The 138,089-nt window shown below is 58.7% G+C and overlaps 5 protein-coding genes across 7 annotated transcripts in view; 2 read left to right on the top strand and 3 right to left on the bottom strand.

Annotated features, from left to right (window-relative positions):
• The window catches only part of SLC6A19 (solute carrier family 6 member 19), a 17,319-nt gene extending 13,606 nt beyond the window's left edge, over positions 1–3,713 (top strand). The window contains exons 11-12 of the mRNA XM_045808006.2: positions 1,316–1,478; positions 1,660–3,713. Coding sequence (XP_045663962.1) covers positions 1,316–1,478; positions 1,660–1,863 — 367 coding nt within the window. The 3' untranslated portion in view covers positions 1,864–3,713. The remainder of the gene's footprint in view (positions 1–1,315; positions 1,479–1,659) is intronic.
• A 1,388-nt stretch (positions 3,714–5,101) lies between these two features.
• On the top strand, positions 5,102–21,029 carry SLC6A18 (solute carrier family 6 member 18). The gene is made up of 12 exons (XM_045808005.2): positions 5,102–5,282; positions 9,770–9,910; positions 10,674–10,811; positions 11,435–11,616; positions 13,149–13,259; positions 14,130–14,242; positions 15,290–15,418; positions 16,965–17,121; positions 17,622–17,826; positions 18,187–18,346; positions 19,580–19,742; positions 20,751–21,029. The coding sequence occupies exons 1-12, from the start codon at positions 5,102–5,104 to the stop codon at positions 20,937–20,939; spliced, it is 1,869 nt and encodes a 622-aa protein (XP_045663961.2). The 3' UTR covers positions 20,940–21,029.
• Positions 21,030–25,183: 4,154 nt separating this feature from the next.
• TERT (telomerase reverse transcriptase) lies at positions 25,184–44,318 on the bottom strand. The gene is made up of 16 exons (XM_045808004.2): positions 44,100–44,318; positions 42,682–43,987; positions 40,496–40,691; positions 39,166–39,346; positions 38,095–38,274; positions 37,547–37,705; positions 34,873–34,968; positions 34,246–34,331; positions 33,332–33,445; positions 32,876–32,947; positions 31,985–32,173; positions 28,759–28,885; positions 28,438–28,499; positions 27,267–27,391; positions 26,529–26,666; positions 25,184–26,067 (listed from the first exon to the last, which is right to left on the bottom strand). The coding sequence occupies exons 1-16, from the start codon at positions 44,316–44,318 to the stop codon at positions 25,964–25,966; spliced, it is 3,354 nt and encodes a 1,117-aa protein (XP_045663960.2). The 3' UTR covers positions 25,184–25,963.
• Positions 44,319–55,060: 10,742 nt separating this feature from the next.
• CLPTM1L (CLPTM1 like) lies at positions 55,061–70,410 on the bottom strand. Of its 3 annotated transcripts, none has more exons than XM_045808001.2 (17): positions 70,001–70,408; positions 69,514–69,614; positions 68,281–68,470; positions 66,777–66,925; positions 65,627–65,705; positions 63,267–63,384; positions 62,920–63,014; positions 62,023–62,107; positions 60,841–60,944; positions 59,859–59,924; positions 59,013–59,063; positions 58,297–58,379; positions 57,665–57,699; positions 56,970–57,025; positions 56,844–56,888; positions 55,997–56,112; positions 55,061–55,543 (listed from the first exon to the last, which is right to left on the bottom strand). In XM_045808001.2, the coding sequence occupies exons 1-17, from the start codon at positions 70,160–70,162 to the stop codon at positions 55,459–55,461; spliced, it is 1,620 nt and encodes a 539-aa protein (XP_045663957.2). In that variant the 5' UTR covers positions 70,163–70,408; the 3' UTR covers positions 55,061–55,458. The 3 variants fall into 3 exon arrangements, with proteins under 3 accessions (XP_045663957.2, XP_045663958.2, XP_045663959.2); XM_045808002.2 differs by having other exon boundaries at positions 66,777–66,922; positions 70,001–70,406; XM_045808003.2 differs by lacking the exon at positions 55,061–55,543 and adding an exon at positions 55,561–55,731 and having other exon boundaries at positions 70,001–70,410.
• A 16,536-nt stretch (positions 70,411–86,946) lies between these two features.
• SLC6A3 (solute carrier family 6 member 3) lies at positions 86,947–126,156 on the bottom strand. Its single transcript, XM_087867999.1, has 15 exons — positions 126,049–126,156; positions 123,784–124,113; positions 122,333–122,464; positions 115,900–116,125; positions 108,077–108,215; positions 107,195–107,329; positions 103,349–103,452; positions 102,118–102,242; positions 99,010–99,122; positions 97,708–97,836; positions 96,876–96,975; positions 94,365–94,465; positions 92,765–92,932; positions 91,702–91,773; positions 86,947–88,278 (listed from the first exon to the last, which is right to left on the bottom strand). The coding sequence occupies exons 2-15, from the start codon at positions 124,067–124,069 to the stop codon at positions 88,255–88,257; spliced, it is 1,854 nt and encodes a 617-aa protein (XP_087724125.1). The 5' UTR covers positions 124,070–124,113; positions 126,049–126,156; the 3' UTR covers positions 86,947–88,254.
• Positions 126,157–138,089: the final 11,933 nt, after the last annotated feature.

The raw sequence follows: 138,089 nt of genomic DNA, 5'->3' as shown, positions 1-138,089 counted from the left end.
GTAGGAGGAGAGCAAACAGCCACCACGAAGGAAAATACAGACTCTTCTGGTCTGACCACGGGGTTTACAAAATTCATAACTGAAGTATCGTAAGCAAAGTCAAAGACAAGGAGGTGAAGCTCTGTCGCATCCCACACGGGCGGCCGGAGATGCGAGGACAGACAGACCGGAAGGGACAGAGCAGCCCCAGGGGCTGGGGTGCGACAGCAGGCGTGAGGGCCGGGCGTGGACAGGGCAGGGGATCCCACTGCAGGGCTCAAGGCTGCCCTGCGGGGCCCCGCAGAGGCCACGGCTGCCAGCCCACGGGGAGGGAGCTCTGTGGTGAGGAGCTCCAGAACTTTCTACAGGGAGAGAGGGACCCCAGCCAGAGAAAGGTGGGCGAGCGCACCCCGTCCGTGGTCTGCTTGGCCCGACACTGAGGGCATCAGGCCCTGATCAGAGACGAACACAGGCCCAGAACAGGGCACCCGGGCTCTCGCTGGGAGATGGGCTCCCCAGACCATAAAACCTGCACAAGCCCTTGGAGGGGCTTGAGATGCCGCCTCCGTACCCTCAAGAGCTGGCCTGCTTGAGTGCAGACACCCGCCCCACAGTGTGAACCTGCCCGGGGGACACCAGAGAGCACGTGCAGGCCGCTGCTGCCCCACCTGCAGAGGCCTGGGACTGTCCGCATGGGGGCACGGCCATCTGTGACCACCCGAGGACAGTTGGAAGACAGACAATGGTGGGGGTACCATGCAACGCGCTGCAGTGAGGACGCGTCCCGTGCACAGAAGACCCCCCCTGGGTCCGGCCTGGGGATGAGGCCTGGGCACTGCGCAGTATCCCCTGGATTCTCTGTGGCCCAGGACAGCACGTGGCCACGTTCTGCGTTCTCCATGACGACGTCTATAGACAACGGACTCTGCCGCAGAAGAGTCTGGCCCGGACGGGCGGGAGACGGTGGGGCTGTCCAAGGTCAGGGCCGCTGCCCTGCCAGGGAGGCTGGGACAGGGCTGCCGGCTGGGCTACCCTCTAGCCCAGAAGCATGGTCCCCAGCTCCGCATGAGTCCGTAGAGCAAGTTTACAGGCTGGGGCGCTGGGCGGTGGCACCACGGGGCGACAGAGGGTCCTGCCGGCCTCCCGAGGCGTCTTCTGATGCAGGAACGGGGCTCTTCTGCAGGCAGTGGGTCTCTGGTCAGAGAAAGACCAGGCTGTGGCACCGCAGAGGGTGACGTCTGTCTGGGCTGGACGGGCTGGCCACCCTCTGCCTTGACGGGACCACAGACCTGTCGACGCCCCCCGGTGACAGCTTCCTTCCCCCCTCTGTGTCCAGGTTCAACAGGGACATCGAGTTCATGATCGGCCACAAGCCCAACATCTTCTGGCAAGTCACGTGGAGAGTGGTCAGCCCGCTGCTCATGCTGGTCATCTTCCTGTTCTTCTTCGTGGTCAAGGTCAACGAGGAGCTGGTGTACAGCGTCTGGAACCCTGCCTATGTGAGCCGGGGGCTGCCGGGGAGGGGCAGCGGGGGTCTTGCTCCCTGTGGGGGTGGGCAGCCTGGAGTGTCCCTCCCCTCCCCCATAAGGGCCAGGAGGTGACCCACAGGGGAGAGGCGTCTGCCCCACGGGAGGTCCTACGGGCTGTACGTGCAGCTGGTCACCGCTGCTCTCTCCCCAGGAGGAGTTTCCCAAATCCGAGAAGGTCAAGTACCCGGGCTGGGTGTACGCTGTGGTCGTCGTCGTGGCTGGGGTGCCCTGCCTGGTCATCCCCGGCTTTGCCATCTACAAGCTCCTGAGGAACCGCTGCCAGAAGCCAGGGGACCGCCATGGGCTGGTCAGTGGGCTGTCCACGGCCTCCATCAACGGGGACCTGAAGTCCTGAGCAGCTCAGCCCAGCGTGTGCGGCTGTCGGTGTCGGCGGGGGGGGGGGGGGGTCCGGGCCACACATGTGAGAGTGTGTGCAAGTGTGCATGTGTGGGTGTGTGCTGTGCAAGTATATGCACGTGTATGTGTATATATGTGTGAGTGTGCGTGTGCACGTGTGAACACACGTGTGTGCATGTGCACTGTGAACACACGTGTGAGAGTGTGTGCGTGTGTGAATGTTTATAGTGCATGATGTGCACACACGTGAGCGGGTATGTGTGTGAGTGTGCACGTGTGAACACACGTGTGTGCGTGTGCATGTGTGAACACACGTGTGAGAGTATGTGGGGTGTGTGGAAGCACGCGTGTGATCATGTCTAAGCATGTGTGTCTGTGTGCATGAGCACGTGGTGGGCGTGTGTACACCTGTGCTGTGTGCATGGCTGTGGTACATGTGAGAGTGTGTTGTATAAACGTGTTGGATGCGTGTGTGTTTGTGCACACACAGCCATGTGTCCACGTGTGTATGTGCATGTCCACGTGCACACGCGCTTGCCCTTGTCACGGACGTGGTGGGGCACGTGCTGCTGCCCCGGTGCCGCCACGGCCTGGGTCCCGCCATGCCTGTGCGCGCCGAGGGAGAGTCACAGCTGCGGCGTCGTGGGGAGGCCGTGCCTGCGGAGCTCGCCCCGCGGGAGATGGGAGTGTGATGCCCCCTCGGCCCCTCAGATCCAGTCTCATAGCCACCCACCCTTCGACCCTTGACCCAGGAGCTCACAGTAAGGTCGGGGCACTGGTGCCCCGTGACGAGGACCGCCCTCCTCAAGCCCCTGGGCTGTGAGCTCCGGAAGACTCGGCGGAGTCCCTCTGAGGCCTGACTGCCCGTCCGCTGGCCTTGGCAGGATGCCGGCCCGATTAATCATTGCTTCTGGCCGCCGCGGAGAAGGGAGCAGTTAGACAAAGTCAAGGCGGCCGAGGTGAAGGCAAAACCACCCTTTGAGTTTTCTGAAGCGGCATACTCACTGCCTGAGTGTGTAGCCAGCTGTTGCGAAAGACGGGTTAGCGGGTAACTCGGCCACAGCCGCCAAGGTCGAGGGCAGCCTGTGTGTCCCGAGCACGGCAGGGACAGGGAAGCCCACCCACTGGACACCCCTCGGTGAAGGCTGGTGCTGGCTCTTCCCTGCCCGTCATGGGAAGGCTTGTCTTCTGGGATTCGACAGCCAATCTCGGCCGAAGTCACTTGGCACATGGAGTAGTTATGGTAATGAGCTCACCTCCACTCTCCATGGAAAAATCTGGAAGTTTACGTTAAACTGCACTTTCTGAGCATCTGCTGGGCCAGGGTGGGGACCTGGGTGGGACGGTGGGTCCCAGAGCCCTGTCACCCCTACACGGATGCCCCGGGGCCCTGTCCCCATCCCAGTGTCTCCCGTCCCGCGGTAACACAGATTTCAGCCTGCAGCCCCGCTGGGGGCCTCTTCCAAGCACCGGCATGTCCACCCTCTTATGCCGCCAGTCACTTGGGTGCCGGGACCCGCAGAAACCTCGGCGGCTCACAGCCGGCCGTGCAAGGCCATGAGGGCATGCACCTGCCCGGGGTCCCACGTCCTGCCCCACTCCAGCCTCCACCCTGCTCTCAAAGCTTTCCCACCCCCACTGAGAGAACACTGAGCAGCCCCCCATGGATCTGCTGCCCCAGCCACGGTGCATGGGGAGGAGACTGGCAGGTGCGGCCCAAGGGGCTCCTCCAGTCACTTTGTCCCCAACGAGTGCCTTGTTCCACGGCCTTGGTGTATTTGTGAGTTGTTGGAAATGCAGGACTTGTGGGCATAATGTGTACCCGTCTAAATAAATCACTGTTTCATAGCCTGGGCCTTAATGTTGTCTAAATGCAGAGGGATGAGCAAACAGCGGGGCCTGTCATTCAGGGCAGCGCGGGACCACAGTTCTGGTGGGGGGGGTGATTTTCTCTGGAAGTCGTGACACCAAGTCACTGCGTCCGTGGAGCTCTGGGCATGTCGTGTGGCCGTGTGAAGGGCAGATGGGGGCGGTCTTGGGTTCAGGGCCGGGGTGCCCTGGTGAGGTTAAGTCAGCTGGGCCAGGGGCCACAGCCCTGCCCTCCCCGCCCTTCTCCCCGCTTTCTCACGTTCCCCTCCCACCCAAGAAAGAGTCAGTGGAAGTGTGTCCACCAGGGCCCACGCCTCTGGGACCCACACATTTGGGCCTGTGTGAGACCAGCGTCCTGGGAAGTGGGAATTTCACATGCAGGGCCCCAGCCTGTCCTGGAAGCATCCACCAGGGGTCCACGGGTCCAGGAGCCCCACAGGAGGCCCAGGCTGGGTCCACCATATCAGCTCATCATGCTTCATCCCACTGCAGGGGGACCCCACATGGAGGGGACGACTGGGACGTCCCCCAGCCTGGCTGAGCCCCTGTGGCCGTGGGTGTCATGCTGTCCCACCCGCTGCCTGAGGGCACCAGTTGTCTCTGAGGGGAAGAGAAGAAGCCCCTCCCACCCCTGCCCCTGCCCCTGCCCCTGCCCCAGCAGGGGAGGCCCTCTGGGACACTGGCCCTCCACCCTGCACGTGGTGGGTGCTGGGGGGGGCGGATCCCTCCCTGGGCACTAGCCACCCTTCCATGCGTGGTGAACACATGGTGTCTCCATGGCTCAGTCACTGGAGAACGCCGTTGAAAGGAGCAGGCCCACCCCGAAGTCACACACTGGGGACTCTGCTTATAGAACATTCTAGAAAGGACAAAACAGGAGCAATGCAGAACAGACGGGAAGCTGGCGGGGGCACAGGAAGGGCAGGAGCAGAGGGGGGCGTGTGTGGCCTTGAAGGGGGCAGGAGGGACTCTCCCTGTGATGGACATGTGCCAAACTGACCTATCACGTCAGCATCCCTGCGGGGACACAGATGAGATATTTGCAAGACCCCACCGCTGGGGAAATGGGGTGAGGACACACGGCTCTGCGTCACTCCTCAGAGCGACGGGTCTACACGGTCCCAGCATCAAAAGGTTGATTAGAAAGTGATGGTTTTTATAAAACAGCTAAAGATGCCGTGGACTTGGGAGTCCGGGCGTGTCCCCGACGGGAACAGGAGGCCCTGGTGGGACCCGGGGCAGCCGCCTGCCTCGGGCACGAGCGAGGTGCGGGCGGAGGGCACGGGGTCAGGAAGGGATCGCCTGGGGGAGAGCGAGAGCCTGGCCTGAGTTACCAATTAACTGGCCCACTGGTTTTCCTTTAAATAATGAGAGCGCACCCGGCCTTCGGCAGGCGCAAGCAGGTAGCATGGCGCGCGCGGGGGCAGCGGGGGGAGCAGCGGCCGGTGTGGGGCAGCAAGCTGCAGTACCTGCTGAGCTGCGTCGGCTTTGCCGTCGGGCTGGGCAACATCTGGAGGTTTCCGTACTTGTGCCAGACCTACGGCGGAGGTGAGCCGCCCCCACGGCCCCGCCACCCGGGGAGTCTGTGCAGTGGCCGTCCAACCTGCTGCCGTCCAGCCTGCCAGGTCCCAGGGGAGCTTTCCGAACGCCGCCCTTCATGCGGCTCACCGTAGGCCGGTGACCCCCCCCCGTCTGTGCCCGGCCAGGGCACCCCCCCTTCACCAGCGCCCAAGGTGGTGCCAGGCAAGCCGGCTCCACCTGCCACCCATGGCCCCGGGGAGCAGACATGGAACATCTCCCGGGCCAGGCCGGTCCTTTTCTGGGGGTGCAACCTCGGGGCCCGTCGGGTCTCAGGGTCAGGTCCGCTTGCCATCAAGGCCCTTTCTGCACGTGTAAGACCTGAGGCCCCCGGAAGCCCTATAGGGCGATCCTCCTGCATCCACCAGCCCCTGGCTGGAAATGTGGGGGTTGTTTCCTTTGGGGCGATGCCTCTGGCCCCCACCAGGAGCAGGGCAGAAGCGAAGGGCTGATGGGAGTCGTCCTGGCCCCTTCCCAGGGCACACAGTGGCCTCCCGGCCGTGCTGGGTGGACAGCGGTCAGGCTGCATTGGGGAGGTGCAGGGTGGGGGTCTTCAGGACCTGTTCAGAGCAGACCGGGTGGGGGCAGTGCCGGGGGTGGCGTCCCTGTTTATGAGGAAACGGCTTCCTGGAAGTTTATTATTTTTTCCTGATTATAAGAAGTTGGAGGAGACGTCTCTCCTGGAACTGCTGTCCCCGAGGTGTTCAGAACCTCCACGGGGGTTGGGGCTGGGTGGGCACTGTGGGCCGTGGGTCACCTGAGACTGAGGGTTTCCTTGGAGGCACAGAGCACCCCGCAGCCCGGGGGGTGGGGAGCCGGTCGCTCCCCGGGCCCGAGCTGCCCTGTGCATCAGGAGACGTACATTCGGGCTCAGAGGGGTGACCCACATGCTGGTGGTCACTGCAGGTCAGTAAATGCTGCTTGGAACCGAACCAGTTGGGCATCGCTCTGTGCTGTGTTGTGTCGGGACTGTCCCGGGAACGTAGCTTCCGGAACCCGTGAGCTGGCACTGTCTGGCCTGAGGGCCTCCGGCGGGCTGCGTCCCCAGCACTGGGTGCCAGGACCAGCCCATCACCACCTGTGCTCATGGGCTGGGGACCCTGCTCTTTAAACAGTTCTTTTAGGCCCTATTTCCAGGTGTGACGCACTTCCTGAAATGTCATGACATGTTTAAGTTTCAAAAACTCATACTTTTCCTAAACAAGCACCCCTCACATGCAAGAATGCTTTTATCTCTCGTCGACCACCACTGATTACTTCGATAGTAAGATGAGCAGATGACCTATTGCGTTTCTATTCTGCGCAAACTCATGTCCCCTGAGGGTGAATATTTTCTGTCCTTAGTGATTACTCAGGTCTGTAGGCTTCTCTTTAAGGATGAGACTTAAAAGGCAACATTGTAACAGAATGAGGGGAAACACTCAGCCGCACCTGCAGGGTGTTCTGTTGCCTCCACACAGCTTCTGGGTGAGCGTCAGCCCCCGCGGTCAGGGCGTGGACCTCACCAGTGGCCGGCGCAGGGCAGCATGGAGACCCTCCAAGCACCTGCTTGGGTCTAAGGTTCCAACCCAGGAATAATTCACGACCGTGTCCGTGGCAACACGAGTGGGACATCTAGTGAGTGGTCCGCAATCTCCACACGGCCGTGTTGCAAGCTCAGCACCCGTGGACTCCATGGAGACTTCGGAGTCGTGTGAGGACGTGATGACCCTAGTTGGACAATCAGTCCAAATGTCCAGCAGGGCGAGTCGTCTCACTCCTGTTGTGACCCGGTTCTGCGTTGGCCGTCACTGTCCCCCGCGACTTCACAGCCAGGCTGTGGATTCCACGGAAGACTCTCAGGTTTCACGGGCGTCGCGTGGGATTTCTAGATTGTCAGGGGACGAATGTCCGTCTTGGCAACACTGAGTCACCCCATCCACAGAGACAGAGTATCACGCTCCCGCCCTGGTCTTCTCTGTCCTTCGTTTTCTCCTCCGGACGATGTCGGGTATCTTGTTCGGATTCTTGGCCGTGCCGGGCTCTGCAGCCATCCCCTTTTCTCCGTGACGTTTTCTCAGAAGACGGGACCCGTGTGCCTGGCCTCCAGCACCCCTCCGGCCGGCGGTGCGTGGGGCTCTCACAGACCCGCTGCATGGCATGTGCGCCGCGATCTCGCCACCCCCAGCCCCGACCAGAAAAAACTCTCATCGTCTGACACCACACGTGTGAGGGTTTTGCCCACACCAACCAATTCTCCCAATCCGGGCAGAATTTAACTCGTTTCTGCCGACCCACCTGAAGCGAGCGCGAACCCCGCGGCGCCGCCGGCACCTCAGACTCCAGTCTCAAGTAGTGGTTCCCCGCGGGGTCCGCAACGTCCATCCTAGTCTGCTACAAGTCAGGGGCACCAACGTTCCCTCCTCAGATTCAGAACTTTGCTAGAAGGGCTCACAGAGCCCAGGAAACAGCTCACTCGCCAGTACCAGGTTTCTAGAAAGCATACAGCGCCACAGCGGCCACGCGGCATCCTGCACAGAGTGGGGGCGTCGGAGTCCCCCGCGCTCTCGGCGCCGTGCCCTCCAGCACCTCCCGCGTTCACCAGCCTGGAAGCTCTCCAAGCCCTGCGGCTCACGTTTCCACGGAGGGCGGATTGAATCACCGGCCTGGGTGATTAGCAGTTTGCAGGCCCTCTCCCCAGCCCGAGCTCCAGGTGGGGCTCGAAGTCCCACCTCTCTAATCCCACGGCTGGGTCGTCCTGCGACCGGCGCCCTCCTCCAAACCGGCTTGGTTTTTATTCAAGTCACGGACCACACGTGTTTTGGACTGGGCCGAACTGCACCCACAAGCAGTGAAGCTCCGACTGTGCCACTCTCCCCCTGTGATCACAGAGCTGCTCCCTCCCTTCTTCCCGAAGCTGATTCAGCTGCACCAGGTCGGCTACGAGGAGAACCCCCCCCTTCCCCTGGACTGGTCCTCCCGGGCGGTCCCTGCCCTGGGCCTGCTGGCTGTGACCCTCCCCGCACAGCCGGGGGTCTGTGGGTCCTGGCCGGCCTGGAGCCTGCATGCCCTTTCCAGACAGTGGGTCAAATACCAGGGACCCAGAGCCACTGTCTGACGGCCAGCACCTGCCTGCGGGGCCTGGGTCGCTGGTCCCCTCTGTCCTTACCACGCAGCAGGTGTGCACTCAAGGCGCAAGGGAGGCTGGGAGGTGCACACACCTGCACACCCCAGTGTGTGGTGTGGGTGGGGTGGGACGGGAAGAAGGGCAGGCTGGGGAGGGCTCCTCCATCTGGACCCTGGACCCCTGGCCTGTGATTGGCCCCTCTTCCTGCCAGGAACTCCTTGAAGTGGTCCGGGCTGTATTCACACCCCCAGCTCCAAGCCCCTGCCCACAGGTGCCCTGGTCGTCCTTGGGGCATCCGGTGCGTCCCTCAAGGCCGTCTCTGAGAATTCCACATTGCTCTTCCAAGCTCCTTGGCGGTTTCGCAGCTATGTGCATGACACCAACAGGCACTGCTTTGTCCCAAATACTGGCGTCCCGTGCAGAAGCTGATGTGGGCTGAGTGGCCACCTGTCCTCCCCAGGGCCTCAACTCAGCATCAAAACCTCTGACCACGACGCAAAATCCCCGGGAGAGACTGGCCCTCAGGGAGGCTGGGCCTGCACTGGGCCCGCCGGGCCGGGGAGATGCAGGGAGCGCGTTCCCCGACGTGGCCCTCCCTGTGCATGCAGGTGGGGAAAGCGGCTGTCAGTCCCGGAGCACCTAAGGGCCAGCAGGCCCACACACTGTGGTTAACTGGAAGACAATGCAGCTCCCGACTGTATGGGGACTCCTTTCCCCCAACAGTATGAGAACACCCGCAGTCCCGTGGGATGTGGGAGCCGGCATCTCCCCACAGGCACCCCCAGGCGATCTGGCGGGGCCACTCGGGGCTGTGGGCTCTGGGAAAGGCCAGGCCCCTCACTCCTCACACCCGTGGCCTTTTCTCCTGCTCCCGCCACCGCTGGCTTCCAGTGCAGAAAGTGTGGCTCTCCCATCGATCCTATGGAGGCGGTCAGTGTGTGCTCCCTTGGGGGACCACGGAGCCTCACCCCGCCGTGGCTACAGGTGCCCACCTCCTAGCATCCAGACATGCAGGGGCGATGCTCATACCCAGGCACGGAGAGGCGGGCTCCCGCCTCCACTCAGGCACAAAGCTTGAGAGACCATTTCCAATGTCCACCTTCAACATTCTGCCAGGAGCCAGACCAGCCCCATATAGCAGTAGGCCCCGTAGTTGGGGTGTGGGGTATCCCTGTAAGAACAACACGGCTCGTCGTGGCATGAAACCTGCCCCCAAGGTCTCACAAGGTGGGACGCTGCCAAGTGGCTTGAAACAGCAGCCGACCAGGTGCCCGACATGCAGGCCCATCCGTCCCAGCCCAAGGCCCCACCAGGCAGTCGTCGACCCTCCGATGACCCTGTGTCTTTGCAGGGGCCTTCCTCATCCCCTACCTCATCGCCCTGGTCCTCGAGGGAATCCCTATCTTCTACATCGAGCTGGCCATCGGCCAGCGCCTGCGGAGAGGAAGCATCGGGGTGTGGACGGCCATCTCGCCCTACCTGGGCGGTGTGGGTAGGCTGCCGCCCTCTGACCCCTGCCCGGAGCTGCTGGGAGGATGGGGGTCTGCAGGTCCCGGGTGTGCCGTGTGTGAGCCCGTCCTTCCAGCTCATATTCAGTGACCCTGCAGAAGACGGGCCCGGACGTAGCAGTTCGGATTAGATGGGCGTGGCAGCGTCCCTGCGGGAGCTGGGTCTGCTCGTGCTCTGACTATGCCTCCTCCAGGAGGCCCTGCTTGGTTCCCCCACAGCGCAAGCGGGGATCTGGGTGCAGGGCGCTGCGTGGGGTCAGCTCAGGGTGCAGGAGGAGGAGGCAGCAGGCCCAGCCCCACGGAGTAGCAGCAAGCGGTCCCGGATCACCCGGGCGTATGTGCCCGCGGGCACTGAGCCCACACACCTGGGAGCTTGAGAGTGTCCAGGGGGGCCTGGACAGAGGGCAAGCCTGACGCCCGGAGTGCCGTGGGGTGAGTGCTGCAGGGAGGGGTCCGAGCAGCCCCTCTGGGCGCCTCTGGGTCTGTGACAGGCCCCACAGGGGGCTGCAGCGCTGTCTGCGGGGTCTGCTGGGAAGCCCGTGGAGAGGCAGATGCTGGCCCAGCTGAGGGAGGGGCCACATGGGCATGAGCACGACGCCCCGCCCTCCGTGCAGGGGCCACATGTGGGCTGGCGGGGGACGAGCAGCAGGAGGCCTTGGGGACGACAGGGAGCCGGAGTGGGGTGCGGGGTGTCTGGAGCTCTGTGGCCAGGGAGCGGGGGAGGAGCTGAGTGCCGCCTCTCCGCAGGGCTGGGCTGCCTCACTGTGTCCTTCCTGGTCAGCCTGTACTACAATACCGTCCTGACGTGGGTGCTGTGGTATTTGCTCAACTCCTTCCAGTACCCGCTCCCCTGGAGCTCCTGCCCGCTGGACCTCAACCGCACAGGTAGCGCTGGGGGGCTGGAGCGTGGCGGGGGGCAGGAGCGCTGGGGGGCTGGACGCTCAGCCCTGCCTCCCGGGGGCCCGCACGGGCTCTCCTGAACAGCACATATGAAATCCTATTCTCCTTACCCCACCGTATCTGACCGCTGATGGGTCCGGGGCCCGCAGAGACCCCATGTATTCTCAGCCCAGCTGCGTGCATGCCCAGCAATGAGAGGCTGAGTGGGCGGCACGGCGGCTTTCACTGGATTAAGTCCAGACCTCAGCCACGCGCTGCCGCAGAGATACTCACAGCACAGGAAATGTCACTCTTTTGCACTGGCTCATGAAGCTTTCTTAACCCTCCTTCACTTCCTGCATCTGCGGATACTAACTTGAGCTTGGCACGTTCTGAACGAGGCCAGCCCAGGGGCACGTCTGGGCCAGCAGTCTCCCTGCATCAGCCCTCTAGCCACACCTGCACGCCCTGGGCAGCAGGGGCCACGGGTCCTGCCCCGTGTGCCTGTGCTGGTGCAGCAGCCCCAGGCCTGGTTATCCACACACTGCACTCCTGGGCGGAGGCCTGCGGAGCCCACATCCGGGCCTGAGCTCTGTGGCCAGCCCCTGACAGGACCCTCCTGGTTCCAGGGTTCGAGGCCGAGTGCCAGGCCAGCAGCACCGTGAGCTACTTCTGGTACCGGCAGACGCTGAACATCACGGCTGACATCAGCGACAACGGCTCCATCCAGTGGCGGCTGCTGGCCTGCTTGGCCGCATCCTGGGCAGTCGTGTACCTGTGTGTCATCAGAGGCATCGAATCCACAGGCAAGGTGAGACCCCTCGGGTGGTCCCCACTGCCCGGCTCCCTCCAGCTTGGTGTTCATGCATGGGCTTACTGGGAGGCTGTGCTGGGAGGGTGCAGACGTGAGGACCAGTGCCCTCCCTGGACGTGGGCGCCTTTACCCGGCGACACTCTGCTCAGACTCCGACTGGGAGGTTTTCTCCGCTCTTTTCCTTTTAACCTGTTTGGGTCTGCATGTTTAGAGTGGGTTTCTTGCAGATGCACCAGCTGGATCTTGTGTTTCTATCGAAGCTGGCAGTCCCTGCCCTTGTTTGGCTATTTAGACCTTTTACGTTTAGTGTGACAATTAATCCAGGCTCCGTCTGCCATCCTGTGTTTGTTTCTTACTGGTCCCCTCTGTTCTCTGTTCCTGCTTCTCCCATTTCCTGGGTGTTTCTTATGACCCCACCCTATCCATCTGTTGGCTCTTCAGCGGTAACTGTTCTACCCTCGGTGTTGGACTAGGGCCTTGGCCATCGGTCCGTCTGGAAGCAACACTGCCCCCGGGATGAGACAGCAGACCCTCACTCGTGTTACGCTGCCTTCCTCTGCTTTCCTGCCGCTGGCTCACATTTCACTATGATGGTCTGTGAGCAGTAAACGTGCTCCAGCATGTTCATTTTAAACAGTTCACCATCTTCTGAAGAGAATTCAGTGATGAGGAGAAGTGTGTCAGCAGTTATGTGGTTTCTGTGCAGAAGACCAGGGCAGGCCTGGGCCTCTGGCTGGAAAGCCTGCCCTCGCCATGCACCCTCTCTTCTCCCGGGGCACGGACACACATCTTCCCTTTCAATGTCTGCGACATGGCTCCCGACACACATTTGTGGCCCTCCGGCACAGGTCCAGGCGTGTGCACGTGCCTGCACATTTTCCTAGTTGGCGCGTTATGGCTGCTGTCTTGCGAGGGTCTTCGTGCTTGAAAGGGCCAGAATTACTGATTTAGACCAAAGCAACCATTAGGCCCAACAAGCCACCAGAAATTCCAAATAGCCCTGAGATGGAAGTCCCTACGGGGCATCGGAGTGACTCCCCAGCCAGTCTACTCAGGGACTTGGAGGCAGCCGTGAGGGTAGAGAGTCATGACATTTACTCTGTGCAGACCCCAGATCACACCCAGGAGGGGGCAGTGGTCCGATGCTGGGGAGACAGGTGTGGGCAGGCGTGGCCCCAAGGCCCCTGTGAAGTGGCCGGTTGTGGGCATGGGGAGGAGGAGAAGGGCTGGTGCCTGGGAGACCTGGGGTGTGGGTAAGCGGGAGGCCCACTCGCCTGGGATGGTCAGCGCCCGCCCCACAGACACAAGCGTGTATGTGAATCTGCTTGTGACCGTCCCCATGAGCACCAGACCCTCGGAGCCTGAATGGGGCCCACAGGCCCCATGGTGCCCTCTGCACTGGCTTGGCTGGAATCCCAGATGACTGACAGGAGGCTGGCCACGGAAGCGTTTACAGCACACCTGCCTCTTAGTGGTTGTATACGGAACAGAAACCATTGAAAAGTCTAACAATTTGGTCTTTTTTAAAGGCAATTTATTTCACAGCCCTGTTTCCTTACCTGGTCCTGACGATCTTCCTTATCAGAGGACTCACCCTGCCCGGGGCAGTCAAAGGGTTAATCTACCTGTTCACTCCGGATGTAAGTTGGTTTGAATTGAAGTCCAGGCTCCAGGAAACACATGAGTCAGAGCCCAGCCCAGCCCAGCTCGCTCCATCCCCTGGCTGTGTGAATGGCCATTAGCCAGCGGCCAGGCCGCCCAGGGCCACATGCGGGTGAGGGCAAGGAGGGTGGTATGGGGTCTCAGGGAGGAGGTCAGGGTCAGAGGAAGGGAGCAGGAGGAGGACTTGGTTTGTGACATGTAGCCCGGGGAATGTTGCTGGCGGGGTCCAGGGGAGGAGCCACCTGGGGCCCGATGTTCCCCCAGTGCTCTGCACCTCATAACTCTGAGGGCCTAGCCAGCTGCACGTGTCTTAACAGACGAGGAGTCACAGGCCCCAAGGGCCCGCACTGGAGCCCGCACCCGTCCTAGACCCTTCCACACTGTCTAGGACCCTAGCATTCCCTGGGAGTTTCCAGGGGCTGCACAGGGTGTGGACGTGCAGGAGCCCGGGTCCGTCCCCAGCAGCAGAGACACCGGGCACCGTGTCCCAGGCACTGCGGGACCCTTCAAGTCCCCAGAACCACCATGTCTGCGAGGAGCAGAATACACACACCCAAGTCAAGCTGCTCAGACCCATTTCTCAGCCCTGAGCGGCCGGCCAGCCAAGTTCTCAGAGCCTGTGTGTCCCACATGGATGGGAGCCGTGGCTTTGCTTAACCCAGCACAGAACAGCAAGACCACGCTTGCCCTGTGAACCGCCATTTCAGTCGTGCTCTCTCACCGGTGGCCCTAAGCTGTTCACACTCCTTCACGAGAGACGTCGAGGGAGCTTCGGGAATGTTCTGGGGCCGTGGGCTCCCTGGTGGGTGTGGTTCGTCTGCGGCACAACAGGATTCTGTGTCTTCCAGGTGCAAGTTCTCCAGAACCCTCGGGTCTGGCTGGATGCAGCCACGCAGATATTCTTCTCCCTGTCCCTGGCCTTAGGAGGGCACATTGCTTTTGCAAGTTACAACCCGCCCAGGTAGGGCCCGGGCTCAAGGGTGGGTTCCTTCCACTGAGGGGCTGGGCCTCCTGTCCCGAAATTTCCGGAAAGCACAGAGCCCCTCCAGTGTCACATCCCGCGTGGCCTGGTATGAACTTGTGACAGGAGCAGACTCGTGGAAATTCTACCAGTGATTCAGTCATGCACTGGGCCCCTACGGCAGCTTCTAGCGGGTTCCGGAGGAAGCTATTCCGGACAATCAATCCCAGGAACAAGGCCATAACCGGAGCTGACACCGACCCACAGGAAACATGTGTGTCATGCTCGAGGCCATAAAAGCAGACACACGGTATATATCAGCCTCCCTGGTCACTTAAGATGGACATGGGGCGGCCACCTCGCTGCGGGAACCGCGCACCTGCTGTAAGAACCCCCGGTGCTCGGGCACTAAAGCACCACCTGCCACATCATAAACCAGGCGGCTGCACGCCACTGGGACCACCCGAACTAACGTGACTCCATGTGGTGGCCAGAACATCCCCCTCCCTGGAGTGCAGGGGTGGGGATGTAGAGTGTGGGCTCGGGGGTTTCACACAACTACGCCCGGCAAGTGACTACCTCCGCCCACTCCATGTGGCTTGTGTGAGTTCCTCCCGTGGAGATAATCTCCCCAAAGCCCCTGCCAGGCTCCACGGTGCCCCGTGTTGTCCTCAGCTCCCTGTGTCCAGGCCTGGGGGACAGGGGTGGAGGCTGAGGGTTTTAGACCATCCACAGTTTTGAGCTGGGGTGGGTGGGGAGGGGCCTGGTGGGGAGGGGGTCAGCAGGGAGGTGTGGTCAGGGAGGGTCAGAGGAGAGGGGGTTGGTAGGGAAGGGGTTACTGGGGAAGGGTCATTAGGGAGGGGGTCAATGGGGGAGGGGCCAGCGGGGAGGGGACTGTGGAAGGGGGTCCGAGATTGTACTGAGACTAGCAGGAACAGCGCCAGTGCTCGGGGTCATGGGCATGCAGGCTCCGTGTGTCGGGCGTGTCCCAGGTCGGGTGTGGAGATGGCCCTGAGCACAGAGGCGCTGTGTGCGTGTGTGTGCCAGGAACAACTGTGAGAAGGACACAGTGACCATCGCCTTGGTCAACAGCATGACTTCCCTCTATGCATCCATTGCTGTGTTCTCAGTTTTGGGATTCAAGGCGGCCAATGACCACGGGCGTTGCCTGGACAGGTGAGCACGGGGCCCTTGGCTCTGAGGGAGGGGTGTCCACAGCGCTCGGCCTTCAGATGCTTGCTGCTCTGGGCCCCACACGACCACCTCTTCCTTCCTGAGGGGAGTGGGGCGGGGAGTCTCCAGAGGTTCGCGTCCACCCGCAGCAGAGAGCGTGACCCGACGTGGAGGTGGGGTCCCGGCAGACACTGGTTAAGATGAGGTCACACCGATCCAGCAACTGTGTCCTTACGAGAGACAGGCGGAGACACGCAGACGCACATGGGGGAGGCCATGTGAGGAGGCAGACAGAGGCTGGAGGGATGCCTGGGCACCAGGAGCTGGAGGAGGCGGGAGGGACCCTCCCCTGGAGCCTTGGGAGGGAGTGTGGCCCGGCTGACACCCCTCCCGTGGACTTCTGGCCTCAGAGCTGGGAGAATAAATGTCTGTTCGCTTGCGGCTTTCAGTCTGTGGTCACCGGCCGCGACAGCACAGGTCACTGAGGCCTTAGGGCGGCCCGCGCATGTGGGACTGTTGCATCAATGCCACGGCGTTGAAAGGCCGTCAGTTCTTGCTCCCAAATAGCCCTGCAGAGGCAGTCCACCAGGCAGATCCGTGGTGGGGTGCAGGCTCGCCCCCCCACGATGCTGCCGGGCAGCCCCGTCAACCGCGACACCTGTGCTAACCACGCTCAGGCCACACTCTGGCCACGCTCAGGGCCACGGCCCACAGAGGACAGAGGGGGACACTGAGCAGCCACACCAGGCACAGCTTGAGCTTGACTGCTGCGGGATGTGTGCACCCACTGGAATGTTCTGGAAAGACTGCAGCGCCCACATGGTGAACAGTGTGACCCCCCGGGGAGCAGCAGGGGCAGCGCTTTCAGCTGTCTCCACTGAGCACTGTGAGCCAGCGTGTGCTCACGGTGACAGCCGTGACTCGGGTCCGAACGAGGCTCCCCTGCCATGTTCGCTGCGAGCCACAGCCCGGCCGCCTCATGCATCGGCCACCAGACCGCAGTGGCGCACTGTCCTTGGGGGACACTTTAAACAGCAAAATCACCAGCAAAGAGCATAAAACTGCGAACAGCGTGGCCCTAAGCTGACTGTAAGGATGCCTGTGACCGTATGAGCTGCAACCAGAGGGCAGAGCGTCGCCTGCTGACCTGGGCCCCGGGCGACTCTGCACACAGCCACTAATAACCCCAGAAGTGCCACGAGTACTAATTTTGAGGTTACAAAGAGATTTCAGCAAGTAGGCAAAGTAAGAAATTTGGGAATACCACAGGCCTGTGTTTGAGCCGCGAGCCTCGAAGCCCGTGAGCACCTGCTGGTGGCGGCAGGTGGACGTAACTAGGCCACTGTTCCTCCTGAGCCCTGCCCGGGCGCTGCCCCGGTGCACAAGGCGAGGAGGCCAGGGGGTTGCTGCTGCCCTCTATGCCCTCAGGGGAGTGTCCCCTCCAGGCCGGGGTCCCTCTGTCCCTGCAGCGGTGCTGGTGTCCTTCTGGGTGTTTCTGGGGTGCAGCGTGCCCAGCTGAGCGTGCACAGGCCTGTCCGTGTCTCTGCAGAAACGCTCTCCACCTCATCAATGAGTTTGACTTCCCCGACCAGAGCATCTCCAGGGGCGACTATGCCGCCGTCCTCGCGCACCTGAACGCCACCCAGCCCGAGAGGGTGGCCAGGCTCCCCCTGGAGGCTTGCCGCCTGGAAGACTTTCTGGATAAGGTACCCAGACGGCTGCGATCTTCCCCCCAGACGTGGCCCAGGCTGGCCTGGCAGCTGGGAACAAAGGACTCTGGGCCGGCCTTGCGCCTCTGCAGGGCTGGGCTTCCAGAAAGCCTGTGGCCTCAGATGCAATGTGTCCGACAGGGCCCTGCCCAGGGGCTGGGAGCCAGCCTGACCCAGGAGACTGGGTGTTGCTGGTGCACTCAGCTGGGGGTGGGGGCAGAGGATGGGTCATAGAGCCGGGGTGTGGCCGGAGTCGGGAGGCTGCTCCAAGGGTGAGGGGCAGCTGTGGACCCCTGGATATGGGGGTGATGCCCCTGAGCCCAACACCCCTGGGCCTACAGTCGTCTGCTAGCTGCAGGGCATTAGGGGAAAGATTCCGTTCCCTCAGAGGTGCACCGGTGGCTGGTGTAGCCACAGAGGGCAGGGCCTGGCGCCGGCAATGGGGAGGGGTCACCGTGAGTGCCGCAGCATCAGAGCCCCGTGCACGTGTGTTGCAGAGTGCCTCCGGCACGGGCCTGGCCTTCATCGTCTTCACGGAGGCCATCCTCCACATGCCGGGGGCCCCCGGGTGGGCCGTGCTGTTCTTCAGTATGCTCTTCACCTTGGGCCTGTCATCCATGTTCGGGAACATGGAAAGCATCATCACGCCGCTCCTGGATATGGGGGTCACGCACAGATTCTTCCCCAAGGAGGCCCTGACCGGTGAGTGGACAGCCAGCCCACTTGTAGGCCTGTCCTGCTTGTTCCCCCGCCTCCTGGCCGTCCGTTCCCTGCTGCCTGCTGTCCAGATACCCTTCCTCCATGAGCGGCCCAGCGGGAGGCTGGGTCTGGCCTCGTCGCCCCTCAGGGCCGGTCCCGGAGTCTCTGCACTGACTCGGCATCCCACGAGGGCCATCGTGGGGACCTCGGGGTCGGGCAGGGGCAGAGCAGGGGTTACTCCCAGCACTGCCCACGGACACCAAGCCCCCATCGCGTGCGTCCTCCTGCCCCTGGACGTGGTGCCGGGAGGGCCAGAGAAGCGGGGGCACTGGCTCAGACAAGGGGGCGCCGCCGTCCCTCCAGGGCTGGTCTGCCTCCTCTGCTTTCTCTTGGCCATCTGCTTCACGCTACAGTCGGGGAACTACTGGCTGGAGGTATTTGACAGCTACGCCGCGCCCCTGAACCTCATCATCTTCGCCTTCCTCGAGGTGGTCGGGGTCACTTACGTGTATGGGATGCACCGGTGAGTGTGCGCCCCCTCGGGGCCCCGCCCTCCTGCTCCCAGCACCCCTGTGCGCGAGGCACGGGCATCGCGGCAGCTGCTGTCCTGGGCCACGCAGGGTGGGCAGGACCACCTGAGACCCTCCCAAAGCAGACATGGGGCGGCTCCCAGCGGTCCAAGAAGCACCATCGGGACCCTGCCCCACCTGCTGCTCGGGCCTCCAACCTGTGGGGGTGGGCGACAAGATGGCCTGTCTGCAGCCACGCAGGGCAGAGTCCGAAAGCCCGAGGACAGGTGGACACTAGGGCACTGGGGGCCCTCCTGCCTTGACCCTGTCCTGGAGGCCTCCGAGGAGGCCCAGCACAGGTCCTGCCCATCGCCACCTGACTCTGGGCCACTGCACACCTGGATTCACAACCACACCACACCTGCCACCTCCATCGCTCACATGTCACACCTGCAGTCACACCTGTGCTCACACCTGTCCCACCTTCCTCACACCTCTGCTCACACTTGTCACTTATACCTGTCACACCTGTGCTCACACCTGTCACACCTATGCTTACACCTGCCACTCGTACCTGTCACACCTGCGGCTCACACCTGTCAGTCTCACCTCTCACACCTGTGACCCTTGACCATAGCCCTGTTCAGATGGTCCTAGAAGCTGTGACCTCTGTCCTTGCTCCCTAGGGGGTCCTGGGAGGCCCCAAATGCCAGGGCATTCACCGCTGTTCTGTGGGCACGGGGGCCAGAGGGCTTGTCCCACCCGGAGAGGGAGTAGCAAGAGGCAACCATCCGGGGGGACTAGCCCAGCAATGTGGAGAGAAACAGTGAGCCCTGGGCACAGCCAGGGCTGTCAGGCAGAGACAGACAGGAGAGCGCTGTCAAGCAGAGACAGACAGGAGAGCAGCCGAGGGAGGGGCTGTGAGGAGGGTCCTGTCTTCCTGACAGCTCCTGGGCAGAGCTGACACCATGGTCCAGGGTGTCTGCGTGGCTGCTGCATGTCCTGGGTCACCTCCACCCCACCCCCGGAGCCCTGGCAGAGCCCCCAGGAGCCCCAGCTGGATGACCTGCTCCCTGGGGCCTTCTCCCATACTGACTGGGGGCCCGAGAGTGACCACCTTTCTGAGTGGCAGCAACGGTCAGAGTGGTGGTGGGGAGTCCCCGTGGGCCCTGTCTCGGTGACACCGGCTGAAGGCCGCCAGCTGAGTGGGCACGTGGCCGCCCCCGAGCCCGGTGTCTCTGTGACAGGTTCGGCGATGACATAGCCGGCATGACCGGGAGGCGGCCTGGTCTCTTCTGGCGGGTGACCTGGAAGGTGGTCAGCCCGCTGCTGCTGCTGAGCATCTTTGTGGCCTACGTTGCTGTCCTGGCCTGGACGCCGCTGAGCTACAGGGCCTGGGACACCCAATACGTAGGTCCTCCGGGCGGAGCTGGGAGCCACCTCGGGCCGGCCTGGCCCTTCCCTGGTGCCACTCAGAACCCAGATGACATCCTAAGTGACCTTGTGGGCCGCCAGACCTTCAGGGCCCCTGGGGGCATCAAAGCCAACCATGGTAGGGACCTTGGGCAAGGCCTCAGTGGCAGGAGGACCTGAGCAGTTTCCAGGTCCCCAGAGCAGCTCACCCAGGGATGCGGCCTTGAGTCACGCTTCCCGTGCACTGTGGGGCTGGCCCGCAAATGCCCGCTCCTGGTCTGAGTCGAGGAAAGTTGTGTAGGGTGCACGTCACTGGGCTGCCACTGAGCATGGTCAGAAGACAGGGAGCACAGGTCAGTCTCTGCTGCCAGCCCTTGTCCACTGGGCTGCGCTCTGAGCTGCGTGGGTCCTGCTGGCCTGCCACCTATCTGGCCCCTCGAAGCCTCACTTGTGCTGCTGCCCTTTCTTGGGAGCATGGAAGTAACTCTGTTCCAAGCTCTCCTTAGAAAGAGGACTGGCCCCACATCGCCAGCGGTGGGCGAAGGAGGAATGGCACCATATTTCTCAAGAATTTTCATGACTATTGTCCTATCAGATTCACACACTAGTGTCTCACATTGACCTCAAAAGACGTGCCTCGAGTTGGGTGGGTGGTGTCACCCCCTCCTACAGAATGGGAGTGGGGCACAGGGTCCAGCCAGTCCTGCAGGTCAGGCCAAGGCAGCCCCCGAGGCCGTGCAGCCCCTCTGTGTGGTGGGAGGTGCTCCATAGAATGCCCCAGATCCCAGGCCCATGTCTCAGAGCCCCAATCCCCATGAGAGGCTCAGCCCAAACATGACCCTTCGGGTCCCCGTGTCCTCGCTGCCACTGCCCACCCTGAACCCTGATGCTTTCTTTTGGGAACAGGCAGGGTGAGGCTGGCTCACACCGCTCAGTCCCTGAGGCCGAGCACAGCCTCACCTGTCCCTCCCCCAGAGGCTCACCTGTGGTCTTGTGTCCCCACAGGCACGGTTCCCTTCGCGGCAGGAGAAGTCCTACCCGGGCTGGGTGCAGGCCACCTGCGTCCTCCTGTGCTTCCTGCCCTCACTGTGGGTCCCGGCTGTGGCTCTTGGCCAGCTGCTCGCCAAGCGCAGGTGGAAGCAGGACACCTGGCAGGACAGGTGCCCGAAGCTGCAGGACAGAGGGGCCAGCTGAGGGCTGGGCTGGGGGTGGCAGGGAGGACCAGCCTGTGTGCCACTTGCTCCCAGAGAGCTGGACCCCATTACACACTTGCCCAGACCCTGACCTGTGGCTGCTGCTTGCCAACACCATTGCACTCCGCGGACCCTGCTCATGGCACAGGCCAGCTCCCTCACCATGGTCCACACTGTCCGTCCAGACCGGAGAGAGCCTGGTGTCCAGCCCCTAGGGCCCTGCCCTCTGGGGCGCCGCATGGAGCTGCCTGGGTGGCCGTACGCTGTGTCCAGCTGCCCAGCAGATCCATCTATGGGCAGAAGGGCAGGCGGGCCCGGGGGCCAAGCAGGCCGGCAGAGCGGCCTCTGGGGAGGCTCACATCCACACCACGTGCAGCTGGGGCCTGGCGCCACCAGAGTTGAGGGAATCTGAAGGGTCATCTCCAAGGGAGAGTGGAGGCTGTCCCCCTGGTGGGTGGGAAGGGAAGCCCCTTTCTGGCCGAGGGCACTCGGGATGGGTGGGGCGGACCCTCTCAGGCAGCAGGGGACCGGGTCCATGTTGAGGCCCAGGGTTGGGCAAGCCGGTGTGCGGGGGATCCTCATTGCGTCCACGGCCTGGCCACTCTCGCCCCGGGACGCATCCCCGCTGCGTGAGCACAGGCAGGGGCTGGGGTCTGGCTGCGAACACGGCCAGGATCCACAGGCGCTGGACGCTCTCCTGACCTTACTGCTGAGAATACCACTCTTTGTCCTTTAAAAATTTCCTCAGAGACTCAAATATGGGTCAAGAAGGTACACAAAGGCTGATTCTCATTCAGGTTCCTACTGTCTCCAAAGGAATGCTTCACTCACTCCACACCAGACCCTTCTAAGCCTCAGTGGGGGGGCGCCTCCTCACCCAGCCCCACCTGCCCTCCTGTGCACCTCCCTCCCCCCTCCTTCCGTTTTCTCCCTCCCTATCCATCTGTTTCCCCTCCCTCCATCCATCCTTCTGTCCATTCGTCTCCTCCCCCTCCCTCCCCACTCCATCTATCCATCCATCCTGTCCGTCCATCCATTCATCCATGTATCCATCCATTTCCTCCCTCCTTCTCCTCCATCCATCCATGTGTCCATTCATCTCTTCCCTCCCTTCCTCCCTCCTTCCCCCATCCTCCCTCTGCCCCCCTCCATCCTCTCTCCCTCCTGTGTGAACCAGGGATCAGGTCTGAGGTGTTGGGCCCCGACACACAGGCCTGCTCCTGACTTGCCACAGGAGGCCGTGAGCCCCTCGTGCCGCTGGCATCAAACCCTGTGAAGACCCAGAACCTAATAATCCCCAGCGGGACAAACGCTGTCCAGGGTGCTGAAAAGTCCCCAGAGGAGCCTGTTGGGGCTGTTTGTCACAGGCAGCGAGACCCCAGGAAACAGAAGCGCCTGCACTACTGTCCCCCTAAGAGGAGCTGAGTATTAAAATGGAGTTAGCCCAAGAGCGCCCCCTGAGGTGCATCCCAAGCCCCATGGTAGGGTCAGGTTGGCACCTTGGCCCCCATGCTGTGACTCTTGGCTCACAGTCCCTTCGTCCATCAAAAAGCCAGCAAGGCCAATGAGTCCTTCTCACCTATGCCTCTCCGATACCCCATCTTCACCCTGTGATCACCCTGGGTACACCTGGATAGTTCGGATGACCGCCCCATCTTGAGGTCAACTGACTAGCTACCTAATCCCACCTGTACCTGTAATTCCCCTTTGCCAAGTCAGGTTCTGGCATTAGGACATAGGTGCTTTGAGGGGTCATTATTCCACCTCCCAGAGTGCCTGGGTGATTCTGAGCCCACCCAGGTTTGGGAAGCCCTTTACAGTGTGCTCACAGGTAAGCAGCGACGTGTCCAGGTGCCAGTGAGCGAGGGGCAGGAACTGGGGCTGGGGGGCGGGGAGTGACCCTCAGCGCATTCGGAGGCCCTGGGGGCACCATTTATGCCTCCTCTTAAACCACTCATCTTGAGCTCCACCCGCTGCCTGCATGTTCAGAGAACACATCAGCCAATGAGCTTTCTAATGTGCAGCTTAGTTCTAGGGAAGACCAGAAAACTCGGTTGTTTCCTCTTGCTTTAAAACCCTTGTTTTCATGTTTCACTGGAGGAGGTCTGGCCGCACACATCCTGGTTTTAAGGAGATGAACCAGAAAGAGTTTTCAGTGAGTTGAGCCTAACCAAGCACCAGCCTCTTCAAGGGTGTAACATTTCAGTAAGAACGTGTGATCCTGAGTAAAACGCCAACAGCACGCCTCTACCAGAGAAACAAGTCTCAGGAGATTGTGGAGGACGGACGGCTGAGCGGCTGACCTCTAGGGTCTGGTCTGCGATGGAAACACCAGGAATGGGCTGGTGGGCGTGTGAGCAGGTGGGGGCCAGTGGCGGGTCAGCTCAGGTGCCTGGTGTGGGGTCCCGGCGCGGCCCCAGCAGGGCAGGTCAGTCCTCCCCGTTTAGGACAGCGCAGGCACCACCGCGGCCTGGTCGGCGTGCGGGTCGGGTGGGGCACAGTTCCGCACTGCTCATCTCCGGTGCATTTACGACCCGCTCCGTGGACTTGGGTCTGCCATAAATGGGTCAGCTCAGTCCCTGAGACACTCTGCACGGCGGCAGCAGTAAACAAGGCAATAGCCATAAACCCTGACATGAGATGCACTTGGGCCCTGGAAGTTTGGGCTGCATTAGCGCCAGCCCCATCCAAGGTACACTCGATGGCATCCTGGCACACGTCACATGGCCCCATCAGGGACATCCTGGAAAGAAGCCGTCCCACTATCTCAGGACACAGGCAGACAGCCAGTTCCCTGGTGGGGCCCTTTCTTCACAGGCTACATCTTCTTTGGGCTGCTCCCCTCCTCGTCTTGTGCAATCCTTCTAGCTCTTTCCATCTGTTCAGGATGTCTGTCCAGCACTCTGCATAGCCCCCCCACGCACACCGCAGCCCCCGCCTGGTGTTCTGGACGGGCACACAAGTGTCTCCCACATGTGGGCTCGTCCCCAACCGAGGCTAAGCTGGGGCAGAGCTCGGCTTGTCATCCTGAGAAAGCCTGCAGCTCCACGCACAGCACTCTGTCGGGGGGCACCTCTCAGGTGCTGTTAGGTGAGGCTCTGACCAGGGAGGCCAAGGGCCCTGGGTGGGGCTCCTGACCCTCCACGACCTCTAGCCACCTCCAAACTCCTAACCCTGACCTCGGAGCCACCTCTGCGCCCCTAGGGCCGCTGCTCAAGACAGCCCATCCTCCTTCGGAGAACCAGGGGGTTCTGAGCATGCGGCCCCCCACCCCACCAGCAGCATCTTAACTCCCCCAAACTGCAAATTCCCCAGATTTGCTGAAGCAGACATGGGGGGGGGCACCTGTGCAGTTCAAGCCCCCAGGACAGCTCAGGCTGACACCCACGAACCCCCCTGCCTCTCCCAAAAGGTTGTCTGGGCCACCCTGCTGCTGCCCAGTTGGGCTGACCTGCTCTTGCTGTAACCTGTGGGGCCGCTCATTCCCCCGAGGTCCTCGATCTAGCCCCCGCCAGAGCCGTGACCCGTGACCCTGAGCAGAGTATATACCCAAACCCGGCCCCTCCTGTGGCCCCTCTGCTGTCCCCCAGCCCAGGGGGCTCCCAGTGCGTGAGCAGGACCCCCGCGGGCCGGCCCGCTCAAACAGCTCCGCCTGCAGAGCCCATCCCCACGACACCTGTTCCCAGGCCCAAGTATTGCTGGCCAATGCGTCTGGTCTACGCGAGCACAGCCTCTAAGTTCAGTGAGACAGATGTGATGATGGAGGAAAGAAGGAACCCCACCGTGGTCAGGATGCAGGCATGGGGGAGGGGCAGGGCCATCCCCGGAAGCCCCCAGGTGATGGAGGGTCCAGAACACAGGAGCAGGAGACAAGCAGCCCAGAGGCTACCGCCTACCTCCCAAACCCACTGCCCGCTCCAAGGAACCCTCCAGAAGGAGGTCACCTGGACACTGTGAAGCCAGAGAAGAAATGTGCTTAGGAGGGAATCCAGTGTTCTGGGCCTCAGAATACTGCCCACCCCCTTTCAGGGTCCACAGTAAGGCCAGAGTCGGCTGGATGGGGGCCTTCTGGCCCACTGCCCAGCTACACCGGCCCCGGGGGGGGGGGGGCCTTTCCCACTTCCCCCTCCTGCCCTCAGGTCCCTGCCCCCGAAAGCCCCCTGGGACCCCCGCCAGGCCAAGGACCCTGCACACCACGTGTGGACACAGACGTGAGTGTCTGTAATCATGGAACGTGGTATGGAGGCCTCACGCAGCATGTGTTTTAATACAAACGTGGGAAAATGGAAGCCTCTCAGAGCAAAGGCTTGGCGTGTTCCTTCCGTGGCTCCCCAGGAGTCTCCGGGGCTGGCAGGTCCAGGGGGAGGAGACCATGCAGAGGACCGCCACCAGGATGACCCGGGGCCACCATGTGCGGGGCAGGGGCCGGGGGGAAAGAGTCGGAAGTGGGGGTGGCGGCGGGTGGGGTGGGCCAGACACTCAGGCTCCAGGAGGTCAGCGGGGGTGCGGGGGGCAGGGCGAGGTCACAAGGACGGGCAGGGATGGGTCTGGAACAGCTGACTGGGCCCTTAGCTTCTGGGGAAAGCTCAAAAGGCACAGACTTTGGCCGCGGCGCAGGGACGGCCGGGGCGGGCACAGACAGTCCAGGCCTGGGCACTGAGCAGATAGCGGGAAGGAGCCACACCCGCCACCCAGAGCCCTCAGGAACATGTGTGCAGACTGGGGCAGTCCCCAGTGGGGGGTGGGGCAGGGGTGACAAAGGTCCAGATGGGCAGGACAGGCCAGCCCGGTGCTCCCACCTGCCCCCTCCTGGCGGTCAGTGGCTGAAGGACACACAACCCCGATCACAAGAGAGTGCTTGGGGGGCTCTCCTCCCTGGGGACACTGGCCAGCAGCTCAAGTCTCAGGGTCTCAGGGGAGAAAGGGCCCAGACCTGAGGTGAGCTGGCTCCTCCTACCACGTGAAGCCACCCCGGCTGGGGCTCGGGGGCCCTGGAGGCCACTCTGGGCTGAAGAGGACCAGTAGTCAGTCCAAAATGGTCTTGAAGTCTGCGGTCAGGCTGGGGTCAGCCGCTGCCTCCAGGGCGGCCAGAGTCACCCCCGGAAGCTGCCGGCACAGCTGCGCTTTGGCTGTAAGGGGACGAGTGACACGAGGGTGCCCCAGCCTTGGGACTCCGCCGAAGGCCATGCAGGCGTGTTCTGTGCGCTGAGCGCCTGCCCCGTGCAGGCCAGGCTCCGAGTGCCAGGTGGGGCGGACAGGAGGGATGTGTGGGAAAGACTGGCTGCTGGGGGTCCCTCTGCCCATGTCGGGGCAGCCAGGGCAGAGCCCGGGCACTCAGGCTGGGGGACACCAGGCTAGCGGGGCGGAGGGAGTGGGGCCTTGACCTCTCCCCACAGACAGGAAGTGAGGTGTGGAGTGGTGGAGTGACAGGTGGGCGTGCCCGGCAGGGGGTGAGAGAGCCTATGACCCCAGGGCACCTGCACTCTATCACCTGGGGGCTCCTAGACCCACCCACCGCCATTCAGACACGGAGGAGCCCAGCCCTGCTCAGGCACACAGAAGGCAGGACAGAGCAGCGCCTCGCCCTTACCTGCCCGGAGTGCCCCCAGAAGACACCTGTAGGTACCACCGTGACGAGCCAGCTTGAGCAGAAAGGCGTGGAGGCAGAGCCACTGAGCGGCCTCAGAAGGAAACGGGCCGGAGGCGCCCTTGGTCCCCAGGGACATCCCTGGGGGGGGGGGGGAACACATGGACAGGCTAAGGCCCCGCCTGGAAAGACCACGTACTCCGATGGGCCCCATGCTGCCTGGGGTCCCCATGCCACCTGAGCCCAGGAGCAGGGACAGAGGCCGGGGGGGGGGCGGCAAACGGGCAATTCTGTTGTAAGGTCAGCCGTAACACGAGCTCCAGGGAACCCTGACGGCTGGCACTTTATTCCTCTTCTCAAAAGGAACATCCACAGAACGGAAATCACAAAGACCCGAGGGACACCGCACGGCCTGAGCTGCTGACCGGCCGGAGGCCTCCAGGATGGAGCTGCGGGGAGCAGAGATGGTTCTGGGGGGCGCCTGGGGCAAGGCTGGGCTGCAGACAGTGAGCTCCAGGGGCGTCAGGCGTGGGGCCCAGCCTCCTCCCCACCACTGGCCGGGATTTGTGCCCGAGGCCCAGGGCACCAAGGGGAGGGGGCGCTACCAGGCCCAGGCCTGACGGGGGCACTCCGGAGCACACGGCCGTGCTGTGTGGGAAGCGTGCCGGGGAGCATCCCGTGTTGCTGCACTACAGGTGACCCCTCAAAACCCGCCAGCGACACCCAGTACCCCCCGCACACCTGTGTTCTTGGCTTTCAGGAGTGAGTAGCAGTACGACGCGGTGTCCGCGATGACACGGAGGAAGAAGGAGGGGTTCTTCCGCACCGGCTGGTTGAACGGAAACTGGAGCACACATGCGTGGAACCTGATGGAGGGACGCCGTGTGGGAGGAGGGTCCCCGGCTGGGGTGCGTCTGCGTGCATGGATGTGTGCATACGTGTGCACACGTGTCCCTCCGTGTCTGTGTGTGCACGGGACCACACGACAAGCCCCCTCCAGGTGCCTCGTGCTCCTGGTCTCACTGACCACCTGGGCCCCTTCTGGAATAACGTGCACGCCTGTCCCTCTGCCAGCAGCCTGACTTCACACACCATCACCCTGTTGAGTGGCAAGCACTTTCCCGCCTGCGGGAGACCGGAGCCGGATTTGCAAACAACACACGCCCGGCTCCAGTCCACAGACTCGCCCAGGCTCACACGTCCATCTGTCCTGACCGTGGCTGGAAGTCAGCCGCTCCCCTGAGTGGCCGGGGGCAGGTCTCCCTTGCAAACCAGAGCAAAGCCTGGCTCTATGTCTGAGGCTGGGGCAGCCAAGGTGACCTCGGGGTCAACACGCCTGAGGTGGAAGCGTCCCCCCAAGAGCTGTAGGAAGGCAGAAGCACCACAGGGCCCCCCAACTGCCCAGCCATGCCCTAGTTCTCGGCAGGGCAACCCGGAGCCATGAAGGGACCGAGAATGTTCCAGAAGCACATGGGGGCTCAGACGTTCCCATTAGTGGGGCAGGAATGGCAGCTGGGCTGTTTCGGGGCCACAGCCCAAAACCCCTTTCTGGGGGACATCGGAGGGTCGCGACCCTCCCCTGTACCCACCTGTTCCTCTGCTCTCTGGGACCCGAGCCCTATGGTGTCTGCCTTCCAACGCCACACATGGGCTGCCTGTACCCGCCTCGTGCTCCAGGCCCCTATGAGGTCCCGGGTCAGAGCACAGGAGTGGGGACTCCCTGGGCCACGGTGGACTCCCGTCGCTGCCTGGGGACCACGCAAGGTGCACACACACGCACACACACAAAGCTGCAGCGTCCGCGGCTGAAAACCTGGGACGCTGGAGGGCAGGGCGCTCTCCCAGGCCGTGGGAGAGCCGGGGCCTCGCAGTCCCACGGACCCACATGTGGCTGTGTGGCCAGGGAACCCACCTGTAGGCCTGCAGCAGGAATATCTTGTAAATGTTGGTATAAACCGTATGGACGCTGTTCACCTGGGTCACAAAGGAAGACAAACGTTGCAGATACATCTGGAATTTAGATTTCCGTCTCGCGCTTTATCACCAGGTCGGAGGGAGGCTGGAGGAGGCGGCCCCAGGTGGGTCCCCCCTGCGGTGGCGGCGGGAGGGCAGGGGAGGTGAGCGCCGAGTGGCTCCAGAGCCTGAGCCCCAAGGCCTCGGAGCCCCACCGTGGGGAGGGACCCAGCGCCAGACGATGGGCCCCGGCGGGCGTGAGGACCGGCCGCGCGCTCACCTGCAGATCCAGAAACAAAGTGCAGCACTTGAGCCGCAGGACGGCGAACAGCTTGCGCCGCATGCTCCTGCCGGGCCTGGTGCCCTGGCTGAAGGTGAGGCTTGAGCGGATGGAGGTCTGGGCGTAGCTGAGGGACAGAGCGGGAGCCCCTGAGACGCGAGGCCTCCTCGCTGCAGCCCACCCACCCGCCCACGCTGTCACAGGCACGCTCAGATCACACCTCACACGCGTGTCCGCCCACACCCGGGCCGCGGGGGACTCGGGCGGGGCGGGCCCTCATGTACCGCACACATCTGGGTCACGATCGGGGTCATGTACGCGTTCACGCGTTAGTGACAAACAGCACAGAGCACCAGTGAAGTCCACGATTCAACCAGACACGTTAACGTGGCAACCACGTGCCTGACTGGGTGCCTTCCTGGGAGAGCGTCTGTGCGGGGTGGGGTCTCCTCGGGCTCGGCGCGGCTGCTCGGGCCACACGGGGCCTTGAGGCCACAGTATGGCAGCTTCTGGCAGCCTGGAGGGCTTCTTGCAGGAGGAGGACGCCCCACCGACAGCCGGACGCCGTGGATGAGGCTAACACGGTCTCAAGATGGGAGACAGGGAAGACACAGGAAGAGGAAGGAAAGCCGTCGGCTCAGCACCGCCCACACTGGAACACCTGCCCCTGCCCCTATGCCCCCGAAATTCCCCGTGGCCCGTGTGGTCTGTGCCCCGGGAGGTATCCCTCAGTGCCAGCGTCAAACACGCTAACCTCGAGATCAACTTTTCATCTTACTGAATAGTTTCTGAGAGTAATTTCAATGTCAGAATAAAGCTTTTCTGAGCCGCTGAGTCAGGCTGTTGCGTTAGCTGTGGTAACTCACGCTGTCCCAACAGTCAAGTGACAGCTCTGATGATGTCCCTGATTTTTGTTCCTTGAGGACAGATTTCTGGAAGTGCAGTTACTGGGAAAAGGTCTGATTGTTTCAAGAGCTTTAATACAAATTTGCTGCTTTCTAGAGAAGTTGCTCCAGTTTGCCCAACCCTCAGAAATGTGCCCATGTGCCCGGGCCCGACTGGAGCGCCAGGAGCGCTGCTGAGGGACCGTGGGCGCCAGGGACCGGCACCTGGGACGGAAGCTTCTCTAGCGGGCGGGCAGAGCCTGGTGGGAGTGTCTCCAGTCCCCACCCCCGCGGGCTCAGGGCCACACCCTCTCCTCCATGACGGCGTCCATCGCGGCCTCCCTACAAGCCTCCACGTCCAACCTCTACAGAGCTCAGCGCACGGAAGGGAGGCCACTGGAGCCAGGCCTGGGTTCAAATCGTGCCGCTGGGTGACCAGGGGCAGGTCCCTTGTCTGCGCCAAAAGGACACATCTGAGAAGTAGCCGCGGGCCCCAAATACTGGGCTCAGTGAGGCCACTTGCACTCGAGGCGCTGCTACCGTCTCTGCCCATAGGCTTCAGGCTCCTGGTGCTGAGCCACTCGCCACTTCCTTTCCGGTCTGACACCTGCCGGTCCCGCACACTCCCCCCCCGCGCCACGTCGGAGGACCTTCACCCACCTGTTTTCTGAGTCCTCCCGCTCTGTCCCTGCTGTTTTGTTTCCCGAGCCCAGAACTGGCTCCTGGGCGCGCCATGACACCAAGCTGTGGCACACTGGCTGCTCCTACTTTGTTTCCTAGACAACCGGACGTCCTCCCCTCACTCCCACCCGCGGCACCACGGCAAACCCACGCGTGCTCGTGAGGGCGGCCCTGTCGGTCTGGCCGCCTTGCCCTCCCCACCTTGGATGAGCTGGGTTTGGGGAAGACTCGGAAGTCCACGAGACAAGCCCGCCTTGTCACTGTCTTTTCCAGGACAGTCCTCATCCTACCTGTATCTCCTCCCCCTCGGCCTGCCCAGCCTTTGCCGCGTACGCAGGACACCGCATGGGGGTCCAGGCACCTCTGTCTCCACAGCCGAGCCCTTAGGGCCGCTTCTGTGAACAGGCGTTTGTGGAGAGGTCCTGTGAGAGCACAGCTACCCCGCGACACCCACACGCTCTCGGGCGGTGTCATTACGCAGGGAGAGAATGGGGTGCCAGGCCGGAACGGCAGTGCCCGTCCCTCAAACGGCCTAGGTTCTTGGGGAGCAGACAGGTGGTGGGCCGTTCGTGACCAATGGGCGTGGTGGGGGCCGGATGGCGAGAGAGGGCGTGGAGCCGGGGCGTCTGAGCCGAGTCCCAAGGATGAAGAGAGACCAACCAAAGATGGGGCGGCCAGGGCAGGAAGGGGGCCTGGGTTTCGCACGCAGAAGGACAGGCGTGAGTCTGCATGGGGAGGTGAGGGCAGCAGAGCGGGCTGGGAGAGCAGAAAGAGCACCGTGGAAACAAACCGGGAGCGTTCAAGCCAGGACAGTGGAGTCCCCAGCCGGCAAAGGGAAGGCCCGCCCTCCAGCGTGGCCGTGGAATCTGTACTTCCTGCTTGTACGAGAGCGGGTTCCTGCATTCACGTCTGTCCTGAGTCTGTGTCTGGGCCAAGCCCGAGGCCAGGCTGGAGCTCTCAGGCTCAGGAGAAACCGGCTGTGAGGGGCTGAACTGGTCCCCAAATCCACGTTACGGCCCTAACCCACGTGACCATGTGTGGGGACGGGGTCTGTAAGAAGCACTAAGGTCATGGGAAGGCCCGACCCAACAGGACTGATATCCTTGTAGGAAGAGAGACGCCAGAGACGCCTGAATGCAGACGGATGTGAGGACACAGGAGACCACGAGGAGAACCAACCCTGCCCACACGTGGGTCTCGGACTCCCAGCCTCCACGAAGAGAGAACAGAAAGTCTGGGGGAGCTGCTGGTCCACAGTATTGTTCGCGGGAGCACGAGCTCACCAGGACAGGGTCCCACGTACCACGTACACAGCAGGCCCCGTGCACCACAGCCCTGCTCCCCAGGGAGGCCATGGTGGGCATTACAGGGTGTGCCCCCGTCCTAAGGAGACTTGCGTCCAGCCAGTCCCCAAACCTCTGAACTCAGATCTATACAGCGTCCCTGCAGAACACACTATGACCCCCAAGTCTCCTGTACAAATTCCTCTAACCAAGAACGCCCCGAAACTGCTCACCTAGCAAGTGCGCTTAATCCCAAGGAGGATGTGTTGCCGCCCCCGTCTGGATGGGCCACTGGGCACCCCTGACCTGTGACCCACCCGTCACCCACAGAGGCAGGAAGGCTGCGCGCTGTGCTGCGTCCATCGCGGGCGTATTCACCTGGAGTAGTCACAGGACACCTCCAGGGTCCGGGTGTCCAGCAGCAAGCCGCACCAGGGGAACAGGCAGTGGGCTGGCAGCTGGAGGGGGGCCGCGCTGCCCAGGGCGATGTCCTCCACGGGGAAGTTCACTGCCGTCTTCTGCAAGTTGGCTGTGCAGCCGTACTCGGGAACACCTCTGACCAGGGTCCTGAAGCAGAGAGATCAAGTCAGCCCCTGGGAGGAGGGGGACGCCGCTGGGGGGCTGGGGCACTCTGCGGTGTGGCAGCCGCGGGCACTGAGCCGGAGCCACGGGCATGGAGGCAGGCATGGGCGCTGCCCTGGGGAGCGGGGCTGCCAGCCCACAGGCCCCTTGGAAGTTGGGGTGCACGCCGCACTGGGCAGATGGCGGGGGGGCTGCGCCGCACACACAGGAATAGAAGCGAGGCCGCGAACTTGCTTGTGTGGCTCCCCTTCTCCCTGTAGGCCACATGGGAGGGACTTGCTAAATGGTGGTGCTACGAGGCCGGGGGGCCATATAGGGGGTTGGTTATTTTCCAGAATTAAGTCGGACACGTGGGGTCCTCCGCGCTGTCCCTTTGGGGCCCCAGGAGTCCAGGGTCTTACTTTCAAGTGTGCTTTTCCAGGGAAGCAGACAGTTATAAACTGAGGGGTGTTTGCTCTGGTTGCTGGGCTATCTTTGGACAAACCCGTCACCCCAAGCCCGCCCGCGGGGGAGTCCCGGGCTCAGAGGGAGCGAGAGTCCTGCGGGCATGCCCTGGGGCACGGCAGCCCGCAAAGGGCGCCCTACAAATGTAAATTCATCTCACGAAGGGGGAACCGTTACTCCGCGAGTCAGGTCAGCCGCTCACGGGCCACAGGAGAGCCGTGGATGCGCGTGTGGGAGCCTCACCTGAGAAAGGCCCGTGCTTGCGTCAGGTGAGGTGTGACCAGCAGAAAGTCGTCCACCAGGCGCAGCAGCACCCTACGACGGGGCAGAGGGGCCGGGGCTGCAGCAACGGGCTGAAGGTCAGAGGGACGTAAATACCCCAGTCCACAAGGACACGGACAAAGTAACTTTCTCCAGAGAGTCTACACAAAGGCTTTCCCTTCTCGTGGGACATGGCAGTGGCTGGGGATGCACGGGCAGGGGCACGGCCACGGCTCAGAGGCCCGTGGAAACGCGCCCGGGCCCTGGCTGCACTAGACGCTGCTTCTAAGCCTACGTTCAAGACCCGCTCACTACCTCCCATGTGACCTGACACAAAGCCACGAGTATGGCCCTGTCCACACCTAGAGGACCCGAAACGCGAGGTGGGGTGAAAGCAAGTTCACACACACACACACACACAGTGCGAGGAATCCGTACCCGTCCTGCTGGATTCCAGGAAACAACCTGCTCTCCATGTCCCCGTAGCAGAGACTGCACAGCAGAGTGGACAGGATGGAGCCCTGGGGGATCCCCTGACACTGGACGTACGACCTGGCGGACAGGACGCGGGTGGGAGCAGGCCACAGCAGGCCTCGCATTCATTATAGACACAAGTGCACGCAGACCACAGACACGCAGGCCACGCGCACAGACCACACACGCATGAAGACACACCACGTGCGGACCACGCACCCATATGCGCCACACACTGGGGGGCACGTGAATCAAGGTTTGTCATGTGCGCCCACGAAGCCCTGCCAGGTGTCTGTTAATACCTGCCACTGTCCACGTGGGCCCAACCCATTTTCATAAAGATCACGGCAGGCAGAGAAGTGGGTGGTGCCTCTCCGTGGGAGGCGTGGGGGTCACAGGTATGGCCTTTCCCATGGAGAAAGTTCTCTAGTGACACGGGTGCCACTGACAGGCATGCCGCCTTGTGAAGACTCACCCCACTGTGCACTCACCAGGAGTATTTTACTTTTCAAATATAATTACATTTAATGAGTGCTGTAATTACTCATAACACAGTAATAACAATACGTCCTTTCACTAAGCTTCTGATTCCTAGAGCACAGGGAATGATCCCAGGGAAGATGCCTACATTCCAAGCTGACCTCTAACGACCTTGGCTGTGAGCCTGAGCCCCCAGGACCACCTCTCTCATCAGATGCTCGCTGGGGTCCTCGTGCAGGGGCTCGCCCAGAGAAATCTGGCTTTGTCTGTATAAATAAAAAAATCATCTGCGGGCATTTAAGTGCCAAAGGACTTCCCGAACCCTGGGAGCTGAGTGGCCGCGGCGCCTGCAGAGGGCCGGAGGCAACGACGGGAAGGTGTCGGGGACCCCGACTCACTTGCCCCCGATCCTTATGACGTGGTTGTACACCAGGCGCAGGAAGAGGTGGAAAAGGCCGCTGCCGGCTTCGTTCAGAGAGGAGCTCTGGAAGAACAAACGGAGGTGTGGGCGGGCAGGGGCCCCACGCTGGACGCCACACGGGGCGGTCTGCGGCTCTGGCCGGGCTCGAGCCTGTGGACGCTGGCCCAGAGGGCACACGCCGTGTGTCCCGCAGCAGCTGACGGGAACCCAGGTCCTCACATCTCAGAGCCTCAGTGGGTGGACCGGCTTCTCCCTGTAACTGGTTCTAGAAAGGCCACGGAGCCTGACGGCTGATCCATCACCAAGGGCCCCGCACTCAGGAACTGCCCCTGCTTACGTGCAAGGAAAAGGGGTTTCCCACTAGATGGTCAGTCCCGGGGGGCACAGGGCAAATCCAACTTGTCCTCCTAAGGAAGGGGGCACGTTTCCTTTCAGCCTCGCGAGCACAACTGAGGGAGAGGGCGTCTCTAGCAAGTCACGCGGAAGCAGCTGGACCGCGGTGGAGTCTGCTACGAGGCTGCACCTGGGCCCCTCCAGCCAGACGGTGGCCACCGCCCGTGTCCGTGCCCCTCCCCAGCAGCGAGCCGCGTGCCAGACCCCCCACCTGCTCAATGACCACAGCGTCCCTCAGTGAGCTGGTCTCTTGCAGATGCTCCACGAAGTGCCTCATGTACGGCTGGAGGTCTGCGAAGGTGGACACCTGCTGGCACAGAGGAGGGGTGAGGCAGACACGCACCGCCCAGGCCTGGCGAGCAGAAGTCACATCGCGGGGGACCTCATCCGCATCAGGAGTGAGCAGGTGCCGTCTGGGAACGGGAGGGGACGGCACTGGGAGCTGGTCAGGGCCCCAGAGCACAGGAACCGTCCACCTCGTCACTCCCCTGACAACAGATGACATGCGGAGGAAAGCCGCTGGGGTCCCAGTCTTTGGAAGGGGTCCCTCCTTCCCGAGACCCCTCCCTGAGGCCTGTCCATTCGCCATGGGAGGTGGAGCCCGAGCACAGGGCCACCTAAGCAGCCAGCATGGAGGGGCTGGTCTGGGGAGGAGGGGACTGCAGAGAAATGAGCCAAAACTGCCATTTCTTCCCTAGTTCCATCGACTATAAGCATTAGGTGCCCCGGGGGGTGCTGGGAACTGCTGCAAAGGCAGTGATGGGGCCGCGGTGGCCAGGCTCTCGGGTGAGCACAGGAGGCTGGGGGCCGAAGGGGAGCAGAGGCCAGCCCTGCAGGATCTAATACCAGTCCCGTCAGACCCTAGTGATCCGCCACTCCCACTGGCAGGTGAGAGATTCTCCCATGGAGAAAACCAGCATTCTGCAAAACCTATGCTTTACAGTTTTTAGTTAGAAGGCTGGCATCTCATGGGAATGCATGGGGTGGGGGGAGAAGAGAACAGGTCTGTGCGACCACGACGCCCCGCAGACGTGCTAGGAACCTGCCCGAGGATGAGGCCGCTACGGAGCTGCCGGGATTTAAAAGTCAATCAAGAGAAAGTTAATAAAAAGTCAATAAAAAACAATAAAACAAAGAAAAAAAAGGAAAAATGAACCAGAGAGCTGGAGTCTGTGAGAAAATTCACATGGGATTTCAAGGACTGAAGAACAGGACCAGTGACCGGAAGGATCTCATGGAAACAGGTGGTCGGTCAGAACACGTGAGGTGTGGCCGGAGTCCGTGTGCAGAACACACGCGGAGGGGAACCTAGACCGTGAACACGCCCCGACACTGCGTCCGGAGGTAAGGTCCAGCGGGCGGGGCGCCGAGAGCACGAGCTGTTCTCACGGAAACTGCAGGACCGCGTTGCCACCGCCAGGGACAGACGGCGTGCAGAGCGGAAAGGACACGGCGTCAGCCATGAACGCCGCCAAACTGGCTCCGTGAAGGTGAAAAACTTCTGTTCATCAAGACCCCGTTTGTGATGAAAAGGCAGAGACAGACCAAGAACACGTGAAGATCCCAAGAAATCCGTGACGAACGCACACGGCTCCTCACAAGGGGGGGATGAGCTCAACGGGCATCTCACGAGAGGAGACATCCGAGTGGCCCATTCATGAAGGGCGCTCGCCGGGCACGTCATGGGGAAGATGCCCCGCACAGTGACACAGGACGGCCGCACGCGCCGCAGGGACACTCGGCCCCCGCGCAGCGCTGCCACCCCGGACACTGTGGGCACGAGCACGGCCGGCCCAGTGGTGGCAGCGGCACACGTGGCAGCGTGGTCGGGCACCGTCCCCCAACACGGAACGGCTCCACGCCAGCAACGTCCCCATCCACGGATCACCCGTGAGGGGAACGCCCGCCCAGCAGAAAGCAGAGCCCTGCGGGCAGCACTGGTACCACAGAACTCCGACCACGACAGGGAGAGTAGAGAGCTGCCACCGCCACCGGCCGCGTCTCAGACTCGCTGGGGAGCAGAGGACACAGACACAAAGGGCACGTTCTGCCTGATGTCACGTTCATGGAATTTGAGACAGATACGTGAGTCCACAAGACTGACATCTGAGCAGGGGACACCCTGGAGTGGGACGGGGGTCTTGTGGGCACCGTGATTTTCTACTTCTCAACCCAGGTGGTGGCTGCCATCTGTGTCCACAAGGGCAAAATCGCATTTTGTCGCAGACTCGGGATGTGCAAACCACATCATCTGAGCCCCACCCCAGAGGGGTCACGTGGGGCTCTCCTGAGAATTTCGGGGTCGCTCCTTGCCCTTGGCAGCCTTCTGCCTCCCCACATCCCGGCTGCTCTGGGGACCCGGGTGCTTCAGACGACTGGTAGGGAACTGCTGCATCTGACCAGGCCCCTTGTCCTTTCCCAGCCCTGGCCTCTGGGGGAGGGGTACCCCAGACCCGCAGCTCTGCTGTGTGGGCAGGGGCAGCGCGGGAGGCCCAGCTGTCGTGGGCGAGGCACCACCGGGCCCTCTCCTCCCACAGCGCTGGCCCAGTGCTGGCCCACGGAGCACACCCGGCCCTCTCCACGACCTCGGGCCAGGCACAGGCTCCCAGGGCACGTCTGCGGGGACATCAGCTCCGCTGCTGCTGGTGTACCGTCCGCGGCCTGCCTCTGTAAAGGGACACAGGAGGCAGCGGCCCGCAGCACGAGAGGACGCGAATATAACAGGAACGAGAGTGTGAGGTGCCTTCTGGCTCTGGGGGCAGAGGGAGTGCAGCTCAGCACCCATGGACGTGGGCAGGGGCCTCGGGTGGCAGGTCCATCCATGCCACGGACACGTCCACACCACAGACACCTCATCATGGAACATGCACTCCTGCAGCTCTTACGTGTCTTTTGAAGGACTTGCGGACGTGTCCCTGGGCAGTTCTCCGGACCACGGCATACTGGCGCACGCAGTAGGTGTTTTCTTGAGGCCTGATCACGTTGGCAATGACCTCTACCAGCCTGTCCTGGGGGAGGGCATCATACGCCCCCGTCACGTCCACCTACGTGGGAACAGATATGCCTGTGCAGGGAACGCCCCCGGGGTTCCAGGTACAGCTGGTCCTGACCTGCTGTTACCAAACTCAGGGGGATCGGACGCCCTGAAACCCCACTGACAGCCCTGTCCCCGCCGCACACACCTGTTCCACGGCCCCCAGACTCAGCACCCCCGGGGCAGGCCTGCATCCCGGTCTACACCCAGAGACGTGATGTGGCTTCCCCAAGGGACACCCTATTCGGGCAAACTCAGGGGCTGAAGGTCAGCCACTCCCGCCCCCACCCCGCCAGGGCCCACGATACACGGCCAGCCAGTGGAGGGGCTGCTCCCGCAGGCTGGACATGCCCAGCCAGCTCACTTGGCGTGGGGTGGGGACCAGAACTGAGCACCGACCTTGACAAAGTACAGCTGGGGTGCTGGGTCCCGGGCCCGCACGCGCAGCACAAAGGCTCGCCAGGCCCTGTGGATGTCGTCCATACCCAGCACGGAGGCCCCCAGGAGGCTGGGGCGCCGGGCCCGCTCGTAGTTCAGCACGCTGAACAGTGTCTTCACTTGCGAGGTGAGATGCTGGACCTGGAGAGCCGGCCCGGGACAGGGGCAGCGTCATCAGAGGACGCCCATCAAACGGGGGCCTGGGCCAGACCTCCCCACCCCACCCACTGGGCCCCCAGGAACAGCTCCCTGCCTCCGCGCCTCCCTTGCCCACCGGCATCCCCCAGACTCCAGAAGGGCCAGATGGCCGACCCCCCACACACCCTCGGACCTGGGGTCTCCCAACGGATCTGTTACGGGACCCTGGAGACTCTGTATAGAGATTGCAGCTAACTTAACAACAGGTGTCTTCCTTCTCCACCTCCCGAGCCCCCACCACACGCAGGGCAGGATGCTGCCTCTGCAGGGACCCCTCACCCACCACGTAGGAGGAACCCGTCTCCACTCACAGACCCAACCAGGTCCCCAGCCAACATCGACAGCCTTGCTTCCTTGTTTGAGGGCATCACAATGACAAAATCACCCCACTCTGTGGAACCACTGGAAAAGGGTCAGAGCTCTGGTGACAGACATGCCGTCGGGGGGACCTATGGGAGGTGCTAACCACAGCGGGAGGTCCTGCATGGGTCACTGGAACCCCAGCAGGCCAGTGGCAGGTGAATAACCCAGTTCTTTCTATCCTCAGCTCACGGAGAGTAGAGTCCCCTGCATCGGCAGGATTCCAGAAGCTGGGGGCAGAGTGGGTAGCTCTGTCATGAGAACCTGTGGGTTCATGGAGGCTGTCTAGCATCTTGTAGAATTGGCCTTCCCACGAGCTCCTTGTCTGCACTCAGGCGCACGGCCCTGTCCGTGGTGCTCTGCCCTCCCGGGGGCCTGACGGGCTGCAGACCCTCCTCCCGGCCTCCTGTCTACCTCCACGCCAAGCCTGGGCTGTCCATGCCCTTGACTTAGAAATGAAAAGACAGCGTTGACCTTCTTGTCTCTGCGGAACGTTCTGGCTCCCACCACGTAGTCCATGTTCACAATGGGCCGCAGCCCACTGCGCTTGGGGAGGAAGCGGAGTCGGGATGTTAGGAGAGTTCCTCTGGCTTCATGGTGTCTTCTGACCTCTGCTGCGGACAGTTCTCGGAGATGCACGCTGGTGAAGTGCTGTCTGAAACAGAGAATCGTGTGGGCTGCAGCTCGGCAGGCATGCGAGACGTCCAGAGCGGGTAAACCCACCAGAGAGAGCCAGGCTCCCAAAGTTGGCAGAGCCAGCCCCCAGGATCCCCATGCTGTGGCCGACCCCCTGCAGGGGCAGCCATCCACGCAGGGCAGGGGGCGGGGGAGGTGGTGACTGGGGCAGCCCCACAGAGGAACAGAACCATCTCTCCATGGACGTGCCGGCTCCCCGTCACCCGTGACCGGCAGCCTGTCCCCCAGCACCACCCACAGGCGGTGGGGGGGCCCAGCAGGGAAGGGCAGGATGCAAGCCCAACCCACCATGGGGACTCAGAAGCCCGGCAGGCAGGGGACGGCTTCCACAGTCCCCACAAGAAGTCTCAAGAGCCACTCTGAGTCACTGCACTGTTACCTCAAACCTAGAGTAAAGGCCTCCAGACCGTCTCCCAGGGGCAGGAGGACACAGCCCCAGCGCCCTGTGGCTCACAGGACTCCGGCCCAGCTCCCTCTGCACGAGATGTCCTGACTCAGGGCATGGGTTTGACCCAAATGTGGGATCCAGCCCAGGAGCCCTGATCTCGCCACTTTCGGGGCCCTGCCCAGCGCTGGAAGGACACTGGGCGTGTTCGGCCAGGCTGGCAGACCAGCCCTGACGGGATCCCGACTCGGCCTGCGTCCAGCACAACCCTTCAGATGGACATAAAGCAGCGTCTGAGACGAGCCTAGCAGCCAGTCGGGCAAGTCAGGCTGCAAGGTAGTGCGTGGGGCCCCGCTTCCTGACGCACACGTCTGCCCCCGGGTACTGCCTGCATGCCATCACCTGGTGAGGCCGTCCCACTCATTCTGTGTGGGTTAAAACAGAATCCGACCCAGGGGCCAGGGACGAGCCAGCGACCCGTCTGCGTGGTCGCTTCCATCCAGGACAAACTTCTTCCACTTCTGCGCCCCACGCAGCCCCAACTCTGACGTCACAGGCCAACAAAGGGGGGCCCCCAGCGAGGGGCGCACAGGGAGGGACCCCAGTGACGGGCCCCCTGGGAGGGGGGCGCACAGGGAGCTGGCGGCTGGCTGGGTGGCCAGGACACAGGGCTGTCACCCGCACACACAGGAGAACACACGCGAAGGGCACGGACTGACACACCTGATTCCTATACTCTGTAACTGGCTCCACACGGTCTTCCGGTAGAAGAAGAGCCGGTTCTTCTGAAATGTGGTTTCCGTGACATAAAAAAACGACCTGAGCAGCTCAACCACGTACGTGCCCATCAGCCAGCACAGGAACGTGGCCAGGACCTCCTCCCTGCGACGGTGCTCGGCGGCCGGGACACAGCGAGCCCCTGCAACGGGAAAGGCCCAGAACCCAGTGTCCACCCCAGCTGCCCCACACATCGCAGCCACCCCGGCCGCATGAAACAGGCACGTGGGGACTGAGGCGCAGGGAACGGATCCTCAGCCAGAGGAGGGGGCGCAAGCCATTGACGACGCTTCTGCGGATACCGCCAAGCGAGAGCACTGCGGATGTCGGGCTTTAATAAAAGATGTTCCTGGATTAGTTCCACGTTTCCTTTTCTACTTTGTGATGTGGTTACCGGAAAGTTTGGGGATGTGGTCACGTTATATTTCTACTGGACAGAGAGGACGGGGCCTCGTCATCAGTCCTGGTTTACAAGCAGGACGCAGAAGCAGAGACATGCTCTCCATACGGGGACACAGCCATTCAGCAGGGCCACCACCGGGCAGCAGGACCCAGAAATGCCCGGGGTTTCCCAGGCTGGACCACACGGGAGCTAAGGGCTGCCAGACCTGCGCAGCTGGGAACACACACCACAGGAATGGGAAGTCACCCCACGGGGCCGGGGAACACACCCCACAGGTCAAACCAGTCCTCTGTGCGTTCCTCTGTAGTTTATTCTGCGCACTCAGAAAGGTCATGAGAAGGTGTCACCAGGTTGCCACAGAGGCCACGGCCCATATGGAACTGGGGGCTTCACCACTGATAATGGACATGGAAGGAACCGTGAAGGAGCAGGAAGGGGACCCAGAGGCTGGTCTGGGGCAGAGCACAGAATGGAGAGAGAGGGGAGGGAAGAAAAGGGCAGGGGACAAAGCTCAATAAACGCTGACCACAGACCACGACACGACCTCTAACTTGGGGCGTAACTCAGGCCGTGGGACATCCGTGTCAGGCCCGCACATTGCTCAGGACAAGGGACCCTGAGAGGACAGCAGAGCACGAGGCTCCGAAGCACCGCCGGGGGGGGGGGGGGCAAACTGGGAAGGAGGGTGGAGTGGGAGAGGCGCACGGTGTGGCAACGGGCGTGGCCATGGCCACAGGAAGGAGCAGACGGCCAGGGCCACAGCTGGAGTGTGCAAGGACACAGGGAGGTCCAGAGGCTGGGCCCCACTCCCCCGGGAAAGCACCAGCTCCCTCCGGCATGCAGTGCACATAGGCACGGCAGACCTTGTGTGAAGCTGGGGACAGGGTCACGGAACTCAACTCCTTCCACAGAGTGAGCGGCAGCCTGACAGCACCAGTCCTGTGACAGCCTGTCCAACAGCGCCTGGCACCTTGGAGGTTCCACGGTGTGGCACGGAGAAGGGAGTGGCTGGTTATGGTGTACAGGCATGCCAGGTGAGAAAGTTCTAGAAACGTGCTGTGCAACACAGTGCTTACACTTGGCAATGTTTCCTATGTACTTAACCATTTGTTAGGAGGATAGGTCTCAGCCTGTATGTTGTTTTCCCACAATTAAAAAAAACAACAACCTTACAAACCCAAGTTATTGGAAGGTCGTCCTGCTGTCTGCCATCACCTGGCCTCAGAGCCTCTTGGGGAACTGGAAAGGGTGTGCCCCTGCCCCCCATTGGAGGCCATCATAATCACGTTCTTTGGAGACGAGGCCAGGTATATTTTAAGCCCCCATCGCGGGAGACTGAAGTGGGAATCCGGGTGGTAACCTTGGCTCTAACAGAGGGCTCCGCAATCTTCTTTCACCGAGAAGTCTCAGACGTTTTGGGAGCTTGGGGAAGGTCAAGTGGCAAAACCCCGGGGTCTGTCCTTGTTGCTGCTGCTCCCCGCCACGGAGGATGGCTGGACCTGCGTCCCCACATCTGCTCACCATGTGTCTCCGGTGCCTGCCTGAGTCCATCAGCACCTCCAAGGTTCATGTAAACGGGATGGGAGGGGTCGGAGGTGGAGGATGGAGCCCCCACCTCGAGCCCGAAGCCGGGTGTGCAGGGAAGGTTAGGAGGGAGGGGCCTACCACATTCAGGCGGCGGGCCTGGTCCTGCAGGGCCGACCAGGGACGTGCTCCCCGGGCTGCTCACCTGGGCTCCCGTGCAGCCAGGCGCAGTCCTGCACTTTCATCTTCCACGTCAGCTCCTGCAGCGAGAGCTTGGCGTGCTTTCCCAGAGAGATGAACTTCTTCACGTTCCTTAAGAAGCGGTGCTGGTTGTGCCTGGAGCCCCAGAGTCCAGCGGGCACCAGCCGGCACAGGCAGGCCCGCAGGAAAGCATACACCTGCCAGGGACTGCTGTGCTGCCGGAGAAGGTGGACCAGGCGCCCGGGGTCCGTGCTCTCCTCGGGGGCTGCCGCGGGCCTCTCCAACGGGCACACGCCCACTCCTCTGCACTCGCGGTTGCTGGACGCCTCCCCAGCGGCCGCCACCCGGAGCGGGCAGTGGGTCCTGAGGAGCGCCCCGTACGGGCACCGCGCGTGGTTCCCAAGCAGCTCCCGGAACAGGGGCCTCATCCGCCAGTAGCGCGCGGGCAGGCGGCGCGTCCTGCGGGCAGCCCCCGGCCTCCCGGGCTTGGAGCCCAGAAAGATGGTCTCCACGAGTTTCCGGGCCCCGGTCAGGCTAGGCGGCAGGGCACTGAGCAGGAAGGAGGGGCGCAGCCGCTCCCTGCCTCCCGAGCTGTAGAGGAAGTGCTTGGTCTCGGGGTGCGCTGGGTGATGGGGTACTCCCTGGGGCCCCTGAGATGGCTGTGCGGCCGGGGAGGTGCGACGAGTCCCAGGGGGCCCTCCCTCCCAAGAGGAAGCTTCTGCAGCGGCCCTGCCAGGTGTCACCGCGCGAGGCTTGCTGTCACTCGGCCCATAGGCCCTGCCCAGGTGGGCCCGGGTAGACGGCCTGTCGGTCCCCAGGTCCGGCTCTGGCGTCTCGCCGCGTCTGGGTCTCTTGGCCAGAGGCGGACTGCTCCCGGAGCTGCCCCGACGCCGCCTTGCGCCGGAGGTCCAAGCCTGGCGCGTGGGCCTGAGGTCCGTCCGGGTCCCAGGACTGCGGCCGGGGGACGCGAGAGGCCGAGCCACGGCTGGGACGCAAAGGTCGTAGAGAGGAGGCCCGCACACCTGGTAGGCGCAGCTCCGGGCCACCAGCACGTAGAGCGCGCAGTGCGTGAGCACGTGCGTGAGCACATCGTCGCCCACGCGGCGCAGCAGCAGCCCCCACGCACCGCTGCCACGCAGCGTCTCCGTTACCGTGTTGGGCAGGTAGCTGCGCACGCTGGTCGTAAAGGCCACGGGCGGCCCGCCGCGGGCCCCGTCTAGCAGGGCGAAGCCGAAAGCCAGCACGTTCCTGGCGCCGCGCTCGCAGAGCCTCTGCACCACCCTGGCCACCAGCTCCTTCAGGCAGGACACCTGCGGGGGGAGGGGTCCTGAAGCGCTGGGGACCGAGGTCCCCGGGGCCTGAGCGCGCGGCCCTCCCTTTCCCACCCCGGCAGGCCCGAGCCGGGTTCCCGAGGCAGCCCACCTGGCGGAAGGACGGGGCGACCGGGGGCGGCCGCGCGTCCCAGGGCACGCACACCAGGCACTGGGCCACCAGCGCGCGGAAGGCCGCCGGGTCCCCACGCCGCACGAGCCGCCGGCCCTGGGGCCCCAGGCGCCGCAGGAAGGTGGCCAGGGGAAGCACCTCGCGGTAGCGGCCCCGCAGCAGGGAGCGCACCGCGCGGCACCGGGGCGCGCGCGGCATGGCAGGAGAGGGGCGGGTCCGCGGGAGGAAGGGGCGGGCCCGAGGGGGGGGTCCGCGTGAGGAGGCGGGGATTCGGGGAGGAAGGGGCGGGGCCGGGGCGGGGTCGCGGCGTTCGGGGGTGTTGGCGCCAAGGTGTGGCGAGGCCCTGAAGTGCATTGGCCGCATCGTCTCCACCCATGTCCCGCGACCCCTTGCAGGGTGCCGCGGTCCAGCGAGGGTCACACAGCGGGGAGCAATGGAGGCGGCCTTGGCTCTGGGGGTACCCCAGGGGGAGCCCTAAGGTGGGGCAGCTGGGGCGCTCTACGCCCCCTGGGGAGAGGGTCCTCTGGTTTGTCTCTTTCTCCAGTGCGCCGTGACCCAGGCACTGAGGGCTGCCGAGGGGTCCAGCCGAGGAGGGGTGGTGGAAGGAGCAGGGTAGCAAATGGGCGAGGATGCCCAAGGAGAGGGGTCGCCGGCGCTGCGGCCACACAGGCCTGGGGGCAACTGAGGGTGGTGGCTGTGAGTCCCCTCCAACTTGGTCTCCTTGACCTGGGCTGTAGTTTCTCCCTTCAGGTCCTTAGGCTTCAGTCATCTCCACCAGAAACAAAAAACCCTACTAACCTTGGTCCACAAAGGATGGGGAGAAATTGGAGCCACAGGGCCTGTGTGGCCCCCAGGCTCCTCACACCTGCTCCCAGCTGCCACGCCCTCAGAGCCGCCCCGGAAGACAGGACTGGGCAGGTGGAGGGACCGGCCTGCGGCCTCAGAGCCCCTTCCAGCCCAGCCCAGAAACCCTAGACAACATTGACCTCCAGACCCAGGGGGACAGTTGTGACAATGCCGGTCATGACTCTTGAACACGACACTTTGGAGGAACCACCCTAATGAGATCTCCCACAAACGCAGGCTCCCCCGCATGTTCAAGTTTGCATCCCTAAGCAACTGGCAAACTTGTGGGTCTCAGGAGGCTCCCGGGATGATGTACTGAGCTCAGCAAACACCGCGTGGCCGGGTGAGTCTTAACCTTTCACAAGGTAAGAAAGAAACGTGGTCAGGAAATTAATTTTATTCATGGCCCTAGCATTTAAACAGGCCTCCCGTGAGTCCCTGGGCGCGGGCTTGCATATTCATGGCTCTGGCTGAGGGCTCTGATCAGTCCGACCTGGAGGGTTCCACCGACCCAGCACAGCCTCGGAGACTCGCTCACTTCTGCCACTGGTGCATTTGCCACTGCTGGGGAGAATTTGTTCTTTTCCAACAAAGTTACTCTGATTCTCCTGGAGAAGCCTGCTCAGAAGACAGACGTTTTTAGAAAAAGCAGAACAGGAGAAACCGAGGCAGAAAAGGACCCGTGCGGTTAATACCGTGTTGATGGTGAGGAAGTGTCTCCCAGCCGGAATGGAGACCGTTCATCTCCAGTGTCACAAGAGCAGTTAACTTGTCTCGGGAAGTGGGTGATATTCTGAAATCATTGCATCGTAAACGTGAAAAATGTTCCAAGGGAAAAACTGATGCTGTTGGCTTGAGATAAAATACAACGAAAGCCTTATCCTGGGCTTTTGGAGAGGCTGAGGGTGGGCTTCACACAGGACACCTGGAACTTTCCAAGCCGAGTGTGTGCTGCACCAGGAGCCAAAGAACGCCACAGCGCCATCGATTCGGTGCAAAAGCGAGGAGCCCCCACCCCCTGTGCGTGGGGGCTCCACACAGGCTGGACAGATTGACTTCAAGAGACTTCTAACAACACGTGCACAGGGCGTGGGGGGCTGCCCGGGAGGTTCAGGTCGCTCCCAGAACCTCAGGACGTCGACAGACGGCTTCTCCCCGGTCCACGAGCAATCACAGAAATGACGAGGGCAGGTCTCAGGCAGCCCCAGCCCTGCCCGAGTGACCTGAGCCCAGGGAGGCCATTGTGGGTGCCCGGGCAGGGCTCCCCACTCACTGTTGCTGGGCTGCAGGCCTGGGGGCTGGCATGGGCAGACCTCCCCGGCCTGAGAGCCGGCTCTGGATGGCAGTGTGCGGGAGGAGCTTGCAAGGGGACGGCACGTCTGGCGCTGGGCGTGCTGGCCGGGCACCCTCCCAGGCAAACACACGTGTTAACTCCAAACAGGTGTCCGCGTTAGCCCGCGGCCCGGATGAACACAACGCAGGGCTGTCGGCTGCACACAGGCTTCTGTCCGTATGGAAGCTGTCCACGAAGGGGGCACAAGAAAGAAATGGCATCAACGGCGTGGCCTTGCCGACAGAGGGGCCAAGCGATCCGAGCCCCCGGGGCCCCTGACCCTGAGAAGATCCTTCCGCGGGGCCCCCTCCAAGCTGCTGTGATGCCAGCGTCTGCCTCCGTCTGCATCACCCCGACTCTGACCCTCCTCAAGAAATCCCGGCTGCCAAGTCCCTTGTGGGAGGCGAGGCCACGTCCCCAGGTTCCGGGACTAGGACATGACATCCTTGTGTGGTATTTGGCCTTTGACGCTTGGCGTGACAGAAAATACAGCTGTTGATCGGCTCTGCCTCCGGGTGCTTCTCCCAGTGTCCCCAGCGGGTGACCTCCCAGAACACGGGACACTCCTGGCCAGAGCCAGCGCCCTGAGCCTGGTACGGTGTGTGTGCGGAGCCGGATGTCCTCCCACTGCCCGTGTGGGTTTACGTGGCCGGCACTGCTCTCGCCACGCAGAAGGGTGCCACGGGCTCCAGGGTCACCGAGCTGCACTCCGCCCACCCCAGCCCCCGGGCCCTGACTACCAGCCTGCCCTGCAGGGATACTGTGGTTTTGAGCATGTATGACGCACAGAGACTGGCGTTGTGCTCAGTGTCCTTCCCGTGGGGCCAGCGGTCCACTGCTTTCCCTCTCAAAGCAGCCCAGTCCGTGCTGTGAGGGGTGGGTGACATGACCACACGGCTGTTGAGGGACGTTTGGGATTTTTCCACTTTGGGCCTGTTATACGTAAAGCTGCTGTGAATGTTTGTAGACAGGACTTTGTACCTGATCACGTAACTTGTCATTACTCCTGGGTGGAGGTCCAGGAGAGCGGCCAGGTCACACTGCAAGGAGGGGCGCACCGCCTCTGTTCCACGGGCACCCCGCGGGCTCCCGCTTCCCTGGGTCCCTGCCAGCAGTTGCTGGCCTTGCTGGCTCTTACTGTAGCCTCTCTGATGGGGTGTGGACGGTCCGCAGGCTGCCCGGGAGACAGCCAGGATGGGACGCCCAGGGTGCCGTGACAACGGGGCCCGCCTTGGGACCCTTGCGAGGGTTGGGCTTGGGGAGCGTAGAAGATGAGTCAGGGGAGGAGCCCTGTCCTTCAGACCACACAAGTGAAGGGAGGGGGCGCGGAGGGCAGGTTTAGGGACCCGGGTCTTAGGGGGTGTTATCTGGAAGCGAAGTGGGTGGTGTAGGGAGACGTCCGTGTGCGGCACCCCAGGGACCCCAAAGCCACCACAGGTCCCGCTGGGAAGGGGATTGTTTTGTTTGAGGGAAATCATCCTGAATCCAACACTATCTTTGCGGGAATCGAACATAGATTCACTGTGGGAATCATAACCCGTAATTATATTTCACAAACCAGTAGTAGACAAGATAACGTCTCCTAACAAACCAGTAAGGAAATAGCACACTCCGGGCCACTGACAGACTCGTCACGCTGTCGTTCCAGGCAAAGGGGAGGTGAAGGGCATGGTGTCCGACTCTGGTGAGCTGCACGTTTCTCCGCGGGATCTCAGGAGGCGGCTGAGCCGTTGGCACGCAGCCCCAGTGCCCTGCTGCTGAGCTCGCCGCGGGGAACGGAGGCACCGGGTCGGCGGGAAGAGGACCCCCTTCTGGGCCGCCACTCGGCTTCACCACGGTGGGTGGTCGCCCGGTCCTGCAGAGGTGAGCTGCAGGCAGCAGCAGAGCCAGGCCCTGCCAGACCCAGGATCTCGCTCCGTCCCCACAAACTCTCGGTATGGAGGGTTGGCGGGGCTGCTCTTCCCTGCTCCCGTCCACACGGCCCGTCCCCGGTGAGCGGCTGAGTGCGTGTCAACAGCAGGCATCAGTGACAACACCCGACACAGCTTCCCCAGCGCAAACAAATTCACCCGGACGTCGAAACAACTTCAGCCACAAGCAAGTGGGGTCCTAACCAAACACGCATGACGGGGACAGAGCAGAGGACGTGGGCCGTGCTTCTGGTGGCGTGGCCCATCCACGTGGGCGTGGGCAGCCACGGCCGGCCCCTCCAGGCCCTGGGATCGGCAGGACTGCCAGCTCAGAGCAGCCGGGTGGGGGATGCCCTAGGGACCCTCAGCGTCCATGCCCAGTCTTCCAGGCTCTCTGGCCCAGGGGGCCCCTTGTCCCAGCTGCTACTGTCACTCCAACCTGGGCTGAAAACAGCCCCCACTTGATTTTCTGTGCCTCATTCTACTGGGCAGGTCTCTGTGAGCAGAACAGAACGGTGGCTGCTGAGCGCCCATGCTGTCCCCGTCCGCCACAGCCTGACAGCCTGACACCCTACTGGGCTCCTGTTCTTAGCGGCGAGGATAAACAGCACTGGGAATAGTGGCTCTTGCTGGTGATTTTCCCACATTAGCTCATTGTCTCTGAGCAACTGGGAAGCAGGTGGACAAGCGTCACCAAACTTTCTTACAGGTTCTGGGGGGTGGGGCTTCCTGAAAGCCCTGATCATTTGGGGCAGAGGTGGGACACAATCCCAGGTTCTCTAAGTACAAGGCTGGTGTCCCCAGTGTGTGCGGCTGGCCCTGGGTGGACGGGCGCGGGCAGGAGAAAGGCAGCGAGCTGGGCAGGGGGCCTCAGGAAACGGCCCCTTGGGTCAGGAACGTTGGCGGCTCCCAGGAGAACAGGTGTGCGTCCCCCTCCCCCGGCGGACAGGGCTGCCACATTTAATCCGTCCCGACCCACTTCCGTCTCTCTGTGTACTTTCCCTCACACCCTCAACCACCCGATGAAAACCAATAAAAAGTGCTTATGGCTAAAATCCCTCTGAGTGCGGGTGTTTGGTCCTTGTTATCTTGGCAAACACGGCTCGGTTCCGGGCGTGTGCGTGCCTCTGGATTTCTGCACTCTTGGAAATTACTGGATGAAATTTAAGAAAATGGTAAGATAAATTGACCCACTTGGATACTGAAAGGTGGAATTTACCTATAGAATTAAGTCCTTAATCTCTCCTTTTGTGAACAGCACGTGCCTCCCTGCGGCGAGCAAGGCCCGGTGACGGGGGTGTGTCTCCAGGACGCTCAGGGCCCGGGCCGTGGGTGCCCATCAGCAAGAGTGGGGGTGGGATGGGGGCGGGGAAGGAGGTGAGGACGGCAGAGCCAGGGTATCTGCGTTTTACAGAAGGAGGCCTTAACTCCAGCCCGTTACAGATAGAGCGACGTGCCGTGAAGGACAGAGATTAGAGCCGCTGGTCCGGATGCGCTTGACGCCTCCGGCCTGTCGTGTGCCAACACTGCCCCGTCACCTCCTACTTGGACGGCTGCACAGGCTTCCTGTCTGGCTAGCCACCTCCTCCCGGCAGCGTCCATGTGAGCAGGGCACACCCCGCTAATACTCGCTAAGGCCTGCTCATGGCTCCTGGAGTAGAATCCAGACTCCGGCCTTCATAAACGTACCTATCTGGTCTCTCCCGGCCTCCAGGCCTGCACGCGTGTGTGACGTGGAGGCCTGGGAGACCTACCGTGCCTCATGTCCGCAGGGACCCTGGCTCCCCAGAGGCTCCGAGGTCACGAGCTCCAGTTCCTCCCGGGAGGAGCATTCTGGGTTTCAGGATCCCTGCTGTTCACCAAATTTGAACACACAACCAAACACCTCCAAGCACACCACAGAGCACCGTGACTGAGAGAAGCAGGAGCAGTCGAAGCTCAAGGTAGCAGAATCAGATACGCAAATTCAATTCCGCAGCTGCTGGGAAAGACCCATAACACAGTGCAAGTTGTGTCCTGCACCTGGGACCGACAGCGGGAGCAACGGCGTGGAGGGACTCCTACGCATCACTGAGTGATGACAGAGTAAATAAGGAGAATGAAGAACCAAAGGAGAGAAACGTAGTGACGTGGAGAAACAGACGGGAAAGCAGCACCAGACTGCAGCCCAGGGAGCAGGGACTGCAGACAGGAGGAGGAGGGGTACAGACAGACCACGACCCCACGGGGGGGACAGGGAGAGTGTGGGAGAGGCACTGTAGGGGAGAGAGTGGCTGGATTTTCCTGTTGTTGGAGGACGACATCAGCTTCCCAGCAGGAGGGACAGAGGGACAAGCTGCATGGCGAGGCCACAACCCGATGGACTCCCTGACCGCCTGGGGCTGGGACTCCAGGAGACACGTGTCCCTCAAGAATGAGGGGCACTGGGACATTTTTATCTGGACAAACCTTGGAAGATTTTACCAGAGCTGAATTTCTGAAGAGTGGACTTCAAGAGGGAAGGCCTGTGACACAGAAGGACCGGTGGGCATGTGGCCAGTGCTGGAGGGCAACACAGGAGGGGAGCTGGTGGCCCAGGACTGAGGACACCCCTGACAACTTCTGCTTCACGTATTTTGAAGCTCTGTTATCAAGGACATAAACATTCAGGATTATTATGTCCTTTTCGTGGACTTAGTTTATCTTTATTTGGATGAAAAGACTTTATTTCCTGGTGATATCCTTTCCCTAATCTACTTTCCAGATATTAATATTGTCAGTCCAGCTTTCTTTTTAAGAATGCTAACATGGCGAGTCTGCTCTCAGGTTTTTTCTTGACCCCTCTGTGTCCTGCTATTTCCAGGGGCTGCTTCTAGGCGGCATCCGGCTGGGCCTTGCTTTTGCACTCAGCCTGGCGGTCTCTGCCTTTCAGTCGGGGTCTCTGCATCATTTACGTTTAATGTACTCATTGCTGCAACAGCTGTCATTCGGTATTGCTGCTGGCTTTCTTCTGGTCTCATCTGTCATTGTTCCTCTGCTCATATTTTTTCTGCCTTCTCTTGCATTGAATATTTTTTAATGTCAGTTTTCTCTCCTTTATTGGCTTAAGAGCAATAATGGTTTATTTTGGAGGTTACTGCAGGATTTATAAAACATGTTTGTCTCCAGCCTCCTGGGGGGTAACACCAGTCCTCACACCCAGCGTGAGAACCTATGAGCGTGGCCTGTGCACCTCCCCTCATCACACCTGTGCTCTTGTTGTGGACGTTGTGTCAGGGACCCCGAAAAACATCGTCATTATTCCACCGTTAAGTGGTCTATTGTCTTTTAAGATAATTTAATAAGAGGGGCGCCTGGGTGGCTCAGCCGTTAAGCATCTGCCCTTGGCTCAGGTCATGATCTCAGGGTCCTGGGATTGAGCCCCGCATCAGGCTCCCTACTCGGTGGGAAGCCTGTTTCTCCCTCTCACACTCCCCGCTTGTGTTCCCTCTCTCGCTGTCTCTATCAAATAAATAAATAAAATCTTAAAAAAAAAAGATAATTTAGTAAGAAAACAGGTCCCTATATCCACCCACATAGTTACTACCTCTGGTGATCCTTGTGCCCACGTTTAGGTCAGATTTCCATCTGCTGCTGGAAGGACTCCTCTTAACACTTCTTATAGAGCAGATCTGCTGTGATTCGTGCAGCTTAGTATGTCTGTAAAAATCCTTAATTTAACGTATTTTGAAATATACTTTCCTTGTAAAGGATTCAGTTAAATTTTTCCCCCTTGTCTCCTTTCAGTATTTTAAAGGCATCTTTAACTTGAATTGTTTCTTGTGAGCATCTCCTGTATCATTTTTGGTTGTTCCTTTGGATGTCATGCATGTTTCTTGTCCGGCTACTTTTTCCAGTTTTCTTTCTGTTCCTTGTGCTTGGTTTTTGGTGCGTTTCTTGAATCTGTGGTTTTATTTCTATTTTAATCAAATCTGACAAGTCATCAGACATTTCTTTGAACGCCTCCCCAGCCCCGCCTCCCCCAGTAGCCCCCTGGTCCCCTGCGGCTCTCGGATGTTTCCGTGTTTCCCTGTTTCACTCACATGGCTGCTGTCTTAAACTCATGAACCTCTTCTTGAGCCAGATCAAGTCTTCCGGTGCCCCGCCCATCTTCAGCCCTCTCTAGCTGCTTGGGTGTGGAGTCACTTTGACAACTGCTTCCACATCCACGTCGTTTCTAATGGGTTCAGCTCCAGTTAACCGATGTTTCTCTGTGTGGTTTGCATTTTCTTGCTTCTTTGTAGGTCTGTAATTTGGATGCAGATGTTGTGAATTTCACCTTTGTGGGTGAAGGGTATCTGTTAGCTTCTTACTGGGGAACAGAAGTCTATGGAAACAACTTAATCCTTTTGGATCTTAAGCTTTTTTGGTGGGAACAAACCAGTGCTTAGTCTGTGATTAAGTTTCTCCCCCAACTGCTGAGTTGGCCCCGTGAACAGTGAGGCTTCTGCTCTGGCTCATCGGAATGGGTACGACTGCCGTTGGTGTCCAGGATCGTTCCTTCAGATCCTTTCTGGTGGCTCCCACTTGAACGTTATCGTTTCTGGATGCACACGCACTGATCAGTAGCCAGCTGGAGACTCGGGGACCCGGTGCTGGTCTCCAAGCTTCTCCCTGCTTAGCTCCCTCCTCTTGGGCGCCAGCCCTCAGGACTCTGGTCACTGTGCCCCAGACGCCCAGCCCCCATCGCATCTCCGGGAGACCTGGGGCCCAGTGCACGCCTCTCTCCATGTCTCGTGCTCAGGGTCTTCATGATGGTCATTTCACATATTTTGTCCAGTTGTCATTTTGGACGGGAGAGTAAACCCTGCCCCTGCTTCTCCTCGTCTAGAAGTCCCTAAAACACAACTTCAAACTCTAGATTTGCATTTCCCTGACAACTGATGGTGCTGAATATCTTTTCGTATTCTTTCTGACCATTTTGACACCCTTTTTGGATAAAGGGACTATTTTTTTCTATTTCCCCTATAATCCTATGTAAGGTCCCCCTGCATGCCCACCAGATGACAATGCAAGCATGGGGTGGGTGTGAGGTGGGGGCCCTGGGGAGTGGCGCTGGAAGCATGGGGGCGTCAGTTCCGTGAAGGCCAAGCATCCATGCACTCCATGTGAGTGAGCCCCAGAGAACTGACTGCTAATGTCCACTGAAGACACACACACGCACCCTGGCTGATTTTACTCCTAATACCAAAATGGATGAAACCCTGACATCTGTCCAGTCACGGAAGTGTGGCTTCTTCCTGCAGTGGAATGCTGCACAGGAGCACATGTGAGGGTCACAAGCAGAGAGAGAATTCTGAGCCAAAGCAGCCAGATGCCAAGAGTCAAGTGTGGGGCTCTGGGTGGGGAAGGAACGGGCTGGGGGCCGATGTGCATAGAGGTCACCAAGTGGTTTCTGCAGATGACCAGCCAGGAGGGGCGCAGGGAACCAAGTCACTGGGGCTGCCCGCTCCAGTGTGCTGTGTGAAAATTCACCACGTGGGGTGCTCCCCACGCAGGGCTCAGGCTGTGTCTACACTGGCACAGAAGCCCCTCTGGACAGCAGAACATAGAAAGATGAAATGGGCAGACTGGGGAGCCACTGGAGGAGCCCCAGGCCCTAGAACTGGCAGCTCCGACTGCGGGAAGGCCTCGAGATGCGGGCACGACCCTGGCTTGCCTTGTGACCGGACCTGACCCCCAGGCACCCTCCTGAGAGGTGGCAGGAGGCCAGAGTGCAGAGTGAGAGGTGGTTGTGCAGGGAGGGGCCCTGGAGCAAGGATGCTGACCCTCCAGAGCCTTGGAGAGGCCAGGGTGCCGGCCGGGAGCCTCTGGTGGGACCCGCCTGCCCACATGGAAGCTGGAGACCGGAGCGGGACAAGATGTGCTTGTGTCATAAGCCACTCAGCGGTGCTGTCCCAGGACCTGTAGGCCCCCCCCGACCCCGCCGCTGCTGACCCTCCTGGTCCCACCCCGGGTGCTGCACGGACGGAGCTGGACACCCTGACGTCCTCACTGAAAACGCAGCAGGGGCCCACTGCGCTGCACCCCCAGGCCGAGCTGAGCAAGATGCCCGCGCCTTCTGCACGTCGGGCTCTGTGGGTACGCGGGCGGGTAGTCCACAGGGGACACTGTGTGCTCACCTTTCGGGGCTCTTGACACATCCTCACGCTGGACTGAATGAGGGCACTTGGACCCGTCTTTCCCCTTCAGCTCACCACGTGCGGCTCACACAGCTGGGCCGGAAGCTGTGGGATCCTGAGAGGCACGCATGTGCGGTTTCCACCTGCAACGGACCGCGGTGACAGCGCGTGTGGCCTGTGTGAGTGGGGAGGGTCGGAGGCACGTGTGCTCCCTGAGCCCGGGCCTCCTACAGACAGCGATCAGCCCCACCTTCTCTACCCCGCGAGGAGCCCAGCCCCGCCAGTGTGGACACAGCAGGACCCCAGTCCACAGCGAAAGACGGAATTCAAAGTCAGCTCCACGGCAGGCGCTAAGGACCAGCCCAGAACCTTGATGTTACCTACATGTTCGCACGCCGCGAGAGCAGAGTCTCAAGAATGTGACCGCACGGAGCACACGGCTGCCCCTTCTTCCCACACAGTCCGCCTCTCTGCTTATCTCGGCCCTGACCCAGGCATTTCTGAAAAACACCATCTGTCCGACCAGCGGTGGCCGTGCGACAAATGCGATACCAGATAGTTAGGAGTAAGTTTTGACTTGAGAGCTTGGAAGGCAGTTTACTTTGCTGCTTTAACAAGCACATGAACGAACCCACATCACGCGTGCGTTCCAAGAATGGGGAAAGTGAAGCCACTAAGACACCTTCCATGTCATACTAGGCCACGAAAACATTACAGCCAGAGAAATTTATTTTAAAATAGAAACATACGTACATTAAGCTTTTAAAATAGTCAAATTTTAAACAAAAAGGACAAAAGCCATTTGATCCCAGTCTCTAAGGAATGGAATTAAAGAGCCACTCGAGCGCTCACAGACACCGTGTGCTGCCCTCGGGCCCTCCCGCGCCACTCTGCCCAAGGTCAAAGCCTGGTGCGGGGCGGGTGTCTGCCCGCTGGGGCCCCTCTCAACCACAACACGAAGGGACTCGGGAGGTGACGGGAAACGTTCAGGTTTTGGCAATGCAGAAGATGTGACGTCCAGGGATTTCCACCAGAAGCATCCGAAAATACTCAGCCGGCAACCCAGCTCTGCTGCGCGGCGGCCAACCCCACGTGGCAGGGGTGGCGACTCAGTCTGCGTGGGACTTCCGCGGGGGCTTCTCCTCGTACGACTCCCCGAACTCATTCACCCTGCTTTTATCCACGGGATAAAGCCTGCAAGGACAGGAGTGCCCTCGGGCTCTGCCATCTGCGAAGGGGCTCGACTCCAGCAGTGAGGACCCAACGACCCCACGCCGCCGTGGGAGAGGGATTCGGGGTCCTCTCATACTGCCTGTTGCTGCGTGTGTTTTTACCATCAGGACAGAGCTCTGTGCTCGAGGCTGATCTGAGGCCCAGGGCAGCTGAGCACAAGCAGAGGCGGGTGAGGACGCTGCCCCCAGGGGACCCGGCCCTGCCCTGCCAGGCACACAGCCCCGGGCAGCGCCCCCTTCCTGCTCAGCCAGACACTGCTGGTGAGGAATGGTGTCACACTACGGGGAGACGCCTGCCGGCCGCACCCACACAGCTGCGCACAGACCGGCTCATCTCCACTAGATGGGGCAGGCTCCCCCACGCGCACACTGCCTCCCTCCCTGGACGAGCAGCGTGGCTGTCCGCCGCACTCACCATCGCTGGTAAAGGTACACGAGGAACACCACGTCGTCCCTGAAGCACGCCAGCCGATGGGAGGTGGGCATGGTGATGATGAAGGCGAAGACGTCGTCGATGAAGGTGTTGAAGGCCTGCCAGGCGGGACGGGGGAAGGTGGGAACACGGGCCGTCAGCTCTCCCGAAGATGCCCGCCCCCGGCCACGGGCCCCGTTCGCCCTCGTCACTGACGGCAGACGGCCGCTCAGCAGACACCACGTGTGACCGCGGGTGTCCCAGTGACACCAGAAAGGCAGAAAACGAGCAGACGCAGGAGGACGCTGGGCGCCTGGGGAGCTGGCCCTGCTGCCTTGCAGTGCTCAGTTTGCAGTGCACGTGCTGGGTCTCCACAGACCGTGAAGCCCGGCGAGGGCTGCCCTGAAAACGTGGGCTAGAACACGGAGGCGTCCCCGCTCCTCAGAACTGGTCGTTTTAGCTCAGCTTACACCCGTCTCCCCTGAAAACTGCACTGTGCTACCGGAGCCCAGTGCAGGCTGCTCAACACACACAGGGCCTCGCGGCCCCCAGCTCCGTCCGTGTGGGACGCGCCACGCGGGACAACCCTCACGGCAGTGGGACGGCTGGGGCATCTGTGTGGACACGGGCCCTCGGAGCAGGGGGTGGGCTGTGGTCTGATGCGTGTCGTCAAGAGGAACGTGAGTTTTACTTCAAGAAAACATCTTCAGCTGCTAAGATGATCAGAGAACCACAGTCCTTAAGTTACGACCACAGCACACGCGGCTCAAAGCGGACCCGCCCCCCGCCCCCGCGAAGTGCCACCCGACGGGCACGTGAGCCCTGAGGAGGCGCCAGGCTGGGCACTGACCTTGTAGGTGAAGGCCTTCCAGGGCAGGTGCGCCACTGACTTCATCTGGGGGACAGGAGAGACGTGGCAGATCAGCGGCCGGCCGCACGAAGACACGGGTGAACGTGTGGACGGCCGCGGTCTTACCTTGTAGTTCACGAAGAGCTGGGGCAGCATGAAGAGGAAGCCGAACGCGTACACCCCTGGGGAGACAGACAGCAGCTGGGACGGCCGAGGTGTCTGGGCAGAGCAGATGCCCCACGGCCCGGCGTCCGTCCCCACCTACGGGTCATCTGCCGGCTGCCCCCTCCCGTCATGCCCTACAGCCTGCCACAGGCCCTGCCCACGCACTGGGCTGCCCCTGGGAATCACACCCGGTGAGGGCAGCAGGCGGGAGCCCATCGCGGTGCTCTGTGCTGACAGACTCCGGCCCTCAACTGCCCACAGAGAACCCAGGCTGGTCAGGGCCAGCCTAGCGGCCAGACAACCCACCCACCCGTCCCAGGAAGTGGACCCGGCCCGTGCACACGGCTCCTGGGCCTGGCGGTGCGCTGTGGTTAGGGCCTGCTGCTTGGACCTGCCCTTAGGAACCGTGTGTAGACGGTGTTGTTTCCTGCTGCCCTGAACTGTTTTCATGAGGAGAAAACATGGCTCAGCACTCTGTGGCCGGGACAGCCTGAGTGGGGCTCCCGCAGACAAACCAGGGATCTGGGGGCCCCAGAATGGAGCACGGGCCTCAGTAGAGGTCCTGCCTGCACGACCTCAAACCACACGGGGCCACGTGCAGGAGCCACGAGGAAGCTGCTGAAATGCCGTGGGCGGGACTGAAGTGCATGACTCACCGTTGACGAAGCTGTTGATGAGCCAAGAGTACCAGCTGGAAGGGAAAGACCCCCATCAGCATGCCAAGCCCCGCGTCCCCTGTCCCTCTGTGCCTGTCCCGCTGGCTACAGCACAGTCGTGGAAATGTCACCAACACCAGGCACTTGTTGCAGGTGCCAGTCGGGGGACCCGCGCGGACAGTCCTCCCCCGGAACGCAAGCGCCGGGTGGCGGCCAGAGACCCTCACTGATGGGCTTTCTCTGTCAGAGCTTCCGGCAGCATGAAGACCACAGCTGGGGTCCAGCCCTCAGGGTCACGTCTGCACTCGGCCCCTGCGCCCAGAATGCAGCAGCCATGCGGCCTTAGCCAGCTTCCCCTTGTCCAGACGCATCTGCCCTCGTCCCAGACACCAGGGCCGTGGATACCCGTGGCCCTGTGCCTGTTACTCGGAAGGCCCGGGAGGGGGCACCGCATGACGGCCCCCGTGCCCTCACTGCAGGCTGTGTCCTTGGTCCTGAAGCTCCCTGGGTGAGGCCCTGCCCCTTTGCACACTGCAGGGGACACGAGGCTCAGAGGCGGGCAGGCCTGTTACAGAGGCCAAGAGGCGTCCCCAGGCAGACGTGCAGCAGCGTGGGGCTGGGCAGCATCCTACCTCTTATACTTGATGTTCAGCAAGGAGTAGACAGCGCCCCCGACGCACAAAGGGTAGAGCACGTAGGACAGGTACTTCATGGCCTGCGGGGAAACAGGTAACCTCCGTGAGGACCCACGTGCGACGGGCGAAAACGAGCAAAAAGGGCAAACCAGCCATGACTTCAGAGAAGCACATGTGCATGGTGCTGGGACGGCGGGCGCCCGAGAACACACACCACCCGGAGCGAGGCCGGACGGACCGTTACCGACAGCGCACCGGCGAATGGCAGACCACGGGAAGGGCCCCGCCGGAGACAAAGGTGCAGAAACTCTCCCGGAGTGCGTGTGCCGGGCAGCCTCGGGGCCCGCGGCTCCTCGCTATGCTTACCCAGAGCTGCGTTGGGATCCCGGCAGACCCCAGGGAAGCAAACCGTGACACGGTCCCCACGCAGGACGCGTCTCCCAGCAAAGCGATAGCTGCAACTATGCCCACAGCAGTGTGGGGGCCACCAGCCTCGGAACACGGTCCCCCCAGCCGTGTGGGTCACCAGGTCGCGGCAACAGAACGTGCGATCGCAGCACCCGCGCGAACAACCGGGACTACTCAGCACAGGTTCCCTGCGAGGCCCGGGACGCGGACAAGCCCCAGGGCCTCCTTTCCCGAGTCAGAAAGCCCAAGCCGCAGCTGCGTCACCCTCGGGCCCCAGTGCGCCCCCACCCACCCCCACCACCTACCTGAGTGTCGTACTCCTCTGTCTTCCTCTCGGACTCGCTGTAAGTGCCGAACTGTCACAAAATCCAACACAGTGCTGTCAGTCACCTGACTCCAGGAGGCCCCTGACCCACAGAGAGAGCTGCACGTGGATGGGCAGGTGCACCCCGCCCCGCTGCGGGAGGCTCCCTCCCGGCCCCAGCAGAGCCACCCAGGGAGGTCCCCAGGGGCCACAGCGAGTGCTGCGTGTGGCAGAAGCACGCCCGTGAGCGTGTCCCCTCACAGATGCCCCCCCTAGCCACTCTTCTGTCAGCTTCCACGGTGACTGCACCCCCTCTGTGCACCCCGTGCAGCTCTCAGATCAGTGATGCTAGAGTCCCCGGGCGGGTTTAGAACAGGACAGCTGGGGTGCCACGAGCCCCGAGGTTCTCGTGGAATGGCTCCATCACGGTAGCAAGAGCAGGGCGCACAACTACAAACCTCAGACTGACACCAACCCCCAGCTCTCGTCAGGCTGGCAGGCTGTCAGTGCGGTTCGCGCTCCGTCCCTGACGGGGAAGCCCGTGTGGTCCCGCCCCAGCCACTGCCGGCAAGCCGACACCGGCCCCGCTGAGGGAACCTCACGGCTGTGGCAGCCCCAGCCTCCACCTGTGCGCTCCCACCTACTCATCTACTGGGGGGCTGCTCTGAGCCGGAGATCAGCCATGCGGCCAAAGGATCCCCGGACCCGAGTGTGGCGTCTGACTGGAGCGCAACTGGGAGATGCACGGGAGACGCTCTGGGACAGGCACACGGGCTGACTGGTGCACAGCGGGAGAAGGTGGGCTGCCAAGGGGGAGGGGCACGGTCACAACAGCAGAAACCCCCACCTGGCACTCTGGTCTCAGGCCTCTCCAAAGAATGGTCATCTTCAAGGCCTTTTTCACTTTCCATAGCTGACGGCAAAGAATGATAAACAGACGTTTGGTTTAGGCTCTGAGACCAAGGAATCCCCAGAACTCACCACTGGAAGGTGACAGGACACAGTGTCTGCGTGCTCAGCCCCACCAGCCCAGCCCGACCGCGGCTCACGGCCTCCGCACCCAACCATTGAGACCGTCTGCCCACGTGGACGCCACCACCTCCTCTCTGCATCCAGGGAAGCAGCACTCAACCTGGCCGTCCTCCGGGCCGAGCCCCCTTCCCAGCCTGCCTCCTGCTGCACTGGCACCTTCCTCCTGGTCCGCACTGTGAGGCCCCTAACCTCTGCCCGAGGCCTACTGTTTCCAGTCTCTGGGGACCCACCACTTCTCACCACCTCACCAAGGTGGGACCAGCATAGCACAGCTGCTTTTGAGCTAGGTTTCCACACGGTGACAGGTGGCTATGGGAGGGGCCCTGCCAGCACTCCGACTGACAAGGGCATGGGACTCCGGCCGTGGCTGAGGCGGGGACAGCGCAGCACCGGAGGCCAGAGGGGACGTCCTGGCCCACCACCCTCTCTGCTGACCGTGTCCCAGCCCCACCACTGTCCTCATGGCCTGGCTCCAAGCTGCCCACCCCACAGGACCCCTCTCCTGAGTCCCACACAGCCAGGGCGGCCACAGGGCGCCACGCTCCTGGACGCCATGTCCCACACGTGGCTTCCTCCAGCAGCCAGCACAGCACAAGCCCACGGCTCTGCATCCAGCAGGTTCGATACACCCCGCCGGCGGCTGTGACGGGCAGACGCTTTCTGTGACCGCAGCGGCGGTGCCACCAGAAGCTGCGACGGCCGCGACGCCCTGCCCTGCCCGTGGAGAGACCGCAGCCCTCCCATGTCAGACTCCGCGCGGCGCTGCATGCAGGGCCAATGACCGCCGTGCTGCTCACCTCGATGGCGGCGCCGATGCCCGCGGGGACCAGCACCAGCAGGCTCGTCTGCTCGTCCAGCAGGAACAGGAAGATGACCACCGTGCTGAAGCAGCGCCAGAGCACTGGGGATGGGGCGGGGGCAGGGCACTTGCTCAGGGGCCTCCTGAGCCCCATTCACAAGCCCTGCCTTACAGGTCCCCCCACCGGCCCCACATCGCCCCCCACGCATGCTCCCTCACCTGCACGTACAACCCCCACATGCACACACAAAAGGCCTCATGTAATTCACCCCCTCCGCCCATGAGCCTGGAGTGGGGAGTGTGGCTGTGCACACGTCCTCCAGACGGAACCCAAGGTCCCCTCAGTACAGAAACGTGCACGCGGTGCGCTCGCAAACACATGAACATGCAGAAAGCACACGCACAAGATGGGTTCTGGGCAGGGATTAGGACTTGCTTCCTGGTCCTCTCACGTTTCCCTTCCCCGTTTTTACACCAATTCTGCAATAAACCAATCTATCTTCTGAGAATTCTACCTTCTCCTTTTAAAACCCTGCTTTATGAGGCACAGCGGCTGACTGACAACGCCTTGTTGCTTCCTCAGTGCTTCTCACCGAAGCAGCAGAGCCAGGCCTGCCAGGGAGGGGGGATGCCGCGGGCATAGACCCAGGGACCCACAGCATCTGCTGCCCGCCCTCCACTCCCTGGGAAGGGCCAGAGGAGGGGGCCCCCGTCCACTCTGAGGACACCAGAGAACAGGACAGAAGAATGTGAGACACAGACGACACGGGGGCCACCCAAGCGGCCTAGACCACACCACTGGGCATGTCATTGCCGTGGCAGAAAAAGAACGGCCTCCTTTATCTGGATGCTTGCCTGGCAGCCACACAGCAACATGTACCAGGAGCCAGTGTCCATGTCATCGCCAAGGCGGGCCCTGGCGTGTGGCCTCCATGGCCCTCTGTCCTCTTGAGGTCATAGGCCTACCCGTCATCCTCTGTGATCTAGAGACGGCCCTTCCCCACCTCATTAGCACGCAAGATCCAAAGGCGCCCCTTCCATGAGAGCAGGTCCCCCCGCTGGTGGTTGTTAGAGACAACCATAAACTTCAAGTTCCAAAATGAACCTTAAACACTCATCTTTCTCAATCGTAGGGATTGAGAATGCCCTGGGAATGCCCAAAACTCCTGCGAGCATCTACCTGCTTTGGTGGACATTCCAATCATGCTCTTCTTCTTCTTCCAGAAACTGATGTCATTTTTAAATGCCAGGAAATCAAACAGAAGCTGCAAAAGAAAAGAGCACGGCAATGTGCACCTCACGTCACTCCCACAGCTGCTCTTCACCGAGTGACTGCAGGTATGCACCGGCCCCGGGTCCCAAGGACACAGACGAATGCCAGGCGCCACAGGAGCCCACGGCCTCGTGTCCCATCCGCTACGCCAGAACCGCAGGGCGTCGGACTGCATTGTGGGCCGCACACCCGCAGGGACGTCTGCCTAATGCCCTCGCCAGGTCCTGCCCGCGCTCCCCTGGAGCCGAGGGCGTGCACTGTCTGCCTCAGAAGCACAGGGCTCAGCGCAGACACTGACCTTTTAACAAAAACCAGTTTCACAGCTCAGTTCTGGAACGCTGCAGCCGGAGCGTTGGGACGGGCTGCAGGAGGGCTCCCAGAGCCTGCCCTGCAGCCTACCTCGTCCGCCCCTTCCCAGCCCGACCTCAAATTCAGCACTGCGGCTGTGGTGGGTCAGCTTTCCCCGACCAAGTGTGAGACTCCTTGCATAAAAAGGAATTCCACTCAAAGACTAGTTTTCTAGTATTAAAATCACCATGCTAGAATTACGTAACGAAATACGTGTATCACAAAATCCTCTGTCAACCTCACAGATTTGGATTTCTTTCCAAAACAGCCTCCAAGACCAGCGGACAAAACCCCAAGTCCTTCAGGTGGTCAGGCACCCAGGTCCAGACACCTCTCCTGAGCTGGGAGAAAGGCCCCAGGCCTGGCAGCCTCAAAGTCTCAAGTCCGCCAGGCCGAGCGGACCCCTGGCTGAGGACGGTGGGCGCCCGCAGAGCCACCAGCCCAGGGACCACTCACGTGAAATGCCGCGACGAAGAAGGTCAACGCTAAGAAATACAAGTTGGTGTCGACAAAAATGCCTTTGACTTCATCGGCGTCTTTCTCTGAAAATCCTGAGATGGAAAGAGGAAACACAACACGGGGTAAGTAGGGTCAGCGAGCGAGGTCAGCGACCCCAATCGCCACAGAGACAGCCTCGGGCTCACGCGCAGCGGACAAGGTCCGTGCTCAGCTCGGACAGAAGCCCGACGCTCTGACAGGAACTGGGTTAAAGCAGCGCGCCAGGAGGGGCCGCTCCGGCCGCTCCTCGCGCTGGGGACGAAGGTCACACCCGGCCTCCAGGTCCCGGTCCACGGCGCCCTCACCAAACTGCTGCAGGGAGTACACGGCGTCCTGCATGTGGATCCAGAAGCGCAGCCTCCCCAGCGAGATCTTGTCGTAGGACACAGTGAGGGGCAGCTCCATGGTGGAGCGGTTTATGACCTGGCAGGAAGGGTAGCGGTGAGAACGCGCCCTCGCAAGGGTTGGAGCCCGCCCACCTGCCCACGCACACGGCACACACGCCACAGTGCACCCCGTTCCACGCAGTGGAGGCTCACGCTTCACACCCGGGCCCCACGGAGTGACGTCTGCTCCCTGACCTGTGGTTCCAGCCTGCCCTCCACCCTCCCTCCACCGGCTCCTCCTCGGGAAGTGCTCAAAGCCTCTCTGAGCCACGAGCCCTCGCCCTCTCAGCCACCCAAACCCCGCATGTCTGGGAAGCCATGCCTGCGCGCCCCTCTGTCCCTGCTGCATCAACACGAGTGGCACCAGGATGCGCCAGGAACCCGCTCCTGCAGATGAGCCGGGCACGGGCCTGGCGGAGCCCCACACCTCTCCAGAGACTGACGTGCGTGGTGCAGGGCTCGGCAGGCCTGCCCACCCAGGGGACAACAGAAAGGAAGATGGCACACTTGACCTAGGGGTGTGCAGGTGCAAGATGCTGCTGGGAGCGGGCTGGGAGCCGCCCCGGGGAGGAGAGTGTGGTCATGGGGTTTGGAGGCACACGCGGGTGGGCTGTAGTGCCGTGGGGGGAGGCACCCCAGCACACAGGGCACTGACCGCCCCCCCTCCAGAGGTCTGGCAAGTACGTGAGCGCCATATGCCACAATATCAAGCAAACATGGTGCTGATTCCACCGACCCTCGCTCACTCAGCAAACCCTTGGCAGTGAGCAGGGACGTCACCAGCCTAGCAACCAGAGTGCGACCAGACACCAGGCCCCGATGCCGGGCCACCCCACACTGAGGCAGCACACTGGCATAAGGGCAGGTGGGCACAGGCGAGGCCCACCCGAGATGCTGCTAAGCCCCAGGGAGCTGGCTGATCCCCAAGATGGCGTTCTCTCCAGAATACAGCTCTGAGCGAGAAGAAGCATTAACGTCCTGAGGAGACAATGCAGGAAGCGCTGGCGGTCTGTGTACCTGTTTTTGTGTCTGAGTGACAGCACCATGTCACATGAAGCCACTAAGCCCACAGGACAATGGGGACAGCACAGGTACCCCGCAGACACTGCCCCACAGCATCCAGCCTCTCCTCCCTGCTGTCCTCACGCCTGTCAGAACAGCACCAGGGCCTCACCAGCACGGACCACGGCGGCCCTGGGGCCACGGAGCAATGACCGTGCACTTCAGCAGAGCTGGTGTGGCCCAGGTTTGTACAGAGGGCCTTGGCATGCTCTGGAAGACACCGGGGGGACAGCGACTCCCTGCTCTGGCCCACAGGCCCCACAGATGTAGTCGGTCTCCCGAGGAAGTGCAGGGCCCTGTGTGTTAGGCTCAACAGTGGTGCAGAGCGACGGTCACTTCTGAGCTCCTTGACCAGCAGGAGGCGGCAGAGCTGGGGCAGGGGCCCAAGAGGCAGAGCCCCAGGTCAGGCACCTCTTTTCCAACTCACGGCCGTGCACCCCACAAGCACCTGCGCTCTCTGTGCCCCAGCTGTCTCATCTGCAAATGAGGAACACGGACTCCACAGTGGCTGAGTGCACGGCCCCCCTCTTGGTAAATGTCCACAAATGACGCTGACGTGTCCAGAAGCCACACTGCGGGGCAGTCAGTCCAGCTCTGCCCAGTGAGGCCAGAGTAGTCACCCGTGACCATCAATCACCCCCATGACACAGACAATGGTGACAGACTCCGCAGGCCTGGGAGCAGGGCATCGGACCGTCTGTGTGTGGCACCGTGCCTGGTACAGAACAAGTGACTTCCATGGCAACCCCACGTGCAGCTGTGGTTCACAAACCCTCCCATCCACCCTGGAGAGCAGGGTGTGAGTTCCCTTCTACACCCCAGCTCAGCTCTGCCCAGGGCCACCCCGGGGGGTGAGGGTAGGGCTACAGGCTCCAAGGTGGCAGTAAGGCACTGTGGGGCCAGTCCTAAAGGGAGCAGTTCACTCAGGACCCATCCTGAGGCACTCTGTGCCTTCGAGCCAAACAACTAGGGTTCAATGAAACAACATTCATGAGCTGTTCTGAACGACAAGTGGCTCTCCTACAAGCTCCGTGTACCCGCCATACAGAACCTTCCCAGATCCTTTCACCAACGGAGGCACAGGGGCTCAGGGAGGAAGTCAGAGGAAAATGCAGAGCACCCCCCTGCCAAGTCAGAAACACAGGGCAATTGTTGCAGGGCCGAGGGGGGCAGCCACGCGCTCAGGGCCACGGCAGTCCAGAGGGAGCAGCACTTACCATGAGGTCCTTCACCCGATTACTGAGCTGGTCAATGAACAGGATGGGGAGGTAGTGCACGGTCTTCCCTAGCTGGATCCTGGGGGAGTCAAGCAGTTTTCCGAGTCACTGTGAATGCTTTCACCATTAGAGGAACCAGACACAGCGGAGACACTGGATGTACCTCAGAAAAATCCCGCCCACAACTCCGTGTGCCTCTGGTAACAAGACCCCACGGAAGCAGAGCGGTCTAACCAGCTGCTCTTCCCTGAAGTCACAGCCATGGGAGGGAAACCAGGGGCCACAGAGTGGAACACCATCCAGGCTGTCAGAACACCATCCAAGCTGTCAGAGAGTGACGAGACCCCTATGCCCAGACACAGATGGTCCAGGGATGCAGAATGAAAACGGAAATAAAAACCCACCTGCTGTCTGTACCTGGGAGGAGGCAGGGGCCAGAGAACAGGAGTGGGGGGCTTTTCACGACCCTTTTGTACCTTTCACATGTCTAATTATGTGATTGTTTTGCATGTTTGAGAATGAAACTTAAATTTTAAAAAAGAAAAAACTCTTGTGACGATACCACAGTTACCCCTAACATGTGAAGAAGGAAAACAAGTCTCATCACAGCCATTTCTAGGAGCCGCATGACCATCGGAATCAGATCTCAATAGTGGACTTCCCAAAGAATGGAGATGCGAGACAATCAAAGTTGGTCACACAATTTTAACAGTTACGGTTAACTAGTGATGGCAGCATAATGACCTAAAGACCGATTTTTAAGTTAATGTAAGCAAGTCAAGTTAAAGGAAAACACGGAGTCTTAACAGCAGTAATCAGTATACAGACAAGACAAAAATCTCAAGGGGGTGCAGCACCACCTGGTCTCATGCTCTGGTGGCAATCTCTATCAGCGAGACATCGAGAGAGGAGGGACATGGTTTGGGGTGCTCCAAGCAGCACTGCAGGCCCCTCTGGGCCTCTTGTCACAGGGGTGACTCAAGGATGCAGGTGTGGCCCGTCTCTTCCTGGGTTCTGGTGGGCCATGCTCCCACAGGCTTCCCCACCCTCCACGCCAGCTCAAGGAGTAAACGAGCAAGGCTCGAGGCTGGGCAAGTAAACACGCCCCACGGAGCACCACTCCTGCCTCCCTGATGGGAGCAGCACTCACATCTTCATGTACCGATGCACGTCGGCAGGCAAGGAGGCCCCGTCGAAGACGAAGTCGTCCACCATCACATTCAGTGTCAGTCTTGGTCTCCAGTGAGAAACAGGCTCGTCCAGGGCACTTGATGGCTTCTTCTCTGCCTCTATCTGCTGCTAAATGAAAGGAGTGACTCAGCAGGAAAAGCCCGGTGCTGGGGGGAGGGGCACCGTCCCCGGGCCGGGTCTGGGGAACCACCGCCATGTACTGACACAGCACGACCAGGAAGCAGTGCCTGGCAGAGCGTGGGGGGGACCCACAGCTACCAGCTCTGCCAGAGTGACATCCCTCTCTTCCTTCTCTCGACACAAGCCAGAGGGTTGCTACTTTGCAGCACTGACTCCTGCTTCAGGTCTTCAGCCTGGGTTGGCCTGCTTCTCAGGGATTCTGAGAACGGTGAGTCCCAGGACATTAGCAGGAGGCGTAGGCACTCAGAGCTAATAGCCCTGTGGCTGGCAACGAGACTCAGCTCCCAGACCAGGTCTGTCAAGTCGTCTGGAGGACAGATGTCAGGGCTGGGCGTCAGGCCTAGACGGAGCTATATTCAGCAGAGAAACTATGACTGCCAGGAAAATCTTCCAGATCTAACTGACACATTCTATGCTACAGGATCATTTCGTGTACCTCCCACCTAAATAGACAGACATGGTTCAGCTATAACAACTTACTTTAAAAATGGTTTTCCGAGTAATACTAACAGCAAATGTTTATTTCCCATTTGTACATTCCAGAGACCCCTTCACACCCCTAAGATCCACCACCTCAGTGACGCCCCAGGAAGGCCCCGAGAGTCAGGGCCATACTGTCCCCAAGAGAAGGAGCTGAAGGAGTCTTTCCAAGGGGAACACAGCATGGAGCAGGCTCACAGATACTTCCTGGAAAGCTGCCACGTTTCTCGTTTATACACGACCTCACCTTCCAGTCCATATAGACCTGAATACCAGAACTCCTTTGCTTTACCTGCAGCTTCATTAGTAACCCCCCAAGAGAACTCTAGTTTCCTTGTACGTGTAGTTTTCTGCAGAGATACAGGATGTATCTTCTACAAGCCCCTCTTTCATGACCATGCACAAGGGAAACACTGAAGAGCCGTCCTGCCCGACGCACAGTGCACTGAGTCTCCCAGGTCCAAGCGAAGCCTGCGGCTGAGCTCTACGGAAGGGATGCCCCCACACCCCGCTGGGGGGCACACATGCTCCCTGGAGCTTGAGAGGGTCCATGGCCTGAGAAGGAATCTCTCCCTGGATTACTTAAATTGCATGTAACTAACTTAGGATAAAATCTGTCTGCAAAACCACAGGAAGTGGTTCAGCTGCAAAACAGATACACACGCCCATTACATCGAACAGCTTCACTTTCCAGTGGTCACTGCAGCTCCACACACAAGCTGCACGTGCAGAAACACGTGAGTGTGAATTCCAAGGGGAGAGCGCAGGCTTCATCTGGCCAGTGACCTCATGCAGACACTCACCTGCGTAGCAGACTCCCCAGTGAGCAGATTGACCTCTTCCGGTTTGGGGACCATGTAGGTAGTCAGAGGGCTCACCAGGTGCACCTGCTTCCCGTCATGCCACGGCAGGATGCCAGCATGATGGAGGAAGATGTAGGCATACAACGTCCCGTTGTTTCTAGTTTTCTTTGGTACAGAAACATTAACTGTCCTAAAACAAAAGAAAGGACCATTTTCCAACTGCGTGCATGTTAGGCTCCTCACGTATACACACAGGGTAGACTACCCCCAAGTATCTTTGTAACTTACGCTGCTTCAAGCTAATTTTGGTTTAGAAGTACTAGAACTGAAACCCACCTGCCAGGACTTCCTGAAATCCCAAGTGCCAGCTTTCACAAGACCAGTCTCCACAGACACAGCAGCTGTGCTGTCACAGAATGCACCTGCCATTTCCGCCTCCGTCTCTCAGGGCCCAGAGAAGTTAGTAACTGGCCGTGGTCACAGGGCTACAGTGGCCAGGTGAGCAGAGGCCAACCCCAAGCTCATTGCTTTCCTGCTCCCCCCGCACTGCCTCCCACAGCTCTCGCATGTGGCGGGCTGGCCAGAGAACCTGCCTTGCAGCATGTCCCACGTTCCCATTACTCCCGTCTGATGCCTCCCGGACAGCTTAGAGGAAGAAAATAGACTCCTGACAAGCAAGTTGCTTTTTAAATCATACTCATCGAAATCTTAAAAACTAGAACTGTAAAATAAATATCACTTCTAAAAGTCACTCTATGAATTTGAATATTTATATCACTTTATCTACACGGTTACATTTAACTACAATTTTCTAAAAAATCGTCTTCTCTACTGCGTTTCTTTCCTGTACAGGTGACCTAACTGAGCTACGTCAGCTACGAAGAAACGAGCTGCCAGCTGTGGGAAACCGCGAACACTTTCTGTTCTCCATGTCGTCCCCACCTCAACACCTCCTGCTTTGGAAACTCTCACGGCCGCTGCGCATCCCACAGCTGGCGACTGTGGTGTAAGCTACTTCCTGAATGACAGACTCGTCCTCCGCTGCTTTCGGACAAAGCAGAAGTTTGACGGCCCAGGGTTCACACAGGAGCTCAGTTAAAATCTCCCCCTCTTCACAGCGCAGAGACAGACCTTCTCTGTGGTAACCGCTGCACACATACTCAATGCTACCCTTTCCATGGCCTCAACGTAACCAACGGTCACCCCGTTCGGGGTGTGCTGTCCCAATCTTACCTCTCAAATTTTGACTCCACGTCAAAGTCTTCCACGTTCAGGACTAGATCCACGTTGTTTTCAGCACCAAGGTTGGACCGAGTGGTGGTGTACACACTGAGCTGGAAGGGGAGGTGCAGGGAGTTAGGAGGGCAAAGCCCGTGGCAGAAAACCCGTCTACTGGCAACCCACCCCCCAATCGGGAAGGCAACCTGACGGCCCACCAAACGGGGGAGATTTCATTTCCCTCCCAAGCAGCAGAACAGGCCGTCGTGACTGGAGTTACTAAGCCGGGTGGCTGACTACAACAGGGCAGGGTCTGGGCGCCTTCAAAGGGGAGACGAGGGGCAGGGGGCAGCGCCTGCAGCTTTCCCGAGCCCCCGGGCCCCCGTGCCCCCGTGCAGGCACGACCTGCAGGATGCGGGGCCGGGCGCGCTGCGGGGTCCGGCTGAGCAGAAAGCCCCCCCCCCGCCTTGGGGTCGCGCAGCCACCCGGACCCCGCGCTCACCTGCAGTTTGGGCCTCCGCGCCAGGTAGGGCTGAATGCAGTTGCCGTCGCTGGCGCACGGCCGGGTGTAGACGATGCCGTACATGACCCAGCAGGTGTGCACCACGTACACCACGAACACGCCCACGACCAGGCTGGTAAAGGAGCTGCGGCCGCTCCACATGGCGCCGCCGCCCCCCGGGCCGAGCGCGGCGCCCACCCCGGCCCCGCCCGGCCCGCCTCGCAGCCACGGGCCCCGCCGCCCGCCCGGCGCGCTGCCGGCCGCTCCGGCCGCCGCCGCTCACGCGAGAGCCACCGCGGGCCGCCGCCACCGCCGCTGGGGAACGAACGCGCCGCGCGCCGCGGGCCGCCGGCCGCCCAGCATACTCCCGCCGCCCTCCGACCGACCTGTCGCCCCGGGATTCGCCGTCCGGCGGCCGCTTCCGGGTCCCGTGCCACCCGCCGGAAGTGGGCGCGCCGCGCGGCCTCCTGGGAAACGCAGTCCAGCCAACGCCGCCCACGAACGCACGCTCGCGTCAGGGGCTCGTCGCACGCTGGTGACGTATCCTGCCGGGCCGTCCTCCCGGCGTGCCTCGCGGGGTCAGGGTTTTTGGGCTTGGGCCTGGGCCTGTGGAGGGCGGGGTTGTCTCGAGGGGAGCGGGACGGGGAGGGGCACAGGTTGGTGAGGCAGTCGCAAGGGGGCGGAGGGGATCGGGGGGTAGAGGGGGCGCCGAGTTGGGGGTGGAGCGGGGCGGGGCTGCGAGGAGGCGGGGCGGTCGGGGCTTTCGCGGGGCGGGGCGGGGGGGGCGGTCGGGTTGGGCGCGGGGCGGCGCAGGGGGCGGGGCGGTGGCCGGGGCGGGGCTGTGAGGAGGCTGCGAGTGGGCGGGGCATAGGCGGGGACCAGGGGCGGTCGGGGTAGGCGCTGGCGCGGCGGGGTCCCTTGGGGGCCGCCCCCAGTCCGGGGGCGCAGGCCGGACCCCGCCCGGCGGGGGCGGCGGTGTGTCCGCAGGCCGGCCGGACCCACGAGTGAGGTGCAATGTTAGCATTCAGGGGTCTGGCTGGAGGCGATGGGAGGGTTCCGTGCCGTGGTTAAGTCCTTTCTGTTTCTGGAGTTGAGGCAAAATTCAAAGTTACAGAAAAGTGCCAACAGACTCACAACAATCAAAGGCCAGATTTCACTGGTTCTGTTGTTTCACTATAAGCCCCGCGGCGGAGGGCGATTTTGAAGAAACAACAGGGCGTTCCTGGAATAAAGGGTCTCGGTGCGGCGGTGCGGGTACGGGGCCCCGGGCGGAATCCCCCACCCTAAGGCCGCCTCTGCTGGGCGGGGGCAGCTGGGGGCTGCAGGAGGGCGGGAAGCCGCCCCCCCCCTCCCCCCCAGTCCTCAGGAGTGCAGGCGCTGGGACTCGCTCAGGGGAAAGCCGCCCGCTCGGCCGTGGACGGGCACGTCTGCCCGTTTGCGTCCAAGTTCGCAGAGCTAGAACCCTGCGTTCCGCGGAACTCCCGAGCCCGTCGTTCAGCTCGCTGCAAGGGCGTTCTTTTCTCCGACACGCCATCAAGAACACGTCAGGCATTCATAGAAATGGTAGATGCTATTCATGCCCAATAAACTGCTTAAGCTTCTCAGAGGTGGGGGCCTCAGGGGCCTCGCGATGGATGGGAGAGTGACTTAAGCAGAAATGGTGTAGGGGTGGGGGCGTCCCAGGAGCGAGGGAGCTAGGCTTAGTACAGGGGAGGCTCTGGGCCAAGCGTGCCTTGGATCTGGGCCAGAAATTTGGGGGCCATTAGGGACTTTTCCCTGTTCCTTATACCCTTATGCACTTAGTTATTCTCCCCTATCGACCCCACTCATGGCCCTGTTGGCTCAATCACTGGAGTGTCCCGGGACCACCTCTCCTGTCTGTTCCCTGCTTAACAAACCTGCCTCCTCTTACCCTGAGTGTAAAGTGCATCCTCTTCAACAGACTTACCAGCCTCTGCAGGGTGGCCATGCTAACGTCACAGAGCCATCTTTGACCCCTGAGCTGTCATGCCCTGTGCTCCTGACACACCTGAGGAGCCCCTACGGAGCCAGGCCCCTCCGCACCCTGCAGCTTTGCTCTCACTGCTCTGGTCTATGCAATGCAGGAGGGAATGCTGTACGCTGCAGGGATCAGAGACCAACTCCAACTACATAAGCATAAGGGAGGGATTGGCGTGATACACAGGATGGGGGTCTCATCCTGGAATCCAAAGGCCAGGATGCAGCCAGGCTTGGGGAGGAGCTGCAGAGCCCCAGGAGCTCTGATGTTCATACCTGGTTCCCTGTGTTTCTCAGACTGAGTTTTGATTCAGCTTGAACTCTATCCCACGTGCAGAGATTTATTGGCAAGCCAGGACAAAAGCCACACCACAAAGTGGCATGTCCTGCTGCTCCTGCATCTAGAAGCTGATGCAGGCAGGTCAGGTCCGAGGATCCGGAGGGCGTCCTGCAGGACCAGCCAAGAGTGCCCCTGGCTATGCACAGGATAGAAATTGAACTCCAGCCAGCAGGAGGTGAAGGCAGAGTTTATTGAAGGTGTGCAGGTGTGCAGAGAGTGCAGGTCCAGACAGAGTCTGGGAGATTCAGATAGGAAAGGAGGGAGTCTCGTCTTTGTTTGGGGCCTGGGGTTTTTATTGAGACAGTGGTCTGGTATGTGTGTTCTCTCAGGCATCCAGATGTCCTTCATAAGTCAATTATTCTTTGGAGCCAGGGGTCATGGCATCAAGATGTTTAGTGCCAGTGGCCTGGAATATACATATGATGGTTTCATCTGGTCGTTCTCGCTTGGTCCTTCCTTAGATGTTGTCTGTTCTAGAGAAACCACTAACTCCTTATCTCTTACAAGGAGGACTTACACTGTTTACACCATGAGGCTCGTGCCCTTCAGTTTCCCTATCTCAAAGCTGTAAAAAGGTCTTGCACAGCTTTCTGGAAGGTCAGATACAAACCCCGTGCTGTGCAGGGACTTGGCACTGACCCTGCTTCCATACCTTAGCTAGTGTGGATAATGCTGCTGTAAACAGAGGACTGCATGTATGTGTCCCTTTGAATCATTATTTCTGTACCCTTTGGGTGAATACCTAGTAGTGCAATTGCTGGGTCGTAGGGTAGCTCTACTTTTGACTTTTTGAGGAACCTCCACACTGTTTTCCACAGTGGCTGCACCAGTCTGCATTCCCACCAACAATGCACGAGAGTTCCCCTTTCTCTACATCCTTGTCAACACCTGCTGTTTCCTGAGTTGTTAATTTTAGCCATTCTGCCAGGTGTGAGGTGGGCTCTCACTGTGGTTCTGATCTGCATTTCCCTGAGGCTGAGTGATGTGGAGCGTCTTTTCATGTGTCTGTTGGCCATCTGGATGTCCTCTTTGGAGAAATGTCTGTTATGTCTTCTGCCCATTTTTAACTGGATTATTTGTTTTTTGGGTGTTCAGTTTTATGAGTTCTTTATGTATTTTTTAATACTAACCTTTTATTGAATATAACATTTGCAAATATCTTCTCCCATTCCATAGGTTGCCTTTTAGTTTTGTTGATTATTTCCTTCCTTGTGCAGAAGTCTTTTATTTTGATGAAGTCCCAATAGTTTAGTTTTGCTTTTGTTTACCTTGCCTGAGGAGAAATATCTAGGAAAAGTTTGCTATGCTAGGTTGTAAAAACTTTAAACAATCAAGTTCCGTTTCTGCTGTCCTATTTCTTCTTTCTAAATTGTCGTACATTTCCCTTCTATGTATGCCATCAAGTCCATGATACATAGTTATTTTTGTTTTAAACAATTATATATTGAAGAAGTAAAACGTGAGCACAGATGTACTTTGTATCTGTACATACATTTATGCTCTCTTGGCTCCTCTGTGCATACCCCAGCTTCGAGCTGCTGTTTGTTCCTTTACCCTCCACTCCTTCCTTCACCACGTGTTATTATGCAGACCCAGGGCTGACGGATTCTGTCAACCATTACTTGTAGGAAAATGCTTGTAATTTGCTTTCACTTTTTTGAAAGATATTTTCACTAATTATAGAGTCCACGTCGACGGGCACGTTTTCTCCAGCAGGTCAAAGCGCACTGTTGTGCTGGCTTCCGGCTTGCACCGCTTCTGATGAGAAGTGAGCACTTACTTTCATTCCTGTTCCTCTCTATATAGTGTGTCCGTTTCCTCCGGCTGTTTTCAAAAAAAAATTTTTTTTTAAAGAAGCCGTTGTTTTTCAGCACTTTGTCAATGATATGCTGTAGTGTGGATCGTCTTGTTTGTCCTGCTAGAGGCTTAGCAAACGGACTTAATTTGTGAATTTCATCAGATTTGAAAATGTTGCAGCCAAGAAGTCTTTAAATGTCGTTTGCCTTCTCTTCTGTGACTCTGGCTTTATGAACGGCTTGATGCTGTTCTGATGTCGATGAGGGTCTGCTTATTTTTTCAACTGCCCCCCCCATCCATGCTTAGGTTCAAACACTTTCTAAGGTTATGTACGCAGCTTCACTGATTTTCTTGTTTTTCCCTGTAGCTTCCAAACTGCTGTTAAACTCATCCTGTGAATTTTTCATTTCAGATGTTATATTTTTCATTTCTAGAAGTTCCACTGGGTTTTAAATATTTTTGTGTATCCTGGAGAAAACGCTGTATGGTAAATGGAGATAATCCTTTAATCCTTGTACAGGTGCACATTTCTCCATTTTGTGGGCATGTCAGCGTGTTCAACTGTCTCCGTATCAGTAGATATTTGGGTTGTTTCCACCCTTTAGCTGTTAAAATGAGGACTGTAATGCATGACCCTGAACATACATCTTTCCTTCCTCCCTTTCCTTTCCTTTTTTTCCTTTTCTTTTTCTTTCTTTCTTTTTTTTTTCCAGCGTATCTTTGGGATAGATCCTCAGAGGTGGAATTGTTGATTGAAATGATAAGTGTCTGTGTACTTTTGCAGCTGTTGTCGGGTGCCTTCCCTTGGGTGGTGTAGGGCTTGTGCACCCGCGGACTACGAGGATGTCTGTTTCTGCAAACTCGGCCATCAGAGGGCAGTGTCAGACCTTTGGGGTTTGGCCAATTTGTCAGGTGAGAGGCTGTAACTTCGCGTTTTCATTCATGTTTCTCTGATTGTGAAAACCGACCGGCGTCGTCTGGAGCAGGAGTGGTGGATACGCTGGGCCCCAGTCTGTACCACCCCAGGGCGTTTGATGAGCCAAGGACGGTCCATTCCTCTCAGTGCTGAGATAGGACAAGCTCTGCAGGACTCATTTGGGGAAAACAAAGCCCCATTAAGTGAATTCATGGGTTTGGGAAACTGGAAAGTGCAGATTAGTGCCACCTAGGCACCCATATTAGAGACCAGACCGTTCCCGGAGGCAGTTAGGGCTGAGCACCCAACTCTATGCGTCTCCTCTGGGACCAAGCCGACTCCGTGTTTCTAGACGTTGTCTCAGAAACTGAAGGAGGCCACCACGGGCGAGCCCTGGGAGCTGGACGGCATTGTCAGATGAAGTGCATGACCTCCCTAGTGTTCTCCTCCATGGAATGAGGATAACGTACCGATGGGCAGCGTGGTCAGGAAGAGTGAGGGTGGGAAGGCCACGGAGCAGGACTTAGAGGGACGGCCACGTTGTGTGAGCCACCGTCATCATCTTCATGGCTCGTTAGAATGCTGGTGTGTGGGAGGCGTTGGCTGGGCCCTGGGTCTGTATGAGTTCCCGTGGCTACTGTAACTAGGTCCCACAGACCGGCAGCTTCGCCATCATGCACTTCTGTTCTCTTGGTCCTAGAGGCTGGAAGTCTGAGATCCAGGCTCGAGCAGGCTGGTTTCTCCTGAGATCTCTCTGCTTGGTGTGTGGATGCCGACTTCTGTCCGTGTCCTCCCATGGTCGTCCCTGTGCGTGTCTGTGTCCTGCTCCCCTCTTCCTGTAAGGAAACCAGTCTTGTTGGGCCAGGGTGCACCTGAACAACCTCCTTTAGCTTGATCACCTCTGAAAAGACCTTATGTCCAAACATAGTCATGGACTGAGGTGCTAGGGGTCAGGGTTTCAACAGATGAATTTGCAGAAGATGATTCGTGCCCTAACAGCGCCCCCCCCATTCCATTGCAAATCCTCCAAACACGTCATTGTAATCCCTGCTGTTTTGAGGGTCAGAGGAGCCAGGGGAGCATGAGACACAGACCAAGCTGGGTATTTAGGGCCCCTCTGTGTCTCCGACACTTGGCTCCACACTGGTCCTCGGAGATGCTCCCTGCATGCTGGGGAGAGAGGAGGCGGACATGTCTGTCACTGTCTATGGGGGCTGGTGTCCCATCAGGCGTGTGCCCACGAATGGGGAAGTGTGGCCGGTTCAGGCATTGGGAGCGGGTCCTTGGATTCCACTGCCCTTGGGAGGCACTGCCGGTCCCCCAGGGTGATGCCCTCATCGACAGCCCCATTTCCCAGGAGGAAAATCAATGAGATTACAGGTTGCAGCCTTAGAGTGCACAAGCCCTATTATTATCTTACAGAAAGCCAGGCTAGCCTTCCCCAGAGCTTTTAATATGACTTGGTGTCTACTGTGGTTTGCAGTTACCTCAGGAAACCTATTTTGAACAAATAGTAGATTGTGTTCTCTGGAGCTCATGGGCAGCCACACAACTTCTGGAAGCCGACAATCGTATGGAAACAGCTCTTCACATGGCAGGAGGAAGGCCGCTCAAGGCGGCTGTGTCTAACGCCTGATCGAGCTTCCTTGTCTTCCTCTGACATTTCCCCTGACTCCCAGCCCTGGGCTCTGTTGACCACGTGTGGTACTGACAGCTGTGGACTGGCCACGTGGACACCCACGTGTAAGATCCCAGGCCCTCCCAGGAGCATGGATGCGCCTGGGCCCCCAGTTGGCTCTGATGGCAGGCTCCTCAGACACCCCGCCAGGTGCACGTCTGCAGTGGGCGTCACAGAGGCACGGCCCCAGCGCCTGGGACAGTCCTGTGTTTGAAAAGCATGAAGGCTGTCTGATGGCGCTGTCCTGACAACAGCAGCCACTTGTTCTGTTCAATGCCTACAACCTACCCCATACTGGAGCTGTTTGTAGATAAGGACACTGAGGCAGGAAGCCTCTGGGGCTGGGGGCTGGGCCGCTGACCACCCCTTGAGTGGTGCTCGTGCTGCCCCCACTGGCGTGTGAAGGGCTGGGTGGTGGACACCTGAGGGTCTGTAAGGAAGGGCCAGGGGATTGGTGATGTGTGGGGTCTCCCCAGGTGGGAGAGCAGGGCTGGGGGGCCCCAGGCTCTGCCTCTCTGGAGCCTGAGCCACCTCGATGGGGTGGACGTGCCCGTGGCCATGGAGGCCCAGGGGTTCCCATAGGCATAATAACAGGGGGCGTGTCTCTGATCCGGGAGCCACAGGAGCCAGGGGAGCCGCTCCAGAATCAGCAGCGCCCTCCTGCACCTACAGACTCGGGGTCCAGTCGGCGGGGAGGAGGGCCTCCCAGCGGTGTCTGCGTGGAGCTGTGGGTGGCCGTGAACATACAAGGGATTGGTCACGCAGGATGAAACCACAGACGCTGAGAGGTGAACTTCTCCCCAGCCAGCTCTGCATTCATCGTGGACTCGTGGACTCTTGTTTTGTTAGACGGTGAGAGGGACTGAATGCTTGTGTCCCCCAGATTCACGTGCCAAAGCCCTAGCTCCCTCTGATGGTGTCAGAGGGCGGGCCTTTGGGAGGTGCTCAGGCTATAAGGGGTCACAGGGGTGGGGCCCCCGGGGTGGGATCAGTGCCCTTGTCAGTAGAGACGCCAGTGTGCTGGCCCCGCAGCCCCTCCCCGTCTCTGCTGCTCCTTTCTCCCCAGGTGACACCCTGCTACCCCCAGGGCCTCGTGCTCACGGGGCCTTTGTTCCGAGCTCCATGGCCACCACCCCGAACGTCTTAATGAGTTTTGAAAAGGGCCCTGGATTCTCATTTTGTGTGGGGCCCGCCAATTATGCGGCAGGTTCTGATTATCTGCAGCGTTTGCTGCTTGCTCAGTTCTGGAATATACACAAGGTAATTTCAGGCTTGCTAACTCCTATCTCTGAGCGGAGCAGACTTCCTAACTAGGGCACGGTGTCCAAGCACAGTTCTCTGTCGTGCTGTACACATCATAATACCGGCCTCCAAAGACCTGGGCCGGGCAGGGGGTGGGGCTCAGGCATCCCTCTGCCTCCCGTGGGCTGCTGTGCAGGCAGGCCCCCCGCCTGGTGGACGTCCCCACTGGCCTCAGAGTGACCAGTTAGGGCGGGGAAGGGCCGAGGTGGGAGGGTTGAGGCAGGGCCGAGGGGCAGGGGGCTGGGGAGGGGCGCCCAGGTGCCCGGGAGGTGGGGTGCTGGCCCCGGGGGCTCTGGCTGCACGGACAGGAGCTGGCCTCAGGCATGGCTGGGCCAAGCCTGTGCACCTGCTTGCTGGGGTCACCCAGTTCTGACTAAACGAACCTCCCCAAACAGGCAGTGGTGTTGCCTCGTCCCCGGGAGGAAACCGCAAGGAAAGAATGGGAGCAGGGGGAGCACAGGCTCCCCCCGCACCCCCTTGCAGGGCAGCCCAGTCAGAGGTGGCCACCAGCCCCAGGGCCAGGTTCTTGCAGCCTCTCCTCACCTCCTGGACCCAAGGGGGCACGGCAGCCACCGGCTGTGGTCAGCAGCACGGGTCAGCGTGTTTCAGATACATTTGCATTTCTCGTTAGTCCCTTGGAGCCATGAGCTCACTAACTGGATTAAAAATCCAACTTTTCTGTGCGCTAGCAGAGTGATCAGTGTCACGGAAGGTGCTGTCCGTGACGGCCGCCGTGGGGAGCCGGGGAGCCAGTGTGCGCCCCACAGTCGCCATCTGCGGGTGGATCTTCGGGGCCTCTCCGCACCCTCACCAGGTTTCAGCTCTTTCAACGCTCTGGACCACCCCTGCCCAGGCCTGGGGCGGGCGGGGGGGGGGGGCGCAGTGGAGGAGGTGCCGGCCCCTACACTGGGGCTGCCTTCTCCAGCCAGGAGCCCTCCGCCCCGGACAAACCCCGGACTCCCGAAACAGCCCCCCCCGGCGCGGGCAGCCTTCATGTGCCGCCTTGCGGAATGGATCTGTAGGTGACGGTCCCCTTTGCCTTCTCAGCTTTTAAAATGATCATTTTGTGGCATAATAGAACTTTTTAGAATTTTAGATTTAGTTTTCCTGTGTGAAAAAGGCTTAGCGGGTATCAGAACCTTTAATAGCTGATGGGTTGTAACGCACCTTTGAATGTGTTTGTCGAAAAGCCATTCCAAATATTAGCCTTGATCCAGACAGGGAGTGAGCGCGCTGCGAGGCCCGCCAGGGGCTTTGTGGCGGCTGCATCCGAGCCTGAGCTGGGCTGGGACACCTGCAGGCTTCAGCCTTCTACCCCAGAAAATGCTGTGTCTGGCGGACCCTTCATCTACACAACAAATAACTTTAAGAAGAGCTTAGCTCCTTGAATAAGTCAAATTATTTAAATTCTAGATAAATACATTTGGTGCCTAAGTCAATACAGGCTTGATTTTTAAAGTTCAGTTATAGAAACGGGAGCTTTTTGCATTCAATTTGGAGGAGCAAGATGTCTAAGCACATGGTGCCTTCTCTCCATGCTGCTGCGTGCTCAGAGGACCTCAGAGGGGCGGCCTGCCCGGAAAGCACCACCCCCTTGAGGAAGGGGGGCTGCTGCTCGGGGTGGAACTTCCTGGTGTCACGAGGGTCCCATGTTCATCTAAGCCCCCGGGACAGTGAGGGGAAGCCGGGCAGGGGAAGAGAAGAATGTCCGTGGTCCCTCGGACGTCAGAGGATGTCTGTAGCTGGGGGAGAGTCGGTGTCTGAGTCCCCCGGGTCTGTGTAACACACCATCTGCGTCCAGGGTGGGGGGGGCTACCAACTGAAGGCACAAGGAACGGCCCCGTGCAGGACCCTGCGGAGACCGTCTGGGCTACCCTGCAGCCAGCTTGGGGTGGGCGCCGCAGGGGCATCCCCATCCCCCATGACTTACCGTGGGGCTCCTGGGACTTGCTCCATGGCCCACCAGCCTCCCCTGCAGCCTTGGCTCTGCCCCCAGGCTGGCTCCTCGTGTCCCCTGCACAGCCTCCCAGCCGTTCCCAGGGGCCACTGTGAGTGACCCCGGGTCCTCGATTGGGCGGAGGTGACCAGGAATCTCGGCACATCAGCCTATACTTGAGTGTGCGTCTGCATTTCTGGCTCCCTCCCCCGGAGCACAGATGTACCATCCAACACTGGGCTTATTACGTTTCCATGTGATTTCCAGTTTGTCCACACCGGGCTGGCGGACACCGGCGTATGTGACCTGTGGCCCTGGCCCCACAGGGACACTTGATTCCTGCCGTAGACAGCGCGACACGTTCCAGCACTAAAGGCTGTGAGGCGTCCTGCCCTGGGACACGCGGATAATCGGCCCCCACCCCGTCCACTGGGGCGCCCGTGGCCCCTCTGCTGTATGCCCGGATGATGGGCCCCCCTCCCCACGCCATCTCAGTCCCCTCCCCCACAGGACATGGCCCCTTCTCAGACCTGCCTGCCCTGGGCCTCCCTCCTCCCCCTGCCAGCTTGGGCAGATGGGCAGTGTGGGGCCGGAGGGACCTGCAGCCGGGGGTGACCAACCATGAAGGGCAGGGCCCCGAGTCTGCAACCTGGCGAACTGCGAACTCCCCGCTCCCCCCCCCCCCCCGCTGCCTCCGTGCCCCCGTCTCTCTGCCCCCCTCAGTCTCTGATCCTCTGCCCCTCTCGCTCACATGTGGGCATAGCTGAAGCACACATTCTACACCACAGACCCTGCCCTTCTCAGGTGCACCTGACTCTGACATTTTCTGTTTTGTTAAATTAAGAAGAAAATGAAGCCAGCCTCACTAAATGGATGTATTCTGATATTTCCATTCTACATAAGGATGCCAGCCAGGGCAGCGGCAGAAGCAGGGCTCCTGGGCTTGGCTGAAGGGGTCCCCGGGGTCGCGTGCAGGGGCCCTGGTCCGCTGGGCAGGTGGAGGCGGGGTGTGTAGCTGCCTGCTTTTGCTTTGTTTTTCCAGCTCTGGGGTTAGCCTTCCCTGTGCAGCCAGGTGGGCTGGGTTTGAGGCCCCCGATCTGCTGGGGGGGCACGGTGCCCCAGGCTTTGTGCTGCGTTCGTGACCCAGGGATCTTTGGGAGGAGGAGGGCACAGGCAGTGTCTTCCTTGGGGGACAGCAAAGCATAGGACTTTACTCATGAACTGTATCTCAAACAAGGTGACCTCTTTTTCTGCTGTCAGTAATCGGGAGGCAGGTAAAGGCCATGAAGACGCTGGTCAGATGCATCCACAGAGATTAAAGGGGATTGTGGAATAAAAACAAGAAAAGCCAAACACGGAGAATCCACTTAACTCTGTAAATCACCTATTTCCCTGATGCAGAATCTTTATTAAAATGCTTTTCTCAAAGGGAAAATCTCACGGCTTTTCTGAGCTTTAACACCCAGACTTCGTGTCTAAAGGTCATTTGGCGAAGAGCGTAAATCCAATGGTAAAGTGCAGTGTGGACGGGGGTCTGAGACGTGCCATGGACAGAAGAAGGGGGCAGAGGCAGGCTCCTCCCTCCCAGGGAGCTTGCTTTCTGCAGCAGGTTAGTATGGGAGGAAAACAAGGCTTCACGTGTTTCTGAAATTAGTTCCACTTGTATCAAAAAGCCTGCGATCTCCTTGGAGAATAAATATAGCACTCGTGTGTCAAGCCCCACAGGAGGGATTTACCAGAATGACAGAGTTTTAGATGTAATACGGAACCTTCCACTCATTCACGTACCCATTCACCATCTACGCTTCTATTCATCCATCTACCTGCTCATCATCCAGATACTCCTCCATCCATCTATCCATCCATCATCTATTCATCATCCATCCACCCATCCATTCATCCATTATCCATCCAGCCAGCCAGCCAGCCATCATCTATCTACCCATCCGTTCATCCATCATCCACCCATGCATCCATCCATCCACTATCCATCAACCCAAGCACCTGCCCATCAACCATCCATCCACCTATTCTTCTATCCATCCCTCTACCATCATCTATCCATCATCCATCCATCATCCATCCATCCACCCATCATCTATCCACCCATCATCCATCCATCCATCCATCCAACCATCCCTCTACCATCATCCATCCATCATCCATCATCCACCCACCCACTCTCCCATCCATTTTTCTACTCCTCCTTCCCTCTCTTCCTCCACCTATCCATCCGTTCACCCATCTACCCATTCACCAAACCCCCACCTGTGCTCATGTAAATGTCCACCCATTAACTCATTTTTCTGTAAATAGATGTTAAGTGCCACTGTCAATCATGTAGCAGGCCTATTCAAGGCACTGGCAGGAATGAATAAGACCAGCTCAGTCCTCGCTCATAGGGGAGCTCCCAGTGCACTGAAAAGAGAGACAAGGAGTACCCCACTTCCATGGGACACCTGCTGGGGAGGGCTGGAGAGTGGGGGGGTTCAAGGAGCACTGACCAGGACTGACCCCAGAAGCGGGGATTACAAAAAACTTCCAGACGTGATGTCCAAGAGAAGCTGGGACGGTGTGAGGGGTCAGCAGTTGGAAAGTGGGGGAGGGGAGTGAACAGGAGGTTGTTCCCGGGACAAGGACAAGCAGAGAAGACTAGAGAGGTGTCTGACTGGGCTGGACCCAGAGTGTGGCCTCAGGGAACCTGAATTCCCGCGCCAGGTGGACCCGCCTCCCTTAGTTTCTGGGGCTGCTGTAACAAAGCACGCAGGGCTGGTTGGCCTAAAACAACAGAAGTGTGCTCTCACTGTTCTGGAGTGCACGTCTGGAGTGGAGGCAGGTCTGCGTCCTTCCATGGCTCCCCCCGCCCTGAGAGTCTGTTCCACGCTCCCCTCCTGGCTTCTGGTGGTGACCGGTGATCTCCAGGAGCATCGCTGCCAAGTCTCCCTCCCTGTCACACAGCCTTCTCCCTGGTGTGTCTGTGTGTCTGTCTCTCCCCCTTATAGGGTCACCAGTCACACTGGATTAAGCCCACGCTATTCCGTACGACCTCACGTTAACCAACTGCATCCTGGTAAATGTGTTTCCTGCATGGGAACAGCGCTTCCCGCATGCCACCACCACCAGCATTGCACAGTGAGAGCCACTCGTGTTGGGGAAACGCTCGTATCGCGAACATCCTCCAAAACGACACTAACAAAGCAGCAATTATACGTCTCCAAGTAAGGTCACACTCTGAGGTGCTGGGGTTAGCGCTTCAGCATCTCCTGCTGGGGGACCGGAGTCTACCGAAGGCGCCACCCCCAGACGTCTGTGCCACCTGCCTACAGGTCCTCCCGCGCGGGGCTGACCAGCATTTCTGTCGGTTCCCGTTTTGTGTGCGTGGACACGTGCACGTGTGTCTGACACAGTGTGTGCATGCTGTTGGGCGCATAGCTGTGGGTGGAATTGGGGCGTCTGGGAGTGTAGCACATTCCAAGCTGGAACCGCAGAGAAGCGGAGCCTGAAATGGGGGTGCACCCGACTCAGAAGTGGGGCACTCTCAGGAGAAAGCACAGAGGAGGTGGGGGAAAGGACAGGCGTCGCCGAGCCCAGCCCGACCCTCGGGGGCTCAGGGGTACACGTCCACCTCAGACAGGGGTGCCCAGCGTTTGCGCACGCGAGTCAGTCAGCGACTGGCAGCAGGCGACCCCGGGTGTTCCGGGGTGGGCTGTTAGAGTTACACCCCGAGCAGCAGGGCGGGGTGGTCGCACCTGGCGGCGGGAGGACTACCATATGTGAGGTGGAGTGCCAGCAGCGCCCAGAACTGGGTCTGCTTCCGTACGTTCAGCTTCGTAGACGACACAAATGCTTCCCCAGCGGATGTGGTGTTTACCTTCCTACCCAAAATGTAGCTGGGCTCCCGGCACCTGCCTGCCCACGGACGTGGGTGGCGGACTGCTCAGATCCAGCGGTGCACAGTGGCGAGCGGCATCGCACCCCATCTGCTTGGCACGTCCTCGTGCTTAATGGGGCTGAGTGTCTGTCCGCAGCGCACCAACCACGGGGACACGCGCCTTTGCTGTGGGCCTGCCCAAGATGCCTGCCCACTTTCCTACCGGGTTTTTGTGGTATGAGAACTCATCTTCCATATACATTTGTTTTTTTGCGCAGGGTTCCTGGCTCACAGCTCCCCCAACTCTTGGCATTTCCTGAAAGAAGAGCCAGGGGAGCCTCTTTCGTTACGATGTTTGGTCCCTGGTCCTGGGTCCCTGAGGTCCCTTCCCGCCACCAGGATCAGATGTGTGTCTTGTCATTCACAAGCCCCTTCACACCACAACTGGGTTTACGTTTATGAGGTGACTTTGGGAAATGTCTGAAGGAGAAGGACTGGTCTCCAAGGGAACCAGCCTGAATTAAGGGTTGGAACTTTCAGGCCTGCCCCTTGATTTCCTGGGGAGCCCAGAGGGAGGGTGAATCAGTCACCAGTAGCCAACCACACCTCTGTAGTGAAGGCTTCTACAACTGGAAAGGACGGGGATCAGAGAGCGTCCAGGTCGGCGAACCAGACCGCCTCCATGCGCCACCGTGCTGTGCCCCAAACTCCGGGAGGACAGGAATTCTGTTGCTATGGACATCGCCCTGTGTGTCCCTTCCTCTGGTAGTTGATTTGTACCCCGTACCATCCTTGGTAATAAACCAGTGATCTAGTGAATTAACTAGTTTTCCTGAGTTCCATGAGCCACTCTAGCCAATTAATCGAACCCGGGGAGGGCATTGTGGAAGCCTCTGATTTACGCCATTTCCTCAGAATCACAGGTGATGGCCCGGACTTGTGACTGGCGTCCAAAGTGGCAGTGGGGTGGTCGCGTGGGACTGAGCCCTTAGCCTGCGGGATCCAATGCCAGGTCCAGGTAGACGATGTCAGGATTGAGTCAAACTGCAGGACACCCAGCTGGGGCTGCATGGACTTGCTTGGTGTGGGGAACTCTCCCTCCTGTCAGAACCGGATTCAGAACCAACACTGACCACTGATCAACAATGTCCCCAGTTTTCATTGATTTGTAGGAGCTCTTTATATATTTGAGGTCACTTGCATATGTGGCTCAGCTCTGGGCAGCATACGGCTCTCTGTCCATGGGTTGCCTAGGCAGGACCCCAGCCCAGACACCTGGGGCCGGGACACCAATGAAACTCCTGTCACAACCCACGGGCTGTGGAGACAAGAACTCTCAGTAATGCTGGGGTGGCTGGGCTCCACGGAAGCAGCTTCCTGGGACTGTCCAGAGAGGGGCTGCAGCCCCGGGCTGTGCTTGGCTTTCCATGAGGATCTCTCCTGGTTGCTGCAGACCCAGTGTGAGAGTGTGTGCGTGTGCACGTGCGTGCTCATGTGTGACATGTGCCCATGTGCACGTGCTGTGTGTCCACGTGCATGTGCCGTGTCCACATGTACATGCCGTGTCTGCGTGTCAACATGCACATGCCATGTGTCCACATGCTATGTGCATGTATGTCCATGTGCATATCGCTGTGCGTCCACGTGCACGTGCCGTGTGTCCACGTGTACATGCCATGTGTGTATCCATGTGCATGCGCCGTGTGTCCACGTGCACGTGTAACGTGTCCACGTGCCGTGTGTGTCCGTGTGTACACTCCGCATGCGCACGTGCGTGTGGACACGTATGAGGAGTGCAGCCTGTGTATTTGCATGTTCGTGTGCATGCACTGGGCAGCATGCATGCTGTGTGTACATGCATGTGTGTCCCTGTGTGTCTGGGGTATGGAGGAAGGACAACCTGACCCCTAGGAATTCTGCGATGTCTTTCTCACTCCAAGACCTCTGGCCCCACAGCTCTCCCAGGCATGTGACTCCTGGAAGCCTCCCCGTGGGGCTGTGGCCACAATCAGGCCTTTGTTTTATGTGCTTCTTCCAGGGCACTGCAGGTGTCCACACTGCACCTGGGGTGAGGGCACAGCTGGAAGAGGCCAGGGTCCTTCCTGCACTGTGGGAGGCCCCCACGGTGAGTCCACGTGCACCCTGCCTGTTCCTGAGGTACCTCGGTGACTGGGGAGCATGGGGCATAATGACACTATGGTCCACGTGGTTCATCCCCTTGGGGCAGGTTTTTTGTCCCCCGGGGTCTGTTGTGATGGCTCATCTTCACCTTCACATCCAGAGGCTGCAGAGGTGGAGATGACTGTGGGGACGGGACCCCAGGGAAGAGCACAGGAAGCTCTGGAAGGTCGAGGCGTGGCTCACCAGCATGTGGCTGGCAGAATGGAGCTGACCCGTGGACTGTGTGTGTGTCCCTGATAAAGTGACACCCAAAGGAAGCAAGGTGTTCTTTGGGAGATCTGGAGGAAGAATGGTCGCGTGGATGGAGAATGAGGGCCTTCAAATGAGGGCGCTCTCAGGACCCTCCATCTGGGGCAGGGTTGGGGGGCCTCCTGGGAGGGACCAGGGTCCTATGAGGTGGGTCATGGCCGGGTGGGAGGGACCCGCTGCCTGAATGCTTAGATCATGGTAGGGGCATTGGTGTCTATTCCAGGCTTAACGATAAGCCATAGAGGTCTCCTCTGGGCCGTGGCCAGAGCTGACTGGTATCTAGGACGCTTTTGGCCACAGAGCGCACAAGAGATCTTCAAGGGACCAAGGGCAGGAGGCCACTCAGGACTCTGGTGTCCTGTCCCCAGGAGAGGGGCTTGGGTTGGGTGGTGGCGGTAGGTCTGACTGCAGGGCTGGAGTCAGAACACGTGGGGAGCCTGCAGGGGGAGCTGATGGGCAGAGGAAGGCTCAGGAGAGGCAGGACGGGGTGGCACAGAGCCAGCGGGTGTGAGGGGAAGGTGCAGGCCTGGGCACTGGGGTCCAGGCCAAGCCCAGCAGTGCTCCCTCTGGGTGGGAGAGGCACTGGGTTAGGAGAAGGAGCTGCTGCTCTCAGGGCAGCAGGTGGCCACAGCTTGAGCCAACAAAGGCGGCCGCACAGCCATGGTCCATTTTCCCACATAGATTTATTGTTGGAGACGACTCACACGGGGTGTCGACTATGGACACAGACAGACAGAGACACTGACGACACCGCTGTCTACACAGAGTACTCAAGGCGCCTCGAAAGGCAAAGGTAAACCCGATTCCTCCTGGCCACAGCTGCCAGCCACCTGCAGTCCACGAGCTAGTTTCCTGAGCGGTAAGCTCCTCAGCGCCCGGCACCCAGGGCCCCTCACCGGGGACGGCAGCACGACGGCGCTCACGGTGTAACCTCTCGGCACCAGGGGCACGGAGCCGCGAGCGGCCTCCCCCTTCCGGCAGCCGCGTTCCCGTCGGGCGGTGCCAGGGTGCGGGGAGCAGCGCGGCCACGGTCCTCGCTCGGGACTGCTGACATGCTCATCAAGGGTGCCCGCACATCGCAGCAGACCTTCAGAAAGCAGCCCTGCGTTCTGAGAATGAGTACTGACTCACAGGAACTAGGACTAACAGCCACTCCCAACACGAGCAGCCTTGCTGCGGATGTGACGTGTGCCCGAGAGAACTGAAATCCGGCGGGGGCTTCCTCCCCGGGTCCTGGGTCTCCAGGCTGCCTGCCACAGGCGCTCTGAGCAGTCAGGGCCCAGTGGGTGGGCACGTGCCCCTTCCTCCCGTGGCCGGGGGTCCGCGGTGAGGCGGCCACGGCTGAACGGGGCCCACGGCGGGCAGGAGGGGCAGCAGCCCACGCAGGAGCCCCGAGTTGTATTTCTGTCAGCTTGAAGGGAATACAGAGCAGCCCCATGACACACCAGGACCCCAGGCGGGCTCCGAGCACACGGGGTGTGTGGTGTGGGGACGCACGGTGGCCCCCACTTTATTGCCTTGTGTGGTTTCCCCAGCGCACCTTCTGCACAATTAGGCAACATATGACATTTGGCTCTTTCAGTTTGAGCAAAGCAAATACCCAGGGGTGACGAGCACTGGGCTCTCAGCATCCACAGTGACCGCTTTCTCCGGACACAGCGATGACAGCAAGGCCCGCGCTGCGGGGCGGAGGCAGGGGGCGGGGCTGTAAGGGGGCGGGCTCGGCACAAACAACACGACGGACGTTTTCTACCTGCAGGAACGGGCACAGATCTACGTTAAGTGATCACGACACAGCACGGACGGCCAGTCCTCTCCGGCGGCAAAGGAAGGGCGCTATTGGCCTGGAGACAGAGCCTCCGCGTGGTTCTGGGAAAGCAGGAGTCGACGGTCGGCGCCCCCGCCTTCCTCTCGAAGCCGGGGTTCCCCTCTGTGCCGGCGTCTCTCCTGCGGTGGGGCGGCCGTCCCGGGCCTCCTCCACGCCGTCTACACCAGGAGCCAGTGACGCAGCTAGGAAGGAAACAGGGCTTTTCAGAAGCCAAGCAGGGGGCTACTGGGTTAAAGGCGGCTCCTGGCTGCCGGCCTGATGCGCTCTCGCTCTGGGAGACGCCGTGCAGCCCAGGAAGCTCATGTGGGAGGCGCGGGAGCAGCACTGCGCTGGAGCACCACAGGCCCGATGCCCAAGTGAACCTTCCGGAAAGACGCCTCATGTATACGCCCTTATATAGAGTCTGTAGACATGAACAACCTTATGTGAATAATGACACATAATGAGCCTTATGTCAATACATATGAATAAGTCTGTGGGCAAGGAGCAGACGGAAGGCACAGCTGCAGCGAGGGGCCGGTGCGGGGACCAGCAGCCCCGGAGGCCCCCGGGCGTGTGTCCCATCAGCGGCTGGGCAGACCGGGCAGGCAGACTGGCGATGCCCCGAGGCCCCTTGGGCCACCTCTCTGGGGCCTCTGATCCCATCCCAGGGAAAAGCGGTACCCCGTGCTGGCTTCCTGCTTCGCGTGACCCCCAAGGAGCTCGGGGCAGGCCTGGCTCACCGCCTGGGGAGGCCAAGATCGACAAGAGTGGGTATTTAGTTCTCCAGCAAATGTCACCGCCTGTTACGCAGCTGTGAGTTGGGGCTGTTTCTGAGCACGAGCCATTCGATCACGTTAAATGGCAAGAGCCATGTTTTTATTCAGAGCGAGCGCGTGCAGGGCTCCTGTGTGACGGAGGCGCAGCGGGCACGGGAAGAGGCCAGATCTACCGCTGGTAGGACACGGCTCCCTGACCGTCCGGGGAAGCTGCAGGCCGGGCCAGGACACACTCACGCTGCCAGCCGGGCTCCCCAGGGGCCGGAGCAGGACGGGCAGCCGCAGCCAAGCAGAGCTGTGTAGGGCACACGGCGGGGAGGGAGCTGGGGGGCCAGAGCCCTAGAGCTCCACGGGGACACCCCGCTTCTGACCGATGTGTTTTTCGGGAACACTGAAGTATCTACAGATGCGAGGAAACTATATGGTGCACAGGGCCCGGGAAAGATCCAAAGTGGATTAGGGTCGTGTTTGCCTCAGGGATGGGTGGGGGGAGGTGCGGCAGGTGCACGCGAGTTACTGTCGACCTGAAACGTCTGTGTGGAAGTTCGTGCGGTTTGCTCTTCAGATAAATAGCGGACAGGCCGCTGCGTGTGGACTGAGGCGAGGGTGCCGTACAACGTGCGCCTGAGTCACCGAGTTTACAAAGCTTCCGAGAGAGCATGCGAACCAGAGGACGGGGCAAGGTCACAACCAGAGCCCCGAGGGGAGCAGAGCAAGAGGCAAGGCTGGAAGGCATGGCCGCGAAGCTCCCAGAACTGACAAAAACGTCGATCTGCAGACCCTGGGCACACACGCAGTCTCAGGGCAGAAGCAGAGGGAGCCGCCGAGAACTCACAGCTTCACAACCCGGAAGACAGCGGCTGTCCGTCGTGAACTGTGTGCACACAGAGAGCCTGTTTCATGAATACGGGCAAAATAAAGACATTCCCGGGCACACAAGAGGGGGAAGCTTATCAAGAGATCACCTGAGGCGAAAGTCTGAAGGATTTTTTCTTTTAAAGCAAGAAAATGATCCTCAAAGAAAAGATGTAGATGCCAAAAAGGAGGATGGAAAGATAAACACCCAACATGCACACTGACCCCGGAGAGCATTTCTATACAAAATAGCAATAACTACAATCCTAATGCGTCTAATTTGTGGGTTAAAAAAGACAGAAATGGAGTACTGGGTCCTAATAAGCTAATAATCAGTAAGAGAAGTTCTAAGTCCTTGTAATATTCAGGATGGGGGTTGAGATATTGTGTCACTTTGTATATTTTAAGTAAAATATACATTTTAAAGATAACTATTAAAATAATAAAGGATAGATATATAAGCAAAGTATGTAAGTTCCAAACAGAGAGAAAACATTAGAAAAAGGCGGGGAAATAAAAAGGAAATCTCCCAAAAAGCAATCCATAAAAAGGTCATAAAGGAGAAAAATAAACACTAAAAATGGGGCAGAGTTAAAAAGCCTAGAATCAATATTAATAATTAATATTAACAATCACAACAAATGGAAGTGGATTAATCTCTTTGTCAGAGTAAAAAATTCCAGATGTATAACAGGTTTGCAAAAGATACCTACATTTTGAGATCACTACAAAGTTGGAAGTTAAAAGACTGTAAAGATGTTTCTGGCAAACTCAGGAGAAACGTGGTGCAATGATCATCTCAGACCCGGAGGACTTTCAGAACAAAAGCCCCACGAGGGACAGAGGACACATGAAGTCCCAGGGGAGAAGTGACAATTCTCAACCTGTATTCACCCCAGAAAGCAGCCTCGGGATATATAAAGCAGAAAACTGGTGGGATTACGGGGGAAATTGGACAAATACCAGGGTGGGATATTCTGCAAACGTTTCCCAGTTACCCACGGTCAAGCGGAGCTGAAGTCAGAGAAGTGGTACAAGGTCAGAGCGGCACGGTCACCAGCGTAACGGGGCAGACGGAAGGGGAGGCACATGCCAGCAACTAAAGGACACACATGCATCCAAACACCACGTCACGTCTGCCACGGCGGGTCAGGGGCTCCGCCGCACAGAGGTCTTCACACGCTTCCAAGGGCAGGTGGCCCAGATGCGATGGATCAGACACTGATCACGAAAGTATCAATGAAACATCCCCATAGGTTCGGGGATTTGAAACCAGACTTCCAAGCAACTCGTGGGTTGACAAGATCACAATGAAAATTAAAATACCCTTAGCACCAAATGATAAGGAAAAGGCTATGCTAAGTGTTGTGGATACACCCCGCGCACGGCCTTGAGCGCTTCCATTAGGAAAGAAGGGAGCTTGAGAATTAGCGACCTAAGGTCTCATTTAGGAAGTTAGCACACGTGTAACAGATCAAATCCAAGGAAGGCATGGGCCCAATCCTGCCGCAGGCCTGGTGTGACCCTGCCCTCTCCCCCTGGAGGCCTCAGGTCTCCTGGCTCTCTGCAGCCCCCACCCCAACAGTCTGCAGCAGCTGAGTGACCCCCTTGGGTCTGGATCCGTCAGAGCACCTCCTGCACCCCCCAATCCCGTGAGGCCAGGGCTCTGAGCTGCTTTGGGCCCTCTTCCTCCTCCTCCTCTCCCTCACACAGGGGTCTGCTCAGAGGCCCCCTCGAGGGCCCCCACCCCACTCTCCACCCCTCTGCTTCCTCTTCCTCCCGAGCTTTCTCATTCTGCCCACTGCCCGCCCCCCATCAGTACAGGGGTCCTCCGAGGATGGACCCGCCGGCGCACAGGCATTCCCCAGCCTTTGCTCAGGGAATGAACACAGCCTTGTGGCTTGCAGAGGGCCTAGAGGGCCCATGGCTTAGGGGCAAGTATAAGGCTCAGAATTCTCCCCGAGGGCAGGCGATGGGGAGACCAGCACTCACCCTGAACTGGCGTATCTCTCCGCTGTCCACCAGCTCACGCTCCTGCTCGGGCGTGATGGCATAGGCCAGTTTCTAGAAGAAAAGGAGAGGCCGTGGGCACCAGTGCACTCAGTGAGGTGCAGGGGCCCCTCCTGACATGCTGTCAGATGCTGGGGCTGACGGCTGGACCTCCCCAGACCCTGAAGCAGAGTCCAGGCCACGAGAAAGTACAAGTTTCTGTCCCTATGCCAGGCTTGCTATGGGTTCCGAGTAAGGGTACTCAGCGTGCATCCCCCTCTGTCTTGAGGCCAGGGGACCCTCCCATGGTGGTTTGTGTTCAGAGTCTGGACCTTTGGGCTGCAGGCCCCCCACCCCCTCTCACCTGGGCCCTGCAGGCAGGGAGAGGTGTGTGGGAGGGGTCCCCACTGCATGATCCTGGCCTGCTTTGCCTGGGGCTTCCTCCGCCCTCCCTCCCAACAGTTCCTGTGACCTGGCACCTGTGGGGTGCTCCTTCCAAGGAGGCCTGGGTCCTTCGTTTCTTCCGGGAATCCCAGCGCCAGGAGGTGAATTGGTGCCCTCGTGACCAGTCCCCCACCCCCTCCTTTACAGGTGGCAGGAGCGCGTGCCTGACGGAGACCCCAGGGCAAACCCCGGCCACACAGGGGTTTCTGCAGGTGGCCCCGCTGCCCCTGCTCGGGCACAGGGGTGCTCGACCTCCGAATCCACCCCAGCCCCCCGCCGCTGCCTTCTCACCTTCACCACACTCTGTAGAGCACGCGTGTGCACATGGAGCACATGCGAGGGCACGGACCCCGGCAGGAGCACACAGGTGCACTCGTGAGGGCCCGCACGGACGCGCACGGACGCGCACGCACGCGGACACGCACACGGGCGGACGCGCACGCACGCGGGCGCGCACACAGGCACAGCCAGCTCCCTCCCGCACCTGCCCGGCCATACTCCACCGTGGCCCCCGCCCCCACCAGCCCTCCCTGGAGGTCAGAGAGGAAAAGGCAGCGGCGGACCTGAGAGGCGGTCTCCCCGCGTGGGCAGGGCAGGGTGAGGGGCCCGCGTAAACACGCACCTCCCGCAGCGAGCCGGGCAGGCTGCAGAACTTGTAGGCTGCGTAGATGGGCACCATGGACATGGAGGACGTGGCGATGGCCCAGCCCAGCGCGTTGGCCCACTCGGGGAAGATGTAGGCTCCGTAGTGCGGGGGCCTGAAGGTCACAATGCTCACCACAACCACAAACTGAAACCAAGGGCAGAGGTCAGGCGCCTGTCAGGGGGCGGCTGGGTCAGGGCGGACGGGGAGCGAGCGTTTCACCAGGAGGGTCTCCCGGCCACGGTGGCACGGTGGCTCGGTGGCTCGGGGCCAGGGGCCCGCCCACGGGGGAGTCCTGGCTGCCAGCCTGCTGCGCGTGTGCCGTGTGCTCCGCGAGGGCTGTGCTCCCAGGGCAGGAGGGGTGCGCACCCCCGAGGGGGATGCTCGGCAGCCTCACAGCTGCCCTTGGAAAGCCCACGGGTCGTCCTATCCGGGAGACCCGGCCTGGCTTATCCAGCGTGCCCACGGACCCCTCAGCCTTCTGGGCACAGCTGAGATGAAGGAGATGCAGGTGCTAGGAGCAGGACCCCGGGGGCGGGGGCGGGGGCGGGATCAGCAGCTTCTGAGTGTCTGGGTGCAGCTCCGGGAGAAACTGCTGATTATGCCCACAGCCAGGCTCCTGCTCCCTCCCTCTCTGCCTGCCTCTGTCTCTGTCTCTGTCTCTCTGTCTCCAACTGTTTCCGTCTCTGTCTCCATCTCTGTCTCTTCTCCATCTCTGTCTCTATGTCTGTCTCTGTCTCCATCTCTCTTAGTCTCCGTCTCTCTTTCTCTGTCTCTGCCTGTCTCCGTCTTCGTCTCTGTCTCCATCTCTGTCTCTGTCTGTCTCTATCTCTCTCTCTCCATCTCTCTCTCTGTCTCTGTCTGTTTCTGCCTCTCACTAGCCTGGGGTTGGCCCAGGATGGCGTTTTCCTCATCTGCCGCCAGTCCCAGACATGCCGGGGGTGGGGGAGACACGCGTCTCTGAGTGGTTCATGGGGCGCTCTGCTCAGACCTGGACAGCCCTTGAACGGCCTCCGGCAGGACACGTCAGGCCCTGTGAGCCATCGGGTCCTGGCCACATGACGAGTCCCCCCGCTGCTGCAGTGTGGCAGCCGCATGGCCCTGTGCTCATGAAGCCTGCGGCCGGCGGACTTGGCCCACGGGCTTGGGCTGGTGGTCCCTGGCCGCGATGAGAAGAGCCAGGCGGCTACCGGACATGCTTGTGGTGGCCATGCTGTGAGAGGATCTAAGTCGCTCCTGTCCTTGGCATTTGGGTCCTTGTGCCCTCTCTCCCCAGAAGTCTAAGTTCCACGACTGTCCTGAGGCAGGAGCCAGCCAATGGCCGTGCTTGGCTCTGGCCTCCCCTCCACGGCAGAGCTGCGATGGGCAGCGGCCTTAACTGGGTATAGTGTTACCGTGGATCCTGCGTGAGGTTTCTCAGTGGGTCCAGAGGGCAGAGGACGCCTTCAGGAGGCCACGGAGGATTTTAGGCGCCCACCCCCTCCCCAGCCTCTCACAGTCAGTGAAAGCCCGGGTGCGTGTGGCCGCCGGGGGACCTGGGCCTGGGGGAGGGGTTGGTTTGCACACGCGGGGCCCTTACCAGGAGGAAGCAGGGGCTGACGAACTTCCAGCACAGCCTCCAGTAAAGGCTGGGCCGCTGCCCGGTCATCTGCTTGATGTCCTCACTGAACTGCCTCACGCCTACGGTGGAAGGAGCCGAGCGGACCGGTCAGGACGGCACGCTCCCCGCCCTGGTCCCACCCCCACCTCCTGCAGCCCCCCCAGACCTCCCTCCAGCAGTCAGGACGGCACGTTCCCCACCCAGGGTCCTACCCCACCTCCTGCAGCCTCCCCAGACCTCCCGGTGGTCCTGCTGGCCAGGGTCCCCATGCATGTTCACTGCGGTGACACCAGGTGACAGGTGCTCAACCATCATGGGCACCGAGGGACATGTGTGGGGCGCCGGTGGCTCCCCCGCCTTTTCTCGTCCTCTTCCTCCCTCAGCGCTTCCTCCCTTGTCCTAGGCTGTCCTGCCTCCCCTTGGCCAGAACCGCTGCTTTTTCTCTTTAAAAAAATTGTGGTAAAATACACATAACGTAACATTTGCTGTTTTCACCATTCTTACATGTGGGGCTCAGAGCCGCTAATTCACGTTGCTGTGCGACCATCACTGCATCGATGGTTCTAGAACTTTCCCATCTCCCCAAACCGAAGGTCTGTCCCGGTGAAGCACTAGCTCCACGCCCCTCCCCAGCCCCGGGAGCCCACTGTCACTTTCTGTCTCATGTGAGTGCCACCCTATAGGACTTGTCCTTTCCCGATTGGCTTATCTCGCTCGGCCTGAGGTTCTGAAGCCTCCTCCGTGTTGTGGCCGGTGTCAAGAATGTCCTTCCTTTCGAGGCTGAAAATATTCCAGGATCTGTTTACAATTGTTATCTTTTAGGGAAAGCTATTTCTAGAAACTTACTGAGCCGGCATGTTCTCTAGGAGGTCTCAACAGTGATTTCTCTCACCCTGAGGCTGGCCTGGCCCCTGCTTGGACGACCACAGCTGGTCCACTGAGCCTCGGGTGAGTCTCGTGAGGGTTGCATTGGGGACATGTTCGGAAGACCCCTCCATTCAGAATTCCCTCTGCACACGTCAGCCCCATCATTGGAACCCCGGACACAGAGATGGACCAGGGGCAGAGTGGGATGGAGAAGGGTGAACCCAAGGCCAGCCCCTCGGCCCCTCTGGACTCGGCCCCACGAGTGGTCAGGGCAGCCCATGGCCCCTCCTGGTGCTGGGCTGTTGGCTCGAAACCAACAAGGACCCTTGGTGCACAGAGAGCCTGGCACACTAACACATCTTACAGGAAACACAGCCTGTGTGTAGGGATGAGGGATGTGAATGGCCGTTTGAAGAAACAACGTGGGCTCTGTCTTCCGAGGCTCTGGGGAGCACGTGGTCACCAGCGTCTCTCCCGCCTCACCAGCACTGAGCTCATGACCGATGGACGCATTTGGGGCGCCTCCTCTCTTTCACTGTGGGGTTTCATTTGGGGGTGGGGAAGAGAGCCCAGTTTAAAATGATCGAGTATTGATTCTAGGTGCCAATAAAAGCACAGGGTTCAATATTTCCCTTTTCTGTAGAAAAGAAAATATAATTGAAAAAGCGTCCTGGGAACCTGAACTGTCAGGTGCAGCCTCGCAAGGCCGACGTGCTTCTTCAGGCACGCTGTCCGTGGCCCTGAGGCAGAGGCCGTGAGCCTGCGCCACACTAGGGCTCTCACAGAGGGGGGCTGGCGCCGCACGGCAAACCATTAGCTCTGGGCTGGAGCACATAGCCAGGGAGAGGTGCATCTGCTCCCCAGAGCTGTCCCCGCTAAGTGCCCCAGAGAAGCCTGGCCAGGTGCTCTCTCCTTACGGGACAGCAGGCAAGATGGGCAGCTTGCCCAGGTCAGCACGCTGAGAAAGGACAGCAGCTTCTCCAGCTCGGGTGCCCGTGGCTGTCACGACACCCGGAGCACGACTCAGCGGCCCAGCGGGGGTGGGACAGCCATGGCAGTAGGGGCCCAGCCTCGTCTGGGTGCTGCCTGCCCGCCCGAGGCTCCCAGCCTCGAGAGGCTCGGAGCTCTAACTCAGGAGCTTAGGAGCCAGCAGCTGACGGGTCAGCAGCGACGGCGGGGGCTGAGGGGCTCTGTCCCTGTGAGGGGCTGGCGGGTGAGCTGTGGCTCAGCGACACACGCCGGTCAGCCCCACCTCCTGAACTGTGTTACTGGTCACGTTCCCCAGTGAGGAACAGGCCTGGTTCTTAGCCGACCACGGAGACCTCACGTCCACTGGTCTCTCTCAGCGGCTGAGGACATCTGCACAGTATGGTCAAGTGGCCACACCGAACAGCTCTGACCACAGTAAGCATCGTGGGGTGCCCCCCCGGCTAACCGTGCTCGCCCATCAGCTGAGCAGTTTCCACGCCTCTTGTCCTTTGTGATGCTGTGGCAACCTCTGCTTCAAGCTTCCTGGAGCTAACGTGCATCAGGAAGGAAGCTGCACGGGGATGATGCACAAGGATGCCAGCCGGCTGGTCACAGTGACGGCCCTGCGGCCCCGGAGGGGCGCTCCGTCCTTACCGTAGAACCAGGCCACCCCGATGGCCTCGATGAGCACTCCAAAGAGGATGGATGTGCCGGCCGCAAAGTGGTCCAGCAGCGTGAAGACGTAGATGCCGCCCTGGAAGGGAGGGGCTCGCTGAACTAGGGTGCCCGGCGTGGCACGCCTCCCCCGAGGAAGCCCACAGAAACACTCTCCCCAAATAGACACCGGCCCACGGATTCAGTTTACAGATGTATTGTCTTACTCCCTGTAAAGTCCAATCGGAGTCACTGAAATTCAGTCCACACAGCTTCTCAGGGACATACCTTTTGTGAGGTAACAGGAAGGACCTCCCTTCCCCTCCCCTCCCCTCCCTCCCCTCCCCTCCCCTCCCCTCCCTTCCCCTTCTCTCCTCTCCCCTCTCTCCTCCCCTCCCAGGGGGCTCCGGGTGCAATCAGGTGAAAGCAACCAAATGCCAAACGTGGGAGTGGCTCTGTGGGAGGGGAGCTGACCCAGGCCCCGCTCCCCACGGTCAGGCCCCCTGGGCCCCCAGCCCCACAGATCCAACAGGCAGGGGTCCAGCCCAGGCCGCTGCCCAGGGGGCCGTTTCCCATGGACCACAGCTACTCCTGTGACCACAGCTACCCTGTGTGTGGCCGCAGCTGCTCCCGGTGACCCCAGCTGGCCTGTGCAGCCACGTAATCCCACATGTGAACACAGCTACGCACATATCGTTAGCATATCATTACAGGTCACGGTTCGTGGCTCTCAGACGCGCTGCGGTTCCGTCTGGCCTGAAAGGGCCAACCCTGCTGCCCGACACCAAATGCTAACGAGACCTCGCCAGGCAAAGCGAGCGCTGGTACGTACGTTGGTGACACAGAAGAGCGAGAGGAGGAAGGTGGCCAGGACAATGAAGAGGGTGAAGAGCTCCCGGTGCCTGTGCAGCAGCTGGAACTCGTCGATGAGCCCGGTGATCACCGACTCCATCCCGCCCATCTGCAGCCAACAGAGCAGGGGCGCTGCGGGGCGGGGCGCGATTTACGTCAACTCCAATGGACCTACACCTGGGGCGTGGACACGAGTGGGGGCCGCACAGCGTCTGGGGTGCAGAGTGGTCTGCATGCAAGACAGCCCTCGGCCACTGGAAAGACCCAGGAGGGGACACTGTCCCCTGAGGGACGTGCTCGGCCACTCTGCAGCCCCCTGTGGCTGACGTGGCACCATCTGCTGAAACCGCCACAAACCTCAGCTCTGCCCGACTACTCCAAACACACGTCTCCCCACAGCACAGCCTTCTTTGGCTCCTGGGGACATCCTGGCGTGTCCACAGGCATAGCCTTCCTGACTCGGAGGGTTGTCACGATGGGTGTCCTCCAAGCACCCTGGCCTACTTGGTGACCCTCTTTGCCCTGTTCTGTCGAAACCTCCTCCTCTAGGACGTGCTGCTCGTGGGATTCATCCCCGCCAGGTATGCAGTCCAGGGCCGTGGTCACCCAGCAGGTATGGACTGGGCTGGCTGGGCGATGATAGCCGAGGACTAGGGCGCCCACGGCCACTCATGGGGACCCTGAGGTCTCAGCTGTTGGTCCTGAGCAGCCAATGGAGACACGGGAGCCTGAGGAAGTGCGGTGGGCCCACGTTCTGCCCCCCCCCCGGGGCACACGCATGCACGCAGTCCCTGCATGCACACGCGAGCACACACGCACGCACAGGGCTGCACATGACATATTCAGTGGGCCAGGCCGGGGCGGCCGCTAGAGCTTTAGCGGCCCTGCTCTGCTGGTGCGTCCATCCCTCCTGGGAGCTCTGGGGTCAAGGAAAGCAAGGAGTCAGGAGGGCCCGGCCCTGGCTCTGGGTGGTCCTCACCCTGTTCCCTGCGCTGCGCTCCTGCTGCTGGCCTGTACGTGTGCTTAGGGTCTGTAGTGACCGGGGCAGAGGGCACCCCTAGCTGCCCCGAGTGAAAGAAGGGGTGAGTCGGTCCAACACCCTACCCCGGGAAGGGTCTCAAGCCGCTGTGGGACCCCTCCTCCCACCATGCGGGCTCTACGTGCGCACAGGAACTCCGGGGGACCCTTCAGGGTGTCGGGCTTTGCCCGCCCTGTGAGGGCTGAGGGAGCCAGGCGGTCGCGGGCAGGGCCCCCTGGTGTGTGAGGCGCTGAGGTCACTCACGGCGCTGTCGATCCCCAGGGTGAGCAGCATGATGAAGAAGATCACGGCCCAGGCCGAGGACAGCGGGAGCGTGGCCAGCGCCTCGGGGTAGATGATGAAGATGAGTCCGGGCCCTGAAAAGAGACCTTCCTGTTGCCACTGACTTGTCGCTTCCCGCTTGCCCCGCCCGGGGCGGCCGGCACAGCGGGAAGGTGACAAAATCCCTCCCAGCGCCTTCTTTCCCATTCTCCCCGAAGAGTCCTCTGTCCTGGGAACTCAGTGGACACCTGGCCCAGGACTCCAGAAAATGGAAACCTGACGTCAGTTGGAGGCCCGCACCTCGCTCCTCTGGGTCCTTCCAGTCTGCGCAGGGCTGTGGGGGCTGGAGAGGAAGTGGGAGTGGAACCAACATAGGTGAGGGCAGTAGGGGCTCCGGCAGCCTGCCCACCATCGGTGACAACCTAGGTCAGGCCCCCTGGTCTGTTTGCCTATGCACCTCATAGACACTTATGCACCCCCCCCACATGCATGCAGTCACACATGTGTACATGCTCACACATGCATACGCACTCACACACGCGTGCACACGTGCATGACACGCACACACATCCATGCGCATACATGCACACATGCTCTCACACACACTTGCTCCCACACGCGTGCTCATGCATGCGTGTTCACACACACGTATGCCCACACACGCATGCATGCTCACACATGAATGCATACTGATACAGACATGCACACATGAATGCTCTCACACACACATCCATGCTCATACATGCACACATGCTCTCACACACACTTGCTACCACACGCGTGCTCATGCATGTGTGTTCACACACACGTATGCCCACACATGCATGCTCACACATGAATGCATACTGATACAGACATGCACACATGAATGCTCTCACACACACATGCATGTTCACACGCACACTCACACTCACTGTGGTACATTTAGAAATACATGAATATTTTTCTGTGCCCATGAATTACTCTGTGTCTGATCTTTAAAAACCATGTAATGAATATGGAAATACTATGGCTCAACAAATGCTCAAAAGGGGCAGGTTTCTGATCACATAGTGGCTCCCCTGGGATCATTCCCTTTCAGGACATCCCAGGAGCGGGGCTGCCGTGTGGCGGACATGCATGCGGGAAGCGCGCTGCTCCCTCAGGCCGCTGTGGGATCTGGGTGGGCGTGGGGGCCGTGGGCTCAGACAGAGGCAGGGAGGCGGAGGTGGAAATGGTGCCGGACTCAGCTAGACTCGCTGCAGTTTGGCCTTGACGATCCCAGAGTACAAACATGCCCACAGGAAACTGTAATTATTTTCATGGTCACTTTTAAAAGATGGGCCTATTTAACTCACTCCCACGGCCTCCCAAGCCTTTAAGCGCGAAGACGTAGCTTCCCTAATCTCTCAGTCCTTGGCAGGGCCACGGCGGGCACCAGTCGACGGGATCGGGGTGCTTACGGATCTTTGTAGAGAATAGAACAGAGCTCCGCAGCCAAGCTGTCCTCGTGGGGCCCGTGCTCAGGCCTGGGCTCTCTGCCATTTCTGTCCCCTTGCAAGGCGCACAGTCCCCAGGGCGGGGCTGAGGGCGGCTCATTTGAGATGCTCTAAAGCCTAAATGCCATGAGCCACAGACCCAGGAAGAGGTCGGTCAGCTCGGTTGAACGTGATGTCAATATCTTCGCCTTTCAGTTCTGTACCTGAGTTAACATTTCACCCTGTTTTCTTGAGAATTAGAGCTATAAATGACATTTACTTTGCTTGTCGGAAATGCATAGAAGACATTCACTCTATTTCCAGGGGTTAATAGAGGTTTTTGTAAGCTATTGCTACTTATCATAAAAAAGGGCAAAAGCACGGGAAATGCATAAATGCAGCAGTGAGTAAATTTCACTGCTCTGTATTTATTTGCTTTATGTTCCCATTCTCCTGCCTTTATTGGATTTTTTCCTGGAGGCAAGAATGTGGACTTAGGAAGCACACAGGCCCAGCCCCTGCTTTCCCGCCAGTCCCCGAGGGCCGGACCTCTGCTTCCTACTTTCAAGGTGGGGGTCCAAAGGCTCAACACTGCAAGAATAGGATGGGATGGAGGCTAAGGGCTGCGGGCACGGGTGGGGTGGCCCTCTGCTCCCCTCACCCTCCGTGAACGCCATCCCCGCCCTCCACTCAAGAGTAGAAAGACTCAGGAAGAGATGAGTCAGGGACACCCACACGGGCTTCCTGAGCAGCAGCCCCAGGAGAAGAGGGGCCTTTTCAGAGGACATGGAGGGGTGAGGACAGACTCCAGGGGCGGAGTCCTCCTCGATCACCCCCAGAACAATCTGACAGCAGGTGAGGGATTGCAGTGATCTCAGGAGACCCTGGAGTCCTGGACCGACCCAGTGCCATGGCTTTCCATCCATGCACTAGGACTGAGCAGGCCCACGAATGCCTAGGGGGTCCCTTCCGCACCCCACACCTGCACCTGGCCTTCTGCTGGGGCCCAGCCTGCTCCCTGGGTCACCTGTATCCACTCCCACCTGCCCACTTCCTGGCACACAGACACCTGCTTTCTGTTGGCGGCTGGCTAGGTGAGTGGGTTGGGAACAACCTGTGTCCCTATGTACCCGAGACTTCATGGTTCCTCTGGTTATTACCCAAATCCCACCTAAATGTGTCATGATCACTAGGTGTTTGGAGGGAAAAGCTCTGGCGCCGATGAACAGCTCATGTCCCAAACCACCAGGCTGCTCTCCGGCCCTGCCGGCCGTGTGGCTTAGAAGAGCTCAGGGCTCCCACCCCTGAGCTGCATGGGCTCCTGCCGAGGCGTAAACAAAGACAAGGCCTGCCCCGAGAGCAGGAACCAGACCCTGGTCCTGGGCCCTGGCGCCTCTGCAGGGAGCTGGCGGCCAGCGGGGCAGGAGCCGGGTGTGCTGGGTGTGTCGCTGCCCCGGGGACCGTGTCCTTCCATGGGTTCCCCGCTCTGAAACACGTGTGACTCGTGTGACCTGGACTCAGGGCCTGCGCATCTCCCTCCCACTGTGTGGGGTAAACATTCAGAGGACTGGGCGGCCAGGGCTGTGGAGCAGGCAGGCGGTGGGGATGCCGGGCCTGCCCTAGGGGGCCTTACCATCCTTGGCCACGTCCCCGATGGGCACGCTGTGCTTCTGGGCCATGTACCCCAGGAAGGAGAAGACCACGAAGCCGGAGGAGAAGCTCGTCAGGGAATTGACGGAGGTGGTGATGACCGCGTCTCTGGGGAATGAGAGACACTGGAGCAGGGGCGACTTCCGGCCTTTGTTCTTAACGCACCGAGTCCGGGGGCAGGCGGGCTTTGGAGGGGTGCTTTCCCAGAAGGACACCCCCAGCCCCTCCTGTGGGCTGCACCACAGAGAAGTCGGTGCCCAGGGTGACGGGACCCCCAGCGGAGCGGCTCTAGGCTCCGGGTGTGTCCAGGCTTTGGGCCGGGCAGGCCCCGTGTTGACCAGCTGTGCGTGTGAGCCCTGGGACCGAGGGGCTTCTGGCACTGAGGACTCAGTGTGAAGATGAGACAGTCTCCAGCTGCAATGTGGAGCGGGTGAACAGAAACCAGTGGGGTCCCACCCAGGCTCTGCAGGGGGCTGTCTGGCAGGGTGTCTAGATGCGTCTGGGGGAGCATGTTGAAATGAGGGTCTGGTGGGGCCCGATGCTGTGTGTTCCCGGCATGGGGGACCCCACCCGCAAGGCTGAGAACTCAGAGGGCCAGAGGGAAGTGGAGGGGAAGTGGAGGTGGGGGAGCAGGGGTGCAGTCAGCCCCTCCCGGTGCCAGAGGGGAAGGAGTTTGCCGAACATCTAGACCCCGGCGGGCCCCGGGTGCGCTCGGGCAGGGCCCCATGTGCGGCCTCTTTGCTATGCATGCTGTCTTTTCTGTCCTCATGATGTGAAGAAAACAAACACAAGCCCGTGAGGGTCAAAGAAAGCAGGCCCCAGATGAACTCGCTTCTGTGTTGGGATGGATTTGGGTCCAGCCTGTGGCTTCAGGGTCACTCAGGTCTGGCACTTTGCTGCCCTCCCTGGGGCCGGGTGCCCTGAGCACCTGGGGAGGCCTGGCCCTGGGTGCCGGGAGGGCCTGGCAGGGGATGGGGGCAGAGGCCGGGGCCCTCAGTGGGGACGCCGGGAGGCGGCGAGCACCTTCATCTGCTCCGGTACTTTCTCTAGAGCAAGAACCGAGGTGCCTGTAGCTTCTGCCTTTTCGTTTCCATTAGACAGCCGTTCTGCTCGGAGGCCCTGCGAGCACAGCACACCCCCCGCCCTGTATCTGGCGACACGTCGTTTCCAGAGGTCGGCAGACCCCGTGACGGGGACAGGCGCTCGGGACTTACCTGTAGCAGTTGTTGGTGAATTTATTGTAGCTGGAGAAGGCAATTAGCACCCCAAACCCAACGCCCAGCGAGAAGCACACCTGGGTGGCAGCGTCTATCCAGACCTGCAGAGCCAGACAAGAGAGGCAATCGGGGGAGCACGTCGAACCCGGGAGAGCCCACGGTCACAGGGCCACCGAGGGCTCCACGGAACAGTCACAGTGAAACACAACATTGTCATCAACGAGCCAGCAGCATCGACAACGTGATCAGCGGCAAATGCCGTCGCAGGAATACACCCACCGCATCCCCGGACCCAGAGCGCAGCTCACGGAAGGGCTGTATCTTGCTGCTTTATTTGCAATTTCCCTCGGAACGTCAGCAGCGTTCTCTGCACGGCCAGACTTGTAGTTAATTTGTTAAGATGCCTCGCCCCTGCACAGCCTTGGGTGGGGGTGGAAAGCAGCTGAACTCCACCCAGGGGCATCACCCGGGACGACCACATCTGCTCTCTGAGGGGGCTGGCTGGCCCTGGAGGCAGTCCCTGAGTCTCCAGGCTGCCCACGGTGCAGGCCTGCGGGCGAGGCCCCTCAGCCAGGGGCACCAGAGCTGGCTGGGAACACAGCGCAGCCTCCAAGGGCCGCAGGTGGCTGGCCTGAGTAGACCTCACAAGGGAGCTGGACAGGGTACAGCAGAGGAGGCCAGAGCCTAGGGCTGTCAGGAGCCCGCCACCCGCCCACGCTCCAGGACCAGCAGGACCTCTGTCCTTCGGGCAGCCTGCCCAGAGACTCGGGATCACCCTGGTGTTGGGACGGGGTGCTCCGTGCGGTGGGCTAGGCCTCGGCGCGCACCTTGAGTAGCTGAGAGGCGAGTGGGCCAGGGGCCTCTGCTCTGCTGTCCCTCTTGTGCTGGTCATCAGTTAGCTTGCTTGGCCGGGCCGCTGCAGGCAGGAGCTATAGTGCCAGGGAGACCTCCTGCCGCCTGCTTAGTGCCCGGCCCTCACCAGGGCAGTCCCCACCCCTGAGCCTTCGCACATGTGACTCACCCACCAGGATGTGCCTCCTGGAAGACTATGCAGGCCTTTGCTCACTGCTGCCCCCAGGACGCAGCTCTGGACCCACATGGCAGCCTCTCTGGGCCGACTTGGAACTGCCTTCCTCCCTTTACCACCTGACCTCTCCTCTCCTGCTGGAATGGGAGCTCTCCCAGGACGGAACTCTGCCTGCCCCAGCCTGGGCCTGTCCTAGCCTGTGGAGCCACCCCAAGAGCTGCCGACGAGTGAACAAGGGCCTGGGTACCATCTAAGGATGCTGACCCCTAGGAGGAGCCCCTTGTCCATATGCAGGCTCCAGAAATGGATCCCCAGGATGCAGGGCAGTCTCTGTGTCAGAGCAGTGCAGGGTCCAAAGTGTCAGGGACATGGGACAGGATGGAGCAGAGGGTCCCTTCTGTCCTGCCTGCTTGCCAGGCAGGGCCCAGGTAGAAGCTCTGCTCCTGATGTGCCCGAGACCAGTGCGGGTGCTGGCCAGGCCTCCTGCCTGCAGCAGGCTCCATCAGCTCGCTCTGCACTGAGCCCCAGGGGACAGGTCAGGGTCTAGCCTGGCATAGTGCTGGGGAGCCTGTGACTTGATCAGGGCCAGCTCTTGTGCAACCTGCCCCAACTGCTAAGCCCCAGAGAAGGATGCTCAGGGCCACTTGACCTATGAGTGTGGCCACCAAGATCCAGGGGGTTGAGAGATGGGCAGCACCTGGGCCAGGAGGAGCCCTGGGAGGACATCCCAGGATGACCACCAAGCCAGTGAGGCCCCGTTCCTGCCCTATCCAGAGGAGGCCTGGAGGAGCTGATGCAAAGGTCAGCCAGGACCCCACAGCAGGACCAGGAATGGCTGCACCCTCTAGACTGGGGACTACGTGGACCTGTCCCTTTGGGATCTCAGGCTTGCCAGAGCCCAGGGGTTGTAGACCTGCTCTGTCCTGATCTATGACCCTTCCTAGCCCTGAGCTGACAGGGTGGTTGGGGAGGATGGAACATGTTGGTTTATCCAAGATACTCATCATCTATCTGTCACCCAAAAACTATGTGTCCGTCAATCACCTACCTATCCATCCATCTATCCATCCATCTATCCATCCATCATCTATCCATCCATCTATCCATCCATCATCTATCCATCCATCTATCCATCCATCATCTATCCATCCATCTATCCATCCATCATCTATCCATCCATCTATCCATCCATCATCTATCCATCCATCTATCCATCCATCATCTATCTATCTCTATGTACTTATCATCTTCCACCTTCGATCTGTCACCTATTGTCTAATTTCTGACAACCTCTCACCTGTCACCTACTCTTCTCTGCATCACACATGAATGCCCCTCCTCATGCACTGGCCCATGTCTGGCTTCCACCTGTTCTCTACCGGGTTTCCTGCCCAAAGCACTAGCTTCCTTATGCTGTCCTCACGCCATTTTCTTTTATTTCTTCATCATGGTTCCCTGGCCTCTGCGACCCACAGCCCCCTCCCCCTGCAAGCATACCTGTGGCTGCCCCTTGGCTTTCTGCAGTGTGGACACTCTCCCGCTTCCCTTGCTCGTGCAGAGCATGCATCTGCTGCTCTCATGGCCTGACTGCCTGTCCTTTGTGGACTTCCCAGTGGCCCGCCCAGTGCCACTTTCCCTGCCCTTGTCCATGGGTGCCTCCCATTGCTGCTGCAGCTTCATACCCTCCCTCTGCTGCTCCCCCGCTCCGGGGAGTTTCCTCAGGGCCAGGAGCCACACCTGCCTTCCCTCCTACCTGTTCCTTCCCATTTCCACCCCAGGGCTGTTCCTTCCTGCGTCCCTGGGGGGTGCCAGACCTCACTCACCAACACCTAGTGGCATTGGGCAACAACCCTCCAAACAGCCCCCTGTCCCCAGCTTCAAGCCCCCCACGCCCCAGCTACCCTTCCCCATTATGTCTCAAGGGCATGCCACAGTGAGTCCCCTGGGTGGCCATTGGGGTCCTCGCCATCTGCCAAAATCTAGTGCACCTGAATTTTCAACGATCTCCTGAGAATGCTACCTTTTCCAACATCCCAGCCACCCTGGGCCAATGGCCACTCCCACTTCTGGGCCTTGTTTCCCTAAAAGGCTGCTGCCCCTTCTCTCTCCCTCTCTTGGGAGACCTCTGTCTGTCCCATGGCCTGTCCAAGCCCCCTCTCTTCAGTAGGCTGTCTCCAAGTATTTTAACACAGAATGATTGCTGTCTTTTTTGAAGCAATGTGTAGCCAGCTGCACACTTAGCTTTTGATGTGATGTGATTTAGGTCCTTCCCTTGTGCCATGGGCACCGTGAGTGTTTCACCAGCGAGGTTTGGCTTCCTGAGGAGGGAGCCCTGGTTCGTGCAACCACGATGAACATAGAGCCAGAGCTCAGGGCTACACTCCAGGTGAGTGGCCACACTTTCTGGCACAGACTGAGCAGCCCATCAGTGCTTATCGGAGGAACTTGAGAGCGTTCCTTCAGGAACTGGGGATGGGCCAAGGGGGAGACACCAATCGGAAGCAGCCTTCCATTCTATTCCTGCAGATACTGAGCAGGTGGTCTGCTCCCCTAACTGTCTTATTTGGTCCATTCAGCTCCCTGCTGTGCCCACATGTCTCAACCTGACGATGAGCTCTGCTGGGTGGGGTCCGGGGCTGCCCGTCTTGCAGAGCCCTGCACACAGTAGGGCAACCCACACCTGCCACATTTACAGGGTAAGAAATTCCAGCCCAGCTGCTGCCTTTGGGACCTCCCACCCCAGAACACAGGAGTCCCATGGCGTGGAGCCTGCCAGTGCATGTGGACTGGGGGCCGTGAGTGGAGGGCATACTCACAGAAGACTCGCAGAGCCGATGGAAGTCTACGCTCAGGTATGCTCTGATGCCATCGACGGCCCCAGGGAGAGTGATTCCTCGCAGAAGCAGGGCAAAGAGGACCACATATGGCATGGTGGCTGTGATCCACACAACCTGGGAGAGTAACGCATCACCAGGCAGCACCAGCCGCCCACTGGCAGGGTGGCCACAGGGTCACCCTGGTTGGTGGCCTCTGGTTGGGAACCCATCATCCTGAACACTCTCAGGATGCCAGGTCAGCAAGGCTCCCTGCAGTAGACTGTTAATGCCCTCTGTCCGTAACTTTCCCAGGGATTCAAGTGGAACAGACAGTTTGGCAGAGAAGGGACATTCCTCTTCTGCATTTGGTCTGTGGCAGTGGGCTGGAGTGGCCGAGTTTCTGATGAGTGAGATGCAGTGAATTTGCCCTGGTTGTGCAAATGCACACCTACATGGTGTGTAAAAGGTGGACTCTGGGCTGGGAGGTGGGGGAGGAAAGGAACCTGTCCTTACTGAGAGGTTCGGGGGTGTTGGCACCACACTGCATGTATATGGCAAGTGATGGGCACGTTTTGGTCAAAATTGCTTTGGGTACCCAGATAATAACCAAAATACTTTCATCAACAAAAACAACTTATGGTGTGCTTGTGTTCATTCTGCCTGTCCACTCACTTCCCAACCTCCCACGGCCCCCATGTCTGTTCCCCAACCTCCCACGGCCCCCGTGTCCGCTCCCCAACCTCCCACGGCCCCCGTGTCCGCTCCCCAACCTCCCACGGCCCCCGTGTCCGCTCCCCAACCTCCCACGGCCCCCGTGTCCGCCCCCCAGTCCCCGAGCGTGGCCGCGTGCCCACTCCCCGGCTGGCAGGGCCTGCGGCTCACCTTCCCAGAAGTCTTCACTCCCTTCCACAAGCTGAAGTAGAGCAGGACGATGACCAGCACCAGGCAGGATGTGAGCTGCCACCGGGGGGGACCCAAGTCATCGATGCCGTGGCTCTCGTGGAGGTGCAGCACGCCACGCCTGGAGAGGGGGAGAGGTGGGTCCTTCGGGCTGCAGCCTCCCCGCCCAGCCCTGGGACCGGAACGCTGAGCTGGCCCAGAGACCCCCAGTCAGGAGGCTCAGGCCCACCAGCCCCCGCCGAGATGCAGGGGTGCTGAGGGGGAGAGGCCCTCCGTGGGCCTGTCCTCCCTGGGCCTGCCCTCCCCGGACCTGCCCTCCCCGGGCCTCTCCTCCCCGGGCCTGCCCTCCCCAGAGCCTGTCCTCCCTGGGTCTGCCCTCCCTGGGTCTGCCCTCCCTGGGCCTGTCCTCCCTGGGCCTGTTCCCCCAGCACCTCCTCTGGCAGTAGAGTTCCCAGTGCCTCCCAGCCCTGGCTCTGTGTTGGCTGCCCTACTCCCCCCATGTCCTAGTTCCCCAGCCAGACCTTATCACCCAGAACCTCTTTTCACTAACAGCATGACAGCACTGAGTTAGACCACACGGCCAAAGGCCCCATCACACCTTGGCCTCCTTGCAAGGCCTCACACATGCATATGGGTCACACGCCTCGGCCTGGCGGCAGGTGGCCATTTACTCATTTGTCCAGGAAAGGAGCCCGGCGGCCCACGGGCGTCTGTAGCCTCCCAGATGGAGGGGGCACAGGGCTCCACGACACCACACTCACTGGTTTCCCTTGTAAATGTTTCAAATTACTTCTGGAATTGGCACGTCTGTTGGTTCAATTCCCTCCCCAAGATTAAAAACTCATCTTGCTCTGAAGTTATTTGACATTCCTCAGTTTAGGGGACAGGACAGTGCAGAGTGCCATCAGCCTGGGGACAAGAGCCAGCATACACCAATCCTGCGTGGGAACCGCCCCTAGTGACTACAGACAGCTACTGGGAAGAGCAGGAATGACACTTCCCGGGGCAGGGGGCACAGCCTGGTGGGTCGATAAAGGGTGTCTGGGTAAGGCGGTTTGGGGCTGACGTGCAGAAGTGGTCCAGAGGACCAGACTGCGGTGGCCTAGGAGGTCACCAGCCGTGGGAAAGGTACTTCTACTCTATGTTGGAGTCCAGTTTTAGGTGAGTTTTTGTCCTGGTTCATGGATCTGGACACCAACAGCACTGGAGGTGTGCCAGGCTTGCAGCAGGCTCCAGGAACCCTGGCTGAATCCCCACAGCAGCCCCCTTGCCCCATTTCCAGGCACCGAGAGCATAAGCACCAACCCAACCTGGAGGCAGAGAGCTGCAAAGCAGGGCCTGGGACCCAGATGGCCTAACTCAACCCATGCTCTGTCCAGAGAGGGGTGGTGTCCGGATAAAGGAGCTGAGGGGCTCCACTCTGGCCCCATGGGAATGACATCACAGACAACCAGAAGCTGGACAAAGGACACCACACAGGTATGTTTAGACAGGGGGCTGGAGGGGATGCAGGGCTAACCTACCCCTTCCCGGGGAAGGGAAGGGAAGGGAAGGGAGGGGAGGGGAGGGGAGGGGAGGGGAGGGGAAGGGAAGGGAAGGGAAGGGAAGGGAAGGGGAGGGAAGGGAAGGGATGAGGTGAGCCCAGCAGTGCCCCAGCTTCCTGCCTGGCAGGCCACCCCCCAGGGCAGGGCAGGCATGTCCCGAGGGCAGCAAGTGAATGTGGTGGGAAGGAACTGCCCAAGTGCCCACTGACCTGTGGAATAGCCCCGGGGGCTGGCGGCTGACCATTCCCGGAGCTCACACAGGGCTGGGGCCGCTGAGCTCCCGCCGGCCAGAGCAGGGCACTTGCAGGGTCACACGGGGGGCTCAGGGGAGGCTCTGGAAGGGCCACACTGCGGCAGAAGGATGAACTATTCCTGAAGCGAAGCCGCCAGAGCGACCTCAACACAGCTTACAAACACGCTTCAAAGGCTGAAACTACCCCGCAAGCAAATTAACTTCCCTCCAGAACAGAGGCGACGTTCCTCGAAGGAAGACAACAAACGTCATGCGCGCGAACGTAAGACTCATCGGGCCTGCCGCGCAGTAAGGACATCGCTAGACGCACAAGGAGGAAGAAAACGTGGCCTGCAACCGGGGGAGAACCGGCCATCAGCTCCCCCACGCGAAACACAAAAAGTAACTCAGAATGGTAAAGTTACACTTAAGAGCCAAAATTACAGGTTCTTGGAAGAGACAGTAGTGGTAAATCTTCATGACCTTGGGTTTGGCAATGATTTTCTGATACGACAAGCAACGACAACAAAACAGGTAAATCGACCAAAATAAAAAACCTTTTGTGCATCAAAGGACACTATCAACAGAGTAAAAAGGTAACAAAATGAGAGAAAATATTTGCAAATCATATATCAGATAAGAGATTAATATCCAGAATATATAAAGATTGAAAACTCCACAACAGAAAAACCCCAAGCTACTCAATTTAAAGATGGGCAAAGTGGGGGGCGCCCGGGTGGCTCAGTCATTAAGCGTTGCCTTCGGCTCAGGGCATGATCCCGGCGTTCTGGGATCGAGCCCCACATCAGGCTCCTCTGCTGGGAGCCTGCTTCTTCCTCTCCCACTCCCCCTGCTTGTGTTCCCTCTCTCGCTGGCTGTCTCTCTCTGTCAAATAAATAAATAAAATCTTTAAAAAAAGAGAGAGAGAAAGAAATAAAGACGGGCAAAGTGGGACTACATCAAACTAGGAAGTTTCTGCACAGTGAAGGAAACCACCAACAAAATGGAAAGTCAACCTGCTGATGGAAGGAAATTATTTGCAAATCATATATTTCACAAGATGTTAATACCCCAAACACGAAACACACATACAACCCAACAGCAGAAAACAACGTGATCAAAAAAATAAAAAGAGCAGAGCTGAACAGACATTTCTCCAAAGAAGACACAAGGACGGCCAGCAGACACATGAAAAGCTGCTCCACGTCGCTCAGCATCAGGCAACGCAGATCAAAGCCACAGTGAGTTATCACCCCACACCTGTCGGAACGGCTGTTAGGAAAAAGTCAAGAAATGACAAGTGCCGGCAACAATGTGGAGACATGAGCCCCCCGTGCACCGTTGTTGGGAATGCACACTGGTGCAGCCACCCCGGAACCAGTATGGACGTTCCTTGAAAAATTAAAAACAGAAATACCGTCCAATGCAGCAATCCCACTTCTAGGTATTTACCTGAAGAAAATGAAAACACTAACTCGAAAACGCAGCTGCACCCCTATGTTCACTGCAGCGTTATTTACAATAACCAACACATAGAAACAACCCAAGCGTCCGCTGACAGACGAACAAAATATGGTTCATCCATACAGTGGAACGTTGTTCAACCTCAAAGGGAAGGAAACGGACACCTGCTACAGTGTGGATGGACCTGGAGGACATCACTCTGAGTGACACAAGCCAGACACAGAGGACAAATGCTGTCTGGTTCCTCTTATACGAGGTCCCTGGAGTTGTCAAATTCATGGAGACGGAGAGTAGGACAGTGGGCACCAGGGGCTGGTGGGGGGCGGAGAGGGAGTCTGTTCCACGGGGACAGTTTCAGTTTGGGAGAGTGAGCAAGTCCTGGGGACGGATGGTGGTGACGGCAGCACAGCACTGTGAATGTGCCTAATGCCACTGAACACACACTTAAAAATGGTCAAAATGACATATTTTATGTTCTGTATAGTTTATCACAATTTAAAGAAATTCCCCCAAATGAAGGCAAAATATGTTTCAGGAAAACTAAAGCAGAGAAAACTCATTGCCAGCAAGCCTACACTGTAAGACGTGTTGAAGGCAATTCTTCAGATGGAGGGAACGAAGCCCAAATGGAAATCTGGATGCACATAAGGATCGGAGAGCACCAGAAATAGCGACTCTGCAGGTAAATCCCAAAGTTAGTATCCCATGTCAAATCTATTTAAAATGTAACTGACTGTTTAAAGCAAGAAGAGTAACAACATCGTGGAGTTTACAACATCCTATAGAAACAAAACCCATGACAACAAAGGACGGGTCGGGAAGATGAGAGCATGTTGTAAGGCTCCTGAATGTGAAATGGTATGATGTCATCTGGCAGTAGACAGTGAGAAATTAAAAACACACATTGTAAACCCTATAAATATCCACAAAAGTTAAAACAAGGCTTAGCAGCCAATAGCATAGCTAAAACGGAAGCCTAAAAATTAATTAATTCAAAAGAAGGGATAAATAGAGGAAACAAGAAACAAAGAGATAGGACAAATAGAAAAAGAAATCAAGATGAAAGACTTAAACCCAACCATAGGGATAATTATTGGATGGGAGCCCCAATGACAAGACAGAAATTGTTACGCTGAAGGAAAGAGCAAGAACTAAGTTTACACTGTCCGCAAGAAATGCACACTCCGTACGACCCTTATGGGTTAAAAATGCAAGGATGGAAAAGGTACCAATGCAAACACTGCCCATCGGAAGGCAAGGGTGAGAGACCCTTTTGCTGCCAGACAAAGCTGCTTCAGGATGAGGACTGTGACCAGGAGGGATATCTGGGACTGCAAAGGGGTCCATTCAAAGACTCGATATTCATAAATGCACACACACTTCATAGCACAGCCCCAAAATGCATGAATGAAGTCAACACTGATGGAATCAAAGAGGCAGGTGCACAATCGCGGTTGAGAGTTCAACATCCCCTTCTCAGCATCCGGGAGGACAGCGGAAAGTAAGGAGCTCCCATGACCTGCAGACATGGCGCAACTCCCTGCCAGTGACAGCAGAACATCTGTCCTTTGTCAGAGCACCTGCAATACCCACCGGGACAAACCATACACCGGGCATCAAAGGTCTCTGGATGTTCTGGGATAATGAAGCCTTATAAGTAGAGTATGTCACTAAATCAGAATTAAGTCAGAAATCAACAATAGAAGCATATCTAGAAAACCCCCAGAGATTTCAAAATTAGATGGGAAGCTCCCCAAATCTCCCATCAAAGAGGGAATCCCAAGGTAGATCAGGGAGTACTTTGAACAGAATGAACATGGAAACAGCACGTGGAGATTTGCGGGAGTGGCCAAAGCCTTCTCCTAGAGGCAAACGTGTAGCTTTCCAGTTTATGGTAGAAAGTAGGCAAAGGTAGTGCGAAGTGCATACCGAACTGTGGGACATCTGAACGGGTTGGAGTTACACGGCCTGTTTTGGGGTGTCCAAGCCCACAGATGCCGTCCTGGCTCAGACTTCACATCCGTCCAGCGAGTTCCCTGCACCATTTCTCAGCCCTGGAGCTACAGCCACGAGCCTCTGGTGTCGGCTCTGAGCCTGCTGTGTTTCCTCGTGCACCCCCCAGGGATTGAAGCTGGGAGTGGGGCAAGTGCCAGGGCTGACGAGGAAAGTGCTTCTGAGGTCAACACCAAACAAAGGCTCCACTCTCTCGGCTAAGACGTAATGAAAGTAACAGCGACATCATGCTTCACTCTCCAGTCTTAGTGGCATGCTTTCCACCGTGAATCCTTCCACACCTTCGAACAAAAGACAGGTGGTCCTGGTAGCGTCACTTGGTACCTTTCAACCTCTCTGCAAGCTTCCCATCTCAAAATTGTAAGAGACATTCTAGCTTGAAAGCTGAGTCCTCATTTTGTTGACATAATGATGGATTAAACAATTAAACCCAAGCCAGCACTGAGCACCTCTGAGCACCCCTCAGTTTGGGGACCTGACCACGGGCCCCCAGGGGCTCATCCACCACCGTGTCTGCTCCCCACTTTCTCGTGCAGAGGGTCCCTGCAGACCCCTTCCCTCTGATCATGGCCAAGCTGAGCACTGGGCCACAGGGGTGAGGGCACATGCAGCCCAGGCACGACCCATCAGTGAGACACTATTCACTTTGGGAAATGCAGCGGTGAACAGCTCAGTGGCACGCAATGTGGTGTTTTCACCCCTAAGAACAGAAACCTCAATTTCTCTTTATCTGGATAATTCTTGCTTCTCGTCACGCTGAGTGCCATCCACACACTTGTAAACTTCCCTGCACTCTGTTTCTCACAGCTGCTATCTTTCAGGCAAATTGCGAGGGACAGATGGCAGGCGGGCTCCCCCGGCCCACCCCTCCTGAGAGCTCCCAGCGTTGCTTGCAGTCCCTCCGCAGGCAGGCCCTCCCTTTCCCTTCCCTGTGCTCCTCACACACGTCCACTCTCCTCCAGTCCCAAACCAACAACAGCATCTTCCTAAAAACACAAGCACATCCTGTGGCATGTGACTGTCACCCCGGCCTGACCACGCTCTTCCTGACCATGGCTCAAGGAAACCAGCCATCCTCCTGGCTGCGCCTCAGGCCCTCCAAACCTGCCTCCCACGTTCCTGCCCCTCGATGCCGCTTGCGGCAAGGGGATACGGTGCCCACAGGGGGCACAGAATTCCAGAACAAGGCATTCAGATTTCAGTCTCTGGAGCATAGTGTCATTCCAGGTGCTGCGTGTCTGCGGGTCCTGTGAACACCGGCAGCCCTGCCGGCAGCATCTCTCCTGCGGCCGCAGGACGGGTCTGCTGGCTGCACACGGACGGGAGTGGGATGGCCCCCTTCCCCCCCGGGAAAGGCCTCCTTGAGCCATTTGAGGATAAAAGACACGGTGGGCGTGTCTGTCCACCTGCCCAAGTCCTGGCTCCCCCAGGAGCATGGGTCTGACCTCTCGACAGCTCACGGTTTTCTAACTACAAACAAGGTTTGCAAATGTGCCTATTTGCTGTTAAGACCAGAATTGTTTTAGTTTTGTTGGTTGCAGTCCCTTCTGCTAAGTTGTTAAATGGACTCATTTTGCATATAAACGTGAATAGAATGTACCTAAGTGGGCAAGTGAGAGGTGCCCTCACGAACGTCCATGTGGACGTGAAATTTTGGTGTCAGTGGAAAGCCCCGAGGACGCCCTGTGCTCATCTAGGGAAGCTGCCTGTCAGCACGGTCGGTGAGCGTCCAAGCCGCCGGGGACCTGGGAGGGTCCTTCAGAGCCACACGCACTCAAGCTTCTGCACAGCCCCGGGCCCCACGCGCATTTACGAACGCGTCTGCATGAGGACCATGCGTTACCCGACGGCCAGGTTCCACGTCGTTTCGGGTGGGCTCCTGTGCATGTCCGGGTTCTGAGCAGAAACGAGGCACCCACAGGGGCACCGACGGCCCTTCCAGCCTCAGTCGCCCACGTGGGGACGAGGGCAAGGGGGGCGGGAGCTGGGCTTGGGGAGAGCCACGCACCTGCAGGCCATGGACGCCACATGGTGTGGAATGCAGGGGAGGGGAGGGCACCGGGAAGGCCACTGGGTGTGGGAGCCAAGGAGGGACTTGGGCAAGAACGGATGCTGCGTTTGGAAAGACCTTCTCAGGAAAAGCAACAGTGGGGGCACCTGTAGGCCCGGTGTGCTTAGCGAGGCTGGAGGGGGTTTTCTGCCGCAGAGACGGGGCAGGAGAACAGACGGCCCAGGCTGGAAGCAGCCCTGCAGCCCCCACCCCGGGTGGGCAGGCTTCCTCCTACAGGCTTCCTCTGGCCAGCCTCCCGCCACCCACATAGCGGCTCACAGCGGGACGGAACAGCCGCGGGCCTGTCTGCCTTCCACCCCTGCGGAGGACTCCCCTACAAGAGCGTGGCCAAGCCACTAGATTCAGGAACGTGCCTACAAGAATCCAGAGGAACAGGGCGCGGGCACGGGACAGGGTCCTCTCCACACCCCGGGAGCGCTGCATCCCGTGTCCTTCCTGAGGCTGACGAGCGCGGGTGACGTGGCATCGGACCCCCACTTACTCAAAGTACTCGGTGGCTGGCGTGGTCCTGAAGGTGTCGTTGGGGCTGGAGCTGGAGTTGCCGGAGTGGGCGTCTGAGCAGTTGGGGCTGTTCCACGTGTTGTTGCAGTGGACCCACGGCAGCTCCACGGTGAAGGACGAGAAGAAGTAATGCAGCGCCCAGGCGATGATGACATTGTAGAAGAAGCCGACGTACAGCGAGATGAGGATGACCGTGAAGCCCACGCCTGGGGTGGGGGAGCAGAGCGCCGTCAGCAAGGTGCCCGCCCGCCTGCCTGGGCTCCGACATCGGAAACCAGGCCACGTCCCTGAACACCCAGACACGACCAGTGAGGGCTCAGGTGCCAGACTTCACGCCATGATCCCAGACAAGGGGCTGCACCCAACCCCCGAAACCCCCCCGGCCATCTGTGTGCACTCAGAGACATGCAGGGTCACGTAGGGCCACCCTGCTAGAACCAGGTCACCCATGGACATAGAGTGACTAAGGGCCATCTGTGGCCATCCACTACCCCTCGCAGGCACTCGGCATCAACCAGGGTCACCCAGGGCCACCAGCCCACGCAAAGCCATCAGAATCATGTATTGCCACCCATACCCACTCAGGACTATCTAGAGACACCTAGGAATATACAGCATCACCGAGAGTCAACGAGGGCCACCCCAAACCATTCAGGGTCACTCAGGGACACCCCCAGAAAGACCTGGTATCTCCCAGAGCCATCCAGGGCCACCAGTGGTCCTTAGAAACTCAGGTCCTCGGTGGCCACCCACAGCTACCCAGAGCCATTCAGAGATATTGATGTCCGCTCATAGCTGCTCATACCCCCTCAAGACTACCCAGGGCCCACAGAGTCATCTGGGTTCTTTCACAGCCACTGAGAGCCACCCAAAGTCACACAGGGCCATCCCTGACCATCTAGGGTCACCTGGGGCCATCCTTGACCGTCCAGGGTCAGCCGGGGGCATCCCTGACCATCCAGGGTCTCTTAAAGCAAACCAGGGACTTTCAGAGTGACCTTTCCAGGATCACAAAACCTGGAATTTGGGATCAGTCATCGAGGGGCTCCTGGTGAACTGGGGGGCTGTGCCATCCTGACTGGTGGCAGGTGGGTGTGGCCTCCTCCCACTGGCCAAGGAGCCCTGCTGCTCAACGCTAGGTAAGTGCCGTCCTGCTCCCACACTGTGGCTCCTTCATCGGGCTCCACGCGCTCTTCATTTCCTCTTCCCTCTCGGCTTTGCCGACATGATTAGTTTGGACTGGAGCTTTTAATTGCTTGATTAAAGCCTGGTTGGGTGCTATGCCCCATCTTGCCCACTCCTGGCTGGGGCTGTGGCTGGGGGTGGAGCATGCCTTCTAGGCCATGTTTATAGGAAGTAGCTTGGGTGTCTTTTGTGGACATAACCCTGAGCAGAAGCAGTCTTCATGCTCAGGGCATCATTACAGTTCTCTTCCTACCCTGAAAGCAAAAAGAGAGGCACTAAAATTTATTTGTGCGTATCTATTAAACAGATCTGGTATCAGGAGTGCCCTAGAAATAAAACAGGCCTGGTACATAAACCCTCTTGGAAAACGTGTGCCGTAGCTGTGATGACAGAAACACAACAGTTCTCTTTGGAAGGCCGTCTCCAGTGTGGATGCGTCAGCATTAAATAACGTGACATCGCAATTCTGCTCACTGAGTTCCTGAGGACAGAGGCATGGTTGTGATTCACAGCAGACGTGCCCAGGCAGCCGTGTTCTCAGGGAGCCGTGTTCCTGGAGAGCCGTGCTGTCGGGGAGCCGTGTTGTCGGGGAGCTGTGTTCCGGGGGAGCCGTGTTCCTGGGGAGCCGTGCTGTCAGGAGCTGTGCTGTCGGGGAGCCATGTTCCTGGGGAGCCGTGCTGTCGGGGAGCTGTGTTGTCAGGGAGCCGTGTTCCCGGGGAGCCATGCTGTCAGGAGCTGTGCTGCCGGGGAGCCATGTTCCTGGGGAGCCGTGCTGTCGGGGAGCTGTGTTGTCAGGGAGCCGTGTTCCCGGGGAGCCATGCTGTCAGGAGCTGTGCTGTCGGGGAGCCATGTTCCTGGGGAGCCGTGCTGTCGGGGAGCTGTGTTGTCAGGGAGCCGTGTTCCGGGGGAGCCATGCTGTCAGGGAGGCGTGTTCCTGGGGAGCCGTGCTGTCGGGGAGCCGTGTTGTCGGGAAGCTGTGTTCTGGGGGAGCCGTGTTCCTGGGGAGCCATGCTGTCAGGGAGCCGTGTTCCCGGGAGCCGTGCTGTCGGGGAGGCGTGTTCGTGGGGAGCCATGTTGTCAGAGAGCCGTGTTCCTGGGGAGCCGTGCTGTCGGGGAGCCATGTTCCTGGGGAGCCGTGCTATCGGGGAGCCATGTTCCTGGGGAGCCATGGTGTCGGGGAGCCGTGCTGTCGGGGAGCCGTGTTCCTGGGGAGCCATGCTGTCAGGGAGCCGTGTTCCCGGGAGCCGTGCTGTCGGGGAGGCGTGTTTCTGGGGAGCCGTGTTGTCAGAGAGCCGTGTTCCTGGGGAGCCGTGCTGTCGGGGAGCCATGTTCCTGGGGAGCCATGGTGTCGGGGAGCCGTGTTCCCAGGGAGCCATGCTGTCGGCAAGAGCATCACAGAAGGCTTTTCCTGGCAGCGGGCCGACTGTGGATGCCTGACTTGGAATCATTTTAAAGTTAAAACACTGTGGGCAACAGCTCAGCTTGTGACGGGGGAGGCTCAGAGCGCCTTGGAACCAGTGATAGAGCCGACCCGAGTCCACCGAGTGCAAGAAGAGCTAACTGTGTCGGGTCCTCCCTGAACCCCACGCTCCACACACAGCCCTCCTTCGGGCCAGGCCAGGTTTCTCGACCTTCACGCCCGGGTGACAAGGTCGCCATCGAGAGCACGTGGGCTCGCCCCACCGGCCACCTGGCAGCCCGGCACCAGAGGCTCCCCGCACACGCCGCCGCCTCGCCGTGCTGCCCCCCCGGGGCCCACGTGCCGGTGGGGGGAGGGCACGGCCGCCCAGGAAGGCGGGCGCACGTGGGGTCACTCTGAGCTCTGTCCAGGTCGACAGAGCCTCAAGAGTGCCCCTGACGTGCCTTCTGTCACGGGCTGGCACGGGACAGTGTCCCCTGCTGGGGTGGCGGGCTCCGCTCTCGCCTGCGCTCCCACAAAAACATGGGCCACGTGGCCTGCTCCTGTCAGACCCGGGAAGCCCAGGGCCGCGCGTGAGCTGCCGTCACAGGTCTTGAACTCGGTTTTCCTAAGTTTCTGTTTTCCTTAGTATTTCTTTACATTAACTTTATAACCTTTAACCTTTATGTTAATCTGTGTGTATTTTATCTTATTTTTAAGCCACTTTAAATTCTTTTTAGAGGAGTTTGATACTTCATACTAAAATATTGTTGACTACAAAATTTCATAATTATTTTATATTCGTAAAACAGGATGGCTGGGTTTCCACCGCACACGTGAAACAGGGTCTGCGTGTGGCAGTGAGCCGGACCACCTAGAGGGGGCATCCTGGTGAAACAGGTGCTCGGGTCCTCTGCGGGCGCGGCCACCCCCGCCCTCCCCACCACCACCCGGGATAACCAGGTCACTTCCAGCAGCGCCAACACTGCTTCAGGAGAGCGTCGGGGACGCCAGCCACGGAAGACACTGCTCGAGGAGCAGCCTGGCCTTCCCGACAAGGGTCACGGCAGGTCACTGTGAAGAACACAGAGACTCCTGTCGGTCTGGGAGTCCTTAGCCTCGGCTGGGTCCACACACGTGCGCTCATACGGGGAGGAGAGGGACAGAGACAGGGAGACAGAGAGAGACTGGGAGAGATAGGGAGAGACAGAGAAATAGAGACAGAGAGAGAAATACAGGGAGAGACAGAGAGATAGGGAGGGACAGAGAGATAGGGAGAGATGAAAGAGAGATAGGGAGAGACAGAGAGACAGGGAGATACACAGGGAGAGACTGAGAGAAAAGGAGAGACAGAGAGATAGAGATAGACAGAGAAAGATAGTGAGAGACAGAGAGAGACAGATAGGGAGAGACAAGGAGAGACACAGAGATAGCAAGAGACAGGGAGACAGAGAGAGTCCACCCTCAGAGGCCATGCAGCCCCGGCACGGCCCCGCACGCAGATCGGTTTCCATAACTGGACAAAAGCCGTCTTGGGCTGCGTGGCGCGTGGACGTGGGACTGTGGCGTGGAGTCACTTTCTGAGGGAGCCGCCGCCGGCCGCAGGTGCTCAGGAAAGAGGCCGATTCGCTCTGGTTCCCCTGGGACTCCCTGGCGGGTGGTGGGTGGCGGGGGTACAGGCTCGGTCCCTAAGAGGCATGACGTGCTGCAGACACACAGAACCCTCTGGATTCCTGGAAACTGCACAAGTGGATGGCGTGGCCCGCGGTCTACACGGCAGCAGGAGGCCGTCCTCACCACTTTGTCCCCTCAGGGGTCACCCGAGGATGGCGCTCCGTGCTGGGTCCTGTGCTCTGCCGGCCCTGCCTCTGCCCCACGGAAGCGCTGTCTCCTCTCTTGGGCGCCCACGGTCGGCAGCCCCCCACCATCCCTCCGTCGGAGGTCGCGGAGGAAAAGACGAGCATCAGGCACCTCATTTAAGCTTCGACTTCCGCGAGCGACCCCGCAAAAGGGATGCCCAACCCCCAGCAGCCGGACAGTCGTCGGCCTCGCTCCAAAGATGTGTGTGGGGTAGGGATGGAGGGGCCTCTCCGCAGTTCTCTCCTGGGGGGCCCCCCAATCATTTACCGAGGGAAAAGCGGCTGACGTCCTAGGATTAGCAAGCACGCCGTTAAGAAGGAAAAGCACAGGGCTCTGGAGGGGCCTCACGCCTGTCCAGTCTCAGCGTTTCTGCTGCTGGGGGGGCCGCCCCCTCCGGAGCCCCGTCCGCAGCAGGTGTGAGCTCTCCAGCTCTGACCACGAACCACTGACCCATCCTCGCAGGTCCCAGGAGACTACGAGGGCTTCTGTTCTCTTCCAAACACACCGACTTCTCAAGGACTTCTGAGGAAACCCCAGGACTCATCTTGTAGGAACGATTTTCCTAGTGAAACCAGGTGTGCGGACCTGCCCGAGCCCCCAGGTCTCCTTCATGAATCCTTGCTAAGACACGGGCTCCTGAGACCCAGCATGGCCTGGAGCGTGGCGGGTGCACCCTGGAGGCCGGACGTGGGGTGTGAGACAGGTCTGGAGCCAGTGCCCCCCCCCTGACAAGGGACGGGGCCAGCTCCTCAAGCCCTCTAATCCTCGGTGCCTGAGTCTCCAGAATGGGGACGACGCAGTGTGTGTCCTCCCCGGGGCTCCCACGAGGGTGGAGCAAGGTGACCATGGAAGGAGGTGACCACGAAAGGGCTGGCATGGGTCAGGCCCCTCGGCTCAACACAAGCTATGTTTGCCTCACTGTGCTGCGGCTTTGCAGCGGCAGACGGGAGAGCTCGGTGAGGAACTGGATAGTCCTCTAGGTGGTAGGTAGCCCGCGAGAGAACAGAGGCGTAGTCTGTACAGACAGACAGGTGGACGGATGGACGGCCGGCCGGCAGGTGATGGACGGTTCATCCAGGACACACAGACAGGCTAGGACGGATGACAGGTGGGGAACCGATGGTAGCTGACCGGTGGTCGACAGGCTCCGGACGGACGCGGAGATGACAGACAAGGCACAAAGAGCACGATGGGCTGCACTGAGTCCCTCCAAAACTCATGGGCTGAACTTGGAAGCCCGGCACTTCCTAGTGCGACCTCATTTGGAGACAGGTCTTCACAGAGGTGGTCAAGTTAAGGTGTGGCTGTCAGGACGTGCCCTAGTCCAGTGTGACGGGTGACCTTAGAGGACATGGACATCTGGTTATGGAGACACATGCAGAGGAAAGTTCTGGAAACACAGCCTCCGTCACAGCCCTAGGAAGGAATCAATTTGACCAATACACCTTGATTTTGCATCTCTAGCCTCTAGAAATGTAAGACAACAAATGTCCACTGATGAGTCCACCCTGTGGCAGGTCCTGTGGCAGCCGTAAAGGTAGTGATAGATGCACAGGGGAGAGTAGAGGACAGACCAACAGACAGACAGGCGGAGATTTATCCTGTCCACCGTTTTAACACCAACAACACCATTCGTGATTTGCAGGCCGGCCTCACCTGACAGCAGGGGCACGAGCTCCCAAGTCCTCCATCAGCTCGGGCTTTTACGGTAGGACCAAAATTAAAATGGATCTGTGCACGTGCGCTTGTATGGGGAGGAGAGGGCCAGAGACAGCGAGACAGAGAGAGACAGGGACACAGAGGGAGACAGAGACAGGGAGACAGAGAGAGACAGGGACATGGGTGTCTGGGGGCACAGAGACCCATCGGAGCGGGACTGGATGCACAGCTTGGGCGGGCTCGCCCTGAAAGCCTTGGAACCACCGCGGTCTCTCCCGCACGAGGGTGTGAGGCGAGTCCCGGCCGTTACCTTTCAGGATGGGGCAGATCTTCCAGACGCCAGCAGCCCCTTCCCTGTTGAACTGCCCGAGGGCCAGCTCCATGTAGAACAGTGGCATTCCAGCAATGACCATGAACAGCAGGTAGGGGACCAGGAAGGCGCCTGCGGGACAGGACAGCTCACTCAGCCTGGAGGCTGCAGAAGGCCACCTGCGGTCACTGGAGCGCGGCCCCGTGCTACGTCTCAGGCAGGACCCTCTGTTTCTCCCTGAAGCTCCCAGCATGGCCACCCTCCAAAGGGAAATCCCAGGCTGGGCAGGGGGAGCCTCTGACCTCCAGGCCTGGCCCCCTGTCCTCAGTGCCCTGACACGTCCCTGCTGAACCCCAACCACCCCTGTGCCAAGTCACGAAATCACTGGCAGAGCGGAGCAGGGCAGGCCCCAGCCTACACAAGAGCTTGGCTCCTGGAGCTGCCCTCCCCTGCTTGCCCTGCACACCTTGGCCTCTGCCCCTCTCGCTTGTCTGTTCAACTGTCTGCCCCTCTTGAGTTGTAAATCCTCTGGGATCTGAGATCCAACTCTGACCCTACCTGGGTTCTGCCACCCACACCCAGCTCCCTGTCTTCACAGCCCGCCTCGGTCGGAGGCTACGGTGGACGGGTGCCGCCGGACAGGCTGGGGTCCCTCCAGCATACTGCCCGGTCCTCCTGGAGCCGCACCTTGCCCCAAGCACGAAGTGCAGGGCCCATGGCTCTGCCTCAGGTGGGGGGGCCTTTGCCAGGGCTCCCTTCCTGGGACGGGACGGGGGAGGCAGGGAGACCCCGCAGTTCTGTCTGTGCGACTCACTGCACCTGCTCGGGCCTCCTGTTCTCCGCTCAGGACGGCTGTGCCGGAAGAGGCCCTCCCTGAGGCCCTCCCAAAGCCTTTCACCGCGCGGCCTGGAGTGACTAACGGGTCACCGAGGCCGCGGGCAGCGAGCATCATGGGGAATTAAGGAAGCGAGCGCCAACTTAACTGGCTTCTCAGCTTCAATTCGTGGGTGACCCTGTCCCTTATTTTCATTTTCTGCCTCGAGTCCAGAGCCAACTGTGTGTGGTTCTAGGGCTGGCCGCGTTCAGGGAGCAGGCGAGGGCACGGCACACTTCCCCAGCCCTTGTGCTGCTTCAGATTCAAGGGCTTCTGTGCACTCTGTGATACTGTTGGAAGTCGGCCAAAGACACCATTCTGTGGGCATTTGAGAATTTTCTTTCCACAGCGAAAGTCATCTTTGGAAACAGAAGGCAGAGCCCTGGTGCCTCCGACCACCACCTCCGGCCCCGGCGTCCCCGCCGCAGAGGGCAGATTCACAAGAAGGCTGCCGTGCCCTCGGCTTCTGTGGCCTGTGACCTCCACCCGGGGAGGCACGCGCCCTAAGGCAGAGGTAGGAGGTCCGGCAGCCCCTCCGGCTGCCCGCGCAGCGGGAATGTTAGGCCGGGACACTCACCACCGCCGTTCTTGTAGCACAGGTACGGAAATCGCCAGACGTTGGCCAGGTCCACCGCAAAGCCGATCACGGACAGGAGGAAGTCAATTTTCTTGCTCCAGGTCTCTCGCTCTTGGGTCTCTGTGGGGGTCTGCGTGGGGTTGATGAGGGTAGAGTTTGTGAGCTGCACCCCATTTTGCTCCTTGACCAGGACGAGTTCCACCGCCTTTGGGCCCATGGCGTTGGGCTCCTTAGCTGGGACCACAGCAGAAGACATCAGTGCCGCCGGGCATTTGCTTTTACTCATGGGCAGACTGGAGCCTCGGATGTCCGTGCTTCTTCGCGCTGGGTCTTCAGCCAGCATGAAAAATAAACACACACAGCAATGCAGTCATTTAGTGGCCTGAACCACGGAGGCAGGAGCAGAGATCAGGGACATTTACCTCCATGTCTCTGGGGCAGAATACATTCCAAGCACCTAGGCTGACAGTCAAGGTTGAGGACAGCAGGAGATGGGCTAGATCTTGTGGGGGCCGGGGGCAGGGGATGAGCCCTGAAAACCTCAGGACAAATACCTGCCTTGCCCCCTCTTTCCCTGATACCCTCTCTGCGCCAAAGTGCAATGCTGTAAAATCTCCAATTTCGCTTTGAATAATAACGCAAACTGTCACCTCCTCCTTCACCACATGGCCAGGGACTAATTTCACAATCCTCATAGTATCCAAAAGCAAGCCTTTTGGGGCACCTGGGTGGCTCAGTTGGCAAAGCATCTGCCTTCGGCTCAGGTCATGATCTCAGGGTCCTTGGGATCGAGTCCCATGTCGGGCTCCCTGCTCAGCAGGGAGTCTGCTTCTCTCTCTTCCCCTGCCCCTCCCCCCAACCCCCTCATTTATGTTCACGCTCTTTTTTTCTCTCTGTATCTCAAATAAATAAATAAAATTTTTTTTAAAAAAGTCTTTACAACAGTGCATATGTATTCTTTACACACAGGAGTAAAAGCAGAGAGCAAATTTTTATAAGCAAAATCAACCACCGTAATGCAAGTTTAAAGATACTGATTCCAACAGCTTCTTCCAGGAACGCCTGCGGAATGTGCTCCCCCCGTGGCCGGGGACTCACGTGCCGGCTGGGAGACTGGGGCAGCCCAGGGCACCGGCAGGCGAGTTCCCGTGCTTAGTAACTTTACCAAGGAATTGCTTCCAAGACACTTTCATAAAACCCCGTGTAACATGGTCAAGAACAGAGTTACACGTGGACACAGCCAAGAGTGGCTTCAAATCGGACGTCTGGTATTTGGATCCCGCAGAATTGTTTCAGCTGCACACACACGCACGTGAACACACACACACACACACACGCACACACCCTCTGGTTGAAGCAAAAGAATAACCGGACGGCAGCTCTAATGGGGTCGTTTTCCTCTGCGTGCAAATTTGAACAACTCACCATATTTTACCCACTGCTTCTCTGTGGCCCCCTCACCTGCACTGACAAACCCAGCATCCCTGAGATGGAGGGACAAGCCCTAGCTTGGCAGGGGCCTCAAAGCAGGTGCAACCGTACTGCAGTGGGGTGCAGAGAGAGAGCCGGAGCTGCAGGGACGGCGACATGGGGTGCAGCAGGGAGGGCATGCACACTCAGCATTTAGGGTGAGCCAAGCCGTCTCCTGAAGCCACAGCTTCAGACGCCGGGTTTGGGTACAGAAAGCAAACCATGGCCTCTCAGAAATCTTCGTTCTGTGCGCAGAACGAGAAACAGCTGGCTGATAAACTTGTTTGCTCTGGCCCTTCCCTGCAATCAGCCCGGGCACACACAGACCAGCAGCTCCACGACCCCACCCCATCTTAGCGAGCAGACGAGCCCCAGCAAGGCGGAGCACTGGCTGAGAAAATCACCCCATGGGTCCCCTCAGCCTGTGCCGCATCTGGCTCAGCGGGGAGGAATCAGCCACGAAGGCCCGTGGGGACTCCAGCGATGACCGCCCCTTCCCGCGTCGCCCAGAGAGCCCGGCGGCCGCGGGTCGGGGCGGTCCGCCCACAGGGCCGGGCCAGGGGTCACTGGGGCGCGATCAGTCCCGCACCCCCTTCTCGTGCACACACCTCTAGGCCACCGACCTCCTTAAGACCGTGAATGGCATTGTCGGGGCGCGCTGCCCCTGTCAGCGACTTTTGGAGACGCGGTGCCCCCGACGGTACCCGCCCCAGCTCGGCTCCAGACTTCGGGGTCCGCGGAGGCAGTGGCGCGCCCCGAGGATGCGCAGGAGCGACTCACCGCGCTCTGGCTCACCTGCCCGCCCCGGCCTCGTCTCTGCGCTGGGGTCCCGCCGCCGGGCGCCGGCAAGACCTCCGGCTGGCTCCCTTCCCGCTGCGCTGGGCGGTCCCGGCCTCCGGGCTCTTATGAGTCGCGGGCCCGCCCCGCCCCTCCCGCCGTCGGGGGCGCCCGCCCGCCCTGGCTCCGCCCTCGCACCGCCCCGGGTGGGCGGAGGACCAGCCCCAGCCGCGCCCCTGCCCCCGCCCCGGGGACCCGACAGCCTGGCGGAGGCGGTGGCCAGCGATGCGCAGTCGGTGCAACTCTTCACCCGCCTGGAGTCTCGCGCAACCCATGGCCTCGGACGCGTGGGTTCGGGGACACCTCCGGGGCCCGGGAGTCGCAGAACCAAGACGGCGGTTTCCTGGCGGAACCAGCCTTGGCGTCCCTGCTACTCTCGCCCGCACCCCGTGGCTGCCTGCTCCCCCGCGGCGTCTCTTTTGGGGCGCCTGGGAGCACTCGGGGCTGGGCCACAGAGATGCCCCGCAGGAGCAGCTGGCGGGAGAGGGAGCGGGGTGGCGGGCGCGCTGGGTACCGCGCTGGGGCGCGCGGGCTGAACGGGGCCTTCCGATCTCCCCCCAGTCCGGCTGCCGCGCAGACCCTTCTCCCCAGCCTTCCTCGTCGGGCGCCCCGGGAACTTCTCCCAGCCGAGTCTAGCGCGGAGCAGGGGCGGCCGGTGTCGAACCTCAACTCAAATTCGGCCCCGCTGGGGCGACCCCTGTCCCTGCTCTACCTGGAGGGCTCCAAACCTCGCCTAGGGCTCCTTGGGGCCGCTAGGCCCCCAGGCACCTGATGGTCGCCCAGGTCCTTCTGTGGCGCCGTGCGCAGCCCCCTCGCTGGACGCGGTGTCCCGGCGGTGTCGCTGCGCTTTGCCCGCTGCTCGCCAGCTACGATTGGAACCGTAGGGCGGGAATGATGTGCAGAGGAAAAGGATTTCTTGGACAGCCTGGAGAGACACGGCGGTCGATACCCACTCCAGGAACGAACAGACTCGAATCTTTGCTGAAATGCCCCCGGCAAGATTTTACATTCATGGAGTCCACAGGCCACCAGCCAAGGCCCAGGATCCCGAGGTGTGCAGAATGGTGTCAAGGTGAGTGACCTGGCACTGGCTTTGCCCTCAGGGCGGCCCGTCTCTGGGCATGAAGTTCCCTGCTGTGCATCCTTTGATCTTCCCACTGTGCGTTTGCTGTGGTGGGGCAAGCACAGCAGGCCCCTGCCCTCCAGCCTGTGGGGACCACCGGAGCTTGCTCAGCAGTGTCCCTCTGTCAGGGGCCCTCAGAGTGCCCTTGCTCCTCAGCGCCCTTCCCCCACTCACTCCAGCCTCACTCCCTTCCACACAGCCTCCTGTCGCCCCGGCTGTTGCCCATGACAGGACCCCTGCCCAGGGAGAGTCCCAGGAACTGCTCTTCCAGGCTGAATTCGAATCAAGTACAGAAAACTGTCGACTCAGTGTCTCAGTCTGCTTTTGCTGCAGTAATAAAACTACGAAAGAATGGGAGGCTTATAAACAGATTTGTTTGCACAGTTCTGGAGGCTGAAAATTCAGGGTCACGGCACTCGGGGGATTGACGAGCTGGTGAAGACTCCTTCCTGGTTCACAGAGGTCTGGTCCCTGTCCTCACCTGGTGCAAGTGGGAGGGGCTCCTGGGGCCTCCAATCCCAATCCCGAGGTCTCCACCCGCGTGACCTAACCACCTCCCGAAGGCCCAGCTCTGGGACCATTGCATTGAGGGGCAGGATTTCAACTCTGAAGTTTAGGGGAGACACAATTCAGTTCCTAGAGCTGAGGGAAGCGACAGGGATTTTGGAAGATGGTGCCCTGCCACCTTGTACAGCAACGGCCGTCACTGGGGGGCTGTGTCTCCCCACGTGGGCGCAACGCCTCCGGGGCTAAGAGAAAGGGGTAATCCAGTGTTAGAGCTTTAATCCACAAAGCCAAGGACATAAATGGCCACCTCAGAGAGATTTTTTTTTGAATAAGGGAGCCCAAGGTAGAACTGATGAGTTCAGATCTGTATATTAAACACACACACATTTATTTCTCTCAGTTCTGGAGGCTGGAAGTCTGAGATCTGGGTGCTGCCGGGTCTGGGTCTGGTGAGCCTCTCCTGGCTTGTCTTTGTGTGGTGGGGGAGGGGAGAGAATCAGGGGTAGGGAGAGAGAGAAAGCGCCCTTGCAGGTCTTGCCTTTTAAGGGCACTGATCCCATCATGGGGGCCCCACCCACATGACTCCCTCTAAACCCAGTCACCTCCCCAAGCCCCACCTTCTAATACAGGCCACTCGGTCCGGGGCTCCGCACAGGCATTTTGGAGGAGCACATTCGGTGCGTGAAATGGTTCCAGACTGAGGTGTTTGTGTTTGTTCTAGGATTTCATTTCCTTTCTTGGAATTTTTTTGTTGTCCCTGGAATTAATGATTGCCTATTTTTTCATTGGTTAATTTTCCATGTTCCTATCATTAATTCAACTCCAAACTGTCCAACAAATGTATAAATCTCTTTTAGATTTGTTGAAACACGGGAGGTAGTGGTGATTTAGAGTCTCCTGCCTCTGCTGTCATAGGGACAGCCGGCCTTCCAGTCTCGCCACCTGGCCTTTGTCCTGGCATTTCCCATGACCATGACTCTGCGAACTCTTACACACGTTTTCCTGCCTGGAACTCTGGTTTCTAGGATCCCATGTGTGCTGCATTATATTTTGTCGTCTCGGCCTCACCACCACCTGCTGCTCAGATCTTCTCTGCACCCCCCAAGGAGAAACTAGGAAGTCTCTCTCCTAGACTCCCTGCCCCATACAGGTGCAAGTGGGAGACAATCCTACCTGATTAGGTAGTTGGAAGAGAAGTGGAGGCCATTATTCCACTATTCCCAGAGGCATGTTGTCAGCTCTGATGGGAGATGTGAAATTCTTAGCAGCCTCCTGGAGAGCTTTTCAGGACCACCTGCTTTGTCTGACCTGCTTTGCTGGTCAAGGCTCAGCTCCAACTTCAGCTGCTTATCTCTTAACTGGAGTAACTCAACTCAAATCCTGGTCTCTGCAGCTACTGGTGCCGTGAATGCCTCCCCACCCCAATGATTATTGGGAAAGACCATAAGACCAGTTTCCCTTCACATGGCAGGGACAGCAGCAACCCCCTGTCTTATCTCAGCGCTATGTCAACTCTCCGGCTCACTCTCGCATCTAGCCCAGAGACATTTATTGTCTGCCACCCCACAGCACACAATGTGGGCCTACTAGGGCACTGATGTCATGCTGAATTAACCCGGTATGTGCATTCCAAAGCTCGCCATCTCAGTGAAGTTTCTATGGGTCCATAGAGATGTGGGACTGGTCAAGATACACATCCAAAGTGAAAGATAGCTTGCTGCATCTGGCTATCCTACTCCTAAGGAAAAATCACCATACCTGGTGAACTGGTCTTTGGGTTTTGGGGCTTCTAATTGAGAATGCTTCTATGACCCATTTACTGAGTTATCCATAAGGTATTCAAATTGTACCCAGAGCAAGAAAGGTTCTGCAACAGTCTGGATTATTCTTAAACTTTAGCATGCATCTAAATCAAAATCACCTAAAAAACTTTATTGTGCATTAAACACAGTGCTCCAGGCCTCACCCCCAGAGATTCAGATTCACTAGGTCTAAGGTGGAACCTGAGAACTGTCATTTCTGAGGAGTTCCCAGCTGGTGCTAATGCTGCTGGCTCAGGGACCCTAGCCTGAGAAATGTGGGTCTAGCACAATCGATGGGGTGTGAAAATTCTCTGGAAGATAGGGATGCTGTGTTTAGACTCCAGGTGCCTTTGCAGGTGACCCAGAGCGCAGAGACTTTGAGTTTTGGAGAATAGCCAAATATTCTTCCGAAAATTCTTAATCTCCTTTTGAATAAGTGTGCTGCTGAGCCATAGTAGAAAGTCATGGAACTCCAGGTTAACCACGTAACCTGAGCAGCCCATTGTAAACTAACCCACAAACCTGTAAAGTTTGGTATTGACAGCAACTTGCTATCATGAAATGGAAGCGATCTATACAAAATCAGGCTTGAGCAGGTGCTGAAGGCACACTAAGCTGCATGAACAAGGGTCCACTCTTGTTGCACAATTAGCACCCCTTCACCCGTACCTCTAGCTTCATGGCTGCCTGAGGAAGCATATAGATCCCATATGTTGTACACTGTATACTGACCCCACCGGGAGGGAGCAGGCTGAAGCATTACAGGGGCACTCAGAAGGCACAAGGAGGGAAAATGTTCTCAGTGGGCAGATAATCAAGCAGGGCATCAGGCTGTTTTTCTGCCAAGGGGGAGAGAAAGATGTCTCAATTGACTCGCAGGCATTGGCTACTGGTTTGGCTGTATAGTAAGAGACCTCAAAGAAAATTAAGAAATTGGTGACAAAATCTTAATTGGCAGACTGAATAATTATGCAGAAAATCTTAAGGAATCCTCAAAACAATTACTAGAATTAATAAATGACTTTAGCAAGGTCATAGGATATAACAAAAGTCAATTATATTTCTATATATCAGCAGCTATCAACCGTAAAATAAAATTTAAAATAATTTCATTTACAATACCACCTAAAACAAAATGCTTAGGCATAAAATATGTGCTAGACATGTGTGTTGAAAACTGGAATACATTGCTGAGAAACTGCAAAGGCCTTAATCAGTGGAGAGGTATACCATGTTCATGGTTGAAAGGCTCACTATTAAGATGTTATTTCTTCTCAAATTGATACACAACTTCCACTCAATCTTAACCAGAATTCTAACTTGCTTTTTAAAAATTTATTTTTATTTTTATTTTTTTTTGAGAGAGAGAGAGATCGAGAGAGCGTGCATGCACGAGTGGGAGGGGCAGAAGGAGAGGGAGAGAGAATCTTAAGCAGGCTCCATGACCAGCACAGAGCCCAATGGGGGCCTTGATCTCACAATCTTGAGATCATGACCTGAGCTGAAATCAAGAGTTGGATACTTAACCGACTGAGCCACCCAGGTACCCCCAATGTGTCCTCTTTTTAAAAACAGCTTTGTAGAGCTATAAATGACATACAACAAACATATTTCAAGTGTAGAGTTTGATAAGTTATTTGTGTGGGTGTGGAAACATGAGTACCATCAGGATGATGAATGTATTCATCCTTCTCAAACTGTCTCCTGCCCATTAGTGATCCATCTTTACCCCAACCCCAACCCCTGGCAACCACTGATGTACTAGCTATAGATTAACTTATTTTTTCCTGATTCTTATATACATGGAACCATAGAGTAGGTGCTGTTTTTTGAATCTGTTCTCTTCCACTCAGCATATTTGAGATGACTCTGTGTCATGGTGTGAACCAATAGTTAATTCCTTTTATGGCTGAGTAGTAAGTATACAGTCGTATCACTGTATACTTAGAACAAGGACATTGTCCATTTATCCTTCACCTGTTGATGGACATTTTGCTATTCCAGATAAAACTACTATGAACATTTGTGTACAAGTCTTTGTGTGGACATATGCTTTCATTTTGGGTGAATACTTAGTTATGGAATGGCTGAGTCATCTGGTAGATTGTGTTTAACTATTTTTAAAAACTGCCAGACTGTTTTGCAAAGTGGTCCTAGCATCTCACACTTCTGTGAACAGTGTATAAGAGTTTCAGTTGCTCCACATCCTGGCAACACTTAGTATGGTCAGTCTTCTTAATTTTAGCCATTCTGATAGGTGCATAATCATATGTCATTTCTCTAGTGATGGAGACGTTTTAGCAATCTCCCCGGGTGTGGCTGCCACCAAGGTTCTTGTCTGTGTCTGTTCACATATTTTGCACATTGGATTGTTACATTATTCTGGAGTTTTGAGAGTTCTTTACATGCTTCATATTTGAGTCCTTTATCAGATAGGTACTTTGCACATACTTTCCCCACCTTGGATTCTGTTTTCATTCTCTTTGTAGTCTTCCAAAGAACAAGTCATTAGTTTTGATGATAAGTCATCATTTTTTTCTTTTCAGATTTTGCTCTTTAGTGCTGTATTTGAGAAATCTTTACCTAACCCAAGATCACAACAATTTTCTACCAAGTTTTCTTTTCAAATGTTTAAAATTTCGGGTTGTACATTTATGTATATGACCCATTTTAAATTAACACGGCTTTAGATATGATCAAAGTTCATCGTTGTACAGGTGGATATCCAGCTGTAAGACATCTTTTCTCCACTAACTTGCTTTTGCACCTTTGTTGAAAAATCAGTTGGCCTATATGTGTGGGTGTATTTCTGGGCTGTTTCCTTGATCTATTCCTCTATTTTGATGTCGGTTCCTCTCTTGCTATGGATGAATTCTGTCCCCTCCCAAAATGCCCTAAACTCAGGGTGACTGTATTGGAGATGGGGTCTTTAGGATGCAAAGCTAAATGAGGTCATCAGGGTGGCCAACAGGACTGTGGCCTCATAGGAAGGGGACAATCTCTCTCCCCACCTGCCACGTCAAGACCTGGCCAGATAGCAGCCCTCTGCAAGCCAGGAAGAGAGCTCTCATCAGGGACTGAGTTGCATGACACCTTGGTCTTGGACGTTCCAGTCTTCAGAGTTGTGAGAAAGTTTGCTGTGGTTTGACCCACGCCATCTATGGTACTTTTGTCCCAGCAGCTGAGCTGAGTAGTACAACACTAACTTGATTACTATTGTTTTGTAATGTGTTTTTAAGTTGGGTAATGTAAGTCATATAACTTTGTTGTTTTTCAAAGTTGTTTTGACTATTCCAGGTCCTTTGCATTTTTATATGAATTTTAGAACCAACTTTCCAATTTCTATAAAAAGCCTGTTGTGATTGCTTTAGGTGGAGGCCATCATTGATTTGTGACCTTTATTCTTTTCAAATTAAGGCATTCAGTGCTATAAATTCCCTCCTAAGTTCTACTTTAGTTGAATTTCCTAAAGTTTGATATGTTTTTGTTTACATTCAGTTCAAAATATTTCCTACTTTCCCTTTAGATTTCCTTTATGAACCATTATTTATATATAATATCAATTAGTTTCCAAATATTTGAGGATTTTCTTTATATATTTTATTCTTTTCTGGGTATATTTCTTTTATCAGTACCTAATTTACTTGCTTTCTTCATTGGAGAACACACTGGAATCCTTTTAAGTTTATTGGGGTTCATTTTATATTCTAGAACATGGTTGGTCTTTGTGGGTATTTCACATGCATTTGAAAGGAATGTGTATTCTGCTATCACTGGGTGATGCATCAACATCAAATAGATCCAGTTGGTTGTACTGTTTTCAGGTTGTCTGTATCCTTACACACTTTGGTGCCCTTGTCCAGTCATGGTTGGGAGATAGGTGCCGAGCTCCCCAGGTGTGATTGTGTGGACCGGCCCATTTCTCCTGCGGCTCCACGTGTCTTCACTGCATTGATTGTGAAACTCTGTGTTAGGTGCACTCACACGGAGGACCGTTCCATCTTCCTGGGGAGCTGAAAACTAATAGCCTTTGCTCTGAAATTGACTTTGATGTTAGAACCACCACTGCATTCCACCTTTTTTTCAAGTAGAGTTGGCATCCATCCTTTCCCCTTTAACCCATCATTTCAAGGGTGTTTCTCATAGGCATCATATGTTAGGTCTTGCTTTTATACCCAGTCTGGTGGTTTCTGCTGTTATTGGGGTGGAGGGGGTGTTCAGATCATTTACATTTAATGTGAATGTTGATATGGTTGGGTTTAAATCTACCATCTGTTATTTGTTTTCTATTTTTCCAATGGGTTCTCTGTTCCCTACTTCCACTTTTTCTGCCACCTTTTGGATTGAGTAGTTTTGTAAAATTCAATTTCCCCTCTTTGGTTGGCTCCTGAGCTGCATCTCTTTGTTCTGTTACTTTAGTGGTTGTGGTACGTGTCTTGCCCCTGACCCAGTCTGCCCTCAAGTGACTTGATGCCACCGGACATATCCCGTGAGGACTTCTGTTTACCCTCCACCCGTTGCGACGTTGTTTTCAACGTTTTACCTCTGCATGCTGTGAACCCAAGAATATGAAATCGATTTTGCTTTAGACAGCCAATCATCTTTTAAAAAGATTTAAATAATAGGAACATAAATGTATTTCCCATTTCTGGTCCTCATTCTCTGTATAGATCAGGTTTCAAAATGGTGCCATTTTCCTTCTGCTTTAAGTACTTATTTTAATATTTCTTGTAGTTAGGGTCTGCCAGTGATGAACTCTTTCAGTTTTTCTAAATCTAAAAACATCTTTATTCCTGTTTTGAAGGATATTTTTGCTAAGTAAAGAATTCTGGGTTCGCAGTCTTCTGTTTCTTTCCTATTTTAAAGATGTCGCCCCACTGTCTTTTAACGAAGTGTGTTGTTTCTAACAAGATATCTGCTATTCTGCATATCTTTGCTCCTTTGTATGAAATGTGTCTTTTTTCCCCCTTCAGCTGCTGACTTTCTCTTTATCATTCATTTTTAGCCTTTGATTATGATGTGCCTGGTATAGTTTCCACCATGGTTCCTGTGCTTAGAGCTCATTGAGCACATTGGATCCAGGGGTTTATGGTTTGTATCAAATTTAGGAAGTTATTTCTTTGAATATTTTTTCTTTGCCCTTTTCCTTTGGGGACCGCATCAGGCAACTTGAGGTCCACTGCTCACTGATGCAAAGTTCAATTTTTCCTTTTTTCTCTATTTCATTTTGAATAGATTGCATGGCTTTATCTTCAAGATCACTTGCCACGTCTTCTGCCATGTCAAATCCACCCTTAATCCCAACCCATGCATTTCCATCTCAAACACTATAGTTTTCATCTCTAGAATTCAGATTCATGTCTTTTTTAAAATTTTATTTATTTATTTTTGCAAGAGAGAGAGAACGAGTGGGGGGGCAGATGGAGAGGGGGAAGCAGACTCCCCGTTAAGCAGGGAGCCCAATGTGGGGCTCCATTCCAGGACCCCGGGATCATGACCTGGGCTGAAGGCAGACACTTAACCGACTGAGCCACCCGGGTGCCCCCAGATTTGTGTCTTTTAAAAGATATTTTTCATTTCTCTACTGAACGCATTGCACATGGTTCCAGTTTCTGAGCAGGTGGTACAGTTGAGCCGTGAAACAAGCTGTCAATGCCAGGTCTACGGATGACCTCACCTCAGTCACTGCTAGGGCTGGCTCTGCTGGTTAGAGATCTTTCTGCTTTCTTGCATGCTGGTGATTTCTGATTGGATGCCAGGCATTGTGAATTTTACCCTGTTGGGTGCTGGATAATTTTGCATTCCTGAGAAATTTTGGAATTTTGTTTGGGGCTACAGGTAAGTAACTTGTCAACCATCTGGTCATTCTTCCAGGTCTTGCTTTTAAGCAAAACACAGTGGTGTTTTGTCCAGGGCTAATATTCCTCATTGCTAATATTCCTCAAAACCCCTCAGTGTTTCCCTCCTGATGGCCTGTTCCAGGAGGGAGGGTAAATCCAGTCTCGGTTTCTCCATCCTGACTAGAAGCAAAATTGTGGGCTCATTAACTTCCACTAAGTTTAAAAGAATTAATCAGAACCTAACCAGCTCTCGACAGTATTACACTGCAGGGATGGGCCCTGCTTGTCAGGGAGGAGCTCCCGCTCTGCTCCTCGGTGGGCGCTGGTCCGGGCTGCAGTCCGGTGGGCTACAGAGCTCCGTCCTGCTCTGCAATGGGGCAGAGTCCACATGGAGCGGCCTCATTTTGATGAGGGCACTTACTCTGTAGGATTCAGATAGTTTGGAGTTTACTGAGATGTACTCTCTCGCCGAGGGTGTAATCTGGTTTGTCAACTGCTTTGTGTGCCCTTGAAAGAGCAATTAAGTCAATTTGGTAAATGGGGTTGTTCAAATTTTCTACATAATTATGTTTCTTCCCCTGCTGGTTCTATTGATTACTGAGAGGACGGTCTTAAACTCTCCACCTATATTTGCTGATTATTTCTCCTTTTAACTCTGTCAGTGCTTGCTAAGCCTATTTTAAGGTGTGTCATTAGGTACGTACACCTATAGGACTCGTGTCTTCCTGCTGCACGGAGCCCTTGGTGGTCGTGCGGGGAGTCCCCTCGTCTCCATGTTCACTTGGTGGTTGGTGGACATCAGTCTCACCACGTCGACCTCCTTATGGTTAGGTTTGCATGGTAGACCGTTTTAAAAAATTTTCAGTATGCATTTAAACAGCATATAGTTAGTTTTCTAAAAAGAATTGTTCTGCAACTGATTTGGGAGTTTTTAAGTCTCTATTTGATGTAATTACTCGTATGGTTGGATTGAAATTTTCCATGTGCTATTCGTTTTCTGTCTGTGTTGTCTGTCCTTCATTCCTTTTTCTCAGTTTCTTGCCGAGTTTGGATAAATTATTATTTAAAAAACATCCTATTTTATTTCTTTTATTGGCTTCTTAGTTGTATGTTTTTGTGTTCTTTGGGGGTTTACAATATACACTTTACCATAGTCTGTTTTCACATCCTCCCGACCCTTGCACACGGCCAGTTTCCACGTGCACAGTTCTCGACTTCATTCCAGGAGAGTGTTTCCTCTTCTCTGGCTGCTTGTAAGAGAGGTTTGTTTGTTTGTTTGTTTGAATGTGCCTTGCTGTATTTTTCTTATCGTCATTTTCCTTGTGGCTTATTGAGTTTCTTGGATGTCTGAGTACAGATTTGGAAAAGTTCTGGCCACTGTTTTGTCAAGTCTTTTTTTTTTTTTTTGCCATGACTTACGTTTTCTGGGACTCAGTCACACGTGATAGAACACGGAGCATCTCTTTCGGTCGGTTCTCCTTGTGGCTTGTGCTTCACTGGGAACCCACACCGCTGTTGCCTCACGGGTACTTTCCCTGAGGTGTCAGGGCTCTGGAACCTAGTCCAGGGCATGTCACATGGGCTGGATGTCCACCACCCCTTCTCCCAGCCAGCCCGCGTGGGCTTAGAGACACTGCACAGAGTGGGGCTGGAGGCGGGGGTTGAGATGGAGCACGGTCAACAACGCAGGAGCACTGCAGGCCGAGGGGGGTCACACTGGACTCCCCCTCGACAGAAGCAGGTCCAGGACGCAGCCCCTGGGGTGGTGCCCTCCCCTGGGTGTCAGGATGGTGATGCTGGACCCCTCCTCACTGAAGGGGGTGTGTCCTCAATCAATACGCTTGTTCCGGGAATGGCTTTGTCTTCTTGCTCTCGGCAGTTCTGCCAGCACCATCTGCAGACTTAATGAGGGGTTCCTTCCCCACTGCCCATTGTGTATGACACCCGAAGGGCTGTGCTTTAGTGAAGGAAGCCTGCACTTGAGTCGCCGCACTGACCGAGGTCCCCCCGCCCAGAACAGCCAACCTTGCTGGACGGAGGAAGGACCGGTGATGCTGCCGCCCATGGGGGACTGCACCTGTAACCTGGGGTGTGTCCTAAGGGGTGGCGCCCCTGACAGCTGGCGTGCTTCGGGCGGCGGACCAGCACTCGTGCTGTCTCACAGCACAGCACACGTCCCTGACACGGGCAGAGATGGCTCTTCTGACACCCAGTAGTTACTGGGGGGCGGCTCATGCTCTTGGCTCCCTGGCAGTCCCTCCTCCGCAGGACAGATCTCCCCGTTGCCGAGTTCAGCTGCCATGTGGTTCCCTCTCGCCAGCGAACCGGGAGCAGGGCTGATGTGTTTCATTTCCGTGGAGACTCAGCACCCAGCACACGGCGGTCACTGCCCCGTCCCGGCCCGCCCTCGAAGAGGTGAGGAGTGGGTCTACCTGCTGCCCCGCATCAAGCGCCTCGCCCGCCTTACCAGGAGCCACTCTTGACAACTTGGGGTTCTTTTGCTTTACGATCATGGTTCCCAAGAATGGAACCTTCCTACGTGGGGACACGACTGGCCCCTTGCCCAGATGGTCGGCAGCTATGTGGGGCCGCTCCTGCTGCTGACCCACCAGGACGTGGAGAGTGTTAGGAAGCTGACGAATGCAGGACACGGTGCTGTCCTCCTTTTGGAGCCCGGTGGGTCCTCTGGGCACTTTCACCACTAAGGTTGTGGCTAATAAAGGCTCC

Source organism: Ursus americanus, chromosome 15, assembly GCF_024610735.1.
Source record: "Ursus americanus isolate L20-20 chromosome 15, mUrsAme1.1.p, whole genome shotgun sequence".
NCBI lineage: Eukaryota > Metazoa > Chordata > Mammalia > Carnivora > Ursidae > Ursus > Ursus americanus.
Note: the sequence above shows the minus strand (reverse complement) of the source record. Positions and strands in the feature narration are given on the sequence as shown.

Bases quoted from the DNA above. Each gene is read 5' to 3' on its own strand.
- SLC6A18 (XM_045808005.2), top strand. From the start codon at position 5,102: ATGAGAGCGCACCCGGCCTTCGGCAGGCGCAAGCAGGTAGCATGGCGC. The intron at 11,617-13,148 runs GTGAGACCCCTC...TCTTTTTTAAAG, and splicing joins GCATCGAATCCACAGGCAAG to GCAATTTATTTCACAGCCCT. The intron at 15,419-16,964 runs GTGAGCACGGGG...GTGTCTCTGCAG, and splicing joins CACGGGCGTTGCCTGGACAG to AAACGCTCTCCACCTCATCA.
- TERT (XM_045808004.2), bottom strand. From the start codon at position 44,318: ATGCCGCGCGCGCCCCGGTGCCGCGCGGTGCGCTCCCTGCTGCGGGGC. The intron at 33,446-34,245 runs GTGAGTCGGGGT...CCTGTCCGCCAG, and splicing joins GTCATAAGGATCGGGGGCAA to GTCGTACGTCCAGTGTCAGG. The intron at 28,886-31,984 runs GTGAATACGCCC...TCTGTCCCTCAG, and splicing joins GTGTCCTGTGACTACTCCAG to CTACGCCCAGACCTCCATCC.
- CLPTM1L (XM_045808001.2), bottom strand. From the start codon at position 70,162: ATGTGGAGCGGCCGCAGCTCCTTTACCAGCCTGGTCGTGGGCGTGTTC. The intron at 65,706-66,776 runs GTGAGTGCTGCT...TGACTCCCCCAG, and splicing joins GTGCATCGGTACATGAAGAT to GATCCAGCTAGGGAAGACCG. The intron at 62,108-62,919 runs GTGAGTGGTCCC...TTTCTTTTGCAG, and splicing joins TCTTCGTCGCGGCATTTCAC to CTTCTGTTTGATTTCCTGGC.
- SLC6A3 (XM_087867999.1), bottom strand. From the start codon at position 124,069: ATGAGTAAAAGCAAATGCCCGGCGGCACTGATGTCTTCTGCTGTGGTC. The intron at 99,123-102,117 runs GTAAGGCCCCCT...GTCTCTTTTCAG, and splicing joins CGGGGACGTGGCCAAGGATG to GGCCCGGACTCATCTTCATC. The intron at 91,774-92,764 runs GTGCGTGTTTAC...CTTTTCTTCTAG, and splicing joins TGCCCGGCTCGCTGCGGGAG to AAACTGGCCTATGCCATCAC.